At 49.2% G+C, this 143,590-nt stretch overlaps 2 protein-coding genes across 6 annotated transcripts; one reads left to right on the top strand and one right to left on the bottom strand.

Moving 5' to 3' along the window:
- The first annotated feature begins 27,291 nt into the window (after positions 1-27,291).
- ADRA1D (adrenoceptor alpha 1D) lies at positions 27,292-47,934 on the top strand. The gene is made up of 2 exons (XM_042980860.1): positions 27,292-28,982; positions 46,571-47,934. Exons 1-2 carry the CDS (start codon positions 27,857-27,859, stop codon positions 47,173-47,175), a joined length of 1,731 nt encoding a protein of 576 aa, XP_042836794.1. The 5' UTR covers positions 27,292-27,856; the 3' UTR covers positions 47,176-47,934.
- Positions 47,935-56,386: 8,452 nt separating this feature from the next.
- SMOX (spermine oxidase) lies at positions 56,387-105,424 on the bottom strand. 5 transcript variants are annotated; one of them, XM_042980855.1, is made up of 8 exons: positions 105,252-105,424; positions 79,820-80,053; positions 76,329-76,555; positions 71,665-71,838; positions 70,743-71,502; positions 70,024-70,184; positions 68,064-68,153; positions 67,129-67,613 (listed from the first exon to the last, which is right to left on the bottom strand). In XM_042980855.1, the coding sequence occupies exons 2-8, from the start codon at positions 80,025-80,027 to the stop codon at positions 67,476-67,478; spliced, it is 1,758 nt and encodes a 585-aa protein (XP_042836789.1). In that variant the 5' UTR covers positions 80,028-80,053; positions 105,252-105,424; the 3' UTR covers positions 67,129-67,475. The 5 variants fall into 5 exon arrangements, with proteins under 5 accessions (XP_042836793.1, XP_042836789.1, XP_042836790.1 ...); XM_042980856.1 differs by lacking the exon at positions 105,252-105,424 and adding an exon at positions 99,164-99,368; XM_042980858.1 differs by having other exon boundaries at positions 67,527-67,613; positions 68,064-68,149.
- Positions 105,425-143,590: the final 38,166 nt, after the last annotated feature.

The following is a 143,590-nucleotide window of genomic DNA, read 5'->3' as shown; positions in this document are numbered from 1 at the left end:
TGGATGGTTAGCCAAACCAGCAAAGGCTGTAAAAGCCCTGGCCCTGACCACAGGGGCTGGCACCCGGGAGATAGAGACCAAGAGAAGGAGGGGCTGACATCTGGGGGTAGAGAAAATTGTGAGATAAAAAGATGCTTTTAAATCAGAAATGTCCCTAGAGGGCTGCTTCAGAGTGGCAAGTAACTCAAGACAGTTAGTTTCTCTCCATGTGAGCAGTTCCACAAACATTTTGCTGGGAGAAAAGATGGAATCCAGTTTTTAAGAAGCGGCTGAGCTATCATCCATGAGTTTTATTTATGCAGGCCTTTCCAGCACACCATTCTCATCCGAAGGCATCTGCCTCTGAAACGAAGTCTCTGGATGGAATGGGAACATATATGAGTGAAAAACCAAGTCGCATCCTGGATTTAATTCTATCAGTTAACAAGTCCTTCCCAAGCAGCTGAGGACTCCCAATCCCTGGCTAGAGGCCAGTGGGGGCGGGGGAGGGGAATGAGAGAAGGGCGTCAGGGAGAATGAGACCCACAGGATATGAGAAGGGCCATACCATGGGGTCACAGGAGTTCAGAGGCATGTATAGGCTGGAGCTGTCCCCACCAACAAAGTAGGTCTTGAGATAATATTTGGGAAAGAGACTTTGTTCAACATTAAGTTGTTTGTCCAAATATGTATTTTGATAATTATTAGCATATGTTTGAAATAGCACTTGAAAGGTGATTAATGTAGTAGACGCCGTCAGGGTTCCACCTGTATCCCCTGGGAACCACCCATTCCCATAACCCACCAGAATGGGCAACTCTCTCCCTGGGGGTTCCCTTGGGCTGCTGGAGCATGAGTAGGGCGCTGGCCACAACTGACAGCAAATTAGCCCCACCCCCAGAAGCTACACCAATGACTGACGGGAATGGGTGTATAGATACCTCACCTCCCTCACCCCACAGATGGGATAACTCTGAAGTTCTTGAACTTCACAGTCTCCTAGACCTCAGATTTCTCCCAGATTTAATCCCCAGAGGGATTAGGCCCCAGTTGCCTCCAATGGCAGCTAGCCGGATAACTCATGTTTACTGGCTGCCTTCCTTCCTCTGCCTCATTCCCCAACTCCTCAACAAGTGCTTCCTGGGATCACCTCCCCAATAAACTATTTGGACATGAATCCTTATCCCGGAGTCTACTTCTTGGGCAACCTTAATTGAAATTATACATGTATTTTTATCACCCTTTCAAGCTTAATTTTGTATCTTTTATCCTATTTAATCCTCCAGCAGCCTAAGAAAGTGGAATTATTTTTTACATGATGGACTGAGACCCTGAAAATTAAGATAACCAGCTGAAGACCACATAATCAGTAACTGACACACCTCAGTCTATGTTTAATATCTGATATGCTGACTCTTGCCCTGGTACTCCCTCCATCACACCCCACTGCCCCAGTCATTCCCATCTCTAAATAAACTCTGCATGGGGCTCCGGGATGGCTCGGTTGGTTGAGCATCTGACTCTTGATTTCAGCTCAGGTCATGATCCCAGGGTTGTGGGATTAAGCCTCACATTGGGCTCCACACTGAGCGTGGAGTCTGCTTAAGATTCTCTCTCTCCCTCCCCCTCTGCCCTTCCCCCATTTGCACTCTATAGCTAGCTAGCCAGCTAGATGATAGATAATAATGTAACCCCAGAGTTCATGTGGACAGTGTCCTTACAAGAGAGGTATGTAGAATGATACATTTTCTCAGACTTTACATATCTAGGCTATAAATAATATATTATATTCCTGCTACCTTTACCTATGAATAACACCTTAATGGAGCCAAGAATTCTTGGGTAGCAATCCTAGAACTCTGCTGATAAATAATTCCCAAAGTACTGTAGTGGCAATTACCTATGGATATTAACAGAGGCATAACATTTGTTATTGGGAAACGTGGATAAACGAGGAGAAACCCTTTTTTTTTTTTTTTTACTAAATTAATGGGCTTTCTAAATTTCAAAAGTATTGATCCATCGCAGTCCCCAAGCATGTGTCTGTCTTCCAGAGCCCAGCCATCATAGTCTCCCAAGACAATGATGGACATAACATCTGCTTAAGATATGATTTTGTAGCATTTACCCCACTTTCTTTATCAGCGAGAGTTCTGAGTCCACACTGAATTACTTTTCTCAATATACCTGAAGTATTAAATCTTCACCAGGATGCACTGAAATGTCAGATTCTTTGTTATTCTGTTAATGAAACACAGTTCAGCTCTTTTATTTTTACTGTAATTTTCTCACTTTATTTAAATTTTTATGGAAATGGTTTTCCAACACTACCTATCTATAAGAAAATTATTCAATAATTAGAATATTTGATTTTATATCCCAGAGCCTCCGTTTCCCCCAAGAATCTCCAGCTTTCCTTTCTTTTTTTTTTTTTCTTCTCAGAAAGCTACATATGATTTTCTTGCATGAAAATATTTACAGGTACACTTTTGAAAGTGTCTCTGTTGGATAAATAAAGATACATTCTGTATTTAGTGTAGTTATATTTTATTGGCCTGGGTGATATTGTCTAATCAGAATTCTTTTTTTTTAACATTTTTATTTATTTTTTGAGAGACAGAGACAGACAGAGCACGAGTGGGGGAGGGGCAGAGAGAGAGGGAGACACAGAATCCGAAGCAGGCTCCAGGCTCCGAGGTGTCAGCACAGAGCCTGACGTGGGGCTCGAACCCACAAACTGTGAGATCATGACCTGAGCTGAGGTCAGATGCTCAACCGACTGAGCCACCCAGGTGCCCCAGTCTAATCATAATTCCTAATAACAGTGAAAGAAATGAGGAGAGAGATGACCTCTGATAGCAAAATTCTCACACTTTTTTTTTCTACCACCATGTGGAAAATGTTTTCTCTTGCATAAGTGTACCTTATTATTTAGGGTTGTACAGTTCAGGCCTTTTGAGGTTCATCAATCATTTCTGGTCTCAGGAAAGTATCCTTTCATGCCTTTAATTCTTCTGCTCCATTTTTGTGGTGGGCTCCATGCTTTCTCTCCAGGGTTGTCATCTTCTCTCTTATCAATGTCATCTCTTGACCTGTTGCATGGCGTTCTAGACTTTCTTAAGTTTGCCTGAACCATCACTAATTTTATTTTCTGCAATGTCATTTACATTTTATGCTATTGAGTTTTCATCTTGTTTGAACAAATAATGCAGGCTTGGGATGCAAAATAGGAAACGGGAAAAAGTAAATCTCCCTTCCAACCATGCCCCTCAGGCATTTCTCTCCACAAAGGTAAGCACTGTTACCAGTTTCACAGAATCCTTTTAGGAATAATCTATATACAAGTATATACACACACACACACACACACACACACACACACACACACACTATCTGCATATCTATCTCTTAATATGTTTTTAGTGACAATTCCCTATACTGTTGGGAATGGTAGTATGTCTTGACAAATAAGTACATGTCCCAACCTCTTCAAGCCTCACGTTGTCAGTTATGACATTTATGGGTGCAATAAAAGAAGATAAAAAGGTGGATCACCAAACTCAAAGTAGCATATGAGGAAGCTATTTGTTTGCCGTGACTAAATGGCAGCTTCCAGGCTGGTCAATGAGAATCCAGATTCCTTCCATCTTTTTGTTCTGCCAGGCTCCCACATATCAGCGTGTTAATCTGAGTCTTCATGGTCCCAAGATGGCTGCAGGAGTTCCAAACATTGTACCAGAAACAATGATTTCTAGAAGCAGAAGAGTGGTTATTTTTCCTTGTGTCTTTTATAAAGAATGAGAAGATAATTCCCAGAAGATTCCAGAAGTCATCCTCTTTGCTCCCATCTGACAGAATGTCATCATTCGGCCAATGCCTAAACCAAACATTGCTTATAAAAACAGGATTTCCAGGAGGCACCTGGGTGCCTCAGTCGGTTGAGAATGCGACCCTCAACTTTGCTTCCGGTCATGATCCCAGGGTCATGCCCCTCATTGGGCTCCGTGCTGAGCATGGAGCCTGCTTAAAATTCTCTCTCCCCCTCTGCCCCTCTCCCCCGCTCATGCATTCTCTCTCTCTCAAAATAAAAATTAAAAAATAAATAAATAGATAGTAATAAAATAAATAAAAGTAATTTAAAAGTAAAACAGGATCTGGGAATGCAAGCTGGTGCAGCCACTCTGGAAAACGGTATGGAGGTTCTTCAAAAAAACTAAAAATAGAACTACCCTACGACCCAGCAATTGCACTACTAGGCATTTATGCAAGTGATACAGGTGTGCTGTTTCGAAGGGACACATGCACCCCCATGTTTATAGCGGCACTATCCACAATAGCCAAAGTATGGAAAGAGCCCAAATGTCCATCGATGGATGAATGGATAAAGAAGATGTGGTATATATATATATATATATATATATATATATACACAATGGAGTATTACTCAGCAATCAAAAAGAATGAAATCTTGCCATTTGCAACTACGTGGATGGAACTGGAGGGTATTATGCTAAGCAAATTAGTCAGTCAGAGAAAAACAAAAATCATATGACTTCACTCATATGAGGACTTTAAAGCACAGAACAGATGAACATAAGGGAAGGGAAGCAAAAATAATATAAAAACAGGGAGGGGGACAAAACAGAAGAAACTCATAAATCTGGAGAACAAACAGAGGGTTACAGGAGGGGTTGTGAGAGGGGGGATAGGCTATATGGGTAAGAGGCACAAAGGAATCTACTCCTAAAATCATTGTGGCACTCTATGCTAACTAATTTGGATGTACATTTAAAAAAATAAAACAAGTTAAAAATAAATTAAAAAATAAAATAAAATAAAACAGGATCTCCAGGATTTAACCAGTTAGGACCTACTTCCTAAGACTAGGGAAGGGACGAGCACAAGGCTTGAAGATAGCTCAGCCACCACAAGGCTCTGTTAGGAAGGAGGGATAGAGGGAAGGTTCCGTGAGGGATGGATGTTGGGTACGCAACCAACTACGTCTCTACAACACACACTCTTACTCACATCGGTCACCACCAGTCTTCCACCGGCTCCCAAATCTCCAGCTCAACACCTTCCAGTGACCTCTTTTCGGTGAGGCAAACACCCGCCCTCCCCTGCCTCCCACACACATCCAGTGTGCCCTTCCCACTCCACGAGAAACACTCCTGCCCTATGAAACTCCTCTCAGGGCATTCTGCGCCCCTGCTGCTTCACAAAATCTAGCAGCCCCCAGAACACGCTTTTCCTGAGGCCCTCTCTAGCGGTTACCTGCTTCATCTCTCACATCCCCAGCATCCCAGGCGTGGGTAATTGCTCTGGACTGAATGTGTGACCCGCCCCCCAAATTCCCAGGTTAGAATCCTAGTTCCCAATGGAAAGGTATTAGGAGGTAGTAATTAGGTCACGAGGGGAGAGTCTTCATGAGTGGGATTAGTGCCCTTCTAAGGACAGACCAGAGAGAGCTTCCTTCCCCTGTCTCTCTGCTCTCTAAAGGGAAGATGCAACAAGAAACATCCACAAACCAGGAAGGGGTCTCTCAGCAGACACCGGATCTATTGGCACCTTGATCTTCGGCATTTCAGCCTCCAGCCCCGTGATAGGTAAGTGTTTATTGTCTAAGCCACCCAGTGGATGGTAATCTGTTACTGTAGCCCAAGCCAAGAAGGCAGTTCCCCTTGCTTCCGAATCCTGATGTCCCACTAATTAGTTGAAACTCCAGATCCCTTGAGACTCCGGGTCCTATGGCATTGTCCCCCTTCCCTGCTCCTCACAGTTGCCGTCCATCACACTCCTCGTCACTCCTCTTGTTCGCTAACAATCATGGCACCGAACGACAGTGGTTTTACAATCCACCTGTAGACCCCCACTCAAAACCCTCCTCTTAACGGTGACACTTCCTCTCCCATACTCTTTCTTCACCCAACCATTTCTAAGGTCACAGTCTGGGCTTCAGCACCACTCAGATAATCTCTGATACCTACCTATTTTTTAATTTCGTTTTAATTTACATCCCAGTTAGTTAGCATATAGTGCAGTAATGATTTCAGGAGTAGAAACTATCTATTTTTTTAAAAGCTCTCTGACTGACAATACCCAGGAAAATGCACACATGTATTCACTTTTTGATGTAGCTAGCTCACTTCTAAGAATCTATCCCAGTGCTGCACCAGCAAAAATATACCAAGATGTAGGACTAAAGTTAGTCATAGCAGCATTATTTGTAACCGTGAGAGGCTGGAAACGATCTAAATTTCCAACGATAGGGACGTGGTTAAGCTAATTACAGTTCATCTGTACAGTGGGCTACTATGTCACTGTAAAAAGCAACAGGGAAGATCTGCATAAACAATTAAAAAGTGATCTCCAAAATATTTTATGTTAAAAAAAAGAAGAAGAAGAAGCAAGGTACAAGATAATGTGCATAGTTTGCTACATGTGCAAAGAAAGGAAAGAAAGTGCTATGGTGTGTGTGTGCGTGCGCGTGTGTGTGTGTGTGTGTGTGTGTGTGTGTGTGTTTATCCAAAAAGGAAGTGTCTTAGTTCAGGCTCTCGTAACAAAAACACCATCCACTGAGTGACTTAAGCAGCAATCATTTATTCCTCAGTTCTGGAGGCTGGAAAAGTCCAAAATCACCAGAGCCAGCGTCTGGTGAGAGTCCACTTCCTGGCTTGTAAACAGCTGCCTTCTGGCTATGTCCTCACATGGAAGGGAGAAGGAAGAAGCAGGATTCCTCACGCCTCTTGTTTTAAGGACACTAATCTCATCATCAGAGCTCTACCCCATGACCTAATTACCTCCCAAAGGCCCATCTTCAAATACCATCACATTACATTCATGTTAACATATGAATTCTAGAGTAATCAAACATCCCATCCATAACAGGAGGTAAGCAAAAACTAATTTTTAAAATGGTTAACGATAAGGGGAAAGAGAGAACTTGGGAGATGGAATGGAATTTTGGAATCATATAAATGTTTCATGTAATTTTTAAAAATAAGTTAATTCAGGGGGCGCCTGGGTAACTCAGTTGAGCATCAGACTTCGGCTCAGGTCATGATCTCACGGTTCATGAGTTCAAGCCCCGCGTCAGGCTCTGTGCTGACAGCTCAGAGCCTGGAGCCTGCTTCAGATTCTGTGTCTCTCTCTCTCTGCCCTTCCCCTGCTCATGCTCTGTCTCTCTCTGTCTCAAAAATAAATATAAACATTAAAAAAAATAATAATAAGTTAATTCAGGGGCACCTGGGTGGCTCAGTCAGTTAAGCATCTGACTTCGGCTCAGGTCATGATCTCACAGTTGGTGAGTTCAAGCCCCGCATTGGGCTCTGTGCTAACAGTTCGGAGCCTGGAGTCTGCTTCAGATTCTGTGTCTCCCTCTCTCTGCCCTTCCCCCACTTGTACTCTGTCTCTCTCTCTCTCAAAAATAAATTAACAAAATACATGAACATTAAAACATTTTTACATAATAAGTTTATTCAAAAAGAAAAAAAAAGCATCTCTGAAGGTAAAAAAGAAGCTTAAGCAAATTAACTTACTGTATATAAGGTTGGTAGAATAATCATACAGAAAATAAATATTTCAGGTAACTCAGAAACACAGTGTTTTGACCACGCATCCCTATAAGGCCATATAGGGAGCTATATTCTAAAAAGCAAAATGAGCAATTAATCTTAAAGTGTACATAGCAGTTTCATTGTTGGCAATAAACTTGGACTATCTGTTTCCTATTGCTGCTGTGACAAATGACCACAGATTTAGCGGTTGAACCCAATGCAAATTTCTCATTTCATACCTGTACGTCTGGACACAATTCCTGAGAATCGTGAGACACAATTCCTCTCCATCTGTGAACCTATGAAAGTCAAGAAACAACTTATCTGCTCCTAAAGTGTCACAGAGGGACAGGCATAAGATAACAATGATAGACATTTGATTCAAAAGAGAAGAAAATGGAAGTGAAGACACGTGTCCCAAGCTATTTCAAAATCCAGCCCGAAAATTTGTTCCATGGTCTGGGATTAACCCTTTCTGGCTCATGGCCCCACCCTAGGAAGCAGCTTTTATGTCTTTTACGAAAAAATAGCACATGTTTGCAGCCCAGTAGTTTTATCAGCTTGTTTCTTGCCTGTAGAATTTGGGGGGCCCAGCCGTCTTCTTTCACATTGTACTTTCTCTGTACCTTTCCGTCTAAGCCGGCGGTGTTTCTGCTGGCATAAATTTGCAAGAGCTTTGTGGATCTGCTATGTCTGTCTCAGGGATTTGCTCCATTAGACAAGAGGCTTTCCCTACAAAATCTCCTGGACAATCCCATCTCTGTTCCCGGCTTCTGCCGAGGCAGCTGAGGGGTCCATGAGTCACACACCTTCAGGGCTCCTCCGTATGACTGGATACTCTGAACACTGATCCCTCCAAGGCACTAACAGAAGGTTGTTCATCCACACCCTTCCATTTCTTTCCAGAGCGTGCTTTCTGACAGCGAATCTCCTCATTTTAACTTCTTTGGTGTCCTGAATAAGCTGAGATTTCCCCAAATTACCAAGCTCTGGTTCCTTTTTGCTTAACCTCTTTCCTCTTACATTTCACGATAAGAAGCAAGAAGAAACCAAGCCCCATGTTGACCACCCTGCTGAGAAATCTCAGCTGAATATCCAAACTCATCATTTGCAAGTTTTGCTTTCCACAGAACTGTGGGACACAGTTCAGTACACTTTCAGCCGATTCCCTTTTCACCAGCTACCAAGAACGTGTTTCTCATTTCCATCCGGGCCTTACCGACAGCTCTTTTAATAACCGTGTTTCTGTCGATGGTCTGCTCCCGATGACCCCGGTGCCCTCTGAGACAGTTTACCCTGCTTCTCACTCCCTTCTGAGTCAGCACTAACACAGCCATTCACATCCATATGTCTATTAACAATCTATTTGGGGCAATCTAGGTTTTTTTTTTTCTATCACGCTCCAAAAATTCTCCCAGCTTCCAGCCATTGCCCAATTGCAAAGCCACTTCCACACTCGTAGGCATTTATTTCAATAGTTCCTTGTGTCCAGGCACCAAAACCCGTGTTCACTTCCTACTGCTGCTATGATAAACTACCATGGCCTAAAACCATGCAATTATCTTACAGTTCCAGAGGTCAGGAGCCTGAAATGGGTCTCACCGGCTTAAAATAAATGTGTTAGCAGGGCTGTATTCCCTTCTGGAGGTCCTGGGAGAAACCTGTTCTCTTGCAGTTTCCAGCTTCTAGATGCTTCCCACATTCCTTGACTCATGGCTCATTTCCACCTTCAATGCTGACAATGGCCAGGCTAATCTTTCTCCTGAGCTCTCTCTCTAGGTTGGACACTTCTGCCTCCCTCCTCACCATTTAAGGACTCTTGTGATTACCTTGGGCCCACCTGGATAACCCAGGATACTCTCCTTGTTTTAAGATCACTTGATTAATAAACTTAATTCTTTTTTTTTTTTTTTTTGTATAAATGTTTATTCGTTTTTGAGAGAAAGTGTGGCCAGGGGAGGAGCAGAGAGAGAGGGGGACAAAGTAGGCTCGGCACCAACAGTAGCTAGTCCAATGCGGGGCTCAAACTCATGAACCATGAAATCATGACCTGAGCTGAAGTCAGACACTCAGCCGACTGAGCCACCCAGGAGCACCTAGTACACTTAATTCTATCTGCAACCTAAACTTTCCCTTGCCATGAAACATAACAAATTCAGTTTCTAGGGATTGAGACACAGACACGTTTGGGGAGTGGGGGGTGTATTATCCAGCCTACCATAGTCAGTATTTTTATTTTGAAAGATACGCACATATATATGTACACACACATACAAACACATGTTAAGATAAAACAAATAAGTAATTATAGTAAAGTTATAAGGAATCAAACTGATTTTTAGCATATGATAAAAGAGATACAGATATAAACTCAGAGTTAAGTTAAAACCCTGTATGGCCAATAAGCATATGAAAAAATGATCAACATCACTAACCATCAGAGAAATATAAATCAAAACCACAGTGATATATCACATTACACCCATTAAGGTGGCTACTATTTAAAAGAAAGAAAGAAAATAACAAGTGTTGGAGAGGATGTGGAAAGATTGGAACCCTTGCACACCATTGGTTGGATTGCAAGATGGTGCGACCACTGTGGAAAATGGTATGGGGGGACTCTCAAAAAATTAAAAATAGAACTCCCATATGATCCAGCAATCCTGCTTCTGGGAATAAATCCAAAAGAACTGAAAGCAGAATCCTGAAGAGATATTTGTGCAAATACCAAATACCTGTGTTTATAGCAGGACTATTCATTATAGCTAAGAGACAGAAGCAACCCAATGATCCATCAACAGATGAGTGGATAAACAAAATGTGCTGTATACATACAGCGGAATATTCTTCAGCCTTAAAAACGGAAATCTTGGGGAGCGTGGGCGGCTCAGTCAGTTAAGCATCTGACTTCGGCTCAGGTCATGATCTCACGGTTGGTGAGTTTGAGCCCCGTGTCGGGCTCTGTGCTGACAGCTCCGAGCCTGGAGCCTGCTTCGGATTCCGTGACTCCCTCTCTCTCTGCCCCTCCTCTACTCGCTCTCTGTCTCCATCTCTCAAACATAAATAAACGTTAATAAAAAATTTTTTGTGAAAAGAAGGAAATCCTGTCACATGCTGTAACATGGGTGAACCTCGAAGCTATTGTATTAAGCGAAATGATCAAGGCCATTGTGTTAAGTGAAATGTGACAGTCATAAAAACACAAATAACAGACAGTTCCTCTCATATGAGGTGTGTTAACTAGTCAATTCATAGAAACAAAGTAGAATGGTGCTTACCAGGGCCTGGCAGGAAGGGGGGATGAGTAGTTATTACCTAATGGGTATAGAATTTCAGATTCGCAAGATAAAAGAAAGTTCTGGATCTCTATTTCACAACAACGTGAACACACTTAACACTCCTGAACTATACACTTAAAATGGTTAACATGGTAAGTTTTGTGTTATGTTCAAAAAATTTTTTTACGTTATCTATAAATATTATCACAATAAAGAAATGAAAGCACGAGAATCAAGTTTCTATCATTGTTTTTTTTAATTTTTTTAATTTTTTTTATTATGAAATTTATTGTCAAATTGGTTTCCATGCAACACCCAGTGCTCATCCCAACAGGTGTCCTCCTCAATGCCCATCCCCCACCCTCTCCTCCCTCCCACCCCCATCAACTCTCAGTTTGTTCTCAGTTTTTAGGAGTCTCTTATGTTTTGGCTCCCTCCCTCTCTAACCATTATTTTTTTCTTCCCCTCCCCCATGGTCTTCTGTTAAGTTTCTCAGGATCGACACAGGAGTGAAAATATATGGAATCTGTCCTTCTCTGTATGACTTATTTCACTTAGCATAACACTCTCCAGTTCCATCCACGTTGCTACAAAAGGCCAGATTTCATTCTTTCTCATTGCCACGTAGTAGTCCACTGTGTATATAAACCACAATTTCTTTATCCATTCATCAGTTGATGGACATTTAGGCTCTTCCCATAACTTGGCTATTGTTGAGAGTGCTGCTATAAACATTGGGGTACAAGTGCCCCTATGCATCAGTACTCCTGTATCCCTTGGATAAATTCCTAGCAGTGCTATTGCTGGGTCATAGGGTAGGTCTATTTTTAATTTTTTGAGGAACCTCCACACTGTTTTCATAAAAACCCTCGAGAAAGTCGGGATAGAAGGAACATACCTAAACATTGTTTTCTTGTAAACTGTATTTCAGAATAACCAAATAATTGATGAAAGTTCTTCTTCATAGAGGAATCACAGCTAATAAATGCAGAAGGAATGACAGATTTAGAAAACGGTTTCACATCCCCAGAAGAAATAACCAATCTAGGCAACATACCAGGACACAAATCTTGAAGCAAAGTTTGTGGGGAAACTTTGTAACAGAGAGACCAGGCTGACAGCTCCTGAGCCAACAGTTCATTCTTAACATTCGAAGAACGTGACAACTGGATATTACAGAATCCCTAATGTGACGTGAGAGGAAATCTATATGTAAAGTACACTTGCTAGAGAAACACAGAAGAATAAAATCTAAAAATGCCTAGATGAACATGGTTCACAAGATCACAGGGAGGTGACACCAGCAAAAATGGCAGAGTGAGGATCTCGGAAAATTCTCTCCTCTATAAAATAAAAAATCAGCAGAACCAACTTTCTCAGAACTCTGCCAATTAACCTGAGTTTATTACTGACAGAGCATTTATTAAATCTAGCTGAATCTCATTAACAACAGTGAGCTGGGGTGCCAGGGTGGCTCGGTCGGTTAGGCATCGGACTTTGCTCAGGTCATGATCTCACGGTTCATGAGTTGGAGCCCTGCGTCTGGCTCCCTGCTATCAGCACCAGCCGCTTCAGATCCTCCGTCCCCCCCTGTTTCTGCCTTTCTCTCGCTCTCAAAAAAAAATAAACATTAAAAAAAAAAAAAACCCAACAGTGAGCTTTGTGGCATTGCAACTTGCCCTCATCCCTTGTCCCACTCTCCAGCTCCAAAGTAGTCTTAAAAAACAAGAGACACACTCCCCCCCCCCCCACCTGCAGTGAAAAGTCGCAGCCTGTCACTCCGCCAGAAGGAACAGAAGAGGGTTGAAGCCCTTTCAAAGCCACAGCCCTAAAGAAGGATCATTTTTTAACCTGTCTGGTTAATTCTTGGAAGATCCCACTTACAAGGTTATCTGTAATTGACCTGACTCCCCTGCTTTCCCAGTGAAAAAGAGTAAAAAGCTTTTTTCCCCTGGGGGGACATTGAAAATTACACGCAAATGGTAACTTCACACTACCTAGGGTGGAGCAAACATCAGGCTAACCAAAAGGTTTAAAAGGAAGAGCTGGGAATGAGATATCCGTAGGTGCTTTGAAATTCTCATACACATTCCTGGGGATCTGGAACATCACGTGCATGTATAAGGCTGTGCGCAGGCTCAGGAAAGGCGGGAGAAGGCCCTGAGCTCTCATCTCTGAGTGACTCTAAGATCTACACACACAGGTGAAGGCTTAAGGATGGGGTGTAAGTGGTCTGGTTCAACACGTACCCAGAGCCCCTTGGCAAAGACTCATTGTTTCCAGGCATTTAAAACACTCTGTCCAATCGTTAGCCAGCCACTAACCTAACCACACAGGGACTTCAGTGGCCACACTTGACAAAGAATACAGACTTTACCGAATTCGTTCAGAAAAGTCATTAAACAAACAACATCTGCAACAAACAGCAACCAAAACCAACACTGGGGAGGGGGTAGAAATCAATTTCCAGGCCTGCTACATTGTGTTATTTTAAATGTAGCTCTTTCAACAACAACAAAAAACTATGACAGGTGCACAGAAGCAAGAAAGTTGGACCCACACACATGAAAAAAAGGCAATCAGTAGCAACTGCCCCTGAGGAAACCTAGATGATGAACTTATTGGAAAAGACTTCAAAATCAGCGAGTTTTAAGTGGAATGAAATTGTTCAGCCACAAAAGGAATAAAGTACTGAAACCTACCGAAATACAGATGAGTCTTTAAAATACTATGCTAGGGGTGTCTGGGTGGCTCAGTCGGTTAAGCGTCCGACTTAAGCATCCGACTTCGGCTCAGGTCATGATCTCACAGTCCGTGAGTTTGAGCCCCGCGTCGGGCTCTGTGCTGACAGCTCGGAGCCTGGAGCCTGCTTCGGATTCTGTGTCTCCCTCTCTCTCTGACCCTCCCCCGTTCATGCTCTGTCTCAAAAATAAATAAACATTAAAAAAAAAATTTTTTTTTAAAGTAAAATACTATGCTAAGTGAAAGAAGCCAATCACATGATTCCGTTTTAACGAAATGCTCAGACTAGGCAAAGTCTATAGAGGTAAAAAGTAGATGAATGATTGCCTAGGACAGGGGGTGGTGGGTATGGGGGAATGGGGAGTGACTGTCTATGAGTAGGGGGTTTTCTGGTGGAGAGAGTAAAGAGATTGTTCTAAAAATGAATTTGGTGATGGTGCACGCATCTATGAACCTGGTAAAAACCATTGGATTGTATTCTTTATTTTTTTAATGTTTATTTATTTTGAGACAGAGCGCGCACGTGCGAGCAGGGGAGGGGCAGAGAGAGAGAGAGACAATCCCAAGCAGGCTTCCCACTCAGCATGGAGCCCAACATGGGGCTTGAACTCACCACCCTGAGACCAAGACCTGAGTTAAGATCAAGAGTCAGATGCTTAACCGACTGAACCGTCCAGACGCGCACACCCCTCCCCCACTTGTCATTTTTACTGCTTTCCTCATAAAGTCCTGTTTTGTCTGCTATTAGTACCGAAACACCATCTTTTTTGTTGTTGTAAAGATTTGCCTGGATTTTAACCCTTTCGTTCCCACCGTCTAGTGCTCCTTGATTTATGTGTGTTTCTCATAAACAGCATAGAGCTAGACTTCATTCATGTAATTGTTGCTTTTGCTTCAGTCTGAAAATCTCTGTGTGTATGGCTTAGATGACTATTAAGTGACCATCATTTATATATTTTTCTGATGGTTGCCATTACACTGGACTTATTTCTACCATTTTATTTTGTGTTTTCTATTTACCTGCTTCCTCTTTGCTTATTTTTTTTTCCTCCTTCCCTGACTTCTGCGAGATCACACATGCTTTCTTAATTCCGTTCTTCACCCCCACCTGTTTGGAGAACACATATTTTCATTCAATAAGTAGTTATCTTTATATATACTTCTCATTTTCACATGTTTCTCACAAACATCTAAGCAATATCTGTATCCCCTCCTTTTTTTTTTCTTTAAGTTTATTTATTTTGAGAGAGAGAGAGAGAATGAGCAGGAGAGGGGCAGAGAGAGGGAGAGAGAGAATCCCAAGCAGACTCTGGGTTGTCAGCACACAGACAGACACTGGGCTTGAACTCACAAACCACGAGATCATGGCTTGAGCTAAAATCAAGAGTCAGACGCTTAACCCACTAAGCCACCCAGGCGTCCCTGGATTGTATTCTTTAAATGGGTAAATTGTATGGTACCTGAACTGTATCAATAAGGCTTTAATTTTAGAAAATAATAAAACTATGCAAAGAAGAGCACCCAAGACGTGACCACACAAGGGAGAGTTGTTTCTTGGCCAGATGCTGCTCACCCAGCTTCTTCACACTTGAAAAAAAATTCTTGAAACTGTAATTATAGGCCCCTGTCTACTTCAACTTCACTTTTCAAGAAATGGAAAAGGACCACAATAACCCCTTGCTCCCGTTCAGTCTCAGCCTTAATACTCTAGTGGCAGGTGCACTGAGGGGGACATCACCTGCTAGCTCATTTAAGTTGCTGCATGGAATTAAAACGAAAACCAGGGGCGCCTGGGTGGCTCAGTCGGTTGGGCAACCGACTTCGGCTCGGGTCATGATCTCGCGGTCCGTGAGTTCGAGCCCCGCGTCGGGCTCTGTGCTAACAGCTCGGAGCCTGGAGCCTGTTTCAGATTCTGTGTCTCCCTCTCTCTGACCCTCCCCCATTCATGCTCTGTCTCTCTCTGTCTCAAAAATAAATAAAACGTTAAAAAAAAATTTAAAACAAAAACCAGCATTTTACTCAGTCTTTCAGTATTAACTGGACACTTGAAAACTCTTGCAACCAGGAAGCATGTGGATTAATGAGCCCAGAGTCAAAAGAGTGGCTTCTGCCTTGGATGGTCAGTGGGCCAGTCATGACAAATGACCCAAGCCGAGTGGGGACCCAAGGGTGGACAGAACAGATATGCTCCTGCCCTCGTTCAGCCTCAAGTCTAGTAAAACAGGCAATCATGAGCCACGTCCTCAGCCCAGGGGAGGACCCTAAGGGACAGTGACAATACTGCAGGAGCTCCTGAACGAGAGGCCACACAAGGACTAGGCAGTTGAGAAGGTCCAGATGCCCACTGGCAGTCTCCCATGGGACCGGAGTGGGGTAACATACTGTTTCTTCATCTGGGTGATGGTTACACAGGTGTGTTTACTTTATAACAACTCGGCAAGCTATTTACCTGTGATTTGTGCATTGCTGTCTCCATACGTTATGCTTTCATAAAAAATTTACTTGAAAATATTCCGATTCAAATATTCCACTGGAATCAAACGTAGACACCTTTCTGCATCTCTCTGCACTTCCTCTCTAACTATGGCGCCCACTTCCTCTCTATGGCGCCCACTTCCTCTCTAATGCAACTCACGCACTCCATCCTCATTCTCTATGCTCTAAGCTCACCAGCCTACATTTGGTGGCAGAAATGCCCAAATTGCCCTGGCCTGAGAATCTTCTACAGGCTTTTCTTCTGCCTGAGGTGCATTTGTCTGTTCTTCGCGAACTTCATATTTCTAAAAATCCCATCTCAGTTGAAATGGCATCCCCTCAGAGATGCCTGACCTCACCGCTCCACCTACATTGCCCGGCGCCCTGCGTGGTCCTGTCACAGTGCCCTGTGCATGTTTCTCATTGCACTAGACTCATTGCACTTTTGGGTCTTATCACCTGTCTCCCAGGATAGACTATAGCATCCATGGAAGCCAATGCTGTAGCTCACTCAACATTTTACCACCATGCCCAGTAAAGTGTTCGATGTGTAACACTTGTAAGAAGTGTTTGCAAATGAGTGAATAAAGAAACCGAAGGCAATGCTCAACCCAAGAGGGGAGCAAGGACATGGCCTTTCAGGCGCTGTGGCAAGACAATAAGTGAGGTGTGTTGGCAGAATCTTGCCCCCATCTAGTCACCCTAGACTAGCAATACTGGGAGATGATGAATTACAGTTACTCCTAGAGTCAACCTTTCAAGGGGAAGGTTGAATGGTATTAAATGCATTTAATAGCACAATGAAAGGAACAAAGCCCCTGTAATTCCCACCATCTCCTTACCCCTACCAACCTGGGAAATCGGTGGCATCACAGCATCTTGATTCTTAACACAATGGCACAGGGACAGTTCTGGCTTGTCAGAGGATGTGACTGTCAAAGCATCTTTGTGTGCAGGTGTGATGATGCTTTTCCCACACAGCAGGGACAGACTGCAGGCTGTAATTTTGCCCTGGCCCCCTATTATCAAAACCATACCATTCCTCCCTAACCTTAGAGTATATCTAAAAGTACTCCCCTAAATGTACCAGATGCAGCCGGGGAAGGTCTCTTAACGCCGAAGGAGATGTTTAGAAAGTAGGAAGAGCTTAAATCAGCGCTGGTCAGAGAAAACGCCAGCACCCCTGGGTCAGCCCCACACCAGTAACCTGCCCCCGGAAGGAAGCCATTGGCCAACCCCGGTGGCCTACTCTGACCAGCCACCTGCCCACAGCCCAACCCCTCACCTGAGTACAGCCTAACCCTCACTCTGTGCACAACCTGACCCTCACCCTGCCCACAACTTGACCCCTCAGCCTGGCCTCAGATGGACCCCTTGATTCCAGGTACACACAGTCTTGCCCTTCAGTGTACATCTTATTTCCTTATCCATACTGTGAGCTTTCTGGGGCAAGACACCAATGCCTCCTGAGAAACTGAATATACAAGCGAACAATGACCAGACCATATTGGACAATAGACCCCTTCCCCACAATCTCTAGCAACCAGCCCAGGAAGTCAAATGCCCACAGCAACCGGCCTAGAATGGTCAGAAATTGTTCAGTGACTTCCAGCCTCTTTATTTCATGTACCACGTCCAACCCAGGACCAACCAGGCAAAGGCAAATATGCTTCCCAAGCAGTCACATAAGATGCCCCTCTTCTAGCCAGGCTCCTTCCAGGGTCCCCAACAACCTCCAGTCACTGCATGCGTGCCTGAAGCCTTCCTTTCTATGTTTGCTGTAACACTTTCCCGCTCCCTGCCTGCCTTGAAGTCCCTGACAAATGCAAATAATGGTGGCTGACTCCCTTGCTATGACAGACTCTGAATAAACAGTTTCTGTTTGTTCTCACCTAGGTGGTCTTCCTTTCTGTCCACAGTTTTCCTGGAGGTCCCAACATGACACTGCAGCCCCCAGCCTTTGGCCAGGTGCGTTATATGCTGACAACGTACTTGTGACTTCAAATCCACACCAGTGTGGTGAGTCAGCACTTCGGTCTGAACTCCCCTCTCTTTGCAGTGAGTCCTTAGCTACTTATTAGCAGCTCAGGGCCCAGGTTTTTTGGTGGTGTCTCCTTTGTTTGCATTCTTGGTAGAACTGGGCCATCCCTCTTCACCTCTTTGGCTGTCTTTTGTGCTTCCATTTTATGCTGTTCTGTTAAAATTCTTGGTCACAGGAAGGAGAATCACAGGCCAGAACACAAGCAGAGGCCCCCTGTAGACCTGTGGATCAAGTGAGCCTCACAGAGCATTGAGTTTGTGGTTCTCACCGCACTAGAATCCGTTCAAAGTGCTGTGGGTCACCAACAAAGCTACATAAGGTTCCTCTTCCATCTCAATTCCTTGTCTAGACGGTCTCGTCTCCGGTTTTTCCGAAAGAGCACAAATTGTCAGGTCTGTATTTAGAGACAGGCAACTGTCAGGACAGGAGGTCCTAAGACACAAGGGGCCAAAGCATGACGTCTCTACCACCCACTGCCAGCTCTCATGGGGTCATCCAAGTCCTTTCCTCCTCCAGGAAAACCCCTGCCTCGAATTTGGATGTTAGAATCCAAATTCTCGTTCGTACCTGTCTTTCTAAATGGCCTGACTTCACCACGGATCATTTGGACCCTCAGTGGCCACTCTGGGGAACACGTGACTTGCACACAATTGTTCATGTGAGAGAACTTTAGAAAACAAAGGGAAGAGGATATTTCGATCAGCGTACAGAGGTCCCCAAAGGAAATTCTGACTTAAACACTGCTTCACTGGAAGATTCTTTAGCCAAAGCTAATGAATAATTTGAAAACTTAGGTAACAGCAAACAAGCCTCTGCCTTTATCTTCCCCCTCCTTGCCCTCCGGTTACTTCCCTAGATGCAGCCCTGCCTCTGCCCCTCCCACCCTTCCACTGCTCCCCCTCCACACCGCCAGTGACTCCTCCCTCCTCCTCCCTGCCACCCCCTACCCTTCCCCCAACAACTCCAAAGATCCTTAAATGCCAGTCACTGCTAAAGGCTCATGCCTACCACAGGCCAGGTATCCAGACAACTGTAGAATTTAAACCTTGGACCAGAACTGAATGACTGACTACAACGAAGGATTTCCCTAAATCCAGAGAAGACCAGCAACTATTCATAGAGGAATGTAGAATTCTTCTGGGAATTGAAGAATGGGACCCAGGGTTACCTGAGCTATTATCAATTTCACACACATTGCTCCGAACCTCACTGCTGAATCCCGGATGACAGAAGTTAATGAAACTGACCGGGATCTCTCTTACCACAGTAAACCCCATGGTCAAAAACAGGCCCAAAAAGTAGAGCGAGATCCCCCAAAATCCACACCTGAAACTTCTCTAATAAAAGTCTGTTGGGCCGGGTGCCTGGGTGGCTCAGGAAGTTGAGCGTCTGACTCTTCGTTTTTGGCTCAGATCATAATCCCAGGGTCGTGGGATGGAGCCCCGCATCAGGCTCCACATTGAGTGTGGAGTCTGCTTGGAATTCTCTCTCCCTCTCCCTCTGCCCCTCTCCTCTGCTTGTGCACTCTTGCTCTCTCTCTAAAATTAAAAAAAAAAAAAAAAATATGTCGGGCCACAATTCTAATCATGCAAAAGAAGAAAAGCTAGGCTATGGTGCCCTGTTGTTTGCATTGCTGTTTGTGTTTCAAACACCAACCTAAACATGTTCGTGAAGGTATTTTGTAGGTGTGATAAACGTCTACAGTCAGTTGACTTTAAATAAAGGAGATTACCCTCAATAACGTGGGTGGGTTTCATCCAATCAGCTGAAGGCCTTAAGAGCACAAACTGAGGTTTCCCACAGAAGAAGAACTTATGCCTCAAGACTAACATCAAAACCCTACCTGGGGCACCTGGGTGGCTCAGTCGGTTAGGCAACCACCTTCACTCAGGTCATGATCTCACAGATCGTGAGATCGAGTCCCGCATCGGGCTCTGTGCTGACAGCTCAGAGCCTGGAGCCTGCTTTGGATTCTGTGTCTCCCTCTCTCTCTGCCCCTCCCCCATTCAGATTCTCTCTCTCTCCTTCAAGAGTAAATAAACAGTAAGAAAAAGAATTAAAACCCTACCTGAGTCTCCAGCCCACTGGCTTGCCCTACAGATTTCAGACTCAGGACTGCTATTTCATTCATCTCTCACCTGAATTTATAGCCTGCACTACAGATTTTGGTCTTCCTAATGCACAACTGAGGCAATCAATTCCTTTAAAATATATATATATATATATATATATATATATATATATATATTACAAGGATACGTGTAGGTATTATAAGCAAAAGGCACACTGGTAAAAGATCATTCCATTTTACAAAAGAAAAGTCCCTCCATTTAGGCCAATGAGGGTGCTCCAGAGAAGGAAAAAAACACTCAAAATCCTGCCTTATCCATAAACATCCAATGTAAATGACTACACATAGCGATGGTCACCGTTAACAATTCTTGGTAGACATAAGTGCTACGGTTTATACAATAAACCTTCTTTGTTCAACTTCTTCCTCGGAGTAAACATACCACCCACGTGGCAGATATTTCAAATAGCTCACGGAATTTCCCTGTCCTCCAGCCCGTAACGATAACCCTCAGGCCTTGACTGAAAAACTTTCCTTCCTGCTCTGTGTGAGGCCCCTGCCAATTTAATAGAAAAAGATATATTTGGCCAACAGAATTGTGACACGAAGTGTATACCAGAGGGACTCTTTCTTCAGGTTCCAGAGGACTTTTCTGCTCATAATCAAGTCGGGTCTGTTCTGGGTATGCCTTTACCTTCTCCTTTAGATTTGATGCATACACCCAAAAAAGCCCTGGACACCATTTGTGACTCTCAAAAGGAAATGCTTTGGCAGCTAGGTGCCAATCTCAACCAAGGTGTATTCGTTTCCTGTGGCTACTGTTACAAAGGAAACAAACCAGTGGCTTGAGACAACAGGAATTTATTCTCTCACAGTTCTGACAGTGGAAGTCCAAAATTCAAGATGGTGGCAGGGCCACACTCCCACCAAAGGCTCCTGCGGGGGATCCATTCCTCGCCTCTCCCTGCTTCTGCTGGCAGCTGGCAATCTCTGGCCTCCCTTGGCTCCTGGTCTCTGTTCTCTTGTCTCTGTCTTCACGTTGCTTCCTCCTCTGTGTATCTGTGTCTCATCTCCCTGTGGCTCACTCATACCAAGATACTTATCATTGGCTATAGAGTCTACTTGGATAATCTGGGACGATCTCCTCATCTCAGGATCCTTAACTGAGTTGCATCTGCACAGACTCTTTTTCTAAAGAACGTAACATTCACAGGTTCCGGGGATTAGGAGGTGGACACATCTTTTGGGGAGCCACCAGTCAATCCACTACACAAGGTTATGAAGCTAACTAAACCACCAAAGAATAGGTCTCTGGAGGGATTCAGAGAGGCCCTTCTAAAACACCAACATTTAGCTTCTGATTTTCAAAAGGAAGAATGGAGACCAAAAAAACAATCTCTTTGTAACCTTTACTCACATAATCTCTGGCACTCTCAAGGTGGCCAGTTGGTAGAACCAGATGATCTCAAATGGATATTAGCTGAATGAGTCATCAGTGTTCCTCTGCTACGTATGTGCAGACCCAGAGCAGCCTTCTGCCCAGATCAGAGCACTCGCTGGGCCCTGCAGGGTCCAGTGACCACCTTCCTTCAAAGGCCTGAGGCCCTAGACGACAGCCCAAGCCAAAAACTACAGGAACATGTCAGACGCGTTCCAACCCTGGGCCCTTTTGATTCCCTTTTGGGAGCAGGGACATGTACCACTGCAGTCCAGCTCCTACTGGTGCCTCCCAGAAGCACTCCTCCTAGAACGAAGGTGCCCGCTCCTGCCCTAGACAGACCAGGCTCCCTGGAATGTAGGAAGTCCTCCCTAGTTACCTCTTGCAAAAGGCTGGCAATCAGGGACAGAGACATATGCTCTAACCCTCGACAACACTCAGAGGTGTGCAGTCCTTCATGCTTTGACTCACTCACCGGTTTCTTCATTTGTTGATTCACATGTTCCTCCACCGACTGAACAAACTCCCTGAGCAACTTCAAGAGCCCAGGCCTGCACTAGCTGCTGGGCACAAAAAGACAATTATGTCAGTCACTGGAAATCCCAAGAAGGCCACTGTCTCCAGATACCACAGGTAAACAGTGAAATTACAAAGTACTAGAGAGGAATAAATCAAAGACAATGGAGACCCAAAGGAGGTGAGTGGGATTTTTGCAGATACTTAATCCCCACGTGGGACAGTTATTATCACCATTTTACATTCATGGGGGAAATGGGGGATCAAAGAATAAGTGACAGGGGCACCTGGGTGGCTCAGTCGGTTGGGCGTCCGACTTCAGCGCAGGTCATGATCTCACAGTCTGTGAGTTCGAGCCCTGCGTCAGGCTCTATGCTGACAGCTCAGAGCCTGGAGCCTGCTTCGGATTCTGTGTCTCCCTCTCTCTCTGCCCCTCCCCTGCTCATGCTCTGTCTCTCTCTGCCTCAAAAATAAATAAAAACATTTTTTAAAAATTAAAAAAAAAAAAAATCAGTGACTAACCTACGGAAGAGAGAAGAAGGGGGAATTTAGTAGGAGCCCAAGGGATAAGGCATGAAGAACACTAAAGTGGGGAAGGCCAGTCTCACTTCCTAATTTTCTTCCTGGGATACTTGGGATTTTTTTTGCTTCCTCCATCCCTCTATCCTCCAGGGAATCATTATCAAGGGAAATCCTCCTTTTTTCACTGTCTTCTCCCGCAAATCTTGGCCCAGGAGAAAGGAAATGGAAAATGGCTTTGGGCCATCGTATTTGTGAGCTGGAAGGTTGACATCCCAGCAGGAGCTGTCTCAGCCTCCCTAATTGGGATTGGAGTCATGCAACCCTTCCTGGCCTCTCCAGTTGATTATAGGCCACTTCCTCTCAGTTGACCGGCCTATTTCAATTCTGTGTTAGGAAATCTCCCTCGTTAGCATTTGCTGCTCTGTTTGAGGGTCAGAGAATTGGTCAGGTTAGCAAAGTTTATCCCTGGAACTTTCTCATCTTTCTTTTCGTTTACCACAGAAGATTCTTATGGACCGTCTTCTCCTGTCCTGGCATTACACACAATGGGTAATCTGATCTCAGGGGCTGGATGAGATAGTAACTTTGTATGTCACCTCTACCAGCAGGTACAAAGAAAATGTGATGTAGTGAGAAACACTGGTTGTTGGAGTTAGGAGATCCAAATTATAAGGTAGACTTTTCGGCACTGATAAAGGAAGGTGATTCCCCATTGGCAGCGGGTGGATTCTACTCTAAAGGGATCGCCAACTCTCCATGAAGGTTAAAGCAATGCTAGCTGAGTCTCCACTGCTCACTTTGATTCCCCTTGTGCATTCCCAGAGCTGAGTGAGTTGGAATTCTCACCATCGCCAGTTCATTGGTATCCCAACTCACCTTTTTGTAGCAGGCTGTGCTGGCCATGTGCATGGTAGGATTGGTCAGAAAGGAAGAGCCACATGAAAAGCATCCACTGGGCCTGGATGGAGTGTTAGCTGGGGTTCAGAGAAGCCAATCTACTTACTCTTCTCACAATCCATCCACGAGGCATTGCCTAACTAATGCCCACATCAATTCTTCCTGGGACTCTTGCTGTCCTGCAGCACAGACAGACTGGATGGTCATCAAATTCATTCCCTTTTCCCTGGGCAGTTGGCTGAACCACGTTTCCCCCTTGCATCTAAGTGGGGGCATGGGCTTGGACAGAAGTGTTGTGTGTGGCTCCTAAAATGTCTGCATAATCTGCCGCAGTCCCCTCTGTTCTTTGGGCAGCTGGTCGTTGACAGTTTAGAAAAGGTCTCCAGGATCCTGGAGAATTTCCAGGCTCTGGGAAAGAGTGGAGCCACGCATTGGAAGGAGCCTGGATTCCTGAGTCGCCTCATAGAGATCTGTCCCTGAGAGCTGCCGACCAGGTACATTCACACTGGATGTTGAGTAAGCGAGAATTAAAGTTTCGTTGCACTAAGCCACGCACACTCGGGGGTTGTTTATAACAGCTTTTAACCTACCACAACTAATCTCTGCCCCACTCGGAAAGTTTTCCACCCCAGTGGGTCTTCCAACTCTGTACGGTATCCTGCTTCTCAGCTTATTTCCTCTCCTAAGGAAAATTTAAAAATAAATAAATAAAAAAAAAGAAAGAAAGAAAGAAAGAAAGAAAGAAAGAAAGAAAGAAAGAAAGAAAAAGAAAGAAAGAATATCTCTTAGGAGCAGAAGCAAACACAGCTGCAAAGCAAACACCAACTCCAAGGGTCTGCAGAGCCGTGGGCTGCTTGCCAGGCTCTGAGTGGGGTATCGTTCTCTTGGCTCCCGTTCCCAGCCTCTACCATTTCCACTGTGACGGGAGATACAGCCACTAACTTCCAACTCCCCTCATTTTAAGCAAAAATTAGCATAAATAATCAAATCATAACTGGCCTCAGGGCACGTGGGTGGCTCAGTCAGTTGAGCGTCCCATTCCTGAGTTCTGCTCGGGTCATGATCTCATAGTTCAAGGGACTGAGCCCTGCATCGGGCTGTATGCAGAAAGCACGGAGCCTGCTTGGGATTCTCTCTCTCCCTCTCTCTCTGCCCCTCCCCCACAAATGCATTTTCTCTCTCTCTCAAAATAAATAAATAATAAATAAACCTTTTAAAAAAAATCATAACTGGCCCCAAGTTCCCTGCAGGCTCAAGGGATGGGGCTAGAAGGACAGATTACAAAGTATCTCCTTCCGGCAGACAACATCCTTTCCCCGGATTCTCCCTGACCCACGACCACCAGGAGGTGCCAGTCCTGAGCTCCGAGCTCTGCTAGGTTGAGGGTGAGGGGAGGTAGCCTTGAGGCCTCCCCCCTTCACCCATCACCCCTGCTGACCACAGTATGTATCTGGGGCGAATGGCGCAATTAGGGAGATCAGGAAGGCTGAGATCATGGGTCAGTCAGGATTATAGGTCCGGTGGTAGTCAGGGGTACAGTCAAGCGCTGGTAAGCTTAAAAGTTAGGCTAGGACTAGAGATCCGTTTGCAGCTGAAGAATAGACTGGATGTCCGTGTTCTTCACAGGGACTGATACCAGGAAGTGGCAGCTTTAACCAGGTCTCCCAATAATATGTATGAGTTTGCACCCTTTCAGATTCCACTGCTATACGGGGAGGGTGGGGGGGGAGTAGTGGAAAAGAGTTCCTCTGGATTTAGATCTTCTTTGAAGATTTAATCGGAGAGAGTCTCCCGGACTCAGATATCAAACCAGAGAAAACTTCTCCTCCTCCTAACTCTTAGGAACGCTTTCTGCTATTTGAATGTGAGCCCCAGAATGGCAGGGACTTTGCTTTATTCAACATCATATCCCCACTGCCAGCAACAGTCGCTGGTTTAAAGCAACCGTCATTACCTTGTGTTGAATGAACGGATAAAGGCTGGTGGGGTGGGAGGGAACTGGGGGCTGCTGGTCCCCGTAAACAGGATACCTATCAGGAACACCTTCTCCATCAGCATTCTCTCCCATTCAGCATTCTGACTCTGAAAGTGACAACTGCCTGCAGCATCTTCATGAGGGAGGAGGAGGTCCAGATCTCCTCAAATCCCTCATGACCTTTCGTAGGGGCTGAAGTCCAGGTTAACCAGTGCAGGAGTTAACTTCTCAGTTGTAGGATGAACTTCTCCTTTTTCTTTACACTCGCTCTAAAGGGGGTCTCATAAGGGAGGGGAGATAAACGCAGCTGCTAAGTTGTCCATCTTAAATAAAAGCGTTTGCCACTGGATCGCAGAGAACCCAAGGGCCACCAGGGCTCGCCTTGCTTTCATTCCAACTCCCTACAGTAACTTCTCAAAGACCCAAGAAAAAGGTGGACGATGCAATGGGAAAACTGAGGGCCTTGGAAAAGCTGTTTCTAAGCTCAGACTCTAACAGCTTTGGCTTCCTGGGCTGGGGAGGTCGGTATGAGAGGGTGTTACCCATATCTCAACATGTCTCCCATTTTCTGCTGTTTCTCTAAAGCACTTGCTCATCTAGGACTCTCAAACATCCTGCCCTGTGTCATCCACAACTAGCGGGGCACCAAAGCCGTGAGTTCTCCACCTCTTCCCAGACAGCTCTCCAAATACACCCTCATCTCCCTGGAACAGCTCAAGCCTTCCTCATCCTGCACCTACACGCTTACCTCTGCCCTGCAATTCCCTTCTCCCTGCCACCCAGAGTGTCCAGCATGATCCCTACCTACCCTGCTTAGTATCTTAACGTCAATCAAAGGAATGATCCCTTTTTGTCCCTCCCTACCCAGTCCTGCTAGTTAGCAAGAGGCTCCTCAAACCCAACCCTCCACCTGTGTCTCCGGTTCATACCAGCTCCACAACCCCTCGGCCCTCAGCCCTCCCTGTCCAAATCTTGCCCTGCCAAGCCTCACTCAGCCAACAAACCCAGGCACCGTTCTCAGGCTTCAATGCATATTAACTTATCCAGTGTTCACATCATTAAATAGACACTAACTTCTCTTATCCTCATTTTACAGATGAAGAACTGAGACACAAAGAAGTCAAAGAGCTCATATGGGACACAGCCCAGATTTGGAGTCAGACAGTCTGCCCACCCACCCCTCCCACGCCCACTCTTTAACCATCGGGCCAAGTGCCCTTTCCCACCCTCCTGCACTTAAAACCCTCCCTCCCCAGAAGAAGGCCACTTATTTAGTGTAGCAAAGAAGTTTTATTACAACTTCTGATAGGAAGCAAAGTAACAAGGCAGAAGTTGGTATATGCGAACCGATGTGTGGTGGGCAGGGTCCGAGGGCCTTAACCATATAGTCTTTTGTTCCTTTTCCCATCACAGGCCACACTGGCATCTGATCCCTCCCGGTCTCTCTCCACTCCACGGCACTGGACGGAGGTGTTTGAGACCCTCGCCCGGCCGGCGGCTTGAAAGGAGTAAGGAGGTGCGGCAGATCCATCCAGGCAATCCCAGGAGGCGACCCGCCGCGGTATTGCGCGGTCCAGTCCGCAGTCCGCAGATCCCGGGCGCTTGCTGCTCTCTGGCGGCCAGAGCCGGGAGCCCGAGAGCCCGGGGACCCGGGAACCGCGCCGTCTCCGCTCCGCGCGCCCAAGGGCACCAGCGAGTGACCGAGAGTCAGGGGGAAAGGGCGGGGGGAAAGGGGACGCGGCGGAGGGGCAAAGGGGAGGAGGTTCGGCGGGGGCGCGGAAAGGGGCGCGGGAAGGGGTGCGGAGCTGACCGCCAGAAGAGAGGGCGGGCGGGGGCACCCGCGGCGACCTGCTGCCTCGGGGCCGGAGCGGGCGTCAGCGCCGCGGCCCCTCCGGACCCCAGAACTGCCGCTCGCCCGGCGCGCACTGCCCCTTCTCCCGGCGAGTGGGGCGCCCCCTCCCTCGGCGCCGACCGCCCCCTCCTCCTTCCCGGCGCTGCCCCTCCTCCGTCCCGCCCCCCGCGCCCGGTGGAAAGCGAGCGCCGCAGTGGCTTTGCCTGCACTGCCCGGCCCCTGAGCCGCCGATCTGCCCGCTCGCCTGGGCACGCTCAGAGTGCGGCGCGCATCCCCGGCCCCCGGCTCTTCGCTCCGACTCCGCGACACCAGCCTCGGGAGCCCCGGCCGCCGCGCCGCCGGCCCCGATCCGCTGGCGGACAGCCGCGCTCCGCGTTACAGCAACTCGGGCAGGACCCCGACGGGACCCGCGCGCCAGGCTGCCGCCCGAGCCCCACGGCTATGCCCGGGGCCCCTCGCCTGTCCGGCCGCTCGTCCTGCGCCCGGGCCCGGCCCCCGACGGCCGCGCGTTGAGATGACTTTCCGCGACCTCCTGAGCGTCAGTTTCGAGGGACCCCGCCCTGACAGCAGCGCCGGGGGCTCCGGCGCGGGCGGCGGCGGGGGCGGCGCGGGCGGCGCGGCCGCCTCGGAGGGCCCGGCAGTGGGCGGCGTGCCGGGAGCCGCCGGCGGCGGCGGCGGCGGCGTGGTGGGCGCGGGCAGCGGCGAGGACAACCGGAGCTCCGCTGGGGAGCCAGGGGGCGCGGGCGCGGGCGGCGAGGTGAACGGCACCGCGGCCGTCGGGGGGCTGGTGGTGAGCGCGCAGGGAGTGGGCGTGGGCGTCTTCCTGGCCGCCTTCATCCTCACGGCCGTGGCGGGCAACCTGCTGGTCATCCTCTCCGTGGCCTGCAACCGCCACCTGCAGACGGTCACCAACTATTTTATTGTGAACCTGGCCGTGGCCGACCTGCTGCTGAGCGCCACGGTGCTGCCCTTTTCGGCCACCATGGAGGTTCTGGGCTTCTGGGCCTTCGGCCGGGCCTTCTGCGACGTGTGGGCCGCTGTGGACGTGCTGTGCTGCACGGCCTCTATCCTCAGCCTCTGCACCATCTCGGTGGACCGGTACGTGGGCGTGCGCCACTCGCTCAAGTACCCCGCGATCATGACCGAGCGCAAGGCGGCCGCCATCCTGGCACTGCTGTGGGCCGTGGCCCTCGTGGTGTCCGTGGGGCCGCTGCTGGGCTGGAAGGAGCCGGTGCCCCCTGACGAGCGCTTCTGCGGCATCACCGAGGAGGCAGGCTACGCCGTCTTCTCCTCGGTGTGCTCCTTCTACCTGCCCATGGCCGTCATCGTGGTCATGTACTGCCGCGTGTATGTGGTAGCTCGAAGCACCACGCGGAGCCTCGAGGCGGGCGTCAAACGAGAGCGCGGCAAGGCCTCCGAGGTGGTGCTGCGCATCCACTGCCGCGGCGCCAGCACCGGCGCGGGCGCCGGCGCCGACGGGGCCCACGGGACGCGCAGCGCCAAGGGCCACACCTTCCGCAGCTCTCTGTCCGTTCGCCTGCTCAAGTTCTCCCGCGAGAAGAAGGCAGCCAAGACGCTGGCCATCGTCGTGGGCGTCTTCGTGCTCTGCTGGTTCCCCTTCTTCTTCGTCTTGCCGCTTGGTGAGTGACCCCTCTCCAGCCCCTTCCCTTCCGCCTTAGCCTGTGGCCGTGCCTTCCCTGCACCCAGACTTGGATGGCCTTCCCGGGTGGAGGGTGCCTCTCCACCTGAGCATGGAAGGTTGACTCAGTAACCCTCCTGGACTCTTAGGCGGGTGCACTTTGTGGGCGACAAACGAGAGGCCTTTCGTGCCTGCAGGATTCATTTTCCAGGCTTCTGACTTCTGTCCTCCCTCTGAATTGCCGTTCCGAGCCCAACCCCCTAACTATAAAAGGTCGGTGGAACCTGTGAGGGCACATGCCCATAGCATGTGGTCAGCGGTGTACATGTTCCTCTACATACCAGCCCTCCCAGCACACACCCAGATGTAAATGCCAGACCCCCTGCCCCTCCCCCGGAGGTGGGTGCACTGTGGGTGGGCCTACTTTCATTCAAGGCCAACATGCATGTACATTAGCAGGTACTGGAAGCCACCTGCTTTTTCCCACACTCACTCCTCCGTGTCTGTGAAAGCCCTGGGCTCTCATTTCCGAAATCTCCTCTTGGGGGGCGGGGGGGTGCCTGTGTGCCATGAGAAGGAAAGGGATAGGGGCAAATTATCAAATGGGAAGTTAATATCGTTCATGGTTGTTTCTGACATTTACTGAGTCCTTTTTCTGAGAACTTTCTTATCTCTTTCGGCAGGCTCCCTGCCGTCCTGGGAGGTAGGCGGCTGTTCTCAGGGGCTTAGTTCTACCCCTGAAGGCCCCTCCTAGAGGGCCTTGGGCTGGGTCAGCACAGGGAGCAGAAGGGGAGCAGCATCTCTGGGGACGCATTTGCCCTGAGTCATTTTGCCCATGTCTGCAAGCTCAGTTTGGGGCCTCCCGAGCTGCCTTTCCCAGGCCTCGCTCCCTGCACACTGTGCGGCTGAGTCAGGAAGGGGACAAGGGCTTCCCTCCTGCTCCCCTGCAGGCCCTCTCCACGCAGCAGCCGGAGTGAACTTTATGCATTATGGATTAGCGTGTCGCTGTCTACTAAAACCCCTCAATGCTTTCCACACTGCCCTGGAAACAAAATCCAAACTCTCCACCACGGCCTGTGAGGGTGACCTTCAAATTTATTATTGTCCAAACCAAAATGAGACATTATGAATATTTATGCTGGGATCACAGGCACAAACCAGGACAGCGGGGGCAGACCCGGACACAGGGTCCCCCTCCTGGAAGGAGGGCCTTGAGTGATGGCCTCATGACTTTGCCACCCTACCGCTTCCTCACTGCGCGCTCTGGCTCCCCTGACCCTCTTCCAGTTCCTTGCCCACACCGAGCTCATGCCCTTGCATTTGCTCTTCCCTCTGTCTAGCCTGCCTCCCCCCACCCCCATCCCCGGCTAACCTGAGGTCTCCGTTTCAATGTCCCCCTTCAGAGAGGCCTTCCCAGACACCTCAGTCTCAGCGTGTCCTTCTCTGTATTTTTCTCCCTGAGGGGACAAGTTTCTGTTCCCTCACATCTGCGTGTTGCTTGGCTGGTGCCTGACCTCCCCGCACTGGCCAGAAGCTCTTCAAGTCCAAGGCTGTGTGGTCACCAAATCCACAGTGCCCAGCACAGTGCCTGGCATGTAAGGAGCAACGTAGCACAGCAGCAAGCCCCGCGGGCTCCGGCTCCAGATAGCCTGGGTTCAAGTCCCAGCTCTGCCCCTGACTCACTGTGTAACTTCGGGCAAATCCCCGAACCTCTCTGTGCCTCTGTTTCCGCATCTGCAAATTCAGGACGGTGGTGATGGTAGCAGTGCCCACTTGCAGGGCCACGGCAGGAGTTCAGTGAGTTATTACGTGTGCATACAAACGTCACATGTCGTGAGTGCCATGTAAGCCATTGCTATTATAGTAGCTGCTTGCTGAATATATCAGCTGCTCGTTGAATAAATCACTGACTTGGAAATCAGCCAGCCAGAGGCTGCGGTGGGGGTAGAGGGAGGCAGGGACACTGAGCCACACACTTGGAGGGTTGGGCAGGCAGGCAGGAGAAAGCCAGTGCGCCCCCCCCTTTAGAAACCTGCCCAGGATTTAGAACGTTCTGCCCCCCCAACCAGACTCACCACCCAGGCTCCTTTCTCCCCCCAAACAACCCCCGCCATGTCCCTGCCCAGCTGTGCCCCGTCCCGGGTGCCCTCATTCCCCTCTGCCGTTCGCTTCACACTGGCCCCCTGTAGGGAATGATCAAGCTGTGTACAGAATTATGTTCTTTTATAATTTGGGGTTACAGAATGATGAACAGATAGGAGAAGACAATATACCAAGCGCCCCTGTACCCATAATCACCCATATTGAACAGATGTTAACATTTTGCCATATTTGCCTCAGATCCTTTTCTTTCTTTTTTCGAAGAAATAGAACCCGGCCTCAAGTAAGTCCCCTCCTGCTGTCCCTTCTTCCTTTTCTCCCTCCCTCCCGAGAAGTGAATGTGGAGTCTGTCACCCCCATTCGTCTGTTTATACTCTTACCGCTGACATCCCCATCCATAGTAACGTACAGTGTGACTTTAGGATGTATGTAAATGGCATCAGGCCGTGCACATCATTCTTGAGTTTGCCTTTTCATTATGTTGGTGACATTTATCCACGCCGGTCCATTTTAGCAGCAGTATCGCATTCCGTGCGAGGGTGTTCGGTGGGGTGTTGATGGAGGCTTCTGCCGGACGTTAGAGTTTTCACGTTTTTCACTGTTAACAGTCAACAAAGGGCTACTGGGTTTGTTTGTTTTTTGGTTTTTGTGGGGTTTTTTTTTTTTTTTTTTTGACATTTAGAGCACGTGTGCTGCTTTTCCAGGAAGTCATCCCTACATTTCCATGGCCTTTGGCTCTTTTTCAATCCTTCCATCTCTGCTGCTCCTCACGCTTGGTGTGGGACCCCCAGCGTGTCCTTGTCTCCTCCCTCCTGCCAGTCTGTGCTGTGCCCAGCCTCCTGAGCCCCAGGGAAGAGCCCAGAGCCCTGGTGGAGCCAAACTGAGTGGAATCTGGCACTAAGGAGTACGCAGGACAGAGGCCAAGCAGGGAACCAGAATATTCTGATCCGCCGTGGTGTGGCTTGGAGGGTGGGGCAGGGCCCCAGAGAGAAGGGGGAGCAGAGCTTGTAGTCGGGGCGGGAGTGGCCTGAGGGCTATGCAGAAAGGAGAAGGGGCCAGGAGGTCCTGACACCCCCAGCACTGGGCCCAGGCCTGGGAGGAAGGAGGTTTCTTTGAAGGAACAGGGAAAATTCTGAGCAACAACTTTTGGGGGGAATGTGGGATCCAAGGGGATGGTATATCTTGGTATGAAAGTACCAATATATGGCAGGGGCGGGGGATGCTGGGAACTTAGATAAAGGGGACCAAGAATGGAGGTGGTTGCCAAAGCACGAGCATGGGGTACAGTCTCGCAGAAAGAGGATGGAGGGACAAAGAGAAGAGAGGGGCTGGGGACAGTGCTTCGGGGAGCACCCACTTTGAAGGAACCAGAAAGCGGCAGAGAAGGAGAGCACCAGGAGGACAGGCATCTCCCTCCTCCCAGGCCCCGGTCTCCATGCTGGGTGTGACCAGCACCAGAGTTGGAAGGATTGAGAAAGAACAGTGTGTGCCAGCTCGGGCTATAGACTGTGGCACCTAGTAGGGCCACAACCCAGGGGTTGTCAAACAGACCCAGGGTGCCCCTCACCCAATCCTCTGCACACAAAGCTGAGTGGAAGTAGGAGCCACAGCCACAGCGGTGACACAGCCAGTGAGCAACCCCAACATCCCAGAGACCATTGAGACCCTTAGGAAGGGATCCCAGTGTCCCAGAGGGTCACTGGTCCTGGGGCCATGGGACTGCCATCTATAAACCTGAAATGCTGTGGGTCAGGCCAGCGTGACAGCTGAGAGAGACACAAACCCGTTGTCCTGAACCACAGAGCCTCTGGGGGCCCAAGACATTGGCTAGAAAAGACTGAGTGAGACGCAGACACCGCACCTGAAATCCTGAGGGGCCAGGAGAGGGATCTCCCACACCTCCACTGTCCCCTTTCCCCATAAGCAGCAGCAGCAGCAGCAGGGCACGTGACAGGCAGGCAGAGGGTCAGCTCAAAGAACCTGATGTTCTTTCTATCACGTGTCTGACCCCAAGATGCCAGTCACAAGGCCAGGAAGGGTGGCATTGGCTCCTTCTGGGGCACCCGGGGAGCTGTGTATGGACACAAGAAGCGTCGCTCACCCTCATGGGAGGGTGCCCACCTGCCTGGCATTCCCTGCTGATGCCCAGCTGAGCCATCCCGTCCACCAGAGTGCCCCTGCATCCTGGTTTGCCTAGGACCAGTCCTGGTTATTTATGCCTGTGGACGGGCATGATTACTAGTGATACTCCCCTTTCAGTCTCAAAGGTGTTCCAGGCTGAACAACAGAATATACGGTCACCAGTTCTTGGGGCCTGTGGAGGAGGGGCTCTTGGAAGCCCTTTCAGATATGTACCCCCTCCCCTCACCCCAGCAAGCTGGCGTGGAACTTAGAAAATAACAAGACATTGTGTAAAGGCCCCTCCTGACATCTAGAGGAACCCAAACTTACGGAATACGTTTGGAGAGGGGCAGCAAGTTTGTAGCTGCTGCCTGAAGACTTCCACCGAGGACGCCCAGAGAAAGGGGGCATGGTGCAGGCTGGGGCCGGCCGGAAGTACACCTGATTAAAGCCTCTGGCCCAGGGCACTTAATGCAGGAGTCCTCTCACCCCCCAGAGGTATGGGCCAGTGTTTGGGGGTAGAAATCCCTGTGGGCAAGAGGGGAGCAAAGGAACTGGGGGAACCTTGCCCTGGCAAGCCCCCATCTGCAGAAAAACTCCCCCCTGGGACCTATACACACACACACACACACACACACACACACACTCACTCACTCACTCATGACAGCCCCACCCTAGCAACCACAGGCAGACCCCCATCCTGCACTTGGTTGGGCAGGTCACCAAGCCTCACTGGCCTCTGAATTGGCCTCAGAATGTGCTCAGTCACGCAAAGCAGCCTCAGAGGCTCAGAGCGCACAGTCCCCTTTCCAATACAGGGCATACAAGCTGTCTGGAGGCTCAGATACCAGAAGTCCCAGGACAGTCCAGCCACAGTCCCAGAACCCCACCTCCAGCCATCTGTGAGCCATACCTGGGCCTCCCTCCCACACTGTCAGTCTCAGCCCTGTGATATCACTGCCCACCCCGACCACCCCTATATTTAGTTAGGTACTCCTTCATGCTCCCCTAACACTCCTCACATGTTTTGATCACAGTGCATTGTAATGGCCAATATTCTTACACATATCGCAAAGCATGAGGGCAGAGGAAACTATACATGTGTAGATAACAGAAACGTGAAGATATTTGTGGGGTGCCCTGTGGCTTGGGAGACGTGGAATGGAGAGCCTGTAAGAAGAGGGGTCACAAGATGAGACAGGAGGCCATCAACAGGAGAAAAGGGAAACAAATTGTGGTGTTTTCATTGGCTGAACTACCACACAGCGAGGAAAAATAACAACCGTGTTGCCTGCAGTTAAGGTGGATGAATTTCACGGACGCTGTGTTGGGCAACATAAGCCAGATCTGAAGTTAAAAGCATGCATACTAGATGATTGTATGTGTATGAAGTTCAAAAACAGGCAAAACTCATTGATGAGAAAAATCAGAATAGTGGGTATGTGTAGTAGGTGGTATTGACTGGAAGAGAGAGCAAAGAAACTCACTATATGCTAACTAATTTGGACGTAAATTTTAAAAAATAAAAAAAAATTAATAAAAAGAAGCCTTCTGAAGGACTGAGAATGTTCTAGATCTTGGTCTGGGCAGTGATTACATTGGGGTGTGCACATCACATAGTCATCAAGCTATATTCTTGCAACGCATGTGCTTTCTAACTTGACTGTCATCATCTTGTGGCTTAATCAGAGAGAAGACAGGAGGAGGCAGAAGAGAGGCTTGAGCCATGCTGAGGAATTGGTGTCCAGACTGGAAAGCACACATTGGCAGCCAGCTATGGAGGGTAGCATGTGCATGTGCATCTGAGAGTGTGGAAGGACTCATCTCCCCAAGTTCCCCGAGGTCGTGCAGGGACCTACGGTCACAGGGGGGAGCGGTGGGGGATGCTTTGCTGCAGGTCCTAAGTAGTGGCATCACTGTTCCCTGGCCCAAAAGCCTGAAGAAAGGGCTGGCAAGCCATCCCCTCTCCGTGCCTTTGCGGAACCTGGCACATAGTAGGTGCTCAGTTAATGGGCACAGAGGGAGGGAGGGGTAGAACCCACATCCTCCCTCTCTTCACATCCTCCCAGGACAAGAGTCTGAGTGGCAAAGCACAGCACTCTTTTTTGTTTGTTTTGTTTTATTAGGAGAAGAACACTTAACATGAGACCTACCCTGTTAACGCATTTTGAAGTGTATGATACAATATTGCTAACTGTAGACACAGTGTTGCACAGTAGATGTCCAGAATTTATTCATCTTAAGTGAACGTTATACCTGTTGATTGACAACTCCCTTCCCCCTCCACCAGCCCCCGGCACCCACCATTCCACTCCTTGATTCCCATGACCCAGCTTCAACATCGTCAACCCAAGGCCAGTCTTGGTTCATCCCAAACCCCACCCACTGCCCCACCACTGAGGATTCTTTTGAAAGAACATCCAGACATCATATCAGTTCATCTGTAAATTCTTCAATATATATTTCTAGAATGCAAGAACTTTTTGAAAAATAGCCACAATCCATTATAATGCAAAAAAATGATCGTTTAATATCAAATACTGTCTACTTAGTGTTCAGATGTAGCCAGTTGCCTCATAAATTTGTGGTTTGTTTGAATCAGGATCCAAATAGGGTACATGTTGCAGGTGGTTGATTTGCCTGCTAGGTCTCTTAAATTGTAAGATTCTCCTCTCCCCACCTTTTCCTTGCAATTTATTTGGTGAGGAAACCAGATCATTTGTCCTAAAGAGTTGCCCACAGTCTGGAGTTTGCACCCGCATGGTGCCATTTAATGTGTCCCTCTGTTCCCTGCACTTCCTATAAACTGGCTTGATCAGATTCCGGTTCAGGGGTTTGGCCTAGAATTCTATTTGGCGCCGTTAAGATTGGTCAGAGGCTCAGATGCCTGATAAGATGTTTCAGGCTCAGCTTGTACTTTTTTCCCCCCAGAACCTGGGAGCCACCATTTCTCTGAAGAGCCTTAGTTTCTTTTAGTAGTAAATGATCATTTAAAGACCACATTCTGAGCTCTCAGCTGTTCAGTGATATTGAGTTAGTCCCTGATTCAGCAGATAGAGCTAGGAAGTACTAAGAATGAATGAATGAATGAATTTATGAATGAGAGAGAGGAAGAGAGAGAGGAGACAGAGGAAGAGAGAGGGAGGGAGGGAGGGAAGAAGGAAAGAAGGAGGGAGGGAGTGAAGGAAGGAAGGAAAGCAAGGAAGGAAGGAAAGGAAGGAAGGAGGAGGGGAGAAGGAAGGAAGGAAGGAAGGAAAGAAACAAGGAAGGAAGGAAAGGAAGGAAGATAGGGGGAGGGGAGAAGGAAGGAAGGAAGGAAGGAAGGAAGGAAGACCACTGACAGGGTGTACCTAGGAACTGCTCCTCTGCCTACATCCCTGCTGCTACAGAAGGGTGTCCAAGGCCAGACAAGTAGTTCCCTGCCAGCCCCACAGAGTTCATGGATCCTGAGGCAAGCATGGGGGGCACAGGACTTCTGATCTATTCCTGGTCCGTCTCAAGCCAGGGGACCTACCAGTTACCTCTCACCATGGAAAACTGGCAAGGCAAGTTATCCAAGAGAATTGGCGTGGCACAGCTGGCCCCACAGTGCCCTCAAATCACCCCTCTGTGTTCTCACAATTCATCTGAGAACGGGCCCCTATCCAGGTCTCTTCTTCCCAACAGCCTTCCATGATTGTGCCCACTTCAAAGTGGCCTTATCTCATGCCACTCTCCCCTTCCCCTTCTCTGTTCCAGTGATCCTAACTTCTGTGTTGGCCTCCAGCGTCTCAGGTGCCCTGCTGCCTCAGGGCCTTTGCACATTCCCTTTCCACTGTCTGGAATTCTTTCGTCAGATGGATGCATGGCTCACTGCCTCACAAGGTCTTCAGGTCTCAGCTCAAGTGTGCTTTATTAGGCTTGTCTGACCCTTTAGAGTATAGCAAAGAGGTCTGCTGGTGGCAGAGGTCCCAGCCTCTCTTGACAAAGGAGCTATTGAAAGCCACTGAGTGAGACGTTGAGGGAAGTGGCAGAGAGAAAGCAAGTCTAGGGCTGGGAATTCCTTCTCTCCTAGCCCTGCTGGCAAGAAGATGCCTGAATATCTAAATGAATGTGGTGGTATTTTTTTTAATGTTTATTTATTTATTTCAGAGAGAGAGAGAGAGCAGGGGAGGGGCAGAGAGAGAAGGAGACAGAGAATCCCAAGCAGGCTCCACACCATCAATGCAGAGCCCAATGCAGGGCTCAAACTCACGAACCCACGAGATCGCGACCTGAGCTGAAATCAAGAGTCAGAGGCTTTACTGACTGAGCCACCCAGGCACCCCTGAATGTGGTATTTTTAACCCCGCTCTATCTCTCTGGCCAGAGACAATGGCTGCCTGGGGATGGAAAAGTGACTCGTGATGGAGGGGGTGGAAGAGGGGGCAGGCTGGGGTGCAGCCTGATATTTCATGGTCGGCTGCAAGTTATGAGCAAGGCTGGCTGTGAATTCTGACATTCTGCCAAGAACAAGTTTCCTTCTGGTGATGCCAGAAGAGTGCTGTTAATCACACAGTCCGCCCCATGGCTTCAGAGCAGCCACTCCTCAGCGAGGCTTGGCCAGATCGGTCCAGCTGCAGGCCTAGCCGGCTCCTCAGTAGCATCTCCTACACCTGGACGTCGCCGGTCCTTAGGAGAGGGGACTGGCTTGTGGTCATCAAGGCCCCAAACACAAACCTCACAGGCTGTGTCAGTGTCCCCAGCCATGTGTGGGCCAGGCTGGCCCAGCCAACATACCATAGGATAAACTTACCTGCCGACAAAGGAGAGGCCCTGCCTTTTATGACTGGTGGACGTCCAGCCCTCCCTGGACATTAGGTTAGGCTCCTGACAGAGGCGCCCCAGTATAGGGAATGGGGAAGGGCAGGTGGGAGCAAGCCTGATGGACGCTCACGTGAGAGCAAGGTCAAGGAGAAGAGAGAAGCAAGCAGGAGTTGTTTGTGGTCTGCGGTCATCTCCCACCTGCGTTCTTACTGCCTCTCCTCACAGGCGCCTAAGTAGAACCCCTCAGCCCCTGCTCTGGGTCAGGCACCTGTGTTCGCGGCCAGGATGGAAACAGCCATCAATCTCATTCCTGCCTTCGAGAAACCGGGAGCCTAGAAGGGTAGACAGAGCAGTAACAAATTTTACTAAAATGCAGGCTTGCATGAAAGGGCACCCAGGCTTGGTGGGGAGAACATCTGACCTGAGGCCAGAGGACGGGGTGGGAGGAAACAGTTGGGGCCAAGCAGAAAGGCAGAAGGAGGCCAGCCCCTGTGGGAAGTCCTGCCTGCAGCTTCAGCCTTCGGCTTGGGGGCAGATTTGGAGGGAAGCAAGCTGTAGACAACACCGTGCCCTAAAAAGCCTTGAATGCAACACCAGAAAGCCTGGGCTTGGTCCTCAGAGCCACCGGAAGCCACTCACGCTTTTCAGAGGGATAAGGAGAGAAACCCGTTTTAGAAAAGGCCTCCAGCAGCTATGTGCAGAGTGGAGAGGCCAGAGGACCCCAGGGGCAGTCCCAGCCATGCAAACAAAATGAGATGCCAGACTAAGCAAAGGCTTCAGGAGCGAGGTGAAGGGAGGGGGACCCCCTCTAGAGAGAAACTCGAATGTCCCGGGCGTGATGGCCGGGTGGACACGTAAGGTAGAGAAGAGGGACTCCTTCGGCAAACTCAGCAAGCGTTCAGCACCTACTGTGTGTTCGGGGTGCTCAGGAGATCTCTGGGGCCACGGGAGTGCCGTGCCAAGCAAAACAGGCACGAGTCCTGCCCTGTGGACTTTGCTGCAGAGAGAGATGATGGACAAAATGAAAAATAGCACGGGAGACGGCAGGAAGTGCCAGGGGGCAGCAACGGTGCCAGCTGAGGGGGGTGGGGGGGTCGCAGGTGGGAAGACCATGCAATTTTCCGTGGGAAGACAGGGAGATGTCACCACGAAAGTTAGGGCATGAGCCCTGTGGGTATCTGGGGGAAGAAGATTCTAAGGCAAAGCAAGTGCAAAGGCCCAGGGTGGGAGCGTGTCCGGCATGTTCAAGAAGCAACATGGAGGGCAGTGTGGCTGGAACAGTTGGGGGGCAAGTAGGAAGAGGGGACAGCAGAGAGGTTGGGGGCCACATGTTGAGCTGTGTAGGTCATGGGGTCTTAACAGAGAGGGGGAAGGGCAGCTTTTAGAGAGTCTGGGAGGCCAAGGAGTGATATGATCCATTTATATGTTTAAAGAGTCACTCTACGGTCGCCTGGGTGGCTCAGTCGGTAAGGCATCTGACTCTTGGTTTCGGCTCAGGTCATGATCTCGCCGTTCGTGAGTTCGAGCCCCATATTGGGCTCTGTGCTGACAGCACGGAGCCTGCTTGGGATTCTCTGTCTCTCTCTCTCTCTCTCTCTCTCTCTGCCCCTCCCCCTCACATACATGTGCTCTCTCTCTCTCAAAATGAATAAACATTTTTAAAAAACAAAAAAATAATCACTCTAGCTGCTGGGTTGAGGATAGATTGCAGGGTATAAGGGTGCAAGCAAGAGACAGTGGGGAGGCTACTGAGTTCCTCAAGGCGGGAGATGATAGTGTCTTGTACAGGGTAGGAGGGCCCCTGGAGTAGGGTACTATTGAGTTCTGACCTCAGGCCCTTCCTCTCTGCCTTCAGTCACTCCATTCTATAGCCACCAGCCTCGTCATTGTTCTTCAAACATGCCAGGGCCACCTCAGGGCCTTTGCACTCGCTGTTCCCTCTCCCTGCAATACTTTTTCCCCAGGTGTCCACATGCCTCATTCAGCTCTTTACTCAAATGTCACATTCTCAGCAGGCCTTTCCTGGCCACCTTATCCAAAATTTATACCACCACCCCCAGCCACCCACAGACTCATGAACACACACCTCCCATCTTCCTTCCTTGCAGTACGTTTTCTCCTTAGCATATTTTATTACCTGATATGGTTGCATTTTCCTTGTTTATCCTATGCATTGCCAGCCTTGCCCAATGAAATGTAAGCTTCATGAGGTCAGAATAAGTGTGAAATGCCAGTAGACACCCAAGTGGAGACATCTGGGAGGCAGGTGGATCTGAGTCTGGAATCTGGGAGAGCCATCTGAGCTGGAAATAGAGCTGCGGGCATGATCAACCTAAAGCCGGTGTTTAAAACCACAAGCTGGGGGGTGCCTGGGTGGCTCAGTCAGTTAAGTGTCAGACTTCAGCCTCAGGTCATGATCTCACAGTTCGTGAGTTCGAACCCCGCGTCCGGCTCTGTGCTGACCGCTCGGAGCCTAGGGCCTGCCTCATATTCTGTGTCTCCCTCTCCCTCTCTGCCCCTCTCCTGCTTGCACTCTATCTCAAAATAAATGAATATTTAAATAAATAAGTAAGCGGGGATGAAATTGCCAGGAGAACACAAAGGGAAGAGATTACAAAGACTCTTCTGAGAAGGACGCTCCCTACATTTTGCAGCGGAGACGTGCGGAAAAAGCAGCAAAGGAAATTGACACCGAGTAGAAAGTCCAAGAGCGTGGCGCCCTGGGAGCCACGGCTGTGATGAGAGGAGTCAGGGATGGATGAGAGCGGCGTCTGCAGGTTGGGATCTGGGAGGAGTGGGGCTGTTGCAGCAAAGCAGTGAGGAGCAGGTGCGGAAGAGGCGTCGGCAGGTGTGGACAGAACGAATAGAGAGAATGACGTCATAGCCTGAGAACCAGCAGAGAGGGAGCAGCTGTGACAGGGGCATGCTTGCAGGGGACTGATGGATGGAGAGCACCATCAGCAGGGATGCTGACCTCGGGCAGGAGGAGAGACCCCTTTATTACCAAGGAGGAGGAGAGGTGAGGAAGGCTTGAGCAAGTGCCTGGCTTCTTTAGCTTCTGTTTTCTCTGTGAAACAGGAAGCGAGATCAGCTGCCCAGAGGAGGCAAAGATGGGGAAGTAAAGGCTCAGGGGGCTGGTGCAGGACTTCGGGAGAGCGGGCTGAGGGTGAGCGGCGAGGTCAGTGGACGCCCCGGACGGAGCTGAGGGCGGGGACCCTAATGTATTCAGGGAGCCGGTGATTCGCTCCAGAGTTAGGGTCTGGATGGATAAGTACAACCCAAATCCAGAAGGATGCGGACACGGGAAGACTGAGAAGGGGCATCTGAGGTGTGAGTGGATAGGAGTCTTGGCTAAGCAGGGATGATAGGAGAAACCCAAGAGGCTGGCAGAAGGTCAAAGTACAGAGAAGAAAGAGAGGACGAGGAGCTGCACTGAGCAGTGGAAACCGGGTTTTAAGTGAAGAAGTGCTCAGGCTTATTTTTTAAAAGGACCTCCCCAGCTGCTGTGTGCAGGACAAGGTGCGGGGCTTCTGGGGCTGGAGCAAGGGGCTCACTTAGAGGGGCACTTTGAGGAGCGCCTGGGTGGTTCAGTCCATTGAGCCTCTGACTCTTGGTTTCAGCTCAGGTCATGATCTCATGGTTTCGTGAGTTTGAGCCCCACATCAGCCTCAGCGCCGATAGCGTGAAACCTGCGTGGGATTCTCTCCCTCCCTCCCTCTCTGCCCCTCCCCGGCTCACGCTATCTCTGTCTCTCTCAAAAGTAAATAAATAAAACTTAAAAAAAAAAAAAACTATGAAAAGGCACTTTGGGTAGATGAGGATAGTCATTTGAGGGTGGCACCAAGTGGGGGGATTCCAGGACCAATAGTTGTTGGTGACGGATGGGATGCAGGGTGTGACAGAGAGAGGGCTTGGAATGTGTGGAGCACCTACGATGTGCCAAGCACACGTGGAGAGCTTTCCAGTTTAAAGATAAGATAGACAGGGCCGCCTGGGTGGCTCAGTCCATTAGGCGTCCGACTTCGGCTCAGGTCATGAGCTCACAGTTGGTGAGTTCGAGCCCCGCGTCCAGCTCTGTGCTGACAGCTCGGAGCCTGGAGCCTGCTTTGGATCTGTGTCTCCCTCGCTCTCTGTCCCTCCCCCGTCCGTGCTCTGTCTCTGTCTCTCTCTCTTTCTGTCTCTCTCAAAAATAAATAAGCATTGGGGGGAAAAATAATAAGGGTAAGATAGGAAACCGACAGTAGCCTGCAGCTTGGCCCTTAGAAGTGAGAAGATGTGCTATGGGGAGAGTACACCTAACCGCCAGGTTGGGAGGGGCAGCGCAAGGAGGGCTTCCAGGTGGAGGCACCTCTGGAGCTGGCACTAACAGGTGGAGGAAAGAGGAAGGGCACTCCAGGATGAGCAGAGGCCAGAGGGCGGCAAGAAGCGAGCGTGGCCGTTTAGCCGATGCACGAGAAGACGGAAGTGAAGACTGCTGAAGAGAAGCGGGAGCCACAGGGGAAAGGAGAGCCAGGGTGTGACGCTGGGCGCCGGGAGAGAGGGGTGGGAACTGAGGGAGGGTGTCCCACGAGGGCCGCTGTTTCTAATGACAGCTGCCAAGTTGAGCTAGCACACCTGGGCCCTCGGCCTGCAGGGAAGGTTGGGGACAGTGCGGGGAGTGGGAGAGGGAGCCAGCTCGGGGACGGAGAAGGGGGCTGCCGGGTACCGAGACACAGCGGCCTGGTCTCAGAGCCCCCTGTGCTCATTGAGGCTTTCCTGTAGCTGGGCTATGGGGCTGGCAGAGGCGTGCGGTGGGCCCCTGGAGAGGGACGAGAAGGCAAGACAGGCAAGGTTGGCCTGAAGTAGCCACAAGCCCGAAAGTCCAAGTGGCTAGGGACCAGCAAGCTGGGGGTGGCCCAGAAAGGGCTTGTCCACCAATGTCCCCACAGCAGGCCGGCATTGCAGGGACAGTGCCCATCAGCCAAAGGCCCATCCTCAGGGATCTCGGGGCAATTCCCCATTTCATCCATGCACACAAAGGGCCGGGAAGTGCCCACAGGCCCCTCCGACCCCAGAGATCTTTGCTAGAGGTTGGAGCCGGTGGGGGGCGGGCAGGACAGCAGGGAGAGTGAGACTGGGTGCGGGGAGGCATGGAGGGCAGACGGCAGCACTTTGGGAAGCGCTGGGTGTGAGGCTCAGAACTGCCACTTGTGAGGGGAACAGAGGTGCTGTTGCCTGTGGAAGCTGGAGCCCAGGCACGGACGTCTGTATCTTCCGGGCAAGATGTCTGCGCACAGTGGGCAGAGAGCACATGAAACGATTGTGCCAGATGCTGTTAGTGACCCGCCCACCCCACCCCACCCCCTGGACCTCGAGGGGCGCATGGGCTGACTTCCACCCGAGGCCTGCCGGCATCTTTGCCCAGGGGCTTTCTCCACCCACCAAAATCCTCATCATCCACTCACACAGCAGGCAGGAGGTGTGGGAAATTAACACCCTTGGGAGTAGCCCAACCAGTGACTGATGGGAATGGGTGTATAGATACCCCACCTCCCTCACTCCGCTGGTGGGATGGCTCTGAGGTCCCTGAACTTCACGGTCTCCCAGAGCTCCCAGTGGGATTGTGCCCCCCAGTTGCCCGCAGTTCGCACCTTGCACTTGAATCCTTGCCTCAGGGTCGGCTTCTGGGAGAGCCCAAAGGAAGACAGAACCTCAGCAGGACACAGTAGGAAAATCTTGGGGCAGAAAGGCTGCGTGGTTCCCGGTTCTTTGTGTGTAAGGAATTCTCAGCCTGTAGCAAGCTTCTGCACAGGTTGCTTGAGCATAAATTAGAATAGTGTTTATAACACAGCCCGGGGCATAGTACAATACTCCATATCACCCACCGATCTGAGTAAACACCACGCTGATAAGCATGCTGTTTGGCCGGCTTCAGGCTCGCAGCTGAAAGCATAGTCCACTGATTTGTCATCCTGCGCTAAATATAAAAGAATTGTGGCCTGAGTCAGAGTTATTTTCAGCACTGTGTCTTACTTTGCAGCCATTGAGGGATGCTATTCAGAGAGCCACCTTCCTGGAGCCTGAGGTCAACCCTGGTGGCCCCCACATTCCGAGGACAACTGTCCAACTCCTCTCCCGGGGGAAACTATCTTCTCAACATATGCTGACTGATTGCCCAGCCTCCCCCGAACCCACCAGGTCTCAGCTTCTGTTCCTGGCTCCTCTCCAGAGCTGGGAGCTGCGTCCCTTCCCGGGGCTGAGTTGTCCTCTCTCAAAAGCCACAGAATAGGGAGAGGGGAAATAAAGACACACCAGTGTTTTTATTAAGAGCCTGCTAAGTCCTGCATCTGAGATGTATTAATCTTCACAAATCCCTTCCTAGGAAATATTCTTTTTATTTACTTATTTTGATTTTTTTTAATGTTTATTTCTTTTTGAGACAGTGACAGAGCACGAACGGGGGCGGGGTAGAGAGAGGGAGACACAGAATCCAAAGCAGGCTCCAGGCTCCGAGCTGTGGGCACAGAGCCGGATGCGGGGCCTGAACTCACGGATCTCGAGACCTGAGCTGAAGTCGGACGCTGAACCGACTGAACTCCCCAGGCGCCCCGAGAAATATTCTTGTATTTCACAGAAAACGTGAGACTTGGATGGCCAAGTAACTTGCTCAGGGCTGCGTGACCACAGTATGAGAGACCTGTCCCTCGTGTTGCTGTGTGACCTTCCTCTTCTGCCACCATCACCATGTCTCTTGGTACCAGGAATTCTCCCTATGGCGGGAGGTGGGTGATGTGCAAGGGCTCCCAGGTCAAAGAAGGGGGCACGGTGCCTCTGCCCCCTCTGGAGGGGACCCTGCTCGTTTTTCTTTGGGGGCAAAGAGAAGAGAGAGCGGGTCCCCTGATTTGTCAAGGACCCTGCTCCTGGCCTGCTCAGCCTCACGGGCACCCACCCACAGCTTTTGCCTGGGATGCCATGCTCTCGCCACCTTCCCCCTCCCCCTGCTGCTGCTGAGGATGTGAGCATGAGACGGTGGCTTTTGCCTTCTGGGTCGTGCCCTTGCATTTTGTCAGGTGCCTTTTGAAGACGTGACTCGTTCAGGTCCGTGGTGGGGATGCCAGGGGAGAAGTTTGTGAGGAGGGTCTTTCTGACACAGCTCAGATCCTAGTGCACCTACTCCCTCCTGCCTGGCGCTCTGCTCCCGCAAAGCCATCCCCAGAGGCTTGCCTGACCACTTCCACTGAGACAGCCCCCCTGACCTGCATTCCAACAGCCATGGGCATTGTGTTTATTGAGCCTTAATTCTAGGCTCTGTCACTTGCCTGCTTGAAAATATCCATGACTCCCAACTACTCACAAATAAATACAGAGATTCCCAGCATTTTTTTAAAAAATTTTTTTGTGTTTATTATTTTTGAGAGAGACAGAGCACTAGCGGGGGAGAGGCAGAGAAACAGAGGGAGACACAGAATCTGAAGCAGGCTCCAGGCTCCGAGCTGTCAGCACAGAGCCCAGCGCGGGGATGGAACTCGTGAACCTCAAGATCACGACCTGAGCCAAAGCCGGATGTTTAACCGACTCAGCCACCCAGGCGCCCCTGAAATTTCCAGCATTTAAGGCTCTTCACCATCTGTCCCAAATGACATTTCCTCGGCGTATCCCATAGGACACTCCCAGGCCCCAAAGTTGTAATCCTCTTACCCACCTGTCCCCTCCACTCCTAACACCTGCTCCTCGTCCTGCCAGACTCCAGTCCATCCTGTGAGAACCCTGGCAGCCCCACCCCCACCCCACATGCTGAACACTGCCATCACCCCCATCTTCATTCCCTTGATATTTTATGCACATAGCTACTGAGAGAACCTGGCCATGTTTGTTGTGAGCGCAGCGCAGTGCCTGATGTGGGGCAAGCCTTGGTCAACATTTAATTCAAAAGTTCTTACCCTTTCTGTGCTAGAGACTACCTGGGCAGCTGGCAAGCTTGTGGAGCCCTTCTTAAGAGTTATGCTTTCAAATGCATAAGCCAAAATACAGAGGATTGCAAATAAAACCGATTTCACTGAAAACATCAAAATATTTGTGAATGAAATCTGCGATCTAGTAAGTGACGTGCTTCTGGGTTAAGGCATTAAATAGCAGTGTTATCTAGTGGTGGGTTCTGATGACTGTCGTTTCCAAATAGGAGCATACACAACATTGCAAAGCATCTGCAGCAACTGAATGTGATAGGAAAATATCTGCGGGGAATCAGGTGAATCTGCCAAGCCAGCACCAGTTTTGAGCTGGCTCAATTAGGTGGAATTCCAATTAGGTGGAATCAGGTGAAACTGCCAAGCCAGCACCAGTTTTGAGCGACACGAGCCGTGATTTCCTATGGTTGGGTCTCATTCTATTCGGGTTTATTGGCTACACTCATCATGGAGGGAAATGCTCCATATCAGGTAGAAGTGAATAAAATGGAAGACGATTTTTCCTCCTCCAAGTTCGTGGACCCTTCGAATTCTCTCAGGGACCCCTTGGGGGAGATACGTTGAGAGCCCCTGGTGGATGACCTTGCGCCTGAGGGCATCTAACAGGCGTGGGTCTCTGCCCCCTCCCTCCCCGCAGGCTCCCTGTTCCCGCAGCTGAAGCCCTCGGAGGGCGTCTTCAAGGTGATCTTCTGGCTCGGCTACTTCAACAGCTGCGTGAACCCGCTCATCTACCCCTGCTCCAGCCGCGAGTTCAAGCGCGCCTTCCTCCGCCTGCTGCGCTGCCAGTGCCGGCGTCGCCGGCGCCGCCGTCCCCTCTGGCGCGTCTACGGCCACCACTGGCGGGCCTCGACCGGCGGCCCGCACCCCGACTGCGCTCCCGGCCCGGGCGCCGCGCCTCCTGGAGCCCCGCTGGCCCTCACCGCACCCTCCGCCCCCGGCTCCCCGGGCACGCCCGAGATGCAGGCTCCTCCTGTCGCCGGTCGTCGCAAGTCGCCCTGCGCCTTCCGCGAGTGGAGGCTGCTCGGGCCGTTCCGGAGACCCACCACCCAGCTGCGCGCCAAGGTCTCCAGCCTGTCGCACAAGATCCGCGCCGGGAGTGCGCAGCGCGCAGAGGCCGCCAGCACCCTGCGCGCGGAGGTGGAGGCGGTGTCCCTAGGAGTCCCCCACGAAGTGGCCGAAGGCGCCACCTGCCAGGCCTACGAATTGGCCGATTACAGCAACCTCCGGGAGACTGATATTTAAGCACCCCGAGCTAGGCCCTGAGCTAGGCCGGGGAGCGCGGTGAGGGGAGGGCAGGGAGGGAGGCTGGCTTTGTTCAAGAGGCCGGTGCGGCATCAGGGACCCGGACACTGATCAGGGCGGCTGCTCTCTGGCCTCCCTGAGGAACTGGGGCCGGGGTAAGACCTTTGAAAGTTGACCAGTTTTGGCCCCCTCCTGACACAGGTGCCCGGAGCTCCTTCTTGAAGAGGAAGGGGCTTCGGGCTCCGTGGGGCCACTGGCTCCCAATCCCTGTTTGAGAAACACTGTCCCATCCCTGCTCTGAACCCTGGGTAGACAGCCTCAAGTATGGCCAGGCGGGCCTGCCTCTCCTGGGGAGGAAGGAGCACAGAGGCCCTGCTTGGCTCTCTCCAACGCCTCCCCTGGGGAAAAAGTCCATGGGGCCAAGGCTTCTCAATGGACAGAACTTCTCCTTACTGCCGACCGGAGGAACCCAGTGGACCTGCCAACACCACCAACAAGCTTTGGTGGCAGATTGGGTGACCATCCTACAAGCCTGTTGTATTGACCCATGGACCCACTCCCCCCTACAGAGGCTCTATCGTGCATACCCCATCACCCGGCCCTGCCCCTCATTATGTCCAAGGGCCTTACTGTTTACACTCTGTACATAGTGCCTGTGCCCGTCACTTCTTGCTGGGATCTGGAGCCATCAAACGGGAAGAGCTTTGTTTGTCATTTTGAGACATATTTATTGGTAAGAGTACTTCTATTTTGTCCAAACTGTGCAAACTGTCCCTCTTTAGCTTGTAACCCATAAAGAATTACTTTTTTTTTTTTTTTTCTAAAATCTTTCAAGTTCTAAAGCCCCACAACAGGATAGATTGGGTCTGCATTCACTTTCTAATTGCACCTTAAGGCCTCTTCAACTGATGGCTGCTATCCTCTGGGAATTTTAGCTTGACCAAAGGACTCAGGAGTTTGGTGGCTTTTAAAATTCACATGATTAGTCTTGGGAATCAAACAGTAATCATAAGCATAAATTTCCGCTTTGTCAGTCTCCCCAGATGTATCTGTGATGCTCTGAGGGCCTCAGTGAGGAAGGTGATCAGTTAAATGGGTGAAACATTACATGAAAAAATATACAAGCCCATGTAGACAAGTGTACATGATGAGTGAAAGAACACCTACCTAGGAACCATACTTGTTAGCTTTGAGTGAAATATCCAGCACTTGTCACATTCTCAAGAGACTGCAGGTAATCTAGTCTTCGGCTGGATAATATCAATCACATACATACAACCAGAGTGGGGGTAGTGACTGTGGTCCCGTGGAGAGCTGGTTAGGTGATACCCCAGGGTGTCTGGAGTGGGGATTTTCTAAAACTGGAAGAGCCAGTTCCTGGGCCCCATGTGGACCAGTAGTTTGAGCCAGAAGTTTCCATCCTGTACTGAGGAAGTAGTCTGAAAGGTGCTTGAAAGGTCACCACAATTTTAGACCTCTCACCCCAATTTTATAAGGTAAAAAGACTGCCATTATTGGTGCCCAGGAGCAGACATTTCATACTGTGGGTCTACACCCTCAGGCCTGGCATCCCCCGAAGGCCCAGGAAGGGCAGTTTAAGGTGGGGGGTGCTGGGAACATGCTGCAGACCCCAGAGGGGGCCCACTTTATGGCACATTGGCCACCCTAAAGCTGGGGACACTGGGGGACAGTCCTTGCTCTTTTCTCACCGAGGTGGGGGCCATTCCTCAAATCAGGGGTCAACGAAGGGACAGACCCCATTGTCAACAAATTGAACATTGGGCTCGCGGGCAGGGGTTCAGTGGCAGGGGAGGGTCTCTGAGCAGGTAAACATGGGCTCCCACATGCCAGGGCAGGTAAGCCCACAGGAGGCCAACAGCGGGGACAAGGGAGCACGCTGGGGAGGGAGCCTTCATAAGGGGAATTTTGGGGGGTCCTCCCTGTCCTGTCGTGGTTAACCTGTTAGGCATGAAGGCAGGTGGGGCTGGCAGCTTGCCCAGTACTTTCTCCAGGCACAATGACTAATCAGCAAAACATGTCTGATGTTCAAGTCTCAGCTCCCATCTCCTGGGCACCGAGGCCCTCTGCACACAGCTGTTTCTTCCTATACCCCCATACCAAGCCTTCAGGAGATCAGGGAGAACTGCAAAGCCTGCAGAGAGGCTGTGCCACAGCTAACACACTGAGTTGCTGACCTTGGTGTCAGGACATGCCAAAGGGTCAGAGTAGACACATCTGATTAGAGATACTGTCTCTTCGGTACATAGAGAAATGAGGCCGTCGTCTCCGGGAGGCCCCCAGGAAAGGTCAAGGTGGCTGGGAGAATGGGAAGACTCTCAGCACTGATTAGAATGGGAATAAGAGTTCCTTTACACAATCTTCAAGAAATGGGATGAGGCCTTCAGGGAGTTTGTGAGTGGGAAATGGATGGCCCTGTGAGATGGGACAGGGCAGAACGAGCCTCCAAAGACACTGGCATTTGCCTAAGCCCTTTGCCCCCACCATCCTTAGAAAGTCTCATTCCTGCTTCCCACTCCGGGCCCCAGTCCAGTCTGCCCGCCCTCCGCATTTGAGCTGGGCTCTTGCCACCCATCTTGCCTTGCTTCCCACACTCTTTCAGGGACCTCTGTCCCCAGCATCCCCCAGAGCCGCTTTTGCAAGTCACCTGGGACGTCTCATTTCCCCGACCTCCTCCCTCTGTCTGCCACAGTCCACGCTGGTGGCTGAAATGTTCTTCTCCGCACCCAAGCCACGCCCCTGGGATCTCTTCTGGTTCCCTGGCCACACACACACTCTCTCTCTCTCTCTCTCTCTCTGCCTCCTGCGCAGGCGCCTCTCTCTGCCATTATATGTCCCCCAAGGTTTTCTTCTTCCTCTTCTCAACTCTCCGCACGATCTCATCCATTCCAAATGATCTCAGTGACCACTTATATATAAATGGCTCCCAAGTTTGTCTATAGCTCCAGATGTGTGTTCACCCTCCACCCGCCTGGGTGGATCCCAAACACCCCAAATACCAGGCCACTCGCCTCCTGCAAGGTCATCTCCTCAGCTCCATGTGGGCATGACAAGGCCACTGGTGCTGAGGCCACAAGCTCCTGGCAGCCCTGAGCCTGCCCACCTTCTTCCCAAGATCTTTCCAGATCCCCTAACCCAAACGAACCCCCACGTATCCCTCAGCCTCCCTGGTAGCTTGCACCAAGGTCATCCTGGCTTCAGACCCACTGCTAGAATCCGTACTTGTGCATGGGGAGAAGGCCGTTCCCAGAACTGCTCAGGGCTGGGTGTAAGTGTTCGTTAAATCCTGGATTGATGGAGCTGGCCAACTGACCCTTCCCTGGGACACTGCCCCATTGCCCACCTAATACTCAACACCACTGTCTCACCCCTACTGGTTCCGCCCATCCTCACAAGGCTGGAGCCTGTGTCCTCCCCCAGCCAGACAGCCAGCTGTGCCTGGACTTCTGCAGGAACACCCACTCTATGTGCCTTCCGACCCGCCACCCCTCCACCTGGAGCCCCACCCCAAGCCTTTAGTGCCTCCTGCTCCAGGCGCTGACAGGTCCTGGCAAAAGGTTTGGGACCTTGGTCGCCCTCCCTTCGCGACCTGTCAAAGCCCCGACTCTTCAGTGCCCTCCTGACCCTGTTTCTATTTCCATCCTGTTACACCCCCAGGGACTTACATGTTCACCGTCTACTTGGAAAGAATTTCCTTTTTTTCTTCTTCTTCTTGTGGCTCTAGCGAAGCACAAAACCAGATGCTGGTAAAGGCTAAACCGCTCCCGCAGCCTCTGCTCAGAAGAGCTCTCTGGGGAGCCCTGTGGACTCAGGTGGTGTTGGAAGCAGGGTCTTTGGGCAGAGGGGCTGCTCTGGACTCTCCTGCAGTTTGGGGCTGGCTCTCTTCCCTTCCCCACCCACTCCCTGGCAAGAGCAGGGAAACAAAAGGCATGCTGGACAGGACCCCAGCCTACATTCTCAAATTGCTCTGGTCTGGGGAGGAACTAAGCAGGAAATGCAGGATGCATTTGGAATCCAGAAGAAATCCAAGAACTGGGGCCATGACAGCCTGAGCTCTCAGCGCTGGGATCTGGAGGGAGGGATGCATGGGAGCCAATTCCAGGGACCTCCCCCATGACATTTATGGGCATTCCCTCCAGGGGTTCATCATTCACATGACTTCACCATACCGTTGTGTCTGCCTCTTTCTGTCCTGCCAGAAAACAAAGAAAGGGTCCTCAGAGGGGCCAGATTGGCCCCACTCATCTCTTGGGCCAAGCCCCAGAGGTCATAGGTCACTGGCCAGCCTATGGATTGGCTAATTTGGGGTCAAGTCTGATCAGCTGGGCAGGCAGGCAGAAGTGGGTCAGATCACGTGGTATAAAACACAGCTGTCCAGGTGCCAGTGTCCATGGGTGGAGTGATATTCCCAGATGGGCCAGGAGCAGACAGCCATGGACATCTCTAGCACGCTGGAAAGGTGAAGAATGCAACTGCAGGTAACGAGGACACTGAGGGACAGCTGCTTAAACATGGGGCGTCATCTTTCTCACTTGACAAGTTACAGGGTGGGTGGTTGCTGGCATTGTTCATCGCAGACACAAGCTCTGCCTCTGCCTTCTAATCTCTGCTGTGTTGACTTACATACTCTCTGTTGCCTGATCATGACCAATGTTTCCAAAATCCACATTCTTATTCAAGACAGAGAAAAAAGGAGAAAAGTCTGCTTTTATCAAGATAACAAAAAGCTTTCCCTGAGCCCTTCCCCTAGCACACCTCCACTCGGGTCTTACGGGCCAGAACTGAGTCCTATGACCACCCTGCAAGGGAGACGGATGAAGTCAAAATGGGTTGGATGCTTGGGAGCGGAGGTCTACACTCAGCCTACCACGTGATTTTGTACAGCCCACAACCTAAGAATGAGTTTTACATTTTTCAGTGGAAGGGGTAGTAAGGTGGTTGAAAGAATATGTCATGATGAGAAAATTACACAGAAGTTTCCTCTTGGCTCACAAAGCCTAAATTTTACTATCTTGCCCTTTACAGGAAAAGTCTGTCAACCCTTGCTTTAGGGCAACAAGGATCCCAGCCTCCCACTGGGCACACTGCTATTCTGAAGAAAATTAGAATCCTGGCATCAGGAAGAAGCAAAGAATCACTATCCAGCAGTCAGGCTCAGTGCCCACTATCTATGCCAGTCAATACGTTTCAAGCCCGCATCCACTTATCTAATCTGCAACAGCATAAGCAAAGAGCTCCCCCTCTAGGAACCTGACAGAAAGGGGTTTTTCTGGAAGCCCCCAGCCTTGAGGACATCTTCCCAGACTGGCCAAATGTGTAGGATTTGGAAAGAGACCGGCGAAAAGGAAAGGGAGCTACTAGGAAGGATCAACACTGGCTGTGTCTCAAAAGGCTCAGTGGGACATTATTTGCTCAATGAACGTGCCCCCAGCCAAGGTGCAGGTTCTTAGTATTACAGGTCTAGAAAATGGATCCAGTTAGGGCTCCACAGTTACCAGCCTCCTATAAGCTGACACAGACAACCTAACTCACTAGGACATGAAGTTCCTAAGCCCAAGACCAATGTGCTCATTTTTAATGGAAAAATATAGCTGTATGTTTACAAGCCAGTGTCCTCGTGATGACAAATGAACTTGTTGGGAAGCCAAACTGTGGTCTGAAAGTCCCTTAGTGCATTCAGAGGCTGAGCAGGGAAGTTAATAGAAAGAGCTGTTGGTTTAGTGCACCAGGCACAGGGCTGCATCCTAGTTCACACATTCACCTCCTTGTGCATCCTGCCTGTTTCCATGATACATCCCTCTTCAACCACCCACCCAAACAACTCATGCCTCGATCCCAGCCTTTTGTCTTTCTCTGTGCCTTTAAGTTCGCTTTACCTATCTCCAATCTCATCCATCATGGACCCGTTTCAGTCTGGAACCCTCAGAAACCAGCTCTCAGGGAACATCTCATGGTCGTCCTAGTGGGTCTACAAGCACCAAATGCCTGGGCCTCTTATAGATCAGGTGGTTGGTGTTCCTCTAGCTTCAGATGTGAACGGCACAGGTGGGGCCCACATGCCCTCTGATGCATTTCAACCAGCTAGCACCCACCAGCCAATAACAAATGGCCAGGCAATGGTCATTGAACAATGCATGCATTTGATAATATTTACTGAGCACCTACTTATGTGCCCCGTAGATGGGGAGACATCAGTGTACAAAAGAAAAAAATTTCTGTCTCCACAGAGTCCTCATTTCAGGAGACACAGAAGTGATGGGTAATAAACAACATAAAATATACAATAGGTGGTGACAAGGAAATGTAACAGGGAAAGGGAACAGAAGTACTGAGGATGGGGGAGATCGCCCTTTTAAATCAAGTACCCAGGGAAGTCCTCAGATAGGAGGTGATGTCTGAGAAAGGGCCTGAAGATGATAAAGGAGTGAGCTATGCAGACCTCTGGGAAAGAGCATTCTAGGCAGAGGGAGCAGCAGGTGAACCAGTCCTGACTGAGGAGGACACCTGGTGCGTTCAAAGGTTAGCGAGGAGGGCCGAGTAGGCAGAGCATCTCAGGCAAAGGAGGGGAGCAGGGGCTGAGGGTGCCAGACGCAGTAGGTGATGAGTGCCAAAGCGTGCAGGGCTGTGTAAGTCACAGCAGGACCCCGGCCTTCCAGGTGCGGAAAAGTGAGTCGGGTGGTGCCTTCGGAGGGCTTGAGGAAAGAGGAGACAGACAGCATTGGACTCTGGGTGAACACGGTCACTCTGACTGCTGTGTTGGGATAAAAAAGCAAAAGGACCAGAGCCGAAGCAGGAGACCAATTGGAGAGAGGTGACGGCAATAATCCGGGCAGGAGATGATGGTGCTGTGGCCACTGGCCACAGGGATGGAGAAGAATGACAAAAAAGGTAGATTCTAGAGATTCTGCAGATGGCATTTCCACGTGCCACACCCACACTCAACATCCCAAGCTACAATCTAGACCTGCTGTCTTGTCAGGAGTCCCTAACAACTCAGGAAAGTTGTTTTTTCTGCCCCTCTTCTATCTGTCTCCCTCTATATTTAAGCATATTCTCAAGTCCTATTCTCGGGTTCCTTTTCTTTCCCTGTCGCCATCCACAGGAACATCCATGTGCCAAGTTTGCATTTCCAACCCCAACACGATCTCTATAAGGTTGACTCTGGTCATCCGTACACAAATTTTCTCCTGACTTTACTGCTGAAAGTCATACACACTGTTGGTGTGGGAAAGACTTTTTAAATAAGGACAGTATTTCCAACTTAAGATGGCATCCTGTCAAGCCCTTAAGAGCCCTCCCCTTAAAACACCAACAAAGACCTAAAAAGAGGATAGAAATTCAAAACAGATCTGTAGAGTAAGGATATCAGTCAACCATTTGCAAATTCAGCAAAGACTTCATGCTCACTGGACTGTCCAGGCTTGTGGCTCTGGGGTCAAAAGAGACCTGAGAGCAGAGGAGGACAGCAGAGCTTCTCAGATGTTCCATTTGATGGAAGAGGAGTAGCCATCAGCTCTGAATTTTAAAAAAAAATTTTTTTAACATTTTTATTTATTTTTGAGACAGAGAGAGACAGAGCATGAACGGGGGGAGGGCCAGAGAGAGAGGGAGACACAGAATCGGAAGCAGGCTCCAGGCTCTGAGCTGTCAGCACAGAGCCTGATGCGGGGCTCGAACCCACGGACCGTGAGATCGTGACCCGAGCGAAGTCGGACGCTCAACCGACTGAGCCACCCAGGCGCCCCAGCTCTGAATTTTTAGAACAAAGTTCTTCCTCATTAGCTGAGAACTGGGTAGTTTGGGATAGAAGATCTCTCCTCAGTCTGATAGAACAGAACTAAAAGAATCCCCATTGGCTTCTGTCTCCTCCAACTCTTTGAGCCAGAGTCAAGCCATGAAATGCATCCTCCAGGGAACTGAATCCCTTGGCCCGTTTCTGCCAGGCCCCTTTGTGGGACTGAGCCACCCTTGTACCCTGGGTGGCTCCCCCATCTATGGGCCCACTGCTTGTTCTATCATCAGTGCCTAGAAATATCCCCTTTGGGCTGAGTGACTCCCCAGAGAGAGGTGTATCAGTCAGCTTTTGCCACAGTAATGCTGCAAAACAAACCACCCGTAAATTCACAGGTTACAAGAGCAAGCATTTGTATTTCTTGTTCATGAGTCTGTCTGCAGGTCCTAGGTTTGGTTCCAGGCTTCTATGGACACGGATCTATTCCATTTTTCTCCATATTCTTCAGGAAACATCAGCTATCAGGGGCACGTTCTTCCCATGACAAATGGCAAGTACATGAGAAGTGAAACCCAACTGTGCAAACGTTTAAAACTTCTGCTCATATCACATCGTGTCATGTCTATTCACGTTCCACTGGGTGAAACAAGTCAGATGGCCAAGCCTAAAGTGATTATGCAGGAAAAGAAACTCTGCTCCCAAAGGGAAAGGGAAGTGATTGAACATTTGCTGAATAATCTTCCACTCTATCACAAGTGGCTGGGTTAGGACATCAACATATGAATGTGGGGGACACAATTCAACCCAGAGTAACCTCTTTAGTGGGAGGAGATACAAAGTCACATGGCAAAGCATGGGGTCACAGGGAGGAGGGAAGAACTTTTGTCATCATCTACCACAGCGGCAACACCAATCTAGTTCTTGCTCTGAGCCTGAACGAACAATGGCCCAGACTGGAACACCCACTCGTGTGGCCTAGAACAAGGACTCCACCATCCCAAGCCCCAGGTTTCTCCGTCTGTTACCAGGGGCTCACATGTTCCGTGAGAAGCAAATGAGATCCTATTGTACATGTGTGTTGAAGAAAAGAGTTATAAAGAGAGACTGTGGTTTTCTGACCCAAATAGGGTATCATACAGGCATAAAGGCAAGAGGCAAATATTCCCAGACATGAGTGAATTCTTCTTTTAAAACAGTACCCTTCGAAAAAGCCCAGTCAACATAAACACAATGAAAAAGAATAAATCTGAAACAAAAAGGGGCTATAACTGAAGTCCCAGAGAATACTGTGAACAATTTGAAAGCAGTAAACGTTTAAACCATCATGAAAAGGCTAATTTTCTAAGAAAATATAAATCCCCAAAATTGCATTCCGCCCCAAAAGTAGAAAATGTTAACAGAATGTGATCATAAAAGAAATTAAAACATCAAAGTTCTACTTCCAGAAAAACCAAGTGCAACCAGTTTTGCAAGTAAGTTCTTTAAACCTCCAGGAACCAGATATTTAACATTCTATACACACTTTTCTAATGCATATAGTAAAAAGATGCAAAGCTACCCAAATTATTTTAAAAGCCCAAGAGGGGAAGAAAGAAAAGCCTGGAAAGCCTAAGATAAAAAATCTTAGGTCACTTGTGAACATAGATGCAAAAGCCTAAATAAATATTTGCACGTGAAATCCATCAGCATATTAAAATAATAATATGTCATGACCAGTATGATAGATTATATTATAATTATGAAAACATTTGCTGCCCCAACCTGCTGGGTACTTTTCTGCAGGAAGATTATATGCCTATTCACTGACATCAAGCAAATTCAGCCACTGATTTGCTTTGACCAATAAAATGTAAATAGAAATAACATATGCCACTTCTGAGTAGAAATGTTAAGATGTTCCAGTATCTCTCTTTTCCATCTACCATGAGATGCTCCATCAACGTGGGCCCTAGAATTAAGAAGACATGAAATCAATCCTTAGGGCTCATATGTCATGAGCAAGAAATAAACATCTGTTGTAATTCACTAAGATTTAGGGATTGTTTGTTACCAGAGCAGAATTTAGCTTAAGCTGACTAATACACCAAGGTGAAGACGGTCTCCAAAATACAAGGAAAACATTGGAAATATTAATGTAATTAACACATTAACAGATAAATGGAGAAAACCCCTATGATAATCTCGATACCAAAAAAGCATTTGATAAAATTCAATATTCACTCATAATAAAACAGTTACAAACTAGATCTTGAAGGGGATTTCTTCAACCTGATAAGAGGTACCCACCAGAAACCAAAAGCAAACAGCATACTTAGAAACTGCAGAAGCATTCCCATTAAAGTTTGGAACAAGGCTATGATCCCCTTATCGCTCCTTTACTCAACATTGTACCAGTAGCCACACTTAATACAATAAGGAAAGAGAAAAAGACACAACAGGTACATTAACAGTAAAAAAAAAAAAAAAAAAAAAAAAAAAGGACTATCAAATTTGGCAAGTAATATGATCTTCTACCCAGAAAACCCTAGAAAAGTCCTGGATAAATAATTGAAACTAATAAAAGAGTTTGCATTTAGCCAAGTATTAACCCAATATTCAGGAATAGCCTTCCTATTCCCCAGCAAGACAAAAAATCAAATAATCATTTGATGGCATTTCATATCAGTGGGGAAAAGGTGGACCACCCAACAAGAAATAATCGGGATAAGCAGCCAATCCCTGCCTCATACCACAAGTCCACTAAAGATCTAAACACATAAAATAAACGTTTAAGAACTCTTTTTAAAAAACACAGAATCCTATCTTCATGACTTGGGATAGAAATGCATATTCTTAAATAGGTTACAGAAAGCACAAACCATAAAAGAAAAGATTCATGAAAGTTTGTTCTTTCTGAATTTAAAGCTTCTATATGTCAAGAGACCCCATAAACAATGCAGCTGACTGGAAGAAAATATATGCAATTCATATCATGGACAAAAAGACTATAATCCTCAATATATATATATATTTTTAACTCCTACAAATCACTAAGAAACTACCAAAACTGTGGGCTAAGGGATAGGAGAGACAACCCACGGGGGGGTGGGGGGGGGATGGGGGGGGGGGCGGCGCCGGGGAGAGAGAAAATTTCTAATAATCACAAGAAAAAATATCACTAGTTGGGAAATGCAATTAAAACAAAAATGAGACACCTGGTTTTACCTACCTGGTGACAAAAAATAAACAAACATGAATTTTTCATTACACTGAGTGATGGCAAAACGGCGTAGATACAAGTGCTCACATACCCCATCTGTGGGAGTGTAATTTGGCAAACCGCTTTTCAGGGTAATTTGGCGGTGTCTTCCAAAACTGAAAATACTTACACCCTATGATCCAGGGACCTTTACACGGTGCACACAGAGGCACTGTCTATGGTTATTACGGCATTGTTTATAATAACAAATAACTAGAAACAAGAAAACGTCCATCCTTGGCAAAGCGGATACTTAAGTGGAGCATGGTCATACAATGAAATGTTATGTATCAGTTACAAGGAATATATGAGATACATAATTTCAACAGAGAGTTCTCTTTTTGTTGTGTGAACAAAAAGCTAATTGAAAGAGAATATGGGGGCACCGGGTGGCTCAGTGGGTTAAGCATCCAACTTTCTTTCGCTCAGATCATGATCTCACCATTCATGAGTTCAAGCCCCGTGTCAGGCTCTGTGCTGACAGCTCGGAGCCTGGAGTCTGCTTCGGATTCTGTGTCCCCCCCTTTCTCTGCCCCTCCCCCACTCGTGCTCTGACTCTCCCTCTCAAAAATAAATAAACATTAAGATAAACTTAAAAAAAAAAAAAAGAAAGAGAATACGTACAGGGTGATTCCATTTATCTAAAAATACATATACATACAAAATACTATATAATTTTCATTCACATATTACGTATGTAGAAATGTATTTTTATATTTTGGTAGGACAACCACCAAATTCTTAAGATGGGGGATCAGAATTCAGGAAATGATCACAGGAAACTCCAGCTTTATCTGTAAAGTTCCTTTATTTTTAGGAGAATATTTTCACAAGTACTTGTGTCACTAAAAACTAATGTTTAAAAATCTGAGAATTTTCGGGGGTGCCTGGGTGGCTCAGTTGGTTAAACATCTGACTTCAGCTCAGGTCATGACCTCACGGTTCATGAGTTCAAGCCCCACATTGCGTTCCACGCTGACAGTGCAGAGCCGGCTTGGGATTTTCTCTCTCTCACTCTCACTCTCCTCTCTGCTCCTCCCCCACTTGTGCTTTCTCTCTCAAAATAAATAATAAATAAATTTTAATAAATCTGAGAATTTTATATCAATTATATTATTACCTTCATCCATGTAATAAACTTTTTTGTAGCCTTGTTAAATACTTGGATGCTATGGGGATATGAAGAGGCAGTCACTGTGAACCACCTAAGACACATAATCGCATTATTGGCAAACAAGGCAGGTACGATGATGACAGTAAAAAATCAAACTGAAGTGCCCTGGGAATTCAGAAGACAGAAATTTACTTCTAGAAGGGGCAGGGAGTTATGGATAAGACAGTAAAATCACCAGAAAGCTCATTAAAGGGGATTACCTGGATGCTGAGTCTTAAAGCTTTGGCAACCTGGGAGAAAATCTTGAGACAAGCAAGGGAGAAATGACACCTTCTTATAGGGAGACACAATTGTAAAGACAGCGGATTTCTCATCAGAATCATGGAGGCCAGAAGAAAGGCACAGCATTTAAGTACTGAAGAAGCTGCCCATCAGAATCGTACATCCAGTGAAAATGTCCTTCAGAATGAAAGGGATGGGAGGAGGCTAGAATGATCCATGTGGTGATGAAGACATCAGTAAGAACTCACACCTAACACAGATACGGATAGGTACATTAAAAAATACTCACAGATGTGTAGATACATAGGTTAGTATACACACAGCTCTGTCAGCCGAGAGGGCCTAGAAGCAATGATACCTCCGTGGCACAAGCACACCTAATGCCCAAACCTTGGTTTCTTTTTTTTTTTTTTTTAAGTTTATTAATCTTGAGGGTGGGGGGAGGGCAGAGAGGGAGGGAGAGAGAGAATTCCAGGCAGGTTCTGCACTGTCAACACAGAGCCCCACTCGGGGCTCTAACTCACAAACCGTGAAGATCATGACCTGAGCCGAAGTTGGATGCTTAACCGACTGAGCCACCCAGGCGCCCTATCAAAAGGGCTAGGATTCCGTACAGAAATGTCTACTTCTATGACTAGGGCAGGATGTCACAGGATGAGCCTAGAATATCTTGTAGTGCCAGAAAGTAAAGAAGTACTCCAAAAAAGAAAAAAAACAAAAACAAGCCACACACACATTGATGGGGGTATGTCCAAGGGACATAGGAGTCCACTGAAAGATTTCCCAGTGATCAAAGCTGGAACAATATAATAACAAGATTAAGTAGTATTGGACAATCCAAGGTATAAAATAAATACCCATGAATCCATTCTGATACATAAAAATAACTGAATAAATTAATAAAGGATTGGGATGGGGGGAGACACAATGCTCCTGGGCAGAAGAACCCCAAATAAATTAAGGTAGATACTCTAAAGAAGGGGAGCATCACTCCTTACCTGAGGCTGCACAAAGTGACTTCTTTCCAAAGAGTAGAGCATGGAAAGGAGGAAAAGACTAACTTCCTGGTGCGGAAACCTGACAAACACAACCTCAACCAGTGAACAAGGCTCATATCAACAGTCCTAAGTCATGTTGATGGTACCTATACTTGACACGATGACATAGAATGGCACTTGACTTCTGTGGTTTTCCTCCCCAAAACCTATAACCCCAGTCCAGTCATGAGAAAAACATCAGAAAAATTCCAGTAGAGAGGTAATCGTACAATATACCTGGCTGCATTCCTCAAAATTGGTAAGATCATCAAAAACAAGGAGAGTCTGAGAAAATGTCACGACCAAGAGGAACCTAAGGAAACGTGACAACTAAATATAACCTAGTATCCTGGGTGGAATTCTGGAACAGAAAAGGGGCATTAGGTAAAAACTAAGGAAATCTGAATCAACTATAGACTTTTGTTAATAATAATGTACCATCATTGGTTCTTTGGTTGTAACAAGCATACAATATTCATGAAAAAATGTTAATAATAGGGGAGATGGTTGGGGGAGGGGACTCTATATATTTACTTCTTCCTACATCTGAAACCGTTCTAAAATAGTCTACTGATACCACAAAAGAAAAAACCCTGATAGAACGAAAAGGATACATAAATACGAAATTTTAATTAGACCCTTTAACACTATTCTCTCAACAATTGCTAGAACTATATAGAAAATCAGCAAGGATATAGAAGAAACCAAGAATACCATCAACCAACAGGATATCATCAACATCCACAGAACACTTCATTCAACAATAGCAGAAAACACATCCTTCTCAAGCCCATAAATCATGTACCAAGAGAGCCCATATGCTGGACCATAAAACAAACTCAATACATTTAAAAGAGTTTAAATCATACCGTCCAACTTTGGGAAACCAAATAAGTCACATTTCTTATTCATTCGTTCACTCATCTACTTAGTGAATGTATTTCTCAAAGCATAATTAAATCTTCTTTGAGGCTGGCATACAAAAGGAAAGCACTAAAAGTCAGGTAGAGAAACGGAAGAGAACGGGAGGGTATGGAAGGCAGGAGGGAGGGAGGGAGAGGGGGAGGGAGGAGAGAAAAAAAATCTCATCTCAGGGCCAACAAGGTCCCTTTTTACTGTTAAGAATGAAAAATAAACGATACTCCGGAATAAGTTACAATGTTATTTTACCCACTTACTCAACATAAATTAAAGGTATTTTCTGTGATTTGTTGGGAGGTCTCTTTGTTGTTGAATTCAGAAAAGACCACAGAGAATCCAGGGCACACACGTTCTCCCTGCAGCCAAGAGGGCTGTAGTCCTATATGGCCAGCAGATGGCGCCAAAGGACAGGTTTCAAACGATGAGGTCGTCCACACTTCCAGAGACCCTGGAGTCAGCAGGGATCCTCCCTGCCTCTGCTAGCCTTAGTGAGAAGGGGAGCCAACCCAGCCCTTCCCGTGTGTGTGTGTGTGTGTGTGTGTGTGTGTGTGTGTGTGTCTTTCTGTCTCTCTCTCTCTCTGCAACCTAAGGATCCCCACCACCAACTGCTAGGGTAAGGATAGTGAGAATGCAGAGAGCAAGTGTAGAAACACTGGCATGAAAGGAAGGCAGGGGAAGGTGGTAGAAAGAGGAGAGGGTGCTGGAAAGACAAGAGCATCTTGAAATGTGGATGGGAAGCATGGAGTAGAGAGAAGGGGGAGAGGAAAAGGTGAGGTAAGGTCCCTGAGTTTGGAACATGAGATGCACAAGTGGAGGGTCACATACTTCCTTTGGGGTCAGGGATGGGGGAGTGAGGGGGGGGGGGATAGGGGTGGTCCCTATAAGGATGGGTGTTTAGATTAGCTATTTGTAGACCTGCGGAGGAAGTTGCCTCCAATGGCTTCTAGTGAGCCTATGAAGGACACTTTGGGAGACATTGTTGTCTGTTGACAGTGAGGACACAGGGGGGTTCGGGGGTTGAAGGGGAGAACAGACAAGGGAAATCTAAGAGGGTTGCCTCCAAATTGCTCCAATACTGAGCTCATTGAAATAAAACATGCCTGGGGCACCTGGGTGGCTCAGTCGGTTAAGCGTCCGACTTCGGCTCAGGTCATGATCTCGTGGTTCGCGAGTTCAAGCCCCGCGTCGGGCTCTGTGCTGACAGCTCGGAGCTTGGAGCCTGCTTCACATTCTGTGTCTCCCTCTCTCTCTGCCCCTTCCCTGCTCATGCTCTGTCTCTGTCTGTCTCAAAAATAAACATTAAAAAAAAAAAAAAAGAAATAAAACATGCCTGACATTTTGCATCCCCTAACAGAAAGCCAGGTTTTGAACACACCTGCAAAATCAGCGTCCAACAACCACTGCCAAAATCATGAAAGGCGAGAGCAGATTTTGTATCCGCATCTCCAGTTAAACAGTATGAAGCAACCCCTTCCTTTCTTACATTAAATGCCTACCATCAGCTCAGATGTCCTGGATGCCACCTTAGGGCCACGAGTCTTCCGTTCTGTTGAGATTAGATTACCCTGCCCAAATCAAGAGCAGCCTCAACAAACGGCACAGCCAGTCATTATGAGAAAACACGGCCTCGTGTAACTCTACCATTATGTTTGGCAGACCATTAATTAGGCAGGCGGTTCTCTAGAACTGAACCAGCAGCCCACCTCGTTCTGCACCTTGGGCTTACCCTTGGGCTCGTCTCAACAGGCCCAAGTAAGTCAATGCAGGGAAACTCAAATCAGAGATGCTTCTCTCCTACCTTTGTACACTGTGCAGACATTCCAAGTGGCTCCCACGAAGTAGGAGCTGTTAACCTGTCCCATAGCAGCAAAGGTGGAGAGGCACGGTACTTGCCAAGTACCCCAGGCCCCTTGAAGAAACAATTCTGAGGCTTCCACATGGCCACAACTGAAAGCCTTGCTCATGAGGTCACTGATGCCCACAGCACAAAACACCATGCAACTATCCTACTAGAATCCTATGGCCAGAAAGAAATTTCCTCTCAAGTGACCTTCTCTAGGTGACAGGAAATGTACGGCAGGCGTTGACGTGGGTGTTGGCCTGAGCATGCCACATTTGCCACCCCTGATAGAGTCCTTTGAGTTTCAATCAAGGCCAAGGCTGCTTCAGAGACTTAGTCACAGCAAGGAATTCATCCCGTGTTCCTGGTACATCTAATCTGTCTTGCTTCTGAATGGCCCTTGCATTTATCTGCCTCAAATATGTGTATTTAATGTTTTACTTATTTTTGAGAGAGACAGATTATGAGCTGGGGAGGGGCAGAGACATGGAGAGACACAAAATTCAAAGCAGGCTCCAGGCTCTGAGCTGTCAGCGCAGAACCCGACGCGGCACTCGAACTCGTGAACCATGAGATCATGACCTGAACTGAAGTCGGACGCTTAACCGACTGAACCGCCCAGGCACCCCTGCCTCAAATCTGTTTTTGAAGCTGCCAATCATAAATGCTACCCACATTAAATGATTGTTTGATAGGGAGGCAGCACCCTGGAAGGCTCTGGCAAACTCTCCAGGGCCACCGCTCCCATACCTGTCCCCACCTTTCCCCCAGGGCTGTTCCCTTCCCCCTCAGATGGCATCCCCTGCAAGCTGCATGGCCTTGCACAATCCCACACTGTCCTGGGAACCTCAATTTCCCCTGCTGTGAAACAGTCCCCACCTCCCTCACATGGCTGCAGGTGCCTAGATGAGGGGACATAGGCAAGAAGTCTGATAAATGGTGACATACTAGTAAACACAAGGCCAGTCCTTATCACCAGGCAGCCAGAGGGACATAAGTAGGTCCTTCCTCCCTTTATCTGCTCTCAGGATGTCATCCCTGTTGCAAGGAGGAAATTTGTTGGGTCAACACAACCGTATATTTTTGGATGGAAGGGTGGAGGGAAGGATGTCCTCAGACTCTTTTTTAAACTTCATAAATTGAGTTATATCACACACACAGAAAAGTGCATAAACCCTCAGTGTGTAACCCAGTGCATTTTTACGAACGTATACACCCATGCAACCACCACCCAGGTCAAAATATGGAATAGTTCTGTAACCAGAAAGCACCCCTTACTCCCTCCCAGGCACTGCTCTGTCCCCTCATATCTAACACGATAGTTTTATAGGTTCCTCAACTTCCCAGAAAAAAACCATACAGCATATAGCCTTGTGACTGGCTACTTTCAGTCAACATAATGTCTTTGAAATTAATCAATGTTGCAAATATCAACTTGTGTTTTTCTATTGGTACGTAGTATTCCATTGTATGGAGGTAATACGGTTCGCCTGCTTTACTATGGATGGACATCTAGCCTCTTCCAGTTTTTAGCTATTACAAACTATGTCACTATGAACATTCTGGTACATAAGTTTGGTGGGCATATGCATTCTTATCCCTTGGGTGGGCACATGCCAGTTTTAGTAGAATCTGCCACAGAGTTTCCCAGTGTGGTTTGCCCATTTCCACTCTCTCCAGCAATGGCCTCAGGTTTCTTTCCTTTTCCTTTTTTTTTTTTTTTTTTTTTTTTTTGGTGGCACCAGCCTCTTCTTTACATGGTTCAATAAATAGAATGAGCCTGCAATGTGGAGTCAGACCTCCATGACCTTGGGTGCCATTACTTAACTCTTGTAAGACTTGTCTCCCCATGGGGATAAACTGCCCTCCCAAGCCTGAGTTGGCATCCATATCAAATTAAGAGACCTGTGCACCCAGCATTAACAACTAGCACCTTGCCTGGCAGGTGGCCAGCTCTAAGTGACTATTCCCTCCCTCCCCTCTACCCACACCTGAAGCTCCCCAGCGTGCAATCATAGAATAAACATTTATAGCGCTCTGACCCTCATAGAGTCCTTTAAAATTCCCCTGCCAGTGAGCCTCAGAATCGACCTATTACTTTCTTCCCCCATACTTATGTGACAGGCCACTTCTACTCATCCCACCACAGTTAGTGGGGAAAATCCAGGACACGGGGAGGGTGCACACTGGATCACTGCCTCCCAAGGCCAAGTTAACAGAGGATGCTTCTTGCAAAGCAACTCTGGGCCAGGAGGGAGATACACCCCTGGACCAAAGCAAGGTCCAAATTTACATGGTCTGTTTAAGTGTTGTTATGGGATGATCTCCAAGATACATTATGTTGACTAAAACAAGCAAAATGCAGGACAGGATGAATACTTGGTCACTTTTGTGTAAAAAGGAGAGAGCAGGGCCCATCTTCATATTGACATATCTAGAAATGGACACACAAGGCACTAATCACGTGGGGTGTGGGGAGCAACAGTGGTACTGGGGGCAGGTGTGGAGGGAGGGGTCTCCACAGATCCTTTCATGACTTTGAGCTTGAACCACATCTTTAGCTCCTCCTATAATTTTTATACAGTTACAATCTTTTAAGCTATGTGGCAGGCGATCATGAACCCCTGACCTAAACTCCAGGGGGGACCAACCTTGGTGAAGCAAGGACACCTGTTAGCTGTGTGGGCATGGCGGGTGTGCATGCAGGGAGGGTGTGTCGGGAGGTGCAGGTAGGCATGTGTGTAGGCGTGTCTACGTGTTAGACATCTCCATCATAACCCAAGGAAACAGGGGACAGGATGTAGAGTCCTGTTAGGGGCAGTGCCTTCAACCTGTGAGAAGGGAGCCCAACCTAAGTGCACAAAGAGTTAGGCCGGGGCGGGGGGCGGGGTGCCGAACCTGGATTTTCACAATTTCCTCCACCACCCAAACCCCCCAAGTCTATACAATTCAAACTCCATCATTAGCAGTCTGGAGTCAAATCTGTAGTAATAAAATGACTAACTGTTCTTTAAGGTTCTGTGCATGTGTATGTCAACGTAGTTGTGTGTAGCTGTAAGGGTGTGGGGTGCTGTATCTGTGTGGGAGTGAGTTTATGTAGGTGTGTGGATGTGTGGATGTACTGTGTGTGCACACAGGTGAGTGTATGCGTGTGTGCACACGTGTGCAAGTGACTGTATGTATATGCAATGTGTGTGTAAAAAAATAGCAGAAAAGACTACTCGCCCCCCCTCTGCCCCCCGTAAGTGATAGGCCCTTGGAATACAGCAGGTGAGAAATACTTAGGTATATCACCAAAAAAAAGTGGCCACCCTATCCACCTTCCCAGAAGTCAACAGCAGCCACCCCAAAGGTCAGACCTAGGGCCCCACAGCCAGGCGACACTGACTGATAATTAATGCATCTGAGGTTGGCATGGAGCCACAACAGATGTCCCCTCCCATGGAACTCACCTTCGCTCCATGTGGCCATGCCACCCAGTAGGGCTCTGAGTAGTCCAGCAAAGGGCCGGTGGGCAGACACAGGCCCATCCTGAAGGAGCTGAGCTGAGTAGTGAGGAGCCCTTATCCCTGAGGGGTCTCGCCGGCAGCAAGGCAAACAACCACAAACAGATTGAGGTGAGGGGAGACCCCTTCCAGTAAGGCAGGCACCCTACCTTCTGGGGGCACAGCCAGGCCACAGCCCTCCCACCATCCCCTCATTCAAAGAGGATATGCTAACAAAAACTACAGACACACACATAAGAGGCTGAGGTAAATGGAAGAGACGAGCTGAGGGGTACGGGAAGGGCAAGCCTCTTTTATTATCCCAAAATGCAAAGTATTGAAGGCACTTACAATAACAAGGCAGGAGGGGAGGGGAGGCACAGGGAGGTCAGAGGTCAGAGGTCAGAGCACAGAGGTAAATCAACGGGCCCCACCCTGGTCACCACCCGGCACAGAGAAAAGGAAAAGCTACAGGACCAGATCTGAAGCCAGTCAGGGTGTCTAGCTCTACGAAAGGTACAAATCCATTCTACAGTGGATTAGGAAATTAGGAGCACACGGCAGCAAAGGGCAGGGCTGGCAGTCACGAGTTAGTGGCTCTTTAAGGAACACGCTCAGGAGTGAAGAGGGCCCTCAGGTCCCCTGCTGGAAGAGGTCCTGGTACATCTCGATGAGACGGGCAGCCTCGCGCTGGCCAGAGAGCAGAGCACCATGGGTGGTGGAGTAGTACTTGCGGTGAGTGGCCTCACCCGAGAACAGCACCTGCATGGGCTGGGCCAGGGGATGGGGAAGTGAGGGGGGAAGAGCAAGAAAGGCTAGGAGGCTACCTGTCTGCCCCAGGAACCCCCCCATCCATACTACAAGTCAGAGAGCAGGCACCTGAGATGCAGGTATCGCTGCTTCCACGGGATGAGGAGTTGCCCATCCCACCTGGCCACCTTCCCCTGCTTCTTCCCCAGACATCCAGGTCTCAGTTCTTTCTGCTCTGAGGCTGCTAGGAGTCCCAGATCTGCAGTCTCAGAGGCTCATTGTGCCTCTTACTAGTGAACTCAGGACAAATGGTTTAACCTTCCTAAGGCTTGATTTTCTCATCTGCAAAATGGGTTTATACCACCTACTTCTGATGGTGGTTGTAGGGATTAATTGAAATAATGTATCTAAAGCACTTAGAACCTGGAAGAACATAAGCACTCAATAAAGTTAGGCGGTAATTTAACAAACCTTTATGGAGCCCCTATTAGGGTCCAGGGACTGTTCTGAGCACTTGGAAGATAAAAGGTGACCGGGCTGCTGCTTTGAGGAGCTTCCTTGCTGGTGGGGAAGCCAGACACGAAACCCAATTACTAAACGGCGTCATGTGTGACTTGATGGGTGTTTGGGCAAGGTGCTGAGAGCCCAGAAAAGAGGCCCCCTGTAAGGGGATTGCACAAAGCTTCCCAGAGGACAGGACCTTTGGGCTGCTTCTCAGAAGATGCTAGGTAAACAAACAGGCAAAAGACATTTCAAGAAGAAGGGAAAATGAGGGCAAAAATGCACCAAAGCAAGGGACAGTGAGAATTTTGGTACAGCCGGGGCTCCCCCTCGAGAAAGCAAGCTGTGTAGGTAGGGTCCAGGCAAACTACAAGTGCTTGCATTCCAAACTTCAGTTTGGACTCTATCCCACTGTGTCTCAAACTGAATGTGCAAAGGCACCAACTGGGGATCCCGGTAAAATGTAGGTTTTAATTCAACAGGTCTGGGGCGCACTGAGAGTCTGCATTTCTAACACACTCCCACATGATGCTGATGCTGCTGGTCCGCAGACCACTCACTCTGAGAAGTGCAAGCTTTAACCCACCAACAAGGAGCCCACAGAGGTCGTTAAGCCGCAGAGGGGTGGGGGGAGGCTTATCGTGGCAGAAGTAGGCGAGCTGCCTACTCCCACATCCATTCTGCTCTTTCTCCTCGGTAACAAAGCCCTGATTTTTAACTGGATTCATTGCCATCCAGAATAAAAATGACGCATCCCAACCTCTTTCGCAGCTGCTACAGGCATGTGACTAAGTTCTGGCCAATCAGCTTCAAGTGCACTGTGGTTTAGAAGCACTGACTCAGCCCCAGGGGTTCCTCTCTTTTGCCTTGTCTGCCCTGAGAGTGGCAGCCTCACAGCCCTCTAGAACCACAAAGTGGCCTTGAAGACGGAGCCAGGTGCCAATGGTACTGGGTCCTGATACCTACCTCTGGATCTCCCTTTGTGTCTCTGTGTGATAGAAGCAAACTCTGTCTGCTTTAGGCCCCAGTTACTTTCATGTTGTTTTGCTTTTTGCTGGATGCACTAGTCCTAACTTGATGAAGGTGACAAGAGAAGGTATGCTTTTCAGGAGGATGGCTATAGCATCTAAGGGCCTTTTCCTCTCTCCTGCTGAGCACAACCAGGCATGCCCAACACACGCTGGAAATCTTCTTCACCAATTACACCAAAGAATTGTTTTAAATATAATTCTGCTGGGTTTTAACATTTTTTTTTTTTTGTATGTGTCTGCTTGATGGGGGAAACTTGAAGTCCGCTTTATAAAAACAGAAATATATACAATTTTTTTCCTCAGATTTATTATTTTTCTCTATTATTTATTATATAGTTGATATAATTTAGGGGAGGGCCAGTACTCTCAATTTTATTTTCTGAAACATATTAGGGGGGAAAAGTAAATAAAACATATTGGGGAAACTTACTTCTACTGAATCAGCGCTGTCCAACAGAACTTTCCATGGTGCTAGAAATGCTCTATAGCTACACAATCCAACAGCCACTAGCCTCACGTGGCTATCAAACTTGAAATGTGGCCAGTGCAACCAAGGAGCTAAATCTTTAAATCTATTCATTTAAATCATAATTAATTTCAACTAAATGTAACAAATGGCTAGAGCATAACATGAAAAGGCTCAGCTTTTACAACCTCAAGAAAGCTTTTAATATCTGTTTGATTCCATTTTTTCTTCCAGATGTGAAGTGCACGTGACCTTGCTTTCTCCTTCATCATCTCCTTCATCACAGGAGCTACACCGTCTGCCTCAGCTTGTCGTCACTCCTCGGCGGAACACCACCCTCCCCCTCCCCCCCCCCCAACCAAACCCACACACAAAACCCCTGCCCCCGCCCCCCGCCACCCCCCAGGACCTCCTCACCCTGCACCCCGCTCACCGCCAACTTGGAGCTCTCGGTGTATGGCAGGGGCTTGGCCAGCTTCTCCACATCTGCCCCACTAGATCCCACCTGCGTGTACGAATAGGAGCCTCGGAAGTAGGGGTTGCTGCCCCAGGCCGAGCGCAGGATTCGCCGAGGTTTTGGAATGTTGGGGTTCCCTGTTGGGAAGTCGCAAGAGCCGAGGGGAAGGAAGATGATAAATGGCTGCACACAGAGGACACCCCTGAGCGGACAACTGGCACTCCACCTCCCTGGCTGCAAGGCCAGCCCCCGCCAGCAGGCAGGGGGACGCAGGAAGAGGGGTGGAGAGGCTGGGGGCTCTAGCTGTTGGCCTTTCAGTGCCTCCCTGCGGACCGCCCAGCAAAACAGCTCATCTCTCTGGGTCCCTCGATTTCCTATACGAAAAATGTTCAACTCAAAGGATCTGACAGTGACACACAAATGCATCTCACAGCGGGGCAGTATGGGTAGGAAATGGGCGACCGGAGGTTTGGGGGTGATACCTGAGTTTTTACCATCAGCCCTTAGAAGAAACACAGCACCCACGGTTTTCAGGGTTTCAAGTTCCAAAGCGCGTGCGGAGGGGGGGGAGGGGTGCTCTCCCAGTGGGCACGCCCCTCAGCTGCACCATCTGGGGATGCGGAAGAGCCACCGCAGGCGCAGAAGATGCAGAGGGTGGCAAAGGACCGGGAGGGGGCGGCGGCGCGGGGACACACCTGTGAACTGCCGCAGCATCTCCGTGCAGATCTCGGCCACCGCCTCGTCGTCGCACTTCTCCATGACGAGGGCCTCCTCGCCACAGATCCAGCCGCTCAGCACGTGGCCGTAGCGCTCGGGCGGGTAGAGGACATCGAAGCCGCAGATCTTGCGGTACCAGAGCTCCGGCGGGTAGGTGAGGGTGCCGCTCTCCGCCTCATCCTCCCACACAAACTGTATGCTGTTGCACTCGGGGCCCCAGAAGGGCTCCTCGAATTCCAGAAAGATCTTGTCGGTGGTGCCGATGCCCAGGCGGTGGATGGCGGCCACCTTCTCGGTGGGCAGGCCCGGCCGGAAGAAGCTGGTGTACTGCCTCTTGAGCACGCCCAGCGACACGGTCACGATCACGTGGTCCGCCGGGATCACCTCGCAGTCCTCACACTCCACCAGCACCGGCCACTGCTCGTCCTCATCCCGCCCATCCCCCCGGGGCTCCTCTCCCCCCTGGCCGCCCTCCCCGGCGTCAAGGTTGTGGTCACCCTCGCCCCGGGGCTCAATCTCAGGGCCCCGGGGGCGGGCCGAGGCCTGGTCCCAGTGCACACAACGGACGGGTTTCCCCAGCTGGATGACGTGGGCGGGGATGCCCTCGGCCAGCAGCTCCACAACCCGAATGAAGCCCGAAGGGATGATATGGTGGGCCCCGGGGATCTCGGTCCACTCCCCAAAGGCACTCAGGGACACATCGTCCATGCTGTGCGAGCTACTCTCACAGCTCTCCACCTGCGGGAAGAGCCAGAGAGGAGCCGGGTGACCACCAGGGCCAGGCAGGGGTCAGAACGGGACCTCAGAGCAGCCCCGCCCTCCTCGGACCCAGATGCCCCAGGATCCGTCTTCTTCCCTCTGGCATCTGTATTCAACAAAGTTCTGAGAGGACAAGGATACCTTCAGGTACTGCTGGATCATGGCGAGTTTCAGGCACTTGGTGGCCTCAGGGTCATCAGGGTCATCCCTAATGCGGTTGCGCACCTCCTCCCGGGTGAACACCCCCACGCTGTTCTGACTCTCAGCATTGACTGGTTTACCATGCCGGAAGAACTCCTGGGTCAAGTTATAGACCTGCCAGAGAAACCCCAGGAGACTGAAAACACACCTCTCTTCGCACCTCCCTCCATCTCAGACCAAAGGACCCCAGCTCAAAAGTCCCCATGTTCCCGATGCTCCCGGACATGCTGAGCTCATGGCTCCTCATCCTTGGTGAATCAGTGTGGCACTCCGTGCTGCGCTCAGGCTACACCAACAGGGCCAAGGTTCAGGGCTGGCAAGCTGTCCTGGACAGCCAGCCAGCTTACTTGCTTCCAGATGACCATCTAAGGCCCCGTGGGTCTACGAAGGAGGGACGGAGCCCTGGAGGCTCTCCTGCAGGGCCCTTGCTGAAAACAAAGTAAAACGTTTGGTGCCTGGTGGGAAAGGAACCGCCCCCTCAAGGGCGCTATGTGCCCTAGCAGACCACCCACTGCAGAACCTGGGTCTGCACACCTTTCACTTTTCCAAGAACCAAATGCCCAAACCCTCTCCCTGCCACTCCTGCCCAAGCATATCTGCTTCACCCTCTCCCAGGAGGGCAGTCTGGAACTGCTGCCTGGTCAGTGTTTGGGGGAGAGGGAGCAGGAGGAGCCTTGAAACCTGACCTCCCGGGAGCCCCTCCCTGGCCCTGCTCAGGTCCACACAAAGTGCCCCTTTACTGCAGAACCCAGACATATTTAAGCAAGATGACCATGTTGGGGCAGGGCATGTGGTGGGGAGGGAGGCTCCAGGGTCCCAAGGAATGAAAATACATTTCACAGGCATATTTTGGCAAGAACTCCAAACCATACCTTATCAACAGAAAGCAACAAACAGTCCCTTAGAGCAGGGTCCTATTACGTCCCGGGCCTGCCAGGCACGTAACTCCCACCAAACACTGGGCAGATCTCCCTGAAGAAACTAAGCCAGTCCTGGGCCAGTCATGGCATCCCCAGAGGGCAAGGTCTGAGTCCCAACATTCACTCAACAAACTTTTACAGGGCCGTGCCAAACACAGATTGTAACGGTGAGGACGACGGACACAGCCCTGAGCCCCTGCCTTCACTCAAACTGGGGAGATCTCATAACTGGGCTGTTTCTACAGGATGCGCTGTGACAGAAAATAACCCTCAGGTTTTGAGATCAACACAGATGACCTTGGACAGTTGGCAGTGAGAGACAGAGGAAAAGTATTTCAGGAAGAAGGAACAGCATACTCAAAAATGAGGGCGGGGAGAGAGAATGTAAGCGACTCAGTCTTGCTGAAGAGGGCAGCGAGGAAAGAGAAAGTTACAAGATATGATTTTGGAAAGGCAGTCAGGGGTGGGGCATGAATGACTAAGAGTCATGTCAAGGACTCTGGACCCTGGCATCACTGAAGGGCTGTGAGCATGAGCACACGCCCTCTCCCTCCCAGGACACTGGCAACAGGTGGGCTCCTTAGCCAAACATCTATGGCCGGTGCCAATTAGTGGTGTGGTTCCCTTCCTAAAGCGAGTCTGAATTCGGTCAGCACACGTTCACGGGAATCATGTCTGCCCTGTAAATAATCCAGCCCTGGTAGAGGCCCTGAGGCTGCAGGGTAGAGAAAGGAAGGTGACATTACCCATCCCCTACCATTCCACTCGGGGAAAAGCCTCCACATGAGATAGAAACATGAATTAAACATGTCTCTGTAGTATACAGTCTAAAGAAGAAGATGAGTTAACTTGTTCACTTTTCCTCCCTACAGTCACACGATGCTGGGCGTTTGGCCTTAACCGGAGTCCTCAGCAAATTCCTCACCCAGTACCACTGCCAAGGAGTCAGGCTTTCAGTGTGCCTCCTCCTCCCTGGGTTTTCTTCCTTGAGTGATAAGCAACATGGTAGCCAGTCTTTAGCTTATGTCGACCAAAGGCCGGAATGTACAGCTGAGGACAGATACATTTAGTCCACCTAAACACGATTCTTTGTGTCCACCACCAACTGGGACAGCCTGACCTGCACACGGGGTTGTCCTATGGGTACAGTCTTCTGTCCTGGATTAAATTACATCTTCCCAATGTGACCAAGGGAAATGGCACAGGCCTGTAAACAGTTAATAATATTCACCCCAATTCTCATTGAGCACTTTTCATCAGGATCTCATTTAATCCCCGTGACATTCTGAAGTGGGTTTAACTATGTCTGTTTTACAGGTGAGGAAAGTTAAGACTCAGAGAGCCCCCAACAACTTGCTCAAGGCTACACAGCTAATTAATAGAACTAATATTTGAATCAAGGTAGTCTTGCTCTAGGGACTAAGCTCTATATGACACGAGTGCACGAATTCACTTATTTGTTAACAAATGTAACAGACTGAAATGAGTAGCCCTTCGAAGTCACCTCTGGAGGGAGGCTGAAGATTTATTGTGAAGTCACCCTCCGGCAGGGCTTCATATGCTTAGAGCATATCTCTTCAGAATGGCCTCCAGCTTTGGTTAGGAACCACACACAAATAAATCGATCACTTTCCTCAGGGTTAACACCTTCTCCTGCCAACCCGAAGCATCACCCCTCAGACTGATAACCCATTTTATCCATGCTACTCTCCACAAGTCACACTCTTCGTTTCAAAAGTCAAACCCACAAGCGGAAACTGATGATGATCTACTTTTAAGTTTATATAAGAGAATAAGTAAGTCATGGACCCTGAAAAGTCATTCTCAAGAGGCATCCATGCTGAAAGCACTCACAATAACCTGGATTTCAGGACGTGACTAATTCCCAGTAGACCAGGAAGGTCTACTTTGAAGAATACTAGTTCTTATCCGCTCGCTAACAATTCAGTCTCCTAGCACATGAGTAAGAACATACAGTACCATGAGATTGCATATAACATACCTTGTGGGTGTACACATATAAGTCACAGCATGCCTGCCCTCCACTGAACAAGGACCATCCCCAAAGCAAGAGTCACTTCTCCTTTTCCATACCCAAGAGCCAGAAGATGTACAATAGGTGCTTTTTGGCCAACTTACTGACCCGGAGTGAAGGGTCATTATACTACAAATGACAAGCAATCAGAAGGCAAGACCTACGTGCTACCTTGCTTGTTAAGTGCAGTTCGCAGCACCACTGAAAGATACTAAAAATATGAACATTTTTTTTTTTTTGAGAGAGATAGAGAGTACACAAGTGAGCGAGGGGCAGAGAGAGAGAGAGAATCCTGAGGCAAGGCTCAAGCTCACCTGTGGCAGGGCTCAAGCTTACCCAATATGGGGCTTAAACTCATAAACCATGACCTGAGGGAAAGTCGGATGCTTAACCGACTGAGCCACCCAGGCACCTCCATGAACAGTTTTAAAAACCTGAACAAGACAAGGATGCGTGTCATTGCCACTTCTATCCAGTACTGTACTGGAGATGCTATCCAGTGCAATACAGCAAGAAAAGAAATAAGTGGTCTTAGGCTGTGCTGTCCAATACAGTAGCCACTAGACATTTGTGGCAATTTAAAATTAAGTTAATTAGCTCCTCAGTTTTACTAGCTACATTTCAAGAGCTCAAAAGTCACATGTAGCTAGCAATTACCCTACTGGACAGTGCAGGTCTAAAACATCTCCATTATTGCAGAAAGTTCTACTGCACAATGCTGGTGTGAGGATTAGAAAGAAAGAAAAAATTCTCATTTTTTGGTATAGTATTATATACATAAAATTCTAAAATATTATTAGAATATAAATTAAAATAATATCTTAATAGAAGGAAAAAATTCTCGTGTTTTGGTATAGTATTATATACATAAAATTCTAAAATACTATTAGAATATAAATTAAAATAATATGTTAATAGAAAGAAAAAATTCTCATGTTTTGGTATAGTATTATATACATAAAATTCTAAAACATTATTAGAATATAAATTAAAATAATGTTAATAGATATAATATTAGCATTAAAATAATACTTCATCAAGATAGCTAAAATCAACATGTAATATAATCAGTTATAGTTCTATACATTGGGAAAAAATTGAAAATAAAGGGTTTTTTTGTTTTTTGTTTTTTGTTTTTTTAAGTTTATTTATTTATTTTAAAAGAGAGAAAGAGTGCGAGTGGGGCAAGGGCAGAGAGAGTCCCAAGCAGGCTCCGTACTGTGGGGCTCAAACTGATGAACCGTGAGAGCACGGCCTGAGCTGAAGCTGGACACTTAACCGTCTGAGCCACCCAGGTGCCCCAGAAAATAAAGTTTAAAAAAATTACAACTTAAAAGAGTATCCAAAAGCAACAACAACAACAATCACTACCCAAGTACCCAGTAATAAATCTAATAAAAGGTGCTTAAGGCTTTTCTGAAGACATATGTAATCATCTGTATCAGTGACTTCTTACCTCGTACTTCTCCACCCCTCACCTTCATCCTGTCCTCAAACTGTCCTGCTTTTCCAAATACAGGGCCCAGAGAGTGTGCAAAGACATAACCAGGATCATAGAAGACCCCAGCAGGCACTCAACTCCCCCCACACTGCCGGCGTGCTCCCCGCCTCCCACACCCAAGGGTCCAGCTGCCCTGCTAACACCTCACCTCGTTGTATAAATCACTGAATTCCTCAACCACGTCCTTGGGGATCCTGTGGCCACGGTTGGTGAGGTAGCAGGCCACGCCATTCTTGGAGTAGAGGCTGATACGGCCCACGCTGCGCTCCCCATCAGTTGTCTCTTCCAGAAGGCCATTGGCTTCTGCTAGATGATAGATGGGATTCCCATGGGAGCCATGGATCCAGGTGGCTCCCAACTCAAAGGTGGCGTGTCCTGACGGTGACAACAACAGGCCCTTAGAGGGGCAGGGACTTCTTCACAGAGGGCCAGAACACTGCCTCAGCCTTCTTCCTCCAAGAGGATCCTTCCATCCCCTCAACAGAGCAGGAAGGGGAATTAGGCCCCTATCTGGCAACCAACCAAAGTCTTCAGTGAAAAGCTCCCAGGGGAAACTACATGTGGCACAAAATGGATTCCACTTTACAGCTGAGATAACTGCCACCCTGAATGCTTTTGTGATTTGCCCCCAGAGTCGCTTCACTGGACTAGTTACAAGGCTCTGCTTTTCCATCCCACCTTTGTCTAACACAACACCAGACACTGAGCCCTCCTTTTTCATTGATGGCTCTCCCTCAGGAGATACTGTGTGGGCACCTGAGGGTACAGTGGTCCCAGTGAGGGGAGAGAGGTTACCTGAGGTCCTCTGGCCCGAGGTCCTCATCTGACCTTACCCCAATTCCTCAACATTCTCTAATGGCCCCGGAGTCTAAGCCCCGATCCCAGACAAAAAGTGGCCCCCCTCCCAGCTCAGTCTGAGGCAGAGGAGGGAGGGGAAACATTCCAGGTTGGAAGACTCCTCCTGAAGGCAGTCTCAAACAGACTTCCAGAGAAAACTAAACTCTCTCTTCCTAAGGCAGAAAAACCTTAGGTGGCAGAACCCCAGGAGTCTGTCTAGGGCAGGGGGCAACTCCTGGACCCAAGTTGGGACAGGGCTAGAGCTGGTGCTGGTCCTACCATCCCATCCAGAGCCAAGGTACCAGATGCTCTGAGGAAAGCTGCCTCTGTGCCTGGGCCTCAGTTTCCTCTTCCGGTGCTGTAGGGATGGTGGCACATTGTCTCCTTCCCTGCCTAGTTCCCAAGGAAGTTGAAGCAAAGCAAGGGGAAGAGAGAGGAACATTTTTTGTTTTGTTTTGTTTTGGAGGGCTGAGTCAAGATATCATGTGCAGTTAAGTTTTTTGCTGAGACAGTCACAATAATTCCTCCTCTGTCCTTGTACACATAGCCCTTTGCAACGTGACCTTGCCAGTCCTCCCATCATGAGGTAGAGTCCATTTCCCTACCCCTTGCATCGGGGCTGGCCCTGTGACTTGCTTTGATTAACAGAATGCAGTGAAAGTGATGTCTGCGGCTTCCGAGCCCAGGCCTCAAGAGATCTTGTGGCTTCCACTTTCACACTCTTAGAATGTGACCACCATGGAGAGGTTTACCCTGTTGGAGATATGTGGCCCAGCCAAAAAGCCAGTGCCAACCACCAGACAAATGGGTAAGGCTGTCATAAACAAACCAGCCCCGGTCAAGCCACCGGATGACTGCAGGCGAGTGGGAGATTCCAGGCAAGACCAGTGAAAGAACCACCTGCCTGAGTCCTGCCCAAATTCCCGACCCACTGGATTTAAGTAAATAAAATGGTACTGCTGTAAACCACTACATTTTGGGGTGATCTGTTATGCAGCAATAGTTATCTGATATGCCATAACAGACAACAATATCACCCCCCACCCCAGGAACTGGCCATTCTTTTTTTGTGCATCCCCTCTCCTGGCTGTTTCTAATTAAACCACTAGCTACTAAAAATAGCCCTGTATATATGTATGTGCCAAACAGCAGGCAAGAGAACAAAACGGTCAACCTCGTGCTACCGCCAGTGAGACACAATCTCCTGAGGTATCTGGGAAAAGATGCAGGAACGTGTATGTCCCTTTGTCCAGAAGGTGGGCAGATGGGGTGGCACCAAAAAACTAAAAACCCAGTGCCCTGCTTCCAGTGGGTTCCTAGTGGGCATTGAGAGTATTTATTACTAATCCTCCTTTAATTCCTCAGGCTTGGGGCTCCCCAAAGTGTCTTGCCTGGTTTGAGCTCCCAAGAGAGGAAGAGACCTCAGGGAGGGGCCTGGACCCTCCCCAGGGCACGCAGGGAGCTCCAAACCACACAGTCACTGGGCAGTGACATCCAGGCGTGGGACAGCACCCTTCCTGGACAGACATTTGGCAAAAGCAGGAATGAGGTGAGGAGCTTGAGGTCGGCAGCAAACTCAGCACCCCACCCCTATTCCCCAGGCTCTGCAACAGGGGGGGTGGGCAGGCCCTGGTCGAGAGATATTTCCTGCCCTCGCCTGCCTGCCCCTCTATGACTGCGATCCTTGTGACACCCCTGCATCAAAGGGCACCAGCACCATCCAGTGTCCCTGGGGCTTCTGGCCCTCGACGCCTGCCCCGACCACTGAGATTCAGAGCCACCGCCTCACATCGTAGCAGGTCCGCCCCTGGTTTCAGCCCCGTATGTCTGCACACACAACACACGCAATTTCGCCCTCGCGAAGACATGCTCTCCCCGCTCCTGGCAGAGTCTGCCTTGATCACATACATCACTCCACGCGTATGGCCCCTTCTGCTACCTGCCCAACTCTGTCCATCACCTGAAGTCTGCCCAAGGTCCCCCAAGTCAGGAAGGCCCCCACCGCCAACAGGTCACCAGATCACGCTTCTTCGCAGCTTCCCGCACCCCATCTCTTCACCCCGCCGCCTGTTCCATGCGTGGCATGTCTCAGCTGTCAGCTACCCCTGAGACTAGGCCATTTGTCCTCATCTTCTGTTTCTGCATCATACACTGAATGTCTTATCAAGACTCAGGAACCACAATGGGAGCTGCCCCTTCCCTACCCACTCGGTCTCTCATTGGTCAGACCCCTGGTTGGGAAGTGCTGACCTCCAGCTGCATTTCAGGCAATTCCCCCACCCCTGGTAAAATCTGCCCAGTCCTGGGGAAAGTCTCTTACCTGGAGGCTTTTTCCAGAGGCCTCATTACTCTGTAACCTGGACAGATCATCTTCCCAGGCAATGCTAAGATCTGCCCATCACCCACAAGGAGGCCCCAAGTCCCAACCACTCTGCTGCCCTGAGCTCCTACTGTCCCAAGACTAGCTCTCAGTCATGATATGTTAATTCACACTCAAGAGGTAATGACTAATAAGAACTTACAGAATTACTCTTCTTGTGAAGCAGAAACTGGTCCACCCACTGCCGAGACACTGGCCTGGGTGTCCTTTCCTTCCTAAACACTTGAACTCTAGGTCATGTTCCAAACACGAAGGCCAGAGCCCCATCTTGCCCACCTCAGAGGGTTGCTCAGAGGGCAAAGGAAGCTTCTGGCAAAGGCCCACTTATCCCAGGGAAAAACCAAAATAATGAGATTTGAGGCAGGGCCAGAGCACTGAAGGACAAAAGGTGACCTTGGCGTGGGTGGAGGGGGAAAACTTACCGAGTTTCACGCTCTGCACGCGGCCTCCGATGCAGGTGGAAGCCTCGAGCACAGTGACATCCGTGAAGCCCTGCTCCAGAAGTGCTTTGGCCGCAGCCAGGCCAGCCAAGCCAGCGCCGATCACCACCACGCGAGGCTGTCCCCTTCTCCGTAGGCCACGACTGAGAGGGTCATTCGCACTGTCGCCACTGGATTCACAACTTTGCATACCGTCCGCACTGGCCTCCTAGGAACCTGCAGGGGGCAGGGGTGTCACAGCTTACCTGCTCTGCCTTCACTTCCCACCTGTCCCATGGGACACTCATGAGCTCTGCCCTCAAGGGGGTGGGGGAGGGGGGGACCTCCTTGAGCCCTCCTGCTCTTCAGGAGACCTGGACAAGAGGAGCCATCTCCAAAGGATGTGGCAAGGAGGAGGACAGACAGAGGGAAGGAGAGAGGTAGAAAATATGCACTGTGGGCCCCCGCCGGCAAGCAGGACTGCTGGGAAACCACCCTAAGCCCCTGGGATCCGTCAATCCCACCCCTAACCTGGTAGGCACACTGCCTATTCCCCAAGGCTGAGACTAGAGCCAGCCAGGAAGGTGATGACCCAAAAAGACCAAATTCAAGAGAAACTATTGACACTGCTGACCCTGAACAAGCTCGCTCTGACACGGCTGCTGTGGTCGAGCTCACACCAATCCCAGATGCCCACACAGACGACAGGATGCTCACACGGACCCCAGGATACTCACACAGACCGCAGGATGCTCACACAGACCCCAAGATGCTCACACAGACCGCAGGACACTTGCACACACAGCGCTGGACCCTCTACTTTCCCTCCCGTGCGTGGCTCTTCCCTGGCATTCTTTCTCCTTTGCCCCTTCTCTCCTCCTCTAGCTTTCTGTTAGTCTTTCACAGTGTGAATGAAGTGGCAATTTGGTGGGCAGGACATAGTCCCGCCCTCCCCCCAGAAAGTGCCACGAGGCCGGTATCGGACGAGCCTCTGCTATTCCGGGTAGTTCTCTGGTTGTTTTCCCCCAGCCACCCAGCCCCTCAGTCACCGCAAAGCAGCAAGGAGCCCAGGAAACGGTGGACTGTGAGGACCCATGGCACCAGAGGCCAGACATCAAATTGACAGTTACACTAAGCCAGCTTGTTCAGAGACGCCAGACCAGGGAGCTGATGGCTAGGCAGCCAAGGGGGGTCCCTGAATCGCCCCAGTGCTGGGAGAGGCTACCGCCTATTCCCAGAGTGACCACGAGGGCTCCAAGGTGCCTGTGGGCCATCCCAAGGGGCCGCTCGGCTCTCATCCTGTCTCTGTTCCCTCCCTGACCCAAGCAACTTCGATTCCAGTTGTCTTTGCTGAGGGTTCAGTGGTAGAACCTACTAACAACAGGGGAGGAAGGGTGTCTGGAAGGTGGCTGCTGGGCAGTGCAGCAGACAGGGGACATAAAACAACTGTCTCCCCTACCTAACAAAGGTCAGTATAACCCTTCCAATGACACAGCAGCCCCACCCCCCAGAATACGCCCAAGAGAAGCAGGACATAGTCCACCAAACACACATGCTAAGGAATGTTCATAGCAGCTTTATTTATAAGAGCCAAAACAACAGAAGCAACCACGGGAGAATGGATAAATCTACTGCACTACGTGCAGCATTTTCATGCATATTCTTCAACAATAAACAGAACCAGGGGGAAGAATAACTGAAAACAGTCAGGAGGGAACTTTCTGGGGTGGAAGGAATATATATCTTGATCTGAACGGTGGCCACACAGTATACATACAAAGATCCACCGACCTGGACAGATAGGATTTGTGTCATTTTTATATGTATGTGTGTGTACCTCAGTAACCATTCAGATATTCATTCCTGGCAAGGAAGGCAGGCAGGCAGGCAGGCAGGAAGGAAGGAAGGAAGGAAGAGAGGAAGGAAGGAAGGGATGAAGGAAGGAAGGAAGGAGAGAAAGAAAGAGAGAGAGAAGAAGAAGAAAAGGAAGAAAGGAAGGGAGGGAGGGAGGAAAGGGAGAGAGAGAAAGAAAGAGTGGGAGGGAGGAAGGAAGGGTAGAAGGAAGGAGAGAGTAAGAGACAAGACAGAAAAAGAGACAGAGAAATTAAAAGAAAGAAAAAGAGAAAGAGGGAGGAACAGAGAGAAGGAGGAAAGAAAGGAAGGGAAAAAGGGAGGGAGAGAGGGAGGAAGGAGAGAGAAAGAGACGAGAAAGAAACAGAGAGAAAGAAAGAGGAAGGAAAGAAAGAGAAAGAGACAGAGAAAGAGAAAAAAAGAAAGAGGGAGGGAGGGAAGAAAGAGAAAGAAGGAGGGAGGAAAGAGAAAGAGACAGGAGAGAGAAAGAGAAAGAAAAAGAAAGAGGGAGGGAGGAAGGAAAGAGAATGAGAGATAAAGAAAGAGAGGGAGAGAAGAAGAGAAAAAGGGAGGGAGGGAGGCAGGGAGGGAGAGGAAGGAAGGAAGAAGGAAGGAAGGAGCGAGCAAGCTACATACTGACTTCTTACATCTGGTCTGATCATTAAAGCTTCCCCCACCTTGAATGGCGCCCCTCAACATCTCTTTATCATAGGCTTAGCAAAAGGGTCTTTTTCTAAATACGCTGGGGCTGTTCCTCATGCCTCCCGCCACCCACTCCGCCGGCAGACGCCATACCTGGGCACCTGGGCTTGGACGGGCCTGTCCCCCCACTCCCGCCCCCAAATTCCAGGCAAACCCCCAGACCCAGGCCGACCGCCTGGGTGCCCGGGCAGTTCCCTAGACGGCCGGAAGGTGGCGCCCGCGGCCCAGAGCCCTCCGAGGCCGAGTCTCCGCTGGAGGCCGGGGCTCCCCGCCCCCTTCCAGGAGAAGGCGGTGCGGCTCCGCCTTTCCTCCTCCCTGCAGCTCCGTTCCCTCTCCTATCCTTCCCCGCTCCCTCCAGCGAGGTTCCTTTGGGCGTCTGGGAGCACGGGGTCGAGCGGCCTGGGTCCTTTCCTCCCTGCGCCCTGCCACCCTCCCCGCCCCCAGGTTCTCCTTCCGGTGGACTAAATTTAGAGGGGAGGGTGTGGCTGCCTGCACCCGGCGGCCAGGGCGGCCAGCGGGAGGAAGGGTCGCCGAGACGACGCGGGGTGGCGTCACGTTGGTAAACACACTGGGTGCTCGGAGCTGCCGCTGCCGCTGACGCCACCTGCCAGGCACCCCGCGATGCGACGTGGCGCTGCCGCCCGCCCCGCCCGCGTGCCTCACCCCCAGGACTGGGGGGGGGGGGGCCCTGCCGGCGTGCTGGTGTCCTGGCTCCATCAGCACCCCCCGCCGGGGCCACCCTCCAAAACCGCCTTGCTTATACAGTAAAGGGGGGGGGGGGGGGGGGGAACCGCCGCAGTTCTCAAACCTGACTGGTGCAACCTCTTCTTGAAAATTTCCTGCGGGCTCCAGGTGTGACTGGGATAAAACTGGGAGGGACCCACTCCCCTCTCAAGTCTCCTCACAAAACCTCTAGTTCCCGTGGGGCACCCCGTCTGGAAACCGGGGTCTAGTGAAGCTGCAAGCTATGGGGAAAGGATACTTGGGGCGCAGCGCCTCCCCAGCCGGCTACCTGAACTTCTGGCTACCCTCAGAAGTGGCCAGCTGGTCCTCACTACATTGTTGTGACAGTCGAATAAGGCCTTATGCGGATGTGGCAAGACGGACAATATTTTCAAGAGCCTCAAGTGTGAAAATCATTTGTAAAGTTCTATAACTAAATTCTGAGCAGAGAGCCTTGGGACGGGGGCTCAGAAATGCCCCGTGGGGAACGCAGGTGGGCAGTTGCCTTTAAGATGAACACAGAAAGGACCCTGAGTTCCCAATGTATCAGAGACCTTGCACTCAAACAGCACAGGGGTGAAAGTAGGTAATGAGCAAGGGCCATGTGGGTCACCTGCACCCATGACCTCCTCCCCCCCCCCCCAAGGAATCCCACAGGCCAGTTCCTTCCACGGGTCAGAGAAGCCTTACACAGGGCCCACAGAAGGCAGAGAGCTGAGAAAGCTGCCCCATGGCCCCCCATATGGACACACGGAGCCAACACACCCTGGAGTCCAAACTGAAAGGGACAGAGAAAATCATGTGTAGGAACGCCTACTCTGTGCCAGGCCCTCAGCGAAACGCTGAACTGGGCCTTCCAGTGCTGTTATCTCCAGCCAGGGTGGAGAGGAGAGGGTGAGAAGCAACTTGTTTTCTGTTGATTTGTGGCATCTTTTCCTTTCAGCTTTTTTTTTTTTTTTTTTTTTTTAATTTTATGAGAAACCGGCTTATTGAGGAAGAAGAATCAGTTCATGCTCCTCGGTGCCTGCCTGTCCTTCTCTCGCCTTTGGGAAATAAATAAATAAATAACATCCTCCTTGATCTGTATGCACAGGAGAAACAGAACACCCTGTACTTTTTGAGCAGATAAAGGAGAGAAGAAAAAAGTGCTGGCTCAGCCAGGCAGGGAGGAGGGGGGGGGGGACAGGGAGGGGGAGGGGGAGGAGGGAGGCACAGGGCAACGGACACTTGTCTTCTTGCTCCTGCTTCCATGGAAAAATGAGGGTGGGAGCCTGGGGCTCCCATGTGCCCAAAGAGGCCAAGCCTGGTAGCTTCAAGAAATCAGGCCAGCCATGGCATGAGTATCCCACCCCCACTCTAGATGCCCCACTGCCTCCCCCCGAACCTCTGCTCTGGCCTGCCAGCCAACACCTCCCCCTGCTGCCCACTGCCCTGACTGAACCTGCCCAAGAAGCCAGTCTGGAAAGAAGGCAGCAGCAGAAGAGAGGAAAAGAGGGAAGAAAGGCCCCATCCCTTTGGCAGGGTCACCCAAAAAAGAAGGATGAAGATGAGAAAGCAAGGCAACAGAAATGCGTGTTGGCGTTGTCACTTTCCCACCCCACCTTCTCTCAACATCCCCACCAGTTGCATCATCACCTTCAAATTTACCCTCCAAGAAGCGCCTCCAATTGCCAAATACCAGAGACGTACTTTAGTCCTGGCCTCCGACTGCTGACCCCCTCTTGGAAATGCCCAGTACTGAGCAGGGGGCACCAGGCATCTTCTTGTGCTTCCCCATCATGATTAAAACCACAGGACTGCCAAGCGGTCCCAAGGCTCAAAGCTGAATGCATCCTCACAGGAAGACCTGCCCTTATCCATCAGGTCAAGCCATGTCAACCCCCCAGAATCACTGTCGCCTCTCCCCTCAATTTCCCCCCACACACCCCTGCCTCCTCCATCTGAACTGTACCCCTGGAGAATTGCTGGGCCTGCCCCAAGTCACGCCCAGGCCTCTCATAGACCAGGAACGTAACCCAGCAATTCACTGAGCTAACCGTGTACCAGGCATAGGGAAGGCCTCGGCATATCGGCCCTTTGCCCTCTGGACTCAGCTGACCTTTCTGGCTTCAATTCTCACTCAGATGCCCCCAAACATACACACACACACACACACACACACACACACACACACCCCAACTTCACTAAAGTCTTGGGATCCCCGTCACTGCCCACTGAAGGCCTCATAGGAAATATCCCTCTCTCACACATGTCACAGAAGCCAGCTCTGGATTCTCTTGACACGCACACCCTTGTACCGAGTATTGGTTATGCAGCTGTGTGACTGCACGGCTGTATGTTGTTGGACCCACCAGCAAGGCCTGCTCCCACTGACCTTTCTTGAAGCACCCTGGAAAGGGGAGTTCCTTCCACTGGCTGGGCTCTGCAGTGATCCCCCACGTCCCCACCCCCGTCCTTCTTCCGTTCCCCAAGCATGGACATCTCACCCCAAGAAATCCTATTGTCTGTTATTCCGTAATGAGGCTGCAGCCCCACAGTCACGGAGCAGGGCGTGGTCCCAGGCTACACTGGGTGACTCTCCCCGGCCCCCAAGCCCTGGGAGTGAACTGCAAGGAAGGGTCAGTAGCCCAGTTCACTGCAGGGCGCCCCTTCCGCCTCAGGCTGGAGTGCACTTCAGCTCACTTCAATCGGCAGGTCACTTCCCTCCCCAACAGCAGCCACTATAACAAAATACCGGCTGCCACAAAGGGCCAACTTCCCAGGTGCCCCACCCCCTCCCAAAGTCAGCCTTCACAAGAAACAAAAAAACTCTACCCATCCTTGGCTCCCCTCTAAACACAGCCTACTCTTGGGGTGCCTGGGTGGCTCAGTCGATTAAGTGTCCGACTTCAGCTCAAGTCATGATCTCACGGTTTCTCGGTTTGAGCCCCGCATCGGGCTCTGTGCTGACAGCTCAGAGCCTGGAGCCTGCTTCCGATTCTGTGTCTTCTGACCTCTGTCCCTCCCCCGCTAGCACTCTGTCTCTCTCTGTGTCTCAAAAATGGAAAAAAAAAATGTTACAAAAAAAAAAATTAAACACAGGCTACTACTCTCAAATGTGTCTGCCTGTCTTTTTCTCAAGGTCACCTCATTCTGAGCGACCCATTTCCCAGAGGACAAGAAGACGGCCAAGGCAGCTAGCCCACCCAGCTCACCTCACCTCACCCTTTAGGATCCAGCCTCCTCCAGCCGAAGCGCTCCACTTCCCACCTCCAAGCCCCATGCTTCCTCACAGGAGCCCTACCCAGGGCTCTGGGGGCCACCTGCACTCTCCCCTAACCACCTTTGGGGATTTATAATCCTTTCCTCTGAACAGACACTACTAGTGCCCAAGGGCAGCAGCCCTACCTCAGTTTCCCTGGAGGGACCCCTCTCTGCTTCAGGCTTCTAACAGATGGGAGGGAGGGGCAGGGAAGCTGGGGGGCTGGCCCAGGGGAATCTCTTTGGACTGCCTGGCAGGTCTGGGGAGGGATTTGGATTCTCCTGGGCCCCCCAGACAATGCAATTATTCTTCAAATGTAAAAAATGCCCAGAAATCCCAGACCAGCTGCTTTGCACAGCCGCGGAGACAAAGGGGCTCTGTGTCTGCATGTGAGGCCCCTCCCACTCCTCAACCCCAGGGAGGGGCTGGGCCCGAACTCCTCCCCACCAGACCCTCCCCAGCCCTCCTCACCCTGGCCAGCCAGCCAGGAAGTGAAAGAGGCTGGGCTGCTGGGCCAAGCCTGGCCAGCCACAGGGGCATGAGGGTGGGCAGTGAGAGGGCATAAGCATGGGGACAGGGCAAGGGCAGCCTGGGAGCCCAGACACCCAGGTTCAGGCCCCGGCTCAGTCTTTTCCTTACCAGGTGACCTGGACTAGTGGGTTCCCTTCTCTGGGTCCCACCCGGCCAACACCTCTGAACTTAGCCCAAAGACACAGCATCTGTACCCCACCTCCTGGACACACTGGTTGAAGCCCATCTGATGCTTAACGGCCTCCTTTAGTCTTCCAGCTTTCCCATCTGTAAAATGGGCATAGGGACCTCTACCTGGTAGGACAGCTGGGAGGAGTAAATGAGACAGCACCTAGCAGGTCCACCTCTGAGACAGCAGGAGAGGGAAGAAGACCCCTGAAGAAACCAGTACAGGGGCTTCACCTGGGACCCAGGACTCCATCTCACTTATAGAAGAACCCCAGTCAGCATCTGAGCTCAGACCCAGGCCTCAGCCTATGGCTGCAACCCTAGTATCAGACCAGACCTTAACCCTGACATCAATCAGAGTGCATGGACAGCCTGTGTTTGACTGGCCCCAACTCTGAGTCAGCCTACATCCTACCCAGTTCTGGAGGGTCGGGTATCAGAGACAATGGTCATTAGGCAACCCCAAGCTCATAAAAGGGAAGGCGTGGGAGCCTCATTCCACAGAGCCCACCCACCAGCAATGTTCTCTGGCTGCCACAGGCCCACGTGGGCAAGGGGCTCTGGGGGCCCCATCTTCCGTCCTGGCACTCAGACTTCTCTCCCAGCACAATGTCTTTGTTACCCACATCTCCTCCTCACAACTAGATGCATAAAGTCAAGTCCCTAAAAGCGCAACTTTAAAAGTCTTTGTAAGCCTTTTCAGAAAAGAAGCGGGAAGCCTATACTGCATCCTGCATGGAGAGAAGCAGCCCTTGACTTGGTGTATGGGGGGACAGAGCCAATGGCACGGCCCACACAGGCACTGGCAGGCAGGAGGGAAGGGCATTCCTGGAAAGGTGAGCTCTGTGTCCCCACCCCTACTTCCCTTGATGCTCCCTGGACCCAGGAGGATGGTTCCAGGACCCCAGTTTATAGCCGCCTACAGAGACAGGCCTTGGAGATAACCCAGCCCAGGCTAGAAGCCTCGCTGGGGGTGGAGGAGGGGAAGCAAGCATGGAAGGAAGCCAGAGAAAGGGTAGAGTGTTTCTGATGGGCCTAACGCTCAGCCGGCAGGCAGCCTCCACGACTGTGTAGCCAGAGGGAAACAGGTAGAGATGGGCCAGGGCGGAGCCCCAGACCACATTCCTGCCCCCACAGTCACACTGAAACAGCTTTGTCCCACACTCCACCCTAGAGATCTCACCCTGAGCACAAGTAAGTGAGTGGCTCACACTCTGATCGTAGATCAGGTCAGGGGCCAGTCATGACCACTTCTAAACACTCGGCCATGAACCTCTCCAAATCTGGGCCAGCCCGACCGGCTCAGCTTCCACCTCCGACCCCCGCTCCTCATCCCCCATGCCCTGGGTTCCCATTTTTGTGCGTGACCGCAGGCAAACATCCTCTCTGGCCAGGGAGGCAGCCAGCTCTGTGCCAGCAGGGCCCATCTTCTTCCCCTCAGATCCCAGAACTTTCAGGTACAAGCAAACCCCGTGCCTCTTCGGCCCAAGGAGAGGTCAGGGGTCTGAGATGTGGACTGTGGACTCCTAGATGCTCCTAGAGAAGATGAAATTACCCAGACAGCCGCCTCTGCCCCCAACCAGTGAGGCCTTGGGAGAGTCCATTAGCACTTGAGCCTCACTTTTGAGCCTCACTTTTCCCATCTGTAAAATGGGAATAATAAAATGGGAATAATCACCCTTGCCCGGAGTGAGGCTAGCCCGGACCCCAGACCCTATTGGCCAGCTTCCAGGGTCCCCCAGCAAAGTCCTAAAGGCACAGGTCTCATTCTGGCTCGCTTCAGCAGCCCTCAGGATAAGACCCCAAGGCCCGGATTTCCTCCCTCCGAGCAGGACCTGACACCCAAATTCTGAGTCCCCCTCCAGGAAGTCATCAAGCACACATGTATAAGAGACCACAGAACTGATCGCTGTCCTAGGGACCACGCTGGTGCAGGGCTGCCCTTGGTGAGCAGAGCAGGCTGTGGGCAGAGTGGGCCTGAAGGGAGATGGTGCTCACAGAGACACTCCTCTGGGAGGAAGTTCTCCTACAAGGGCTGAACTTGAGAGAAAATTAGCTTCAAGAACAAGGCACCAGTCCTGTTCTGAGGCACCCAAATCACTATGGCCCTTGGGGAACCCAAGGAAGAAACACTTACCTCCCTCCCCCCTTCCCTTCCCCTACTTCCGAGAGGGGTACTTCTACTTCTCCCCTACTTTCCTTCCTCCCCTACTTTCTTTCTCTTTCTCTCTCTCTCTCTCCCTCTCTCTCTCTCTCTCTCACCCACACACACACACACACAATCACAATCACAAAAACACACTTTCCTATGGTTCACTTGATGACCTAGCTTAGTAAATAGTCCCCTCTTTTGAGAACATGTTCTAGCATCATGGTTTGCATATAGGTTCTCCCTGGGATCAGATCACTTGTTTTTTAATACCAATGGTTTGAATCTTTGTGACTTATTAGATGAGTGACCTAACCCAATGAGGATAGACAGTGCCTGCTTCAGGACACCTGGGTAGCTCAGTCAGTGGAGCATCCGACTCCACCTTAGGTCATGATCTCGCAGTTCATGAGTTCCAGACCTGCATCGGGCTTGCTGCTGTCAGCCTGTTAGCACAGAGACCACTTTGGATCTTCTGTCCCCCTCTCTCTGCCCCTCCCCTGCTTGTGTTGTATCAACAATAAATAAACATTAAAAAAAAAAAAAAAAAAAAAAAAGAGTGCCTGCCTCACAGGGTTGAGTGCGACAATGCAAAATACTTAGCCCAGAACCAGGCATGTAGCAGCAATGGTTTTTATATTTGTTTTCCTACAGGCCCAAGTGCATACTAATCAGGGTCACCAAGGGAGGCCTGGGCCAGGAGACCAAATGTGGCAGGGACGTTGAGCCAGTAGAGAAGTCTCAGACCTTCCTGAAGGATGACTCCAGAGCAAGACCTCCAGGCCTCAAAGAGAACCACCCCAGCCCACGGTGATAACTGCCATGGTCTGATGACAGGGGAGGAACGAAGATTAGGAGAGAAGGCCATCCCACTTCCTGGGGGTGCTTGGACCTCCCAGGCAAGACCTATGAGGCTGTAAGTACAATGAAATGACCACCCATGTGGTCACCAGCCTCCACGATGGCCCTCGATGACCTTTGTCTCCTAGTACTTGTGCCCTAGTGTAGTCCCCTCCCAAGCTGACCTGTGTAACCAATAGGATATCATAGAAGTGACAGAGCATGATTTCTGAAACTGGGTCAGAAAACATGCTGTTGCGTCCACGTGCTCTCTTGGACTGCTTAATCAAAGGGAAGCCGGTCACCACCTTGTGATGACACTCCAGAAATCCTATCAAGACGCCCAGGAGGCAAGAGTCCTACCACCAGCCAAACCATCTTGCCAAGCTGTGAGTGAACCACCAGGAAGCAGATCCTCCAGCCCAGGCAAGCCTTAGGATGAGTGTGGCCCCAACCGACATCTTGATTCCACCTCCTGAGAGACCTCGAGCCACAAACACCCACCTAAACTGCTCCCAAATTCCTGACCCACAGAAACTCTGAGGATGATGAATGTTTATTACTGTTTTAAGCTACTACATTTGGGGGTTGTTTGTTACAGCAATAGGTAACTAACTACAGTCAGCAATTCTGTCTCCAGAGAGACCCCCAGGCAAACTCCCCATTCTACTCAGGAGCCCAGCTCCCTTGTTTCTGAAATTCAGGGCTGTGGCAGAGTAAAAAGACAAGGTGGCCCAGGCCCCACAATTTACAAGCCCACGAGACAGGCACTCCTACCTAACCAGGGATTCACACTCACCTGGAGATTTTTACAAATGACCAATCCCCAGCCCCCATGCTGGGTCATCTAAATCAGACTCTTGGGGCGGGGGCGTACAGGACAGGGTCTAGCTCTCGGTGATCCTGGGGAAGACTCGATTTCCATCTGTGGAACAGTAGTTGCCCTCATATCTGCTCTGCTTTCTCATGAGTCCTAAGCTCTCCAATCAGAAGTCTTCAGAGAGATTTAGATGTTTTCTCTCCCCCAAGATACAGCCCTGCCTGGCACTGCATTAGTCCCTGGGGAGAACACAGCAATGGATTAAAGAGAGAATGTACATGATGTGATAACAGCCGTGATGCTGAAGATGTGATAACAGCTGGGATGGTGAATGCGGGAGAACATGGGCCAGGCACCTAACGGGGGCAGGGAAAGGAGTCAGAGAGGATTTCCAGGGGATACCTGAGAAAGGAGCTCCAGCAGCAGAACGGCAAAGGCTCGGAGAGACTGCTTACAAGATCAACTCTCAACACCGCTTTTCCCTCCCTCCAGGGCTCCTCCTCCAAGCTGCTGGCCCCACGTGGCCGCATTCACCTGACCTTCCTCTGCAGCTGCAGCCGCCACCACCTAAGCCACTCTGCAGGCATGACGGGCGCCCCTGAGCTTCCCCAGGTGAGTCGGCCACGCGTGAAAGCTTGCCCCAGTGGGGGCACCAAGGAGAAGGGGCAGGATGGCCCCGACACCCCAGAGGGCACAAGATTCCACAGGCGGCATCCCAACCCTCCAGAGAATGAGGCAGGATGGTCACGCTTGCGCTCAGCAAACAATACAGGCATTGCAGACCCAGCATAGTGCAGGGTGCAGAGCAGTGAGATGTCCAGGTGAGATGCCCAGGACATGGAGCAGGGGTGAGGATGGGGAGGAAGCCTTAGCTGCATCTTAAAGCAGGGGGGCATGTTCCAGGCCTAGGGTGTAGCCAGTGGGGAAGACACTGGAGATGCATGAACAAGGTAGGAGAGAAAATGAGGCCCAGGGAGGGGAGGGGTGAAAACACGGGCGGGAGGAAGCAAGGGACAGACTTTTCATTCACTCATTCATTCATTCATTCATTCAAAAATGTTTGGTCTTCACACCCATTAGGACGGCAACCATAAAAATAAATAAATAAATAAAATGGTGAGGATGTGGAGAGATTGGAACCCTTGTGTGCTGTAGGTAGAAATGTAAAACGGTGTAGCTGCCATGGAAAACTGTGTGCTGGTTCCTTTAAAAATTAAATATAAAGTTACCATGTGATCCATCAATTCCACTGCTGGGTATATATGTGGAAGAATTGAAAGCAGGGTCTTGAAGACATATTTGGACACTCATGTCCACTGAAGTATTATTGACAATAGCCAAAAGGGGGAAGCCACCCAACGTCCAGGGACAGATGGGTAAACAAAATGGAGTATATGCATGCAATGCAGTATTATTCAGCCCTAAAAAAAAAAGGGGGGGGGGGGACATTCTAACACCTGCTACAACATAGATGAACCTTGAGGACGTTATGTTAAGTGAAATAAGCCAGTCACAAAAGGACAATTACCTTGGGGCACCTGGGTGACTCAGTCGGTTAAGCTTCCAATTCCCACCCAAGTCACGATCTCACAGTTTATGGGTTCGAGCCCCTCTTCAGGCTCCAGGCCGATAGTGCGGAGCCTGCTTGGGATTCTCTCTCTCACTCTCTCCCTCTCTCTCTGCGCCTCCTCCACTCACACTGTCTCTCTCTCAAAAATAAATAAACCTTAAAAAAAAAAAAGGACAATTACTACATGATTCCACTTATACGAGGGACTTAGGGTGGTCCAATCCGTAGACACAAGTAGGACGCCAGGGGCCAGGAAAGGGGGGAGATGGGGAGTTAGGGTTTAATGGGGCTAGTTTCAGTTTGGAAACATTAAAAAAAAAAAACCTGGAGACAGACAGTGGTGGGGATGGTAGCACAACACTGTGAACGCACTTAATGTCACTAAACTGTGCCCTTACAAACTGGTTAAGGTGGTAAATTTTAGGCGATGTCTATTTTACCCCCAAAGAAACCGTAAGAAACAACTACGGCCACAAAAGCGTTTGGTGAGTGCCAAACCTTACGGCTGGCACTCAGGGTACAGCAACGACCAGAGGCCTCCGCCACCCGACCCCCCAGAGGATCTAACAGGTCAGGGTGACAAGTTCCACCAAACAAAAGAGGAGCAGGGTGAGGGGAGACGCAGCTGCTCTGCGTGGGGAGGTCAGGGAAGTCTGGCCGATAAGGTGACATTGGAGCAGAGGAAGTGACAGGCAGGAGGGGGGGATCAGAGGATGAGAGTGCTCCGGTGACCTCCTGGGGATTGCTGGATGACAGGATGTGGGGGTGAGGGCGAGGGCAGGAGCAGGATGACTTGGGTGACCAGTCATGACACGGCCAATCCTGACAAGTGGCCAATCCTGACAAGTTCCGTGTCAACTAGTTTTTGCCTCTCCCCTTCACGACAAGCCTGTGGGGAGGAAGGGTGAGAAACTGAGGCTGAAGAACTTGGTGTGGGATTCTCGGGCAGGGGGGAGGGCCCAGGGGCTATCACGGCCCGGAGCAGCAGCCCCCTGACCGGGGCTCGTGTCCCCTTGCGGAGATCCACCCATTCCGCGGAAGGGACCCTTGAACTTGAAGCCTGGGAGGCGTGAGCTGAGCGGGCGGCGGACGAGGTGGCTTCCCTGCGGGGCTTCTCCTCTCTCCCTGCCAGGAGCCGCAGCCTCGGGTCTGGGGTGAAGGAGGACAGCCCAGTCAGCACTTTCCACGGACTCTTTCAAAACCACTGACAAGAACCGAGGCTGTGAGACAAACTCAGCCCGGGCACAGTGCCCCCTGGCCGGCCCCTCGTGACTGCACAAAGCCCGTCTGTGCTGCGGCTCCAAGCCTGGGGAGGAGGGAGGTCTCCTGCGAGCCCATCCTCTCTCCTGAGCCACCACGGGGTCCCCACTCTGCCTAGCCCAGGACACCCCGCCCACAAAGAGGCAGCCCCGGTGGCAGGCTGAGCTGCCCAAGGCTTGCCGAGCCCAGGCAGGGTTTGTGGGGCCGTGAAATGCTTAGCACTGATCCCATACCCCTCCACTGTAAACCCTTTTCTGGCAAGGCCCCCTCTCTTATGGCCTCCCCGTTCACCACAGCTTATCACAGGCGAAGGTGGCACACATACCATCACAAAAGGAAAAAAGGAAAACATCCTCGAGAAACCCAGCCACCAGACACACTCCGTAGCAAACTTCTCTTTACTGAGCCCTTGGTGTGCCAGGCCCCGTGCTGGGGACTTTCCATTCACTGAATCATTTAATCCTACACCCTGCTGCCCATTTTACAGATGAGGAAACAGGCTCTCAAAGGTTCCCAGATGGGACGAAGGCCACCCAGAGAGAGTGAGGGGCAGAGCAGGGCTTGACAACACTGAGCTCATCTCTTTCTGCCCACTGCTTGCTGGGTTCTCAGGCTCCCACTCAGCCTCCCAGGACAGCGGGCCCGAGGGCTGCCCTCAGCTTGGCACTCCCGTCTTACCCTCCCCACAGGCTGACACTGAACACATTGTGCCAGGCACTTGGGGCTGGCAGGAGGCATCCCCAAGCCTGGCGGCTCAGCCCAGCTGCCCTGCCAAAACCTAGGCTGCCACTGGGAGGCCACCTGCCTCCTGGCCAAGGTGTTGGTGGGGTATGCTGCGGCCACCCTAGCCTCTCTACCCCGTGAGGCTTGGCCTAAGGCTTGCCAGGCACTACGCTATGCCGGCCACAGCCCTTTGCCCTTGGTTTTGTCTTCCATAAACACCTGGCCCTGTCCAGGAATGGTGTTCTAATTGCTTTTGCCTACATGATAGAAAAGTCTAAGAGCAACTAACTCGTACTTCCTTCTAGACAGTCACCTCCTTTCTCACTGGCCCAAGACATTCCCCTCCCGGTAACTTCAGAATGGTTTCACTGTGCTCTTCTAACGAGTCCTAACACAGGATCGCCCAATAAAGGGCTCTCCATAAAGTTCAACCCTGAAGCAGGACCCCCACCCTCACCCCCGCCCCCACCCCAGCAAGAGCTGGAACCGGGTCTGAAAAGCCAGTGGTGTTCATTTCAAAATGCACACGTGGGCCCTGAGCCCATGATTTAATCCATAAAACTCCTACAGAGTTAAGACGCTGAGCTTGGACAATAAACATATTCTTCAAGTCCTTTTGTTAAGTTCAAAGACAGACTTAATAACTCACCAGCTTTTGAAATCGAGAAATGTCTGTTCTTATAATTCTGTCATCATTATCACTATTTTTTGCTGAGCACATGTGAAGTACAGAACACAGTGCTGAGCACTTCATGTAGAATATATCAGTTAATCCTCACACCAATTTGTCCATCCCACAGAGGAAGAAACTGAGGTTCCGAGAGGTTCCATAACCTGCCATCCAACATAATGCGCTCCAAAAGTCACTTAGTAAGATATTAATGCTCAGGCTTTACGTTTTAAAACCAAGAGATGAGTCGATTTCATTGTCTTTTCCTGAGATAAATTTTCAGATTAACTCAAAAGTTTTGCATTAATTGTGTATGATTTTTTTTTAATTTTTTTTTTAACGTTTTACTTATTTTTGAGACAGAGAGAGAGAGACAGAGCATGAACGGGGGAGGGTCAGAGAGAGGGAGACACAGAATCTGTGTATGATTTTTTTGATTTTCTAAAATAAAGAAGATCAAAAGTCATCCGTGTATTTAATTTAACATTTAAAAGCCTCTTTTAAAGGGGCGCCTGGGTGGCTCAGTTGGTTGAGCAGCCGACTTCGGCTCAGGCCGCCATCGTGCAGTTTGCGAGTTCAAGCCCCGCATCGGGCTTTGTGCCGACAGCTCAGAGCCTGGAGCCCGCTTCCCGCTTCGGATCCTGTGTCTCCCTCACTCTCTGCCCCTCCCCCACTCGTGCTTTGTCTCTCTCTCTCTCTCTTTCAAAAATAAAAATAAAATATTTACAAGCTTCGTTTAAAAATCTTTCCCAAGGATGTTGCCCATTGGTGATCCTAAGTGTCTCCAGTCCGAGTCATCTTTTTTTTTTTTTAAGTTTATTTACTTTGGGTGGGGGAAAGGGGAGGGGGAGAGAGAGGGAGAGAGAGAATCCCAAGCAGGCTCCACAGTATCAGCACAGAGCCAGACTGAGGGCTCGATCTCACAAACCATGGGATCATGACCTGAGTTGAAATCAAGAGACAGCCACTTAACCAGCTGAGCCACCCAGGTGCCCCACAAGTCACCCTAAAATCTAGCTGACCTGAAGTCTCATCATTTTTGGCCAGTCCAAAAGAAGGACCCACCAGCCTCTCCTCCCTGGGGTCTAGAGTTTGGAGGGCTGGGCTGGCTTGGAGGAGAACTGGCAGTGGGTAGAGAGGTATGGTTGAAGGTCTGGGGACAGGCCCTGTAGGGGCTGTGAGGTAAAGAAAGAACATCACACCAGATGTCCTAGAACCTTGGCTTTGAGACCCAGTCATGCCATTCAGCACTGCCAGTATCTCCATGCTCCAAATGGGGCAACAGCTCATGCCTGGTGCAGCCATGTGGAGAGGACAGGAATTATGGGTCTGCCAGGGCCTGGCACAAAGTTGGCGGAGGGTGGCTAGGTTCTTTCTTCTGTTTCCTAATAACTTACAAATCATTTCCAAGTGCTTCTTCTCCTGGTCTTAAATCACACCTTCCTTAACATTCTCCCCCAAGAAGCAACTAGAAGATAAAGGAATCTGGACCGAGGAGGGTGGGGGAGGTGGGGAGCGGGGGTCTTCCCCTCCCCCACAGCCAGGCCACCCTGCTCTGGCTGAACCTGAATGCTTTTCTTCAGCTTCTGTCCCTCTCAGCCTCTGATGTAGAGGGAGCAGAAAAAGCCCTGGTGCCTGCCTGTTTGAGGAAGAAAGAGACGGGGCACCGAAGGACAAGGGCCTGGAGCTGGGCTCAGCAAGAAGGCGCAGGAAGCATCATCTGCCGGGGCCTCCCTGAGCGCTTCATCACTGCGTCAGCCTGTCCGCCCCAGCACGCCATGACAGCAACTTCTCCTGGGTCACCTTGTGAGCGGCCACACCCCATCTCCTCCACCTGAGCTACTGAACAAAGAATCCTCACACCAGGGAGGAAATGAGGTTTGGCAAGGGGCAGGGCAGGGTAGCCTCAGTGACAGTCCCCACCGGCCACCAGGGAGGGGAGAGGGAGTGGAAGGGCACAGGGGACCCTCCCCTTCCCCCTTCTGCATGTGCAACACCCCTTCCGGGAAGGTGACATGGTGAGATTCTTAACCTTTTGGAAAAGTGACTCAGAGCTCTGAGAATCTGAGGATAAGGGTCAAAGGGTCAAAGGTCTATAAGGGTCACATAAGCAACCCAGCCCTCCCTGTGCTTTGGGCCAAGAAGGGGCACAGCTATTCTGTGAGGAAACCCAATGTGTGCATTTGAAGGGGGTCCCGCACCGCCACCCCACCATCACTGCACACCCATGCCATATTTCGCACTGAATCATTGTTCTTTTTTTTTTTTAATTTATGTTTTATATTTGAGAGAGAGAGAGACAGAGAGCGAGTCGGGGAGGGGCAGAGAGACAGAGACAGAATCCGAAGCAGGCTCCAGGCTCCGAGCTGTCAGCACAGAGCCCAACGCTGGGCTCGAACTCACAAACAGTGAGATCATGACCTGAGCCGAAGTTGGACGCTCAACCGGCTGAGCCACCCAGACGCCCCTGAATCACTGCTCTGATCCAACCACTGCCCTGCTCGAAGACTCTGATGGCCCTGGAGGTAGCTCCCTGACACCTTCCCCCTGCCCTCAGGGCCCCTGTCTCCCACATGCACCCTCTGGGTCTTCTGACTCCCACACCCAGAGGAGGGCCTGTGAAATCTCATTAGGTCAAAATCTCCCCACCCTGCCAGCCACTCCTCCAGGAAGCAGGTCCTTGCTACCCTCTACAGATTACTCCTCCAGTCTAATCAGGACCCCACCCTAAGCCCCACCAGGCTCTCTGGTGGCCTTTGTGCCTGTTCATGTCCCCAGCAACTGTCCCCTTCCCTGGGTCCCTCCTGGAGACACTGCCTACAGCCATGTCAATCCCTCAAAGAGCAGCCAACCAGTATTTGCGTGTCACAATGGCCCTACCAGGGAGGTAAGGTCATCCCATGGTCCAAATGAAGACACTGAGCCACAGAGCAGTTTGACTTCTTGCCCAGAGATCACAAACCCCCTCTCCAAGGTGAAAGGCTGGGAGACCTTAGGCAAGGAGATGGCAGGGGAAGGGGAGGGGAATGATCCTCCCAGAATCACACAGACCCCGGCCTGGCGACCGCTGTGTCCTAGGCACCACACACATCCGCCCAGGTCCCTTCCTCAACCACCCAGTGAAGTGAAGCAGAGCTGTTGCTGCAAGAACCCAGGGCTGACTCTGGGCCCACGTTGCCTTCAGATCAATCCTCCCTCTGCAGTGCCCTTGTCTTCCACTGACTGTCCAAATAGTATCCATCCCCCAAGCCCACTTCCCCCAGGGAGCTACCCATCCATCCTTCTGGGCCCACCCATCTTTCCACATCTTTCCACATCAGCCCTTGCCCACCAGGTGTTTTCCTGGTGAGTGGAACATATTATTAGGACACCTTCTCCCCCCAAAATTTTCATGGTCAAATCAGTTTAGAAAACACTAAAAGGTTTCTTTTTCTGCAGGACTTGTCAGAACCTTTAATTCTCCTAAATGCATTCTGAATCTCCCATAGGCTGATGGAATGAATTTGACAGTGTCTACCCTTATCTGTCCCCAAACCCTTGAGGTTTCTCAGAATAGTCTTTGTGAAATGCTGCCCCTTCCCACCTTTCAGAACAGCCTGGCACAGTAGAGGGCACACGGGCAGGGATCATGGCAGGCGGTGGGGGGGGGTGGGGGTGGGGAAGAGTATCCTTTTAGGACATCGATGGGACATTTGGGGAACTCAGACTGAGAGCCCCTCAGTCTCTCCTTTCCACCCTCCCCCGGATGAGGTGACTGTCTACTCCTGCCAGCATCTGGAGGGACCTCACCTGACTGGGGCCCTCAGATACCACCCCCCACCCCAACCCCACCAGGCTATGTAGGGCCCAGAGAGCAAGGGGCCTTGGAAAATCCCTAAAGCAGGCTGGACAGTTCTTCTGGGCAAATTACTTAATCTACTCCATCATTACTAGTGAGTTTTAATATTAAACCAAAATTAAAATGCATTAAGCTGCCATTCTGAGAAGATGCGGTTCCCCACTCAGCAAACCCTGTCACCCTCCCCCCTGCTCCCCAGGGAGGGGACCAAGTCCTTCAGTTAACAGAAAACTAGGGCCTCAGAGGGTAGCAGACACTTGCCTGTAGTGGCCCAGTCAGGGGCAGCGCAGAGAGAAGCATCCAGGCCTCCTCACGTCCAGGTATGCGGGGAGGTGGCCCAAGTGGGATAAGACCCCAACAGTGGCTCACGTAACCATCGGTGGCCACTACAAAGACTCACACAGGCCAGGGAAAGGGATGTTGTACACACTGGGGGTGACAGCTTAGTAGCTGGGGTGACTTTGGGCACTTTTAGGAGAAGATGGCATGTCTGGGGCTGGAGTCAGCTGTCTCCCCAGTCTCCTCGGCCCCACCCTGGCTGCAGGAAGAGTGCTCACCCCAGATTGGCTACCCACAGGGCCGGGCTCAGCTGTGGGCAAAGATAAGATGCCCTGTATCCCGGCTGTGTGTCACCCTGACTTGGGGCAGTCGTCTAAGACACCTTTTCATGGTCTTGAGAGTTCCTCACAGTCAGGCGCTCTGAAAATCAAAGGTCTCAGACCTTTGTCACTGGTCTGAGACCCACACTCCCAGAGCCCCTTCACCCAGTCCCACCTCCCAGCAGAGTGGCCCCTGCATCCCACACCCTCTACATACTCCCCTCACCTCCCACAACACAGTCCACAGGAGCCAGCATGGTCCCCTTTACCTCTTCTAGATCCCACCTGACCTGCACCTGTCCCTGTACCTACCTGCTTCGGCCCCTGAGTCCCCAGTCTCAACCCTCACTACACAGAGATGGCCCATGGACCAGGTCTGCACCACCCAGGAGCCTGTGGGAGATGCAGAGTCCCAGGCCCTGGCCCAGACCTACTGAATTAGAGCCTACATTTTAACGAGATGCCCATGTGATCCATGTCTATGTTAGAGTTTGAGAAGCACTTTTATAGACCACTGGTCTAATCAAGTCATTGCACCCGAGGCCTATAACCTTCAATGGCTCCCCAGGGCCTAGTGAATCAGGTCTAGACTCAGCAGCTTGGCAGTTAAGACCTTCCCTGACCTGGCTTCAACCCAGTACTCCAAGCTTGGGCTCCCCCTGCCCCTTGGGAATGTCATCCCCTCGTCTGTTGGCTAACGCTGCCCAGGACTTGGGGACCCTCTACAAGCACTGCCTCCTCCAGGAAGCTGGTCTGAACAGCACCTCATTATATCACATCTGGAGTGGCTCACTCATTTCCTGCAGAGGAGAGCTCTTGTCTTGTGTAGCCAGTAGCTCTGAGCACCAGGCTGGGGCACTGGGTGCTGACCACAGGTAAGAGGCTCCAGCACCCAGCTGGAATGTCCACCCTCAGCTCCAGCCTGACAGCGTCAGGCTGAGCCCCAGCTTTCACCTCAACTCAGTGGATGAGTCTCCCTGCCAAAGAAGGGGCACTCCCGAGACCCATGGGCCTGCTGAGCTTCTAGCAGCCACGTGCTTACCCTGCGCCGCAGTTTCCCAAAATGAAAAGAATGCCACCAACTCTGCCTCCTTCTCCCTGGGGGACTGGAAGGATCTGCTGAGATAGATGAGCAGATTCCTTAAACTGTGGGGGTCAGAATTTGGAGCCAAGAAACTCCATCCCTGTATGGTCAGCAACCCTTGTTTGGCCGGCCAGCCAGACCCTGGGGAAGCCAAGTGACCTGCCCAGAGGCGTTCTCATGACCAAACAGGAAAGCCTCGAAGGACAGGGCTGCCACACCCACCGCCCGCCTCCCTCCTTCCTGGCCCAGTTCCTCGGGGCTGGCACCTCATGGGAAGTCCTCACTCCTTTATGCTGGGTGTGCAAGAAGCCACTCAAGCATGCAACCTCAGGAGTTGCCAACTTCTGCAACCTCTAGGGAGCAAAGAAAAAGTCTCTCCAATCCCATTTTACAGACAGACAAAAAGAGGTAAGGACAAGACCAACAGTGATGTGGATTAAGCTGAATTCGAGTCCCATTTCTCCGGTCCCCCAGCTCTGCTCCCACATTCAACCCAGCCCTACTCAAACCTCCATGCACACTCCCCAAGGCCAAGTCCAAAGCTCCACCTCACAACATTGTAAAGTAATCCAAAAACAGGCGGTTTATCTGCAGAGCCCCTCCTGACCTCGTGAGCTCTCCAGAGGCAGATGAAGAGGGGAAAGGGCCATGCTAAACCCAGAGGGGTGACCTTCTAATGGCATCCCGAGCAGAGAGCTGCTTTTGCACCAGAAGTACTTGACCTCCCCAGCACCCCAAAACCACAACACGCATGACACCCAACTACTTGGCCTGGGCCTGGAGCCCTTTCTAGAAGAAAAAAAATGGGGCATGAAGCAGAGGACCTCAGCTGCCCACTCTGAGTGAGGACCCCTTCTACCTTCAGGGTATGGCTTCTTTCCTACCTCCCCAGCCTCCAAGGCCAGGCGCCTCTGGGAGTCAGGCAAAACCACTTGTTAGTTAAGAAGCCTTCAGCTGGTGTGGATGTGAGTGGCATGGGAGAAGTGTCACAGTGGAGTGGTTTACAGCACAGATTCTGGAGCCAGGCTGCCTGGGTTCAAATCCTCACTCTGTCACTACTGAGTTATAGGACTGTGCCTCAGTCTTCCCATCTGTAAAATGGGCATGAGACCTACATTCTAGAGCTGTTAAGAAGAGTAAAGGAGTTAATATTTGCAAGGTCTTTAGGCCATTGTGTGGCACCCAGTGAGTATACCAGGTCCCTGGCCCAGCCTCTTGGCCTCTGCTTGATTTTTCCCACCCGGGATATTCTCCTTGCTCCCACCTATTCCAGCTCAAGACCTTTCGTAGGCATGTCAGCCTGACCTTAGATCTGAACCCTTAGCCCCTATTCCATTGTTCCCCTCACAGTGTCCCTTGGCCCTCTATTCAGGGCTCTCCCAGATCTGAGGTCCCCTAGCTCTTAGCTCTCCATTCTGAGATCACCAGCCACACAATTTAATTCTCAGCTGGCTCCTTTGTGCAAAGAAGAGAGCTGTGGGTGGAGAGACAAGGGTCTATAGAAAGATGCTCAGCTCCAGCTTCTTCTTCCAACTCCTGTCCTCCAGGGCTGGGCACCCAGCAGGCACCCAAGGGATAGGCCTGAAATAAATCTCTGTCCGCCCAGATCACCCCCATCTCCTGACTTAGAGAAAACACACACACACACACACACACACACACACACACACACACACACAGCCCTCTGTGGACCCAGCCTGGATTTCAACCAAAGAGAGCAGAGGAAATCATTTATGCCCAACCCACCACAACCCACACCAACTCTACACCCCCCAGACCTGCCTAATCTTCCCTAAGCAGACAGGCTTGCTTTTAAGCCTCCTGTACCCTCCCCATGTCCCTTCTTCACATCCCACTGGCCCTCTCCAATTTTTACAGCAGTTTATACAACTGCTTTTGTGGAAAGAAAATAAAAGTCCTTGGGGTCACTGCTCCTGCACTGACTGCAATACCCATGTCTTTCTCCCTAACCCAGCCCTGACCTTCCCACCTGGCTCAAGATTCCCTGAGAGTCAGCCAGGGACTGTGTTGGATGCTCTAGATACAGCAATGGGCCATTCAGTCAAGGTCCAGCACTTGAGAAGCCGGACAAAGTAAACAAATAACTGCAACAAATACTATGGACTGTGATAAATATAATTAAGAAAGGAAAGAAACCAGGTGCTATGACAAATTACAGGGGAGTGGGGAGGGGGCCTCTACCAAGACTGGGAAGGCACATTTAAGTTGAGACCTGACAATGAGAAGGAGCAGAGCCAGCCCAATAGAAAACCCTGGACGAACATTCCAGGCAGAGGAAACTACACAAGCAAAGACCCAGAGAAGGAAAAAGTTTAGGGTGTTCAAGAAGCCGAAGTGATTCAGATGTGGCTATCAGGAAGAACGCAAAGGGGACAATGGTCAGGATAAGGGTGGAGGAGGTCAGCAGTGGCCAGATCATGGAGGGTCTGATCTTTGAAATTTTATTCCAATGGCAGTAGGGAGCTATCAAGGGTTTTAAAGGAATGTGATTATGTAATCACTATTTTTCTAAATCATTCTTGCTGTTCTGTTAAAATAGATTTGAGGTGGGCAAGTGGGAATTTGGGGGAAAGCAGGTAGCAGCTACTACAGCACCTGGGCAAGACCCAAAAGGTGGCTTGGCCTGGGGCAATGGCCTGGGGCCATAGCAGTGAAGTCAGAGCATGAAGAACAAGCCTGAGATAGATTTTGCAGCAAGAGTCAAAAGGACTTGCTGTTGCACTGGATGTGGGGAGGGGGGCAAAGGGAGGAGCCGGTACCATCTGGTCCTGTCTTTAAAGGTAGGTGGGTTATGGGCTATTTAGAGAAGGCCCAGGAAGGTCACATTTGGGGAGTACAGCCAGGGTTCTGTGTCATCCATATGAAGTTTGCATACCTATGAGACATCCAGGATACCCTAAACCATCAGATGGGTGGCTAGCTAGAGAAGCTGGGGCTGGTGACAAAATCCTCTACTTAAAATCATGAGAAGAGAAGTGATGTACATTTAAGATCAGTGCGTTTGTAAAGTAATGCTTGATTTGAAAAATCAGAAGAAAGAATGAGGCTTGGAGGATAGGTAAACAGTGGGGAGTCAGGAGAGCAGAGGGGCTGAGGACAGAGCCCTGGGATCCCCCAACCTTTAGAGCTGAATGAAGGAGTTGTCCCCAAAGACAACTAAGGAAGGGTTAGCCAGGGAGAGAGGAAGAAAACCAGAAGTCAAGAGAGGATACTAACTCTAGAAAGAGAGAAGATCAACAAGACCAACTTGGGGGGGGGGGGGTCGTCAAAGAAGACCTGCTTGTAGGGGTGTGGGAATCACTGGAGACCTTGACTGGGGCAGTTTGCGGTGAAGTGGTAGGACCAAGCCGGGTCAGGTGAGCTGAAGGACCTGAGGGATGTGCTCCAGAGGAGCAAGTGCGGACAGCTCTTTGCAGAAGTTCTGCTGTGAAAAGAAGTAAAGAAGTAGATCTGTAGCTGAGGGGGAATGAAGGATGAAGGAAAAAATAAAACAAACCAAAAAAAGGAGCGATAAGTGAGGGGTGGAGGGTATTAAGGCATGTTCTTATCCTGTTGGGAATCGGGGGATAGGAAGCCACTTCTAACCCTGGAAAGAGGAGAAGTAATCGGAGTGTGGGACAGGGAGCAGACCACCTTGGAGCCAAGTGGAGGCATGGGCGTGTGGCGGGAACTGGAATGCTTTCTCCCTGCCCCCCCCCCCCAACAAGAGGGAAGGGGGGCAAACGTGGGGCCTTCACTGCACACACTTTCCGATGCACGCCTACTCAACCCTGCATTGGTGCCCACTCCAACGACCCCTGGGGCTTGTTCCAAACACCAAGTTGCCCCCCACGGACTGGCACGGATGTGTCACCACCAGCAGGTTCTGCAAACAACCTGTGGGCACATCTTACCATTCGTGCCAGCCACTGCACTTATCGCGTCGAGGCTGTGGCCCCTTCCTAGCACTAGCTCAGAGGGGGTCCACCGGCCCTTCACCTGCCCAACCCCCAAGGCAGTGGCCTCCCTCAGTCCCTCCCCCAAAGTGAGCACTCAACACACCCTACCCCTTTCCCAGCCTGGCTCCCTATTTGGCCCTCTGGAGAGAGCGGCTCCCCGCCCCCGAGACCACCCGGACAGCCGGAGGGAGGGCGGCCCAGCCTCTCCCCGAGTCCCGGTCGTCGCCCCGGCGCCTTCTCTTCTGTCCCCAGCGCCCACCCCCCGGACCGCCCGAGTCGCCGCGGGGCGCCCGCGCCAGGCTTTGTCTGCGCCCACCGAGCGCGCCCGCCGGGCGCCCAGGGCTCTCCCCTGCTGCACGGAGCTCGGGGAGGGTCCGGCCTGCCCTCCACCTCCGCGTGCTGGCCTGGCCAGCGCAGCCCCCGCCCCGGGATCACCGACCCGGGCCGGACCACCGCTTCCCCCGGCGCGAGCGAGGGGGCGCGGCGCCCACCGCTGTCCGCGAGCCTCCGGCACCGCCGCGCACCCCAGCCCTCCCGCGCGAGCGCCGCGCTGGCCGCCGGAGCCCCGGACCGCCGGAGCCTTCGGGGCCGTTCGGAGCCCCTCACCTTCCCGCGGCGGCCGCAGCCCCTGCGGGCGTGAGCGAGGGCCGGGGGCTCGGGACTGGGGGGAGGGGGGGCAAGGGGACTGGGGGACGGACGCTCTGTACCTTTCCCTGCTGAGCCGGGGAAGTGAGTCTGTGGCGAGCGGCGCTCCAGCCTCGGCCTCCTCCTCCTCCTCCCCTCTTCTTCCAGCCGTCTGGCTTCCTCCTCCAGCCGCCGCCGGGACCGTAGGGGCCCGAGCCAGCCGCCGCGGCCTGCGTGGGGCCCCGCTCCGCCTCGCGTCCCCGGCCCACCCCGCCAGGTCCGCCTCGGCCCGGCCCCCTGCTCCGCCTCGGGGCGGGGACGCGCGAAGCTCCTCCCCGAGCCCGGCCCCCAGGGAGCGGGGAGGCGGGGGCCGCGGGGGCCGCGGGAGCCGCGGGCCCCCGGGAGGAGGGGTGGGGGCCCGCCCCCGAAGCCCCCGGCCCAACGCTCCGTCTCTAGCTGGGCGCCAAACGTACTCACTCATCCCCGAAAGGAGAGTAACCAGCCCAGCCCTGCCGGCCCGATGCTGGGCGTAACTCGGGTCAAGGCTGCCTGCCAGGCGACCAGCAGAGCCAGGACGCGGGCCTCAGTTTACCCGCAGAGTTGGAGGGAAGGGGCGCCCCTCTCCTCCCGGAGCTGCCTTCACTCCCGCAGACCCTTCACTGGATCTTAGTTGGGGTCAGTGGGTTCGTCCCCAAGGGCCGCCTCATTTTCTCCCCAACACCCGTTGCCTCCCCTGCCACCGCCACCGCCACCACACTCTACCCCGCCTCTGAGACCTCCGCGCCTCAGTCTCCAATCCTAGACAGCAGGGGGTTGGCGCAGGGCGCACTCACACCGCCACAGCCTGTCACTTCGCAGCCCACTACGTGGAAATGGCCTCTGTAAGAAAATAGCCTTCGCTGGGACGCGCTGCCTCATCCTTGGTTTAATAAAAAAAAACCGAAGCAAATAGGTGTGAGGGTCACTTTTTCTTTTCCTTTTTTAAAAAATCATAGTTATTTGGAAATTACTTGTTTATTCGCCATTTGAGATTCTGCAAGCACTGCTCTGGTCCCTTGTAGAGTTTTCATTTGTGCCCGTTTATGGGGAAGGTCACTCGGTCTCTGACCATTTCATTCTGTGAACATCTCCAGGGCCTCCTGCAGCTGATAGAGACCCAGTCCAAGTGGGGAGGAAGCCTTGGATGGAAGCCAGGCCCCTGCCTTGAACTGTCTTTCAGGGTGAGGAGGGTGCCACATCTAACCTACACCCCACAGCCAGTCCCAGTGCAGAGCATAGGTCCGCATGAGTGGAGGCCAGGAGAGCAGAGGTGACCCTACAGAAATGGGGTTTGATGCTCCCCTGCAAAAGGGACCCACTAAGCGTACTGGTTACGGGGTAAGGACATGGTGCATTTGAGGCGAAGTTTCTTCTCAGTAGAAAAGTCCTGGTCATTGCCCATGCTAGTCCCTTCACCCAGAAAGCCTTTCTGCCCCAAACCCCTATATCCCCTTCGAGTTTAATGTCACCTTCCTCAGTGAATCCTTCCCTGTCACCAAGGAAGCAGAATGCTTTTGAGTAGGCTCTCAGAATTAGATTTCCTGGGTTTGAACTCTGCCTCCATGTGGCCTCCCTGTGCTTCAGTTTTCTCATCTATAAAATGGGACTAATAAATAATACCCCTACTCCAAAGAGTCATTGGATTCAATAAAAATGCTAACATGGGCTTGACAGATTACAAATGACAGAAAACTACTCAGAATGGCCTGGTGTAAGCAAATAGGACATGTATATGCTCACATAACAGAAGACGCCAATGGTCTGAGATCTGCACACCAAGAGGTTTGAAAACTACCAAGACTTAGTCTTCCTGTCCTTATCTCTCTTCTCTGCTCCTTGCTGTGGCAAGATGGCTGCCAGCAGCTGTAAGTACCAACCTCACAGCTCAAGTCCTCATTGCTTTCAGCTGTCCCAGCAAAAAGCCAAGGTTACACCAAGTTGGCTCTGCTGGGTCACATATCATTGTTTGGGCCTGAATCACATGCCCAGCCCTGGAGTCAGTCCCATCCTAACCACAGGGATGCGGAGTGAGGAAGGGTGATGTCAGGGCACTGTTTACAATTAGAAGGTGAATGGACCCAGAGCTGTGTGCCAGACACCCAGAGAGTTCACATTAAAAAAAAAAAAAAAATTGGCCATTGTTGGGAGCCTTCATCAAATTTCAGGGGTGGCCAGTACCTTTTGAACACCCTTCTGTGTTTAGGGAACTTTCCAGGAGCACGAACCCTGCCCCCCCTTCTCCAAAGCCAAAAATGCTCCTTCCCAGTCTTCTCTGCAGCTGGGGTGCTGGCACCAACCAGGCCCTGCAACCAGATGCACCACTGAAGATTTTTATGTGGAAGCGAGCATGTGGGAAGACAGGCGTCACCCAGAATCCGTTCAGGAAGATGGTAGTAAGGACAGCCCTGGAGGCATCTGGCTGTAAGGATGACTGTGACAGAGGTGCCAGAATACTTGCCTAAGGACATGTCAGTTGTCTCTCGCTGCATAACAAACCCCCCTCAAAACTCAGTGGCTCCAAACAACAATTTCTTATTTCTCACAACTCTTTGGGTGGACTGGGCTCAGCTAGACAGCTCTTCTGCCGCGTGCTTGACTGGGGCTGGAACAATCCAGATGGTTTCTCTCTCCATGGGACCTCTCCTGCAGAATAGCCTGGACTTCCTTACAACATGGCAGCCGGGCTTCTCTCTGGGGTGAAATGGAAGCTGCCGGGCATCTTGAGGCATAGACCCAGAAGTGCCATTTCATTATTTCTACCACACCCTATTGGCTTAAGAAAGTCACCAAGCCAGCCCCTATTCAAGGGGAGGGTAAGTGGACTCCCCCTCTTGATAGGAAGTGTGCAGTGTGGTATTAGTTTGGAGGGCTGCTGCAGGAGAGTCCCACAAAGTAGATGGCTTAATCAACAGACATTCCTTGTCTCACAGTTTTTGGAGGCTGGAAGCCCAGGATCAAGGTGTCTACAGGTTCGCTTCCTTCTGCCAGGGAGAATCTGTTTCATTGCTGTCTCCGGGTTTCTGGTGCTTTGCTGGCAATCTTTGGTGTTCAGGGGCTTGTAGATCCATCACCCCAATCTCTGTCCTCATTCATCTTCTCACAAGTTCCCCCTGTGTGCATGCCCCTGTTCTGTGTCCAAATTCCCCTCCTTATAAGGACACCTGTGGATTAGGGCCCATCCTAATAATTTCACTTCTACCTGATTATCTCTGTAAAGACACTATCTCCAAATACGGTCATATTCTGAGGTACTGGGGATTAGAACTCCAACATATCCAATAAACGTATGGGGGAGACATAATTCAACCCATAGAAAATGAGCACGCAGGAGTGCAAGGAATCCTTGGTAGCCATCTTACAGATAATCTATTACAAAGCAGAAGCCTTAAGGAATACACACCTCTCTCTTATCTCCAAGAATGGATTTCTAGGGTACACAGTTTCAGATTAGGGCCTAGAACTTATTTTATTTTATCCTATCCTATCCTATCTTATCTTATCTTATTATTTCTTAGAGAAAGTAAGCCAGGGAGGGGCAGAGGGAGAGGAAAAGAGAATCTTTTTTTTTTTTCAATATATGAAATTTATTGTCAAATTGGTTTCCATACAACACCCAGTGCTCATCCCAAAAGGTGCCCTCCTCAATACCCATCACCCACCCTCCCCTCCCTCCCACCCCCCATCAACCCTCAGTTTGTTCTCAGTTTTTAACAGTCTCTTATGCTTTGGCTCTCTCCCACTCTAACCTCTTTTTTTTTTTTTTTTTCCTTCCCTTCCCCCATGGGTTTCTGTTAAGTTTCTCAGGATCCACATAAGAGTGAAACCATATGGTATCTGTCTTTCTCTGTATGGCTTATTTCACTTAGCATCACACTCTCCAGTTCCATCCACGTTGCTACAAAAGGCCATATTTCATTCTTTCTCATTGCCACGTAGTACTCCATTGTGTATATAAACCACAATTGGAAAAGAGAATCTTAAGCAGGCTCCATGCCCAGTGTGGAGCCCAACACGGGGCTCAATCCCACAACTGTGAGATCCTGACCTGAGCTGAAATCAAGAGTCAGAAGCTTAACTGCTTAACTAGCTGAGCCGCCCAGACACCCCAGGGCCTGGAATTTTAAATACTTCTTACAAATCCTACCACCACCACCAGCTACCTTGGGTACAACCAATTTTTCTCTACCCACCCCCACCATGAGCCAAGCGGGTCTTTGGAGCCTGATTGGTGCAAAGTGGATTAGAGCTAAAATGGTTCCCTATTGCTTCCTCCTGGAACAATAGGTCAGGTTTAAGCACCTGACTAGCTGTGAGGCCTTGAGCAAGTTCGGCAAAAGCTCCCTTTTGTCGTTCTTAAAATGGGGGTGATGACAGGAGCCTGTGGCTCAGGGTTGTGACGAGGATTAAAAAGGAATAAGAGATATAAAAATCAATAACCAAGCCATCAGGCCCCCTCCAGATATCAGTAGTTATTAGCATCAGTCTCTGCCACATCCATACAACTGATTTAGATTCTGTTTTGTGTTGAAACATTAGTCAAGCACTGATCACAGTGAGACTTCACATGTGTGGAGCACTTTATAGTTTACAAAACACTTCCACACCCACCACCCCGGGGAGAGGTCAGAGTAACAAAGAAGGGCTTTAGGAAATTTACTAATTATAAGTAATGCTGGTTTCTGTAAGAAAGAGACCCAAGAACACAGTGGTTCAAACATAACAGAAATTCATATCTTACCTGGACAATAAAGAAGTATTCCTATTTCATAACAGCTTTCCTCCGCATTGTGATTCAGGGATCTAGGCTCATTCCAGCATGTGCCTCCAACAACCATCAAGGTCTTGTATTCATCAGCACAAAGCCAGCCGCAGAAGAAAACCTTAGCTTGAAAACTAACATTACTTCTACTCACATACCATTGATCAAAACCAGTTTCGGGGCGCCTGGGTGGCTCAGTCGGTTAAGCGTCCGACTTCGGCTCAGGTCACGATCTCGCGGTATGTGAGTTCGAGCCCCGCGTCGGGCTCTGTGCTGACTGCTCAGAGTCTGGAGCCTGTTTCAGATTCTGTGTCTCCCTCTCTCTCTGACCCTCCCCCGTTCGTGCTCTGTCTCTCTCTGTCTCAAAAATAAATAAACGTTAAAAAAAAAAAAATTAAAACCAGTCTCATGGTCATACCTAACTACAAGGGAGGCTGGGAGATATGTTCTAGCTGTGAATCCAGGAAGGGTAGAAAAGTGACTTTTGGTGACCAGCCAGCAGTCTCTGCTATGAGGAAGTTTTTAAAAGTTCTGGAAGGGATGGGACATGTAGCCCCAAGGAAGCATCATTCATTCCCAAGGAGGATATAGTGGGTTGACTTAATGGCCACAATTCTTCACTTCCCCGTGTAGTATTTTGCATCCATATTCTTGCCACAATTGAGACAGGTGGAGTGTATCTTCCCACCCACTGATGTTAGGCTTGAACGTGTGGCTTTCTCTAGCCAATGAAATGGAATAGAAGTGGTGGTGAGTCTGTTTTGAGCCTCAGATTTAAGAGTTCCTGCATGTTTCCATTTCCTTTTGTGCTTTCTCCACCTCCATTAGAAACGTTCCCCTGGATAGCTACTGCCTTTCAGCCTGAAGCTGCAGATGAACACACGAGAGGCAGACCAGAGCTCAGCCCAGAGCCAAGAGCCAAACTCACCCAGACCATATCTTGAAGCACCTATCTGATCCAAGCCTAGATCAGCTAACATGCAGCCAACCTGTAGATGCATGAGAGCAGCACAGCCAACCCAGCCAGCAAACATACACGTGAGAAATGAATACTGTTGTGTGTTTCGTGGTTGTTACACAGCACTGTTGTTGCCATAGCCAACTGATAAAGGCAAAGAGCAACCTCACTTACCCGGGCTTTTCATAAGTATGTCAATTCCATGTGACTGAAAAAAGAATTAGAAAACAAGAGACTATGTGGCTCAAAACCAGACCTGCATAGCCATACAGTACGTGAATATGGCATCTGATGTCAAGGCACTCTGTATACTTCTGTCTGTCCTCTCCCCATATCCTGACTGGTGTCCTTAGGTTTCTCCACCAGGACAGGAGTACCTGATCTTCAGCCAACGTCTTTGGCTACTATATGGTTGTCCCGATGGAACGATGGTGTATCAACGGAAAGACACTAACAGACCCAGGCAAAGAAGGCAAGTTCCATCATTGTGGGTAAGCCTACAACTTTGTACACCCAGGAGTGGGAGACAGTGCAGCAGGCTGTGATGGAGAGACTAGCACCCATGGCCTTCAGGTCCCCACTGAAGGAAACCAGCCGCTGCTGAGACCACCCCATCAAGATGAGGCTCCCAACAGGTCTGCTAAACCAGGTCTTCTGAGACTGCAGACAAAGCAACTGTGAAAACACAAATTCTGATTCAGCAGGTCTGGGGTGAGGCCTGAGATTTAAGCTCCCGGTTGAATGCCACTGGTCCTCAGGCCAGACTTTGAGTAGCAAATCTCCACAGCGATGGTATCAGTCTCAACCGCACACTGGAATAACCTGGGGGGCTTTTAAAAGCACCGACACCTGGCTCCCATCCCCCCACAGGCAGGGGGCCTGTGGAGCACCTGGGAACTCTGGCTATTCCAATGTATAGCCACTGTTCTAAAAGCTCCCTTCACTGTTTTCAAGGGGTATGTGCCATCTTGCCCCCTCTCCACTTTTCTGGAGGCTCTGGCTCTCCGTTTGCCCACCCTTTTGCCAGGTAAGAGAATTCAATGTTTTTAACTAAAGTGATTCCCACGTTGTGAAAGAAGAAACAATTACAGGTGCCTGGGTGGTTCAGTCAGTTGAGTGTCTGACTCTTGATTTCTGTTCAGGTCATGATCTCACGGTTGTGAGATCAAGCCCCAAGTCAGGTCTGGCTCCGCACTGGCCGTGGAGCCTGCTTAAGATGCTTGCACATGCTCTCTCTGTCTCTCTCAACTCTGTGTGTGTGTGGAAGAAGAAGGAGGACGAGGAGGAGGAGGAGGAGAAGGGGAAGGGGAAGAGGAAGAGGAAGGAAGAGAAGGAGACAGAGAAGAAGAAGAAGAAGAAGAAGAAGAAGAAGAAGAAGAAGACGACATATATTGGGGTGGCCGGGTGGCTCAGTCGGTTAAGTGTCTGGTTTCGCCTCAGGTCATGATCTCATGGTTCGTGGGTTCAAGCCCTGTGTCAGGCTCTGTGCTGACAGCTCGGAGCCTGGAGCCTGCTTCAGATTCCGTGTCTCCCTCTTTCTCTGCCCCTCCCCTGCTCATGCTCTGTCTCTCTCTGTCTTTCAACGATACATAAATGTAAAAAAATAAAAAAACACATATAAAAAGGCAAAATAGGAAGGCAAAAATGGAGTCCTTTAAATTGAACAAATGTGACCTTTTGAAAATCTCACTCTCCTGCCCTTCTTTTCCTCGTTCCCTCTTGCACAGCACAAACACCCCCAGGTCTCCCTTCCATCCACTGGAAAGCTGGCTAACAGGATGAGCAGGGCTTTAACTAATTCACAACCAAGGGAAAATGCACAGGAAATGTGTTGCTTTTTAACTAGGATAATTTAATAGCTGTTTTATATCAAAACAAGGATAGGAACGTGGAATTGAGCTTAAATTTTATGTGAATTTTTGAGGTGAAATCCCAGACTTCAGAATAATGCAGGGTTTGCCACTGACGGCCTCTGGATGGGGGGTTAAGGGTGGGGGCCAAACTTTGGGGGGACTTAGAAGGGTTGCCAGATTTAACAAATTAAAATACAGGACACTCAGTTCAATCTGAACCTCAGACAAATAGACTAAGTGGCAGAGTTGGGCACCCCCAAGCCCAGGTCTGTCTGGCTCTTCATCATAACAGTAGATACACAGTCAGGCTATGAGGCAGACCCTGGTGAGCTCCAGATGACCTCAGGAATTCCGAGAATCCTCTCGAAGCATCAAGGGGCATCCGCCTAGACTCTTAGCTACTGTGGATTTTGTTTGTTCTTTGGTTTTTTTGTTTGGTAATCTTTGTGTGCTCGGGCCCTGGGCTCAGAGTTTAGTAGGAGTCGGGTCCCGGGTAAGCACCCTGAAAACAGCGTCATCTTCCTGGCCTTGGTGCCTCCATACCTCTGTTTAAATGCCCATCACAACCACCACCTGTCTCCCCACAGGTCGGGCCTGCCTCCTGCCCCTTTCCCCACTCATACCACTAACCCCGGGAAACATCCTTGATCAATCCTGAACAATGCCACTGCATAGGATGTGGGGAAATCAAGAAAAACAAACTAAAATGTGTGTCTCAAGTCCCATGAATTAGGAGGGAAGGGCCCAATCAGGAGAGGCAGAGCAGAGGGGATGCGGTGAAGAGTGATCCATTCCACAAGCCTTTTGCCTTCTCTGCTCCTATCTCCCTTGTGCAGAAATGGGCATGCTGAGCGAGCTGCCTTCTGACACTGTTATTCCAGGCACTGCCCTTCTTGCTTCTGAGACCTCCCCACTGCTGAGGAGTTGTGCACTGGGCACTCAGCTTCCGTGGGGAGATCTTGTCTGAGCCCTGTGTTTGTGCCAAGCACGCCGGGCCTTGAACCCCAGCAGCAGAGGAGGTGACCTTGGCCCAGCTGATTGCCCCACAGCATCCCAGACATCAGACCATCAGACCAGGACCTCCTGGCACTGGTAAGGCAGACGGACCTGGTCATGGCTGAGTGTGTATGCCTGAGTGTGTCAGCACCCTGGTCCCCACCCCACCCTGGGGGGGCTGTGGACAACCTCACTGACCACAACGCACCATGTCAGCAATAAGTAAACAGGATGGATTGATTGCTGCCTCCATAAGCGGAGAGATGCCAGTCACCATCTAAACAGGAAAGAAAACAGCCTGTGGGGAGAGAAGCCTTCACTATTCTCTGTGATGTAGGAGAGAAGGGGGAGGAGACAAATAGAGAAAAACAGATGGACACAGGAGTGAAGGAGAAGAAACACTGACGGAGTCAGACCCAGGAAAACAGGCAGCACCAAATCCAAGGTTTGGGGGCTGCTGTGTTTATACCAGCTGCTCAGTGCCCTAAACCCCGTGGAGGCCTCCCGGCTCCTCCTACAGGCCCTGCTCAGACTACAGCTTGTCCTAGAAATCCTCAAGGATAAACCACCCCCAGGGATCCCTCTCTTTTGCACAGAAAAGGTCCAAAGGGTGTCTCCAGCCAGACATATTCCCAGAGGCTCATCTCCTCTCCTTCTGGGTCACTGCTGAGTCTCATATTGTAGGATACACGATTTCTCCCATTTTCAAATAGAGACACTGAACCCTTTGTGGGTCCACCCAAGGCCACCCCCAAGTGAGGAACAAATTTAGCCGCCTGCATCTAGCCTTTCGACCCCCATCATCCTTCCTGGTCCCCTTATCGCTGACCTTTCTCGGCGTGCCCCACCCCCTGCCGTGTCTTGATGGGAGCACCCAGGGCGGGTGACTCAGGTAGGGGGTGGCTAGGGCTGCTCACTTCGTGGGAGGAGCCCTTACCCATGAAACAGACCATCCTCTGAGTCACTAGGAGATCCTGGAGGTTGGGAGAAGCTGACTCATCCTCGTCTCTATTTTGTCGGGGAAGGAAAAGGCCTCACACACGGGGGAATGGCCAGTTCATCGTTCTTTTCTCCCACATAATTGAAAACTGCAATGGAGCCATGTGGAAAGATGGAGCAGGCCCCAAAAAGGTCCTTGTGACAACTCTAGAAGACGTGACATGGGGAGAGAAAGGAGAGCCTGGGGTCCTTTCACACCACGGTGGGCAGGAAACTCAATACTCAAATTTAGATTTGAAAAAAAAAGTACCTTTGAAGGACATTGTTTGTCTCGCAAAATAATCATTCTTTGGAAAGCTCTGAGTGTCTTTAAGTCTTTAAACAGCATTCCATTCGGGGCAGTTCCCCTGGGGGGTTTTAGATCCATCAGGGAGCTCACAGGCTAGGAACGGCCGCCCTTCTGACCTGCAGGTCACAGGTCGCCTCCAGCGCCCTCGGTTCCCCCACTCCAGTTCAGAGCTTCTCAGCCTTCCAGAATCACCTGGAGAGCTTGTGAAAAACACAGGTGGGTGGGTTCCACCCTAGCGCTTCTGATTCAGCAGGTTTGGGGTGGCGCCCCATCACCTGCATTTCAACAGGTTCCCAGGTGATGCTTGAGCGGCTGGTCCACGGAGCACACTTTGAGAATCACGACTGAGACCCACCTGCCTGTGCTCCCTGCCAGGAAAAGTCACCCGACCTCGTCACTGGTCTCCACCTGCTGTCAGGGCCGCAGGGCTCCACAGGGCACTCCACCTTGCCCGCCCCAACGAACTTCCTGAGAAAGGGTGTGGTCTCTTCCCACCTCTGCCTAGATTTGTTCATACCTTCTCCTCTGTCCCCAAACTTCCCACGGCCCCTCGGCCCCTCGTGCGCCCAGCTCAGCCGGTGAGGAAGCAAAGGCCACTGCCTTCCCACCCCCAGATCTTCAGACCTGCCCGCCCGGGGCACACTCTCTCTCCCGTGCTCCTCAGAAATGGAGGACGTGCGGGTTCCCAACCTAAGGCCTCCCACACCACCCAGTGTCCCTCCTCCTTCGGTTCTCTCTTCGCTCCTACATCTTTCCTCACCCCCTCTCTTATGGGAAGAGTGGACCATTCCCATGAGCACACATTCCCCAGCATCTCTCATCTTTTGAAAAAAAAAAAAAAAATGGGGGGGGGGCGGTGGGGTGGGCAGGGCACCTGGGCGCCTCAGTTGGCTGAGCCTCGGACTCTTGGTTTCCACCAAGGTCATGATCTCACGGTTCTTGAGGTTTGTGAGATCGCACCCTGCATTGGGCTGCGTGCTGACAGGGCGGAGCCTGCTTGGGATACTCTCTCTCCCTCGGTCTCTGCCCCTCCCCTGCTCACGCTCAATCTCTCTTTTATAAAAATTTTTTTAAAAATGTTACTAAGTTTCCAAAAGGGGAGGGGGATGAGCTATCCTAGACCACGCCACACCCAGGTGTCCTCACCTCGGTCAGTCAGAAATATTCCAGACGGCTGACCCCTGCCTCCCGCTGGGAAGATCCTCTGCTCTGGGACCTGCCTCCCCCCCCCTTTCTCTCTCTCTCTCTCTCTCTCTCTCTCTCTCTCTCTCTCCCATGGCTTCAACATGGTGTCTGCTAAATCTGCATCTATAGCCCATGACCACTCTCCTGAGCTTGGATTTTATCCAACTGCCTATGAGCATCTCAAACACAACATGCCCAAGACAAAACTCTTGATTTCCCCTGACCAGTTTGGAGGTAAAAAAATTTTTTACCACTTTTTAAAGTTTATTTAGTTTTGAGAGAGAATGAGGGAGGGGCAGAGAAAGAGGGGGAGAGAGACTCCCAGCCAGGCTCCTCACTGTCGGCACAGAGCCTGGCACGGGGCTCGATCCCACGAACTGTGAGATCATGACCTGAGCCAAAATCAAGGGTCAGACGCTTAAGTGACTGACTGAGCCACCCAGGCACCCCCCAAATTTACCATTTTTAGGTCTGCAGTTTAGTGGCATTATGGGCACTCGCGGTGTTGTGTAACCATCACAACACTGCCACCCACTACTCATTTCCAGAACTTTTCCATCATACCAAACTGAAACTCTATACCCATTAAATAATATTATTTAATATTGTTCCCCACCCCCACCCTCAGCCCTTGGTAAACACCAAGGCTTCTGCTTTCTGTCTCTTTGAATTTGACTATGGTAGGTACCTCTTATGAGTGGAATCTTTATCTTTTTGTGTCTGCCTGCCTACTTTTTCCTCTCTCAATTTCTGCCATCCCCTAATTGCCCAAGAATATTCCCCAACAAATAAACTGGAGATTGGCCAGCTGCTCTGAGAAGGTTCCTGAGGTGTTCCTCAATTTTTTTTTCAAGTATTTGTTTTGTTGTTTAAAATTTAAATACGTAAAATAAAACAGCCAAGAAAGACATAACACCATGCTCCTACTTCTCAAATTTATCATTGTTGACATTTTCTGTCAAACTGCTTTGTCAATTTTAAATACAAGAAATAAAGCGTTATGATTCAAATTGTAAACTCCTTTTAAGTCCCACCACCAGAGACAACAGTAGATAAATTAAATATACATTGTCTAGCCGATTTTTATAGTGCACACTGAACCTGTATTTCATCTAATCTGAGACACGTCAGTTGTAAGATGCACTATTATTTTAAGCCCCACTTAAAAAGAAAATCACCGCCCAGGTGCCTGGGTGGCTCAGTCAGTTAAGCGCTAGACTTCGGCTCAGGTCATGATCTCACCGCTCATGAGCTCAAGCCCCAGGTCAGGCTCTGTGCTGACGGTTCAGAGCCTGGAACCTGCTTCTTTTTTTTTTTTTTTTTTTTTTTTTTAATTTTTTTTTTTTTTTACGTTTATTTATTTTTGAGACAGAGAGAGGCACAGCATGAACGGGGGAGGGGCAGAGAGAGAGGGAGACACAGAATCGGAAGCAGGCTCCAGGCTCTGAGCCATCAGCCCAGAGCCCGACGCGGGGCTCGAACTCACGGACCGCGAGATCGTGACCTGAGCTGAAGTCGGACGCTTAACCGACTGAGCCACCCAGGCGCCCCTGGAACCTGCTTCTGATTCTGTGTCTCTGTCTCTTTCTGTCCCTCCCCTGCTTGTTCTCTCTCTCTTTCTCTCTCTCTCTCTCTCTCTCTCTCTTTCAGAAATAAATAAACATTAAAAAGAAAAACACTATCAGTTTAACTATGGCATGACTTTCTAACCTTAGATTTTTATTTACTTATTAAAAGACCTCCTTTAGATCTATTTAGTCATATATTTTATCATACCATATTTCATCAAATCTAAAATGCCATCCATTTTAAGATGCAACCTGATTCAGGAACTTTTTTTAAGGCTTATCTGTTTTTGAGAGACAGAGTATGAGCAAGGGAGGACAGAAAGAGAGGGAGACACAGAATCTGAGGTAGCCTCCAGGCTCTGAGCTGTCCACATAGAGCCCAACGCGGGGCTCAAACTCACGAACTGCGAGATCATGACCTGAGCCAAAGTCAGCCGCTCAACTGACTGAGCCACTCAGGCGCCCCCAGAGACTTTTTTTAAGTATCTTAGAGTCAGTGAATTATGGCTTATCACTCATGTGCATAATAAGAAGACATTTTGAAGAACATAAAATTGGTTAAGTATTCCTAAAACTTCACATCTAAAGTTCCACTCATCTGTGTCACTTTTTAAAAGGTTAGTAGACTTCTTTTAATGTTTATTTATTTTGGGGAGACAAGAGAGAGAGTGCAAGCAGGAGAAGGGCAGAGAGAAACACACACACAGAACCCAAAGCAGGCTCCAGGCTCCGAGCTGTCAGCACAGAGCCTGACGCGAGGCTCGAATCCACGAAGCGCGGGATCATGACCTGGGCCAAAGTTGGACCCTCAACTGACCAAGCCACCCAGACACCCCAGGTTAGTAGACTTCTTAAGAGTTTTAGGTTCTTTGGTTTTTTAAGTTTCAATTCAAGTTAGCATACAGTGTAGTCTTGGCTTCAGGAGTAGAATCCAGTGATTCATCTCTTACTTATGACACCCAGTGCTCATCCCAAAAAGTGCCCTCCTTAACGCCCATCACCCATTTAGTCCATCCCCCCCACCCAAAACCCCTCCAGCAACCCTCAGTTTGTTCTCTGTATTTAAGGGTCTCTCATGGTTTGCCTCCCTCTCTGTTTTTATCTTATTTTTCCTTCCCTTCCCTTGTGTTCATCTGTTCTGTGCCTTAAAGTCCTCATATGAGTGAAGTCATATGATATTTGTCTTTCTCTGACTGACTTATTTCGTTTAGCATAATACCCTCTCGTTCCATCCATGTTGTTGCAAATGGCAAGATTCCATTCTTTTTCATTGCCGAGTAGTATTCCATTGTATGTCATGTACACACATATAATGGAATACTATTCGGTGATGAAAAAGAACGAAATATATATTATTAATATTAATATATGTTACACCTTATTTATTACATATTCATATATTTATGATATATATTAATATTTATATATATATTACATCTTTATCCACTCATCAGTGTATGTGTGTATATATGTGTGTGTGTGTGTATACACACTACATCTTCTTTACCCATTCATCCGTCGATGGACATTTGGGCTCTTTCCATACTTTGGCTATTGTCGATAGCGCTGCTATAAACATGGGGGTGCATGTGCCCCTTCGAATCAGCATATTTGTATCCTTTGGATAAATACCTAGTAGTGCAATTGCGGGGTGATAGGGTAGTTCTATTTTTAATTTTTTGAGGAACCTCCGCACCGTTTTCCAGAGTGACTGGATTTAAAGGAAAAATTGAGCAAAACATATAGAGTTTTCATGTACCCCCCTCACCCTCCCTCCCAATTTTCCCTATGTTGAACATCTTGCGTTATTGTGGTACATTTGTTTTCGTTGATGAGCCGATTGTTTTTTTTCTGATGAGTCAATATTGATGTATTGCTATTAACTAAATCCAATCGTTTATATTAGATTATATAGGGTTCACTCTTGGTGTTGCACATTTTATGGTTTGGCAAATGTGTAAGGACATGTAGCCACCATTACAGTGTCATATAAAACAATGGTCTTAGTGCCCTAAAAAGTCCCCTGTGCTCCATCTTCATCTCTCTCTCCCCACCAAGCCCCTGGCAACCGCTTTTCACTGTCTCTATAGTTTTGCCTTCTCCAGAATATCCTATAGTTGGAATCACACAGCATGTAGCCTTCAGATTGGCTTCTTTCACTTGACCTAAATGGTTAATTGGTCCTCAAACTGTCTGTAAACCTGGAGGGATGTCAGTGTGTGATCATAGTGCCAAATCACTATACCTTTTGGTGAGCTTATTCTACTCTTTAATAATTTGAAAATTACTTCCCATGCTAGAATAAAAATGCCCTGAGGTGTTTAGAGGTTATTTGTATCCTCATAGGAATAAGGACAGAACATTTGAGGAGGAGGAAAGTTCAGATGTATTTGTCGAATCCAATTCTTGGTAAAGTACGTGGAAAAGTCCTCTGCCAAAAGGAGAGAGAAGGCTGGAAGGAACAGTTCTGGAAATTTGACATGACAACAACCAATGTTTTGGGTGTGTTGGGGACAGGGGGTTGAACACGCACACAAGCGTGTAATGAACAGCATTTACTTTCACGTCAAAGAAAGTGAGATTGTAAAATACCCTGAGGATTCCTTGACTTTTTTATTGTTGTTTTTTTTTTAAGGTATCAAGTACCTCCAGGAATGTTCACCCTTGTTAGTATCTGTTTCCGTAAGTCTTGAAAAACATTTACGTTGTGTTATCACCACCACAACTGATGTATAGAACAGTGCTATCACCCCACAATAATCCCTCATGCCCCTTGGTTGTTAATCCCTCCCCCTTCTCCAGCCTCAGGAGACCATTGATCTGTTTTCTGTCCCTATCATTTTGCCTCTTCTGTAATAAATGGAATCATATGGTATGTAATCTTTTGTGTCTGGCTTCGTTCACTTAGCCTACTGCATTTGAAATTCATCAATGTTGTGTATATTAGTAGTTCATTCCTTTTCATTGCTGAATACTATCCCATTATATGGATATATACCAGATTTCATCTATTCACTAGTTGAAGGACATATGAGTTATTTCTTGTTGGGAGATTATGAATAAAACTGCTGTAAACATTTGCATCCAGATTTATGTGTGGACACTTGGATAAAAGCCTAGAAGTTGGATTGCCGGGTCATCTGGTAGGAGTGTAGTGAAATCTCAATAGTAGTTTTAACTTACTTTTCCACAATGGCTAATGATGTTGAGCATCTTGTCATGTGTTTTTTTGTCATTTGTATTTCTTTTGTAGAATGTCTGTTCAAATCCTTGCCCGTTTTTTATTGGCTTGCTTGTTTTATCATTGAATTGAGACTTCTTTTTATATTCCTGTTTTTAAATAGAAGAGCCTTGAAATGATTCCGTCATGTGTTTCCTTTAACCCATATTTTTCTCTCTGTGGTTTCCATCACATATTTCGAAATAAAGGTAGTCATAGTCTTTCTAATGCAGCAAATAGTCTGACCTCAAAATTACTTTTTCTCAACCTCCTAAAGCATTTCATAGCAGTGCTTTATTTTCCATTCAGTAGCTCCTGAGAATTGGGCAAGTGGCAAAGCCATGAAGAGGAAATGTGTCTGGTGCTGGGAAGTGAACAGAATGGAAAAATACACAGACACGTTTACATCTCTTTCTTTCTTTTTTTTTTTTTTTCTCTTCACCTATTTTTTTTGCTTCCTGGCCCTTTCATCTGAGTTCATTTTCCTTCTATCTAAAGCAGTTATTGAACAATCATTAGTAAAGTTCTGCTGGGGATAAACTCAGAATTTAGATTTTTACATTTTATGGAAATGCCTTTATTTCACCTTTCTTAAAAGATGTTTTAGCTGGGTATAGAATTATATGGATTTTTTTTTCCCAATACAGTGAAAGTATCATTCCACTTTCTTCTCACTTCCACTGCCAGCTGACTAAATGTTATATCTTTTTTCTGCCCCCTCTGGCTGTTCTTAATATTTTTCTCTGTGTCTTTGGTCCTCTATATCTAGGTGCAGATTTTATTTTATGTAGACTGTCTGGAATTGAGCTTCTTGAATATGAGGGTTGGTATCTTTCAATAGTTTCAGAAAATTTTTCAGTTATTATCTCTTCAAATATTGCTTCTGTCCCTATCTCTCTTGCTTTTCAACTTCCGGAACTTGGATTAAATATATATTCAAACTTCTCACTGTGTGCTCTCAGTCTCTGGCCCTCTGTATTTTCCTTCTTTTTGTCTCTTGGGCTTATTATCTCACTGTTCAAATAAATGCCCACAACATGAATCAAGAGTAATGTATTGGGTAGACTGCTTGCCGATGGCTCCTGTACATCTATTCTAGATACCTGTTAGCTAATCCTCCATTGGCTCAGACAGCATCCATCCATTGTTTTATACAGCTGATATTAACATCTTTGGGGAAAGTACTATTCTCGGAAATTGCTTTATAATTTAAAATCAGGGTGACCCAGTTTGCTTGGGACAATCCCTGCTATCCTTACATAAGTATCCACACTTCTTTCACTCTCACAAGTATTCTGTTTTGAAAATTAAACTATATGAACACCTTATTCACATAAAATACCCTGGCATCTTTGGGTTAGTGGCAACTACATATAGCATCACAGTGATTTGCTTATTTTGGAAATCTGTGCTTGTGATATTAATTTCTTTAGTGATTTTAGAATGGACGGTACAATGTTGAGGTTTTTTAAAGAATGCGTGACATTGTCATCATTCCCTATTTGCCTAAAATAATAGTTCCATTTGTCTCTGACATCACTAGACATTAAACTGCTTCTGTTCAAAGTCAGCAAAAAGCTTCTGGGAAACTGATTTTCAAAGCTCCGACAATAGTTGCCACGTGATACATCAGCCACACCCACCAGCCTCTAGTTGTCTTGAAATGTCTTTCGTGCAATTTGAGGGGGTTGGGAATTTCTCCTGCCTTGAGCCACCTTGCTTGGCAAGTGACAGGCAAGCTTTTTGGCCACAATGCTGCTTTATCCACTCATGGAAATCTTTATTTTATTTCATAAAATCCCTGGTTGTTGTTTTATAAGAAAAAATAGAATTACATGGGGTACCTGGGTGGTTCAGTTGGTTGACTGTCCAACTTTGGCTCAGGTCATGATCTTATGGTTTGTGGGTTTGAGTCCCACATCAGGCTCTGTGCTGATAATGCAGAGCCTGCTTGGGATTCTGTCTTTCCCCCTCTCTGTGCCTCCCCCCACTCACGCACTGTCTCTCAGAAAATAAATAAACTTTAAAAGTTTTAAAAAAAAGAGAGAGAGAGAGAAAAAAAATAGAATTGCAGAAATCCCTTCAACATCATGTATAGGCATCCTTTGTCTTATTGCACTTCACAGACACAGGATTTTTTACAAATTGAAGGTTTGTGACAATCCTGCATCAGGCAAGTCTGTTGATGCCATTTTTCCAATAGCATTTGTTCATTTCATGTCTCTGTTACATTTTGGTAATTCCTGCAACATTTCAAACTTTCTTATTATTATATGTATAATGTAATATAATATGATCTAATATGATCAGGGATCTTTGATGTTAACTATTGTAATTGTTTTGGAATGCCACAAACCATGTCCAGATAAGACAGCAAATTTAATAAATGTGAGTTCTGATTGCCCCACCCACCAGCCATTTCCCTATCTCCCTTCCTCTCCTCAGCCCCCCCTATTCCCTAAGACACAACAGTATTGAAATTAGGCCAATTACTAACCCTACAGTGACCTCTAAGTGCTCAAGTGAAAGCAAGAATCACACATCTCTCACACATCAATCACTCCCAGAAATGATGAAGTTTAGTGAAGAAGCCATGCCCAGGGCCAAGATGGGCTGAAAGCTAGGCCTCTTGTGACCAAACAGTTAGCCAAGTTATGAGTACAAAGGAAAAGTTCTTGAAAAAAAACTGAAAGTGCTACTCCAGTGGACACACAAATGATAAGAAAGTGAAACAGCCTTATTGTTGATATGGAGAAAGTTTGAGTGGTCTGGATAGAAGATCGGACTAGCCACAACATTCCCTTAAGCCAAAACCTAATCCAGAGCAAGGCCCTGATTCTCTTCAGTTCAATTCAATTCTGTGAAGGCTGAGAGAGGTGAGGAAGCTGCAGAAGAAAAGATGGACAACAGCGCAGGTTTGTGCATGAGGTTTAAGGAATGAAACAGCTCCATAAAACAAAAGCACAAGGTGATGTAGCAAGTGCTGAAGTAGAAGCTGCAGCAAGCTATCCAGAAGAGCTAGCTAAGAACGAAGGTGGCTACACTAAACACAAGATTTTCAATGTAGATGAAACAGCCTTCTATTGGAAGAAGATGCCAGTCAGGGCTTACATAGCTAGAGAGGAGAAGTCAATGGCTGGCTTCAAAGCTTCAAAGGACAGGCTGACTCTCTCGTTAGGGGCTAATGCAGCTGGTGACTTGAAGTTGAAGCCAATGCTCATTACCATTCCAAAAATCCTAGGGCCCTGAAGAATTATGCTAAATCAACTCTGCTTGTGCTCTACAAAAGGGACATCAAAGCCTAGATGACAGCAAATCTGTTTATGACATGGTTTGCTGAATATTTTAAGCCCACTGTTGAGAACCACTGCTCAGAAAAAAAATTCCTTTCAAAATATTATTGGTCAGTTACAATGCACTTGGTCACCTAAGAGCTCTGGTGGAGATATATGAGATCAGTGTTGTTTTCATGCCTGGTAATACAACATCCATTCTGCAGCCCATAGATCAGGGAGTAATTTTGACTTCTAAGTCTTATTACTTAAGAAATACATTTTGTAAGACTATGGCCACCATAGATAGTGATTCCTCTGAAGGCTCTGGACAAAATAAATTGAAAATATTCTGGAAAGGATTTACCATTCTTGCTACCATTAAGAACATTCATGATTCAGGAAGAGGTCAAAATATCAACATTAATGGGAATTTGGAAGAAGTTGATTCCAACCCTTAAGGATGATTTTGAGGGATTTAATACTTCAATGGAGGAAGTTGCAAGAGAACTAAAATTAGGAGTGGAGCCTGAAGATGTGACTGAATTGCTATGATCTCATGATAAACCTTAAATGGATAAAGAGTTGTTTCTTCGGGATGAGTAAAGAAAGTGGTTCTTGAGTTGGAATCTACTCCTGGTGAAAATGCTGTGAAGATTGTTGAAATGACACCAAAGAATTTAGAATCTTACATACATTTAGTTGGTAATGCAGCAGCAGGGTTTGAGAGGATTGACTCCAACTTTGAAAGCAGTTCTACTGTGTGCAAAGCTCTATCAAACAACATCACATGATGTTCATGAAAGGAGGAGTCAATCAATGTAGCAAACTTCAATGTTTTATTTTAAGAAATTGCCTACACCTAACGTGGTGAGCATAGAGTAATGTATAAAATTGCCAAATCACTATGTTGTACACCTGAAATTAATACAACATTGTATATCAGCTATACTTCAATTTAAAAAAAGGAAAGAAATTGCCACACCCACCCCAACCTTCAGCAACCACCATTCTGATCAACCAGCAGCCATTAACATCAAGGCAAGACCCTCCACCAGCAAAGATTATAACTCACCAAAAGCTCAGATGATGGTTAGTATTTTTTAACAATAAAGTATTTTTTTAAATTAAGGTATGTACATTTTTTTAGACATAATGCTTTTTCACACTTAATAGTGAATTTGCCTGCCAGCAGCTCATGGCTACCCCTTCTACAGAGAATTGCCCTCAGTTGATGGGAGCCACCTGGAGATTTGCCCCCCTCCCCCAACTCTCAACAGCGGTCTGTAGTCAATGACTTTGGTGGGAGTACAAAACTTCAGCTCACTTGCCTCAAAGTGAGACAGTTCTGTGGCCATTTGTGTTCCAGAACTCCCCATGGATCGGGCTCAGATGGATTCCAGCTGAGATCACATCCCTGCTTAGCTCCTTCCTCTACCTTATCCAACTTCCCTCAGCATCCTTATTCTGAGAGCCCTGTCTCAATAAATCATGTACACAAGAATCCCCAACCTAGGCTCTACTTCTAGGAAACATGACATATGATTGGCATATACCTATAAATGGTAATATTAGAAAACAAGAAAAGCAGAAAATTATTGTGCTTATCAGCCAACATTAAACATGAGAGAAAAGACGTGGCTCCTGGGAGGTTCAGTGGGTTAAGCATCTGACTTCAGCTTAGATCATGATCTCACAGTTCATTAGTTTGAACCCCGCGTCAGGCTCTGCACTGACAGCTCTTAGCCTGGAGTCTGCTTCAGATTCTGTGTCTCCCTCTGTCTCTCTGCCCCTCCCCCATTCATTCTCTCTCTCTCTCTCTCTCTCTCTCTGTCTCAAAAATAAACATTATAGGAGTGCCTGGGTGGCTCAGTCAGTTGAGCGTCCGACTTCAGCTCAGGTCATGATCTCACGGTTCATGAGTTCGAGCTCCGCATTGGGCTCTGTGCTGAGAGCTCAGAGCCTGGAGCCTGCTTCAGATTCTGTGTCTTGCTCTCTCTCTGCCCCTCCCCTGCTCATGCTCTGTCTCTGTCTCAAAAATAAATAAAACGTTAAAAAAAATTTTTTTAAATAAACATTATAAAAAAAGTGAGAGAAAAGAATAATAAAATAAATCTGGAAAAAAGCAGATGGAATGAAATAATAAAATTTGGAAATTAAGTACATATATATTACATAATATATAAGAAGGCCCAACCCTAATAATACTAAAAATGAAAAAAGATGCATAATGATAAAAAAAAATACAGAAATTTAAACTATAAGCAACTATAAACTATGAACAGTTTTTGTCTACTAAACTTAAAAACTTAGATGAAATTCATATCTACTTAGAAAATATATCTATCCAAAGCTGACTCAAGAAGAAATAGAAAAGATAAGTAATTGCATTACCATTTGAGAAATTTAATCAAAAGTTTAAAAACCTATCCTTTAAAAAGGGGCTCTGGTGATTTTATAGGCAGTTTCTTAAAGCACTCAAGGAATAGATCATTCTAATCTCATGCAAACTGTTCCGGAAAATAAAAAAGAACATGTTCCAAATCATTTTATGAGGTTAGAAAAACCTTGATACCCAAACCAAACAAGAGCAAAGTAAAGAAATATCACAGACCCATATCACTTATAAGCATAGATATAAAAATTCAAAACAAAATTCTACAAACTGTCTGCTCTACTTTATTTAAAGCAACAACATATTATACCCTAGTTAATTTACTTCCAGAATACAGAAAAAGTTCAACATTAAAATATATTATTCACCTCATTATTAAATTTTAAAAATACACATATTATTAAATTTTTTAAAACTTTAAAAAATCTCAAATGAAAAAACATTTTTTTCTTAAATATCACTCATTAAAAATTAAAATTCTTGGGGTACCTGGGTGGCTCAGTTGGTTAAGCATCCGACTTCAGCTCAGGTCATGATCTCATAGTTCATGAGTTTAAGCCCCGCATCAGGCTCTGTGCTGACAGCTCAGAGCCTGGAGCCTGCTTCAGATTCTGTGTCTCCCTCTCTCTGTGCCCTCCCCAATCATGCTCTGTTTCTCTCTCTCTCTCCCTCTCTCTCTCTCTCTCTCTTTCAAAAATAAATAAACATTATAAAAATTTGTTTTTACTTAAAATTCTTAAGTAACTAGAAAAGAATGGAACTTCTGAAACCTGGTAAATGATATCCACCAACATCCTTTTTAAAGAGACTCTTAAAAACTGAGAACAAACTGAGGGTTGATGGGGGGTGGGAGGGAGGGGAAAGTGGGTGATGGGCATTGAGGAGGGCACCTGTTGGGATGAGCACTGGGTGTTGTATGGAAACCAATTTGACAATAATTTTCATATTTAAAAAAACAAAAATTAAAAAAAACAAAAAAATAAAAATAAAAAACATACTTAATAGAGAAACATTACATTTTTACTCTTAAAATTCTAGAATAAACAAAGAAACTCACTGTCATTGCTTCTATTTGCCTTGTATTGGAAGTCCTGGCCAGACTCCTTCCAAAACTTCAGGAAAACTAACTTCACATAGAAATAAGGAATAGAAAATTATCAAGGCCAAATCCTATATAATGTAATTATTTTTTAAAAAGGAGAATATGGGGCAAAATAACATCCCTACAGACAATGAACACGACTCAGAAAGATGTGCCCACAGTGTGCTGTTTCGAAGGGGCACATGCACCCCAATGTTTATAGCAGCACTATCAACAATAGCCAAAGTATGGAAAGAGCCCAAATGTCCATCGCTGGATGAATGGATAAAGAAGATGTGGTATATATATACAATGGAGTATTACTCGGCAATCAAAAAGAATGAAATCTTGCCATTTGCAACAACATGGATGGAACTGGAGGGTATTATGCTGAGTGAAATGAGTCAGTCAGAGAAAGACAATAATCACATGACTTCACTCATATAAGGACTTTAAGAGACAAAACAGATGAGCATAAGGGAAGGGAAACAAAAATAATATAAAAACAGGGAGGGGGACAAAACAGAAGAGACTCTTAAATATGGAGAACAAACAGAGGGTTACTGGAGGGGTTGTGGGAGGGGGGATGGGCTAAATGGGTAAGGGGCATTAAGGAATATACTCCTGAAATTATTGATGCACTATATGTTAACTAATTTGGATATAAATTTAAAAAAATAAAATTTAAAATAAATAAATAAATAAAATTTATTTATCAGCAAAAAAACCCCAAAAAAATGATGTGCCCACAAAACAGATGTTAAAATATAATCTTCTAGGGGCACTTGGGTAGCTCAGTCAGTTGAGGTCCAACTTCGGCTCAGGTCATGATCTCACGGGTTCATGAGTTCAAGCCACACATTGAAAAAATTAAAAATAAGGTAGAGCACTCAGAGAATTTTGAGTAAAATAAAAAATCATCTCATAAATGAAGACTAAACTAGAATGAACACAGGTAAGCTTCCTTTTAAGGTACAACCAGGGAATTGTATACATCACTTCCCACTTGCATTTCATAGACTTGGATACATAGCTATATCTAACTGCAGAGGAATCTGGGAAATGGGGTCCTACCTGGGCAACCGAATGCCTAGCAAAAACTCCCACTGCCATAGCATAAAGGGAAAATAGAATAGGGTACAATTTAGTACTATTTCTAACAGTCCACCACTTTTGCCATGCAAACCCTTGTACCCACACATAGAAAAACTCTTGCTCCTCTGCAAGGGAGATGACCCCCAAATCCTATCCAATGAATGACTCCAGCTCAAAAGTCAAGATCTATGTAAGATCTCTTCATCAAGTCTGGATTAACTTCTCTGTGTTCAATGACCAATAAAATAAAAGATAAGTTATCTGGCCCCTACCACACATGGGGATGTATATAATGCTGGAGTGCAAACAGGATAACAACAACGAAAGCTCTCATCTGAAAAATGGGAGGATGGGAAACCTGCCTAGCAGTCAATGATTCAAGCTATGATCAAGCCCCACCGGGAGGGCAGGAGTCATGGAACCCAATACCCTGACAATGGAGTGAGTTCCTTGGTTGGCCCATTTAGTTCTGCTCATTTCCTCTTTGGCCTTGACATTCCCCACCTGGATATTAATTCTTCTCAATTTAAAATGGATTTTGAAACATGGGCTCTTCGGGGTTCTGTAGAGCTTTCACAGCTGGCTTCTACTGGTTCAGGTCTGGGGTTGCTTTAAGGGTTTTAGACCAGGCTTGGAATTTCTTTAGCAATCCATCCCCTTCAAACCCCTGAAAGGCTTCAGGTGTATTTATCCACACTCAATCTGATGTTTAAGTAACCTTACCCAAAGAACATCTTTTCGTTTTTCCTTTACCTTTTCTCATAACTTTTATTCATCGGCCTCTACACTATGACATCCTCCTGTACTCAGCTTAATGATAATTCCCTTAAGGGCATAAGAAATAATAGACTTAGATGTTCCAATGTACGTGTCTTTTCCAACACCACCAATTAATTCTCCAATTCTTAGAGGACACTGACCAGGTGTCCCACAATTCAACTCAATTCTGACACTGTCTACCTGGAGATACCATCAGCTCCTACATCTTCAGGACTCTGTCCTATCAGACTGACCCCCCCCATCCCACCGGCCACTTCAAATACCAATACCAACCAAAAGCCCAGGTTGTCCGCTGTACTTCTGACTGACCCATGGCCACAGATTGGAGGTTCCATGACCCCCTCCTTGAGTTTCATTAATCTGCTAGGGCAGCTCACAGAACTCAGAGAAACACTTTACTTACTAGATGACCAGTTTATGACAAAAGGAACAACCGGATGGAAGAGATGCGTAGGACAAGGTAGGGAGGAAAGGACAGGGAGCTCCCAAGCCCTCTGTGAGCACGAATTTTCCCAACACCTCCATGTGTTCACCAACCCAGAAACTCTTCCAGCCCTGTCCTTTTGGGGTTTTATAGAGGCTTTACTACACAGGCCTGATTGAATATTCATTGGCCATTGGTGATGAACTCAATCTCCAGCCCCTCTCCACTCCCTGGAAGTATCAGGGGCAGGAACTGACCATTTGAACCCTCTAATCTCATGGTTGGGTCCCTGGCAACCAGCTCCCGTCCTTGGGGCTTTCCAAAAGTCCCTCCTTAATATAAACTCAGGTGAGACTGAAAGGGATTTATTATGAACCAAGATAACTTTATTGTTCTTATCACTTAAGAAATTCCAAGAATTTTAGGAGGTTTGTGCCAGAAACCAGGGACAAAGACCAAATATGTATTTCTTATGATAAATTACAATATCACAGTTGTAGTCTGTGAAAGTAACAGCTGGATTCTGATCTTGCTGTTGGACAGATGCCCACTGTACAGCCAAGAACCCTTCCTATAAATGCTTGAGAAAGCCTTGAGATCCCAGCCCATCTCCTGCTTAGGATATCTTTTAAAAGCTACTTCTTATAGATACCCAAGTATCTGGGATAGTTCACCTAGAGGGTCTTCATGCTGCAGTTGCCTCCTCATGCCAGGTAGCCCTTTGGGGAGGGATCTGAACAATCCTTTTGCTTCCTCTGTGTGTCCACATCCGGCACAAGAAGACTAGCCCCTTTGACTCACCGCCTCTGGGGCTATAGTTACTTCCCAGACGTGATCACATTTCCACTTAGATCCCAGACAGTCCGTTCTAGGCACAGTCCTTTGATAAATAAAATTTTCGGCTGGTTCCAAGGCCAGTCTCCTGTGCCCTGCAAGCTCCAGGGGCATATATTCAGCTTTGTGAGTGGTACCATTGAGGCACCTCTCAGTTGACCCTAGTTAGGGGGGAAGGACCACTCTACCTCATCCCAAGGAAGACAGACCCCTGGCAAAAGTGCTTCCAAAGAAATTCAAATTTTCTACTCTCTCTCTGCCTCACCAACCTCTTTGATGGGCCAGCATTGGGAGGGTCATTTAAGGTTCCCAAAGTTGGTATTTGACACCTCTCCCCACATCCTGTATAGGTGGTCTAGCAGGACTTCCCTTGGTACTGAGGTTGGGATGGTGCCACTTATTCTCTCCACTGAAATCAAGACACAAAGAGCCCAATCCTGCCATATGCATTCACATCCTGCCATAATCAAGGGTGACAAACAACCCAGCAGAAATCTCCAAACCTCAGGGATATTTTTCAACTGGGAACATGAGGCTAAATTAAGCACTTCCTCTGTGGGAGGGAATGTTTGGGGGGGGTGGGGTTGTCATTTAATTCCAACTCTTTTTCATGAATGAAAAAATAAATAAATAAAAAGCATTCACCGGGAATATCCTCACAGCACGGAAATTCCACGGTCAACTCAGCTCCCAACACCACTTCCTGCTTCAGAAGGAAGATGGGTTCCGTTCCAGATATTCTGGGCCCAACCCTGGCTGGCTTCCCCGGATGGTGTGTTTATTTGGCAGTTGCCACATTCCTCCTCCACCCCCATGTCCCACCAGAGCTTGCCTCCACCCCCTAGCTGATTACTGAGGGACGGTGGAGAATGGGAGACCCTTTACAAAGGGCCCTGCCTCCTCCATCCCTCCATCCCCCACTCTCAACTCCTCCCTCTTGCTCCAGGAGCATACCTTTATTGACCTCTCCCTGCCTTGTGTTCTCCTTAGCACTCCAGCCCCTGGAGCTCTTACTTCCACTCTTCTTGCTCCATGGAAACTGTTCTTCAATGATATCCTCAGTGCACCTTTATGCATCTTCATCTGACTTATTCTCTTGGGATCATTCCACTCGCTAGCCATTTCCTCCTTCCTTGGCAGCGTTCATGGTATCTTTGGCACTAGGTCCTGGCTTTCCTTTTTACCTTTCTGGCCACTCCTTTTCAGTCCCTTCTTCTAACTCTTAAATGGGGCAGTTCCTCTGCATTTGGCACTCAGCCTGCTTTTCACAAGACACACTCTCTTCCTGGGTGGGCTTCATTTGCCACGCATTTGCTAAAGCCCCACAAATCTGTACCTTCAGTCTAGACGAGTCCCCTGACCTTTCATATTAACTCCCAACTATCAGATGTCTCTGCCTGGATGAGCCTCAGGAACTTCAAACAAAACACACTCGAAGGGAAGCTCATTTCCCCTCCCACCCACCCATAAAATCCTATTTCTTTTTTTAAATTACCTGACTCATCGAACATACCATATCGGTCCAGCTGCTCAAGCCAGAAGTGGGGATGCTTTAACCAGTTTGACTTATCTCGCTGCTCATCCTCCCACATCCAGGCAAAGCCAAACCCTGCCGCACTTATCTCCCTAACGCCCTCATATCCATCTACTCAGGTTGACACTGTGATTATCCCCTGGATGACTGCAATACTCCCGGGTAGACCTGGCACCACTTCTGTCCTTCTCCAACCCATTCTCCATTCTGTGGTTCATTCATTCAAACAACATTTTTGAATAGCTGGGCAGAGAAATTGCTCTAACATGAAAATCTAACCAGGGCGCCTTCCACCAATCCTGATGCCTCTGCCACTCTGAAATACCCTCCCTGACCACCCCCAGCCTCAGGGAGGCTCCCCTCCTCTACCACGGCCAGCACCAAGTCCTAGTGCCTCCCACAGCACCCACGGCCATCTGCCTAATTGTCTTGTTTCCTGACGAACACTTGGACTGCAGGCTTCCAGAGAACAGGACTGGGTCTTGGTCTGAGCTGTTCTACTCATGAAATGTTGAATGAAGAGTTGAGTAACAAAACAGGATATTATTTGATAATGTCAGGGAAGGCTTCGTGGAGGAGGTGCGGCTTGCAACAGACCCTGAATCTGCAGCTGATCTGGACAGGGGAAGCAATCCAGAGAAACATCCCGCGGAGGCAAATGACCTAGGGAGGGAGGGCTGACTGTCACTGAACCAGATTGTAGGACATTCCACAAGAAAATGGCACCTGAAGTCTTTAGAATCTTTATACTTACATGATTTATTCAGATGTGTTTAGACGTGAAATGTATCACAATTTACGTTCAAATGCCTTGGGAAAAAACAAAAGTACATATGTATAGATTAAGCAAAGACAAAACAATATCACCACTTTTGAGCCTGGGGGGGGTATGTTGTATAATGTATGGGTGTTTTTTGTACTGTTCTTTCCATTTCGTTCTGTGTGCTGAGAAGTTTTCATAATACAAAGTTGAGGAAATAAAAGCTTTCCTTTTATAATGGGGGTAGGAAAGGAAGCTGACACTCAAGGAATAAACGTGGGGTGGGGGTTATAATTATTCTCATGGTTTCATTTTTCATTGTTGTATACATAATTCATGTTGGTTTTAGAAAGTTTCAAAAATGTAAATAAAAACAAAGACATAAATAGACATCACCCATAACCACAGATCCCAGGGAATAAAGATGCTGTAAATGTTTTACTATATTTCTGTCCGATCTTTTTATGTTTTTATTTACCTAGATTCCCCTTGTCCCTCATACCACGCGCCCCCACCCCCATGCCTCTGGACAGACTTGGGGCCAAAATTACCAAGGTTTTGATGTCTTTGCTCCCAACCTAGAATTTTAAATCCCTGAAGTGCCAAAGCAAAGAGGTGGCTGGAACTCAGACAGGTCGTCCCACTGTCCTGTCCAGCAACACCTGTTATGCTCCCAGTGGGCTCCAAAAGGGTAGCAGGTGAGAACCACATCAGGCCTGGGGCAGAAAGCTGACACTGAGGGAGAGACTGACACCTTCTGGGAGGGTGGTGGAGGGAGGGGTGATGGGGCCTCTGGCCTTGGTTACTATCTCTCTGTAATGGAACCCAAGCCCCAAGCTCACATATGTAAACATACCTCTAAGTCCACATATGCAAATAACATCCCCTGCACGCGCGCGCGCACATACACACACACACACACACACACACACACACACTTGCCATCTGCTCTGATACCTGCCAGGAACTACTAGGGAAATTAATTCATGCCTTGTCTTTGTTTTGCTTTTGTTTTTGTTTTCTTCTTTCGCTGAACACAAGAAGTAGACACTTTTCTCTTTCTCCTCTCAGGAAGGGCAGCTGGGGAGGAGAATAGTTAAAAGGTTTTTTTTTTCCCCCCTGTGAAACATGTCCCTCTGTTGTCTTCACCAAGAATAGACAAGCTGATTCTTTGAGGCCAAGAAGAAAATGGCCCCACCACAGTGGTGGTCACCAGCACCTGAGATCCAGGGGCCTCCCCAGCATCTTGGGCTACAGAAGGCTCTCCTGGCTGACTTCAAACCAGCTTGCAGAGGATAGTCACCAAGCATGGTCATCTTGGTAGGCAGGGCCTCAGAGCCAGGTTTATTTTTATTTTCCCAAAGCAAGCCAAGTGGCATTTTCTTTTCACATCAGGGTGTTGTGCATTAATTCATACCTGTTGCACCAACAACTCTAGGCATTTGGGGTAAGCAGCATTTTGGAGCAGTTAAAGTCTAGCAGTTAAAGCCTTGACCTAATTCACAGCGGGGCTCTAGAGAGTAATTCACACGAGAATGTCCCACCTTGAGACAGGGGCCAGCCTGTTGCACCCCAACCATCAGTCATTGGCTGTGGCCTACTGGTGGGGGTGGGGGAGGCAGGTGTGCACCTAACCTCTCAGGCATTTCTGGGCACACAGGTTCTGCAGAGGGCAATGCTGAAGAGAAGGGTCAGCTGGAGGCTGTTAGCAGCCAACACTGACTCACAGGAGCATGGGCATTGGGGCATCTGAGGCTACAGGAGATCTAGGTGGGCGCCAGATCGTCCCCTTCTGCACCTTCTGTCCTAGCAACAGCCCCATGCTGTTCCCACAGCAGCTCCAAGTGGCTTTCACACTTGAGTGAGGATCCCCTGGGGGACCCCTGCAAACGCACTTGCTGGGTCCTACCCCAGGGTCGGGCATGGGGCCCGAGAATGTGCATTTCTAACAAGTTCCCCGGCGACGCTCACACGGCTGGTCTGAAGTCTCTACTTTGAGAACCACAGCTCTAAACATTTGGGACAAGCAAGTCCCAGCGACTGAACGCTGAGTTATGACTGCAGATGGGCTTTCCTGATAAAACGGTCATTAACATCATGTGCTCGGCTCCCTGCACACCAATTTGGGGCAGGGTTTGGGGAAAGAACAAAGAGAAGGAGGGAGGAGCCAGAGCACAGAAGGCTTAGCCCCCACGCATGAGGCTGTTACCCTGGCTGGGAGCCTGAGCTTTCTGAATGAAGAATGGGGGCAGGAGAGCCCTGGCTCCCCTCCTGGAGGCCACAAGGACTTGGGCTCTGAGAGCCAGATTTGGGTCGGCTCTGCTCCCGGCCTTCACACCCAGCCAGCGGCTTCCGGGGAATGATGCTCACAATGGGTCAAACCCACTGGCAAAGCAGGGCAAGAAGGTCTCCACGCGGCTCCCCGTGAGAAGCCAGGGCCCGAGAGCAGGAGGGACATGTCCACCGACCCAGATCACTAAAAACAAACCCAGGGTTGAACCCAGGCCTCCTGAGAGACTCTTACAAGCAGAGAGAGGCCTCCTGTGTGTACAACTCTGTCCTGATCCCCCTCCCACTCAATGGTAGGCCAGTGGAGGAGAGGCTCAGTGGCTCCTACCCCAGCCAGGACCCTTCCCTTCACAAGGTCTGGGAGACCCAGAACATTTCAGACACCAGAGGTGGGGGAGTCTTCCCACAGCCGTGCAATCCCATTTCTCCAGTGGCCACTGACCACCCTACCATTTAGCTCAATTCCGACACTATCTACCCGAAAGTATCAGGCCCCACAGGTTAAAACTACCCCCAGCTTCGGAATGTAAAATCGTTGCAGCCGCTGTGGAAAACAGGATGAAGGCTCCCCCCAAAATTAAAAATGGAACTATCATCTGATCTGGCAATCCCACTTCTGGAGATGTATCCAAAGGAAATGAAAATAGGATCTTGAGGAGATATCTGCACCCTGATTTCACTGCAGCATTATTCACAATAGCCAAGATAAGGAAACAGCAGAAGTGTCTTGTCAACAGATGAGTGGATAAAGAAGGTGTGGTGTGTGCGTAAAATGAAAGATTACTCAGCCATGAGAAAGATGGAAATTCTGCCATTTGCAGGGACTTGGATGAAACTTGAGGGCCTTCTGCTGAGTGACATAAGCCAGACAAAGAAAAGCAAATACTGTGTGATCTCACTTATGTTGCTGAGAAAGTAAATCTTAAATGTCCTCATCACAAAAAAGGAAAGAAATGATCATTATGTGGCAAGATGGAAGTGCTAGCCAACTGTGATAATAATCATTTTGCTACATGTAAGTATATCAGATCAACACCGCGTATGCCCCTTGAACTCGAACAATGTTATATGTCAATTACATCCCAATAAAGCTAGGGGAAATTAGACTGCTCCTCACTTCAAATGCCAATCCCAAGTCCAGACCACCCAGACTTCTGACTGACTGGCTGTAAAACCGGTTCCCACAACCCCCTCCTCAGCTCCAGTAATTGGTTGAATGGCTCACAAACTCGGGGAAATATTTACTCACACTTACATTACCAGGTTAATATAAAGGATACAGATTAGCAACCAGATGAAGAGGTTCATAGGAGTTGGGGAAGGGTCCCTCCCCGCTCCGACCAGAGGCTACATAGGGACCCCACCCTGAATCACCTCATTGGCATAAACTCGCCTATGATCCAAAGGCCTTGTTAGGAACGACAAAAGACATTCCTATCACCTAAGAAATTACAAGGGTTTTGAGGAGCTCTGGGCCAGAAACAGAGACAAAGACCAAATACACAGATTTCTTCCTATTGCACTCCACATAAACTGGCTTTAAGCAAAAAGGGAATTCAGTGGTTCACATAACTGAAAGGTTCCAGGGTAACTAGCTTCAGGAATGGCTTAATCAGGACTCAAACAATGTCTGCCTCTCAGCGCTGCCTTCTTCCTGGTTGGCCCCTCCAGACCTCTCGGCGGGTCCAACAAGAGAGAACCTCTTCCTGGTTAGAAGGTCCTGGGATCAGTTTGGTGAAGCCTGATTGGCTGATTGGTTTAGGTCAAAGGTAAACTAAGGGGCTGACAGGAGGAGAAGAGAGGCTCCCCAAAGGAAGGGAGAGTAGGGGCCGTAGAGCTGCAGACCCAGCAGCTAGACATTCAGCAGGTGTTGATGTCTACACGTCTGCACGCCTGGCTGTCCAGTCACCTGGTTGTCTAGTTATCTGAATTTCTACTTGTCTGAGTACCTGGTCGCCTGATGAGAAGGGATCTCTCTGGGGTAGGGTGCAATTGAGGGAACCAACTTGCCTCCATCAGGCCCTGAAACTGAAGAAGGAGAAGACACAACTTCTAGGTCCCTGGTTCCCAATTAGCTGAAGATGGGAGCTCTGGCGGACATCTTCGGGAAAACATGAGGGAAGTTTCCCACCTCTCCAAGAAGCCAGGGGGTAGACCCCGGCCTGAGTTCCTGGACATCCAGTCCCTGACCCCGCTATCCCTAGGGACTGGGAGCTACAAACACAGACTTGGGAGTGCAACAGAGAACAGAGATCCTTGTACCAGCCAGGGTCCCAGAAGGAAATAGATGCAAATTCAAATCGCGGTAATTCTGGGAGAGTTTGATAAAGGGCCTATTTACAGAGGCTTGGGCAGGGTATCAGGACATCTCAGGGGAAAAAAATAGCAGTGACAACTGGACTCCATCACTGGCTGGGGCTGGCGAGCCAAGGGGAAGGAGCTGTTAGCCAGGAGAATCAGACCCTAGAGACAGGGAGGGCAATATGGAGGAAGCTGCCTGACAGGAGCTGTGACCTGGCACAGGGACCCAGACAGGGGGTGGGAGTTTCCGGGTGGGGGAAGCTGGTGGAATAAATGCCCCCCCCCCGCCCATTCCTCGCTCCCTCCAGTTTCTGCCTCCTGCTCCCATTGGTGACACTCAACCAGAAGCAGGGTGCAGGCAGCCCACCGGGGCAGCCACCCAGCCCAGCCCCCTGGGACACAGAGCTGGGTGGACGAGCTGGGAGGGATGGGCTTAGGGAGAGCCTAGAGCACCCTGTGCACCAGGAATATGTCTGGGGGCTCCCCAGGGGCTGCTCAGACCTAAATCCAAAGGTCTGATGATTAGCCGCAGAAAAGGAAAGGGGCCTCAAGGGATCCACCCCACACCCCAGAGCAGACACAGCGAACACGGCAAGTCAGAGGCAGCAAAGGCCCCACAGGCTGCCATGACCCCAGGAACCTGGGGGCCAGTTAGCGAGAAAGGCCAGCTGCACAGAGAACACCGGCTCGAAGCATCTCTGAGATGACAGATGTCCTAAGCTGGGGAAGGGGCCCATTTCGACCCTGTGCCCTTGCGTCCTTCCCGAGCGCTCCAGGGTGCAAGGAAAGTTCTGACAAACTCAGTCGCACTGAGAGATAAGGGTCGCAGTCAGAGCCGGCTTCAGGCGCCTGCCCCCTGTGCCGTCACGCAGCCCCCCCCCCTCCCCCCACTTGGCTTACTGCTCCGTTGTCCCTGTCTGGAAACTCTTCCTGATTTTTGAACAGGAAAAACTGCATTTTCATGTTGCACGGGGCTCCGTAAATTGTGTAGCTGGTCCTGACTATAGTCTGCTAACTTTTGCAAAGTGTACCTCGAGGTGGTAATGCTCTGCCCCTGACTTCCTGCACACACAGTGCGACAGCGACAGCCACAAGGGGGGAGAGACTCGTGCTGGGGGCTGGGGAGTGTGCTTGTGGAGGCCCTTACACCAAGTCCTGTAGATGAAAGCCTCCACTTCCAGGGGCAGGACTAGTCCCACACAGAAAGTGAAGGCCAAGCACAAACCACACCCAGGAGGCAGCCACAGAAACCAGGGGGGTCCTGGTGACGAGACCGTTGGATAAGGCCTAGGTCCCTGGCCCCGGCAGGCTGCAGGCTGAGGGGCTGTGTCACCTCCAGGTCCCCAGCCTAAGAAGGTCCAGGTTCAGAGAGCCCACACAGCACCAGCTGCCCCTGCCAAGGTGCCAGGGTTATCTGGCAGTGTCCGGCGTCCGGTGTCCTCTTACATCCTATGACACCAATTGGGGCATCTTAGGTATCTGCGAGGGGGGTGAGCCCCAGCCAGCCTGTGTGGCCCAAGGGCGGGAGGTCAGAAGCGGTAGAGCAGGGAGCCATCAGTGAGCCAGGCCCCTACAGGTATCCCCCAACCTTTGTCCACTGCCCGATATTCTGATATTGCCACTCCTGGGCGGGGGGTGGGGGGGATGTCACAGAGACGGGTAAGAGAAGGGCAAGGGGGAGGTCACCCCAACAGCAACAGTCTGAGGACCTATTCTAAGGGGCACTAACCAGGCCCTTCAAGCAGTGGCATGAGATAGGTACTATTTATCCCCACTGTGCAGAGCTCTAGGCAGAGTGGATACCAGCAGCCAGAGGAAGCCCCCGGGGAAAGAGATGCGGGTACCAGCAGCTGGAAGTGAAAACACTGGGCAGGGGGGCTCCACAGCATGCATGCGTATGGCATCAATGTGGGCCTGTGCACCCTGACTGCGTGTCCTGCTTGGCAATGCAGAAGGGGAAACGGGGTTGCTGCGTACCAAGTACCCACTGTCTGCGAGACCCTAGGCTAAAATCCCTTTATCAACAAGCACTCTCTCCTAACACCCCAGGAGTCTTATTAATTGCCCCCATTTCACGGATGAGGAAGCAGAGCCTCAGAATGATGTTTTTTGCCAAGTCACACCCCGACGGTAAATGCCAGAGCTGAAATTCAAATCCAGGTCAGTCTGACCCCAGGGAAGGTACAAACAGAAATTTGCAAACCCGAAAGATGCGGGAGAAAGGAGATACTGCTGGAGATGGCCTTTCTTGCCGCTGAAGATTCCTGAGCCAGTAACACAATGGAGTATGGGATCTCAAGAGGTCCCTCAAGCTGTGGGGGGAGAACAGAGAGGCTTGGGGCCAGACTGGAGGCAGAAAGGGCCCTGAAAGGCTTTTGCATTTGTGGATGCTTTGCATAGCCCGTGCTTACCAGTGGTCCTGTGCTGTCCCCATGTGGTAGTCCAGCAGAATTGATTCCTTTGCCCTCCTAGCAAGTTCCAGGTGAGGTTGACGGTCTGGAGACCACAGTTTGAGAACCACAGCCTTAGTTGTTTCCAAGCGATCACCTGATCAAGCTTTCCTCCGGAGAGAAGGGGGCTAAAGAGGATCCTGACCTTTAACAGCCATGACCTCAGATGGAAGAGACCAGAAGCTGGTGGGAGGGCTTCTGAGGGTGCTGGGCTCAGAGAACAGTTAGGACTACTTCTGGAGGAGGCAGTAGCTTTGGGGCCCCTGTGAAATGGCTGCCTCCTTTCCCTATGTGATATTTAATAACAGAAAAACATTTTGGTCACTGCTGTAAGTACTTTACATGCCCTAATTCACTTAATTTTCACAAATCCTCTCAGTCTCCTGTGTGGGCTGACTTGTAGCCAAAAAATTCATATACGATGCCCTAACTGCCAGTACCTGAGAATGTGGCTGCATTTGGAGATATGTCTTTAAAGACATAATTAAGTTAAAATGAGGCCATTTGGGTAGGTCCTGATCCAATATGACTGGTGTTCTTAGAAGAGGAAGAAATTTGAACACAGTCGCATACGGAGGGAAAACCTTCTACAAGCCAAGCAGAGGCCTGGGAAGAAACCAAGCCCAACAAAACCTTGATCCCAGACCCAGACCTGTGGGAAAGTAAATTTCTGTTGTTTAAGCCAACCAGCTTATGATACTTTGCTATGGAAGTTCTTGCAGACGAAATGCACTTTCATTTTACAGGTGAGGAAACCGAGGCACATGGAGGTTAATTGATGTGCCAACAACTACCTGAGTTCAAGTTATCTGGCTCCAAACCATGTTCTTTTTTTCCCTTGTCCTCATCCCCTCCCCCTCCCCGCCCAACCACAGATTGAGAATTTTTGCAACTCTCATTGGACTATTAAAATGGTCACCTAGGGCCGCCTGCATGGCTCAGTCGGTTGAGCATCCGACTCTTTTGATTTTGGATCAGATCGTGATCCCGGGGTCCGGGGATCGAGCCCCCGTGTTGGGATCCACGCAGAGCATGGAGCCTGCTTAGGGTTCTCTCTCTCTCTCTCTCTCTCTCTCTCTCCCTCTGACCCTCTCTCCCCACTTGCATACATTCTCTTCCTCTCTCTAAAACATAACAAATTAAAAGAAAAAAAAAAAAAAGATGGTCACCTAAGACTCATCACCTTGACACGCTCCTCCCACTTCTGTCCTTTCCTCCCCACTGCAGTATATCCCAGTGATTTTTCTCTGGCTCAAATCAATGTTGTCCCGCCTCTGCCTAAAGCTCTCAATGGCTCCCCACTACCTTCGGGATGAAGTTTTTCAAAGCCAGTTGCACACATCATGACACACCATCCCGCAATATTTCAACATGTGTTGTCACCAATAACTGGCATACCAAGTGGGTCTAGATAATGACCACAACCACTGGCGGTCTGTCTTCTCTTGCTTTAGCTTATTAACTGGTTCTGCTCCCTCCTCGTGTTTTGAGCTTTGCTGCTTTGTGCTGCATTTGCTGAGTCCTACTGAGCTTCAATAATAGATTTTTCCACCTGAAGTTGGAATTTTCAATAGTTGGCATTTAGGAACAGGAGTATGGGATTGGAGCCCTCCTTAACGTGGCCTTGGGTCATGAACCTATCTTTGTGTCTCATGGCATCATGTTTCAGCATAAGGCATGACTGGCGCTAGGCTCAGAGGAATGACTCTTTCTCCGTGACCGTTGGGTGTGTGACTGATGCCCTCATGTGGACGAGAGCAGTCATCATGCGGCCTGCTGAGGTTCCCACTTCTAAAAGCAGATGGCTCAGCTAAACCCTCTGAGGCGTCAAGGGAAAAGATACCATGGCCCTTCCATGACACAGACCGAAAGCTATTCCTTCAAAACGCTTTACCTCCTTCTCCACCTAACATGGCTGTATCACCTCGGAACCCACCTAAAATGCCCTTCTTAATATGACTTCTTTCACTCACCATAATTATTTTGCAATTCATCTATATTGTTACAGGTGTCAATAATTTATTTTTATTCCTGAAGTGTTCCTTTGTATCCCATTCATCTGCTGATGGATGTTTGGTTTGTTTACAGTTTTTATTATTTACAAATAAAAAAATAATTTTATGTGTCCACTTGACTGGGCCATGGGGTACCCAGATATTCGGTCAAACATTATTATCTGTGGTAATATTATCTTTGGTCAAATGTTATCTATGAACATTCACATATAGATCTTTGTAGGAACATTATATTTCTGTTGGGTGAATGCAAATGGCTTGGTCATGTGATCGGTGTGTGTTTAGCTTTTTAAGGAATGCCAAACTCTTTTTCAAAATGGTTTTACCATTTTCATGCCCAAGGGCACTGTGTGAGAGTTCCAGTTGACCTTTGCCCTCAACGACACTCGTTATGGTCTTTCTCTTTATTTCAGTTATTCTGGTAGGTGTATAGTAAGATTTCATTGTGGTTTAATTTACATTTCCTTAATGACGAGCCAGGTTGAATGAATGAGTGCAACTTTTTGTGCATTTATTTGCTATTTGTATCTCTTCTTTGATGAAGTATCAGTTCAAATCTTTGCCCATATTTTGTTGAGCTGTTGGTTTTCTTATCATTGAGTTTTAAGAGTTCCTTATATATTCTGCATATGAGTAATGTGCCTTGATGGTCTAAACCTACACGGGCCAGTATGGTAGACCCTAGCCACATGCAGCTATTGGGTACTTGAAATGTGGCTGGTCTGAATGGAGATTTGTTATAAGTATAAAATGCACCACATATTTCAAAGATTTAGTGGCCCAACTTGTAAAATACCTCATTATTCGTCTGTATGTTGATTTCATGTCACGGTGATAAATGTTTTGAATAGCTTGGGTTAAATATATTATTACAAGTGATTTCACCTCTTCGTGTTTTTAATGTGGCTACTAGAAGACTTTGAATTACACAAATGACTCACATTATATTTCTGTTGTACAGCACTTTGAACCAATCATAACAATATCATTCTGTATCAGTCAGGGTTCTCCACAGAAACAGAACCAATAAGTTTGAGCAATTGATTGCAAGGAATTGGCTCATGTGATTATGGAGGAAAGTAAGTCCCAAGATCTGCAATGAGTTGGCAAGCTGGAGACCCAGGAGAGCCGATGATTTTGTTCCAGTCCAAGTCCAAAGGCCTGATAACCAGGATTGCTGACAGTGTGGTTTCCATCCAAAAGCTGGCAGCCTCCAGACCCAACAAGAGCCGATGTTTCAGTTCAAACCTGAAAGCAAGAAAAAAGTCAATGTCCCAGTTTGAAAGCAGTCATCTAGGAAGAACTTTCTTTTATTTGGGCAAGAGT

Source organism: Panthera tigris, chromosome A3, assembly GCF_018350195.1.
Source record: "Panthera tigris isolate Pti1 chromosome A3, P.tigris_Pti1_mat1.1, whole genome shotgun sequence".
NCBI lineage: Eukaryota > Metazoa > Chordata > Mammalia > Carnivora > Felidae > Panthera > Panthera tigris.
The sequence above is the reverse complement of the archived record's forward strand: the minus strand, read 5'-3'. Positions and strand labels throughout refer to the sequence as shown.

Coding starts and splice junctions, on each gene's coding strand:
- ADRA1D (XM_042980860.1), top strand. CDS start 27,857: ATGACTTTCCGCGACCTCCTGAGCGTCAGTTTCGAGGGACCCCGCCCT. Junction 28,983..46,570: donor CTTCTTCGTCTTGCCGCTTG/GTGAGTGACCCC, acceptor CCCTCCCCGCAG/GCTCCCTGTTCCCGCAGCTG.
- SMOX (XM_042980855.1), bottom strand. CDS start 80,027: ATGCAAAGTTGTGAATCCAGTGGCGACAGTGCGAATGACCCTCTCAGT. Junction 68,154..70,023: donor CCGAGAGCTCCAAGTTGGCG/GTGAGCGGGGTG, acceptor CTTCCCCACCAG/CAAGGAAGCTCCTCAAAGCA. Junction 67,614..68,063: donor CTAATAGGGGCTCCATAAAG/GTTTGTTAAATT, acceptor CCCCTGGCCCAG/CCCATGCAGGTGCTGTTCTC.